At 42.5% G+C, this 144,179-nt stretch overlaps 1 protein-coding gene across 9 annotated transcripts; it reads left to right on the top strand.

Annotated features, from left to right (window-relative positions):
- Positions 1–55,590: 55,590 nt before the first annotated feature.
- On the top strand, positions 55,591–143,655 carry CPEB2 (cytoplasmic polyadenylation element binding protein 2). 9 transcript variants are annotated; one of them, XM_063135508.1, is made up of 11 exons: positions 55,591–55,674; positions 63,018–63,299; positions 76,017–76,107; positions 82,422–82,472; positions 95,945–95,968; positions 108,463–108,633; positions 109,954–110,043; positions 127,528–127,646; positions 132,041–132,155; positions 137,332–137,513; positions 139,376–143,655. In XM_063135508.1, exons 2-11 carry the CDS (start codon positions 63,078–63,080, stop codon positions 139,601–139,603), a joined length of 1,293 nt encoding a protein of 430 aa, XP_062991578.1. In that variant the 5' UTR covers positions 55,591–55,674; positions 63,018–63,077; the 3' UTR covers positions 139,604–143,655. The 9 variants fall into 9 exon arrangements, with proteins under 9 accessions (XP_062991578.1, XP_062991577.1, XP_062991580.1 ...); XM_063135507.1 differs by having other exon boundaries at positions 63,018–63,308; XM_063135502.1 differs by lacking the exon at positions 55,591–55,674 and adding an exon at positions 57,775–57,822 and having other exon boundaries at positions 63,018–63,308.
- The last annotated feature ends 524 nt before the right edge of the window (positions 143,656–144,179 follow it).

The raw sequence follows: 144,179 nt of genomic DNA, 5'->3' as shown, positions 1-144,179 counted from the left end.
TTGTTTAAGGTCAAACTAAAATGTTCTCCTAATCACACCCAGACCCTGTTCAGACACACGCTAAGCCATGTTGGTTAAACATTTTGAGCTAAATATTATGGCTTAGTGTGTCGTGTGGACCATTCCTAACCATGGTGGCTACATAACCATGATTTAAATATGTTCATTAACCATTTGCTGCAAAAGAGTTAGCAGCCTAACCATGGCTTAGCATGTTGTCTGAACAGACCAATAGTGTAGTTATGCATAGTTTTGTGCAAGTGTGCATAGCCATGGTTCTATAGGAATGAGAGAATAAATCTTCCTCTTACCTGTTTTTTATCCAAAATTTCACACACATGCACATACATGATAGTCTCCATTGGAGACTCCATTGGAGTCAACTGAAGCTCACGCACACACACACACACACACACACACACACACACACACACTGGGAGAGGAATTTCAGGGGGGGATGGGGAAATTTTTAACCCCACCCCTCCTGGAGTGTCATGGTTTCAATCTGAATGAGGGCCATGTGTGCTTACACAAGAGTGATATATATATATATATATATATATATATATATATATATATATATCTCCAGCTACACTTTGCATGATTAGGAGAACATTTAGTTTGGCCCTAAGAGATACAGCAGCGGTGGGCAGAAAGTTGATTGGGATCTCGGGTGATTTCATAGAATCATAGAATAGCAGAGTTGGAAGGGACCTACAAGGCCATCGAGTCCAACCCCCTGCTCAATGCAGGAATCCACCCTAAAGCATCCCTGACAGATGGTTGTCCAGCTGCCTCTTGAAGGCCTCTAGTGTGGGAGGGCCCACAACCTCCCTAGGTAACTGGTTACATTGTCGTACTGCTCTAACAGTCAGGAAGTTTTTTCTGATGTCCAGCTGGAATCTGGCTTCCTTTAACTTGAGCCCGTTATTCCGTGTCCTGCACTCTGGGGGGATCGAGAAGAGATCCTGGCCCTCCTCTGTGTGACAACCTTTTAAGTATTTGAAGAGTGCTCTCATGTCTCCCCTCAATCTTCTCTTCTCCAGGCTAAACATGCCCAGTTCTTTCAGTCTCTCTTCATAGGGCTTTGTTTCCAGACCCCTGATCATCCTGGTTGCCCTCCTCTGAACTGCAGTATATCAGGAAGGTTTTCCAACTCTGAATATTTTAACAATAGCAGAAAAAGATATCCCTCTCCCATGTTCTAAATCAGACTGCTGAAATCAAGAAATCTTGGAAGAAACGAGTAGATGTGTGTGTGTGAATGGGTTTGTGTAAAAGCACCAGTTTCAGTACTGAAAACAAATTCTCTTGTTCCTCAGTTCTAAGTCCACTTTTCCCTGAGCCACTATTTATTGCTTGGGCACTAGTGAAAAACAAAGTATATTCCTCTGCCCTTCTCTGTTTTACAGCATCCACACTGAAATGCAGGTAAATGAAGGCGGAATCAAGTGTGTCATGTCTAGATATCTATCACAGTGTATGTGTACTCTCATGATGCAAAACACTAATATTCTGAAATTGTTTGTCAATTCCACTACATAATATGTATTGCTGTTGCTGTACTGCTAAGCTTCACATCATGTCTTATTTACAGACAAATATTTTTCAGACAAGGATAAATACTTGGGGGTATCTCTACACCAGGGTTTTCTTGTGTGATTGTCATTCCTCATGCACAGTATTTTCCAGCTGCTTTACACGACAATGTGGTACTCCAGTCATTTCCCCCGGCTTCTCCTATGTTATTTCTGAATGGGGGAAATGTGGTATGTTTTCAAGCCATTAAATCGCCATTGCCTGCCCGAGTACTTCTGCCATTGCACAACGTGCCTCTTTATGTGGGCAGTTCTTGGGGGCACGATTATGATGATGTCAACAGTGTGATGGGGCAGGAGTGTCACCTTGCCCTGCCGCACCTGCATTCTTTTGCCTCTTTGCCATTCTGCTACAGGTTGGCCTGCAGAACACAACACAGGAGACTCCCAAAATGCAGTAGAACACTATTGCAACAGTACAGCATGGCTGACACTGCTGAGACCGTAGAGCTTTATAATGGTGGGGGAGCGTAGCTGGGGAAGGACAGAGGGTGGCATTTTGGAATTGGAGTGATAATTAAATTGAATGGTTCTCCATTCCATAGCTCAGATTGTGTGGTGTGTGAGAGAGGAGTTTTTGCTGTTGTTTTTATTCTGAGTATCTTTGAAGATTGCAGGACATCCTCGTCCTGTCTGGTGCTGTGTTTTTTTCAATCAAAATACTGGCCAGGTTCAGACAACATGCTAGGGTGACCATATGAAAAGGAGGACAGGGCTCCTGTATCTTTAACAGTAACATAGAAAAGGGAATTGCAACAGGTGTCAATTGAAGTGGGTGAAATGCCCTCTTCATCACAACAGTTAAAGCTACACTAGCTATAGTAGAGTGGCCAGATACAAAAGAGGGCAGGGCTTCTGCAGCTTTAACTGTGTTGATGAAGAGAGAATTTCACCCTCTTCAATTGACACCTGCTGAAATTCCCTTTTCTACATTACAGTTAAAGATACAAGAGCCCTGTCCTCCTTTTCATATGGTCACCCTACAACATGCTAACACATGCTGCTTAACCACAAAATGGTTAAGGGAATGCATTAACCTTAACCATTTTGTGATTAAGCAGCATGGTTTGGCATGTTGTCTGAACCAGGTCAATGTGTTTAGAAAATTTATAATAAGCCTGTATACACTAGTTGCTGGGGAATATGGGTGGGAGGGTGCTGTTGTGTCCTGCTTGTGGGTCCCTGGTCAACAGCTGGTTGGCCACTGTGGGAACAGAGTGCTGGACTAGATGGACACTTGGGCCAGATCTACACCAAGCAGGATATTCTACTATGAAAGTGGTATATGAAAGGCTGGAGCCACACGACTGCTTTATAGCGGCATTGAAGTGCACTGACAACTGTTGGGGCCCATTGACTCATACCATATACCGCTTTCAAAGTGCTATATCCTGCTTGGTGTAGATCTGCCCTTGGTATGACCCAGTATGGCTCTTCTTGTGTTCTTCTAAAATATATTAAAAATCAAGCAACTGTTCCAAAATTCAAGAAAATTGTCAGTGTTTCAATAAATGATCATGTGTTTCAATAGATAACCATTTCAATCCAATTAAATATACTATTACCACTATTTTAACTCCAATATTGGAAAAATATTTTATGTATGTCAATTTCAATCAACTTGCAATACTCCAAAATTTATTTCCTCATATTGCAGGTGGTACATCTTTTCTTTTTTGCTAGTTCTGAGCTATTACACATCTTGCCCCTATCAACAAATGAAATAGTTTATTTTATTTATTTATTTAAGGATTTTTATGCCGCCATTCAGCCAAAAAAGGCTCTCATGGTGGCTTACAAAGGTATTTCTTGACAGTCTCTGCCCACAGGCTTACAATCTAAAAGACATGACACAAAAGGAAAGGGGATTGGGAGGGAGGAGGAGGAGGGGGAAAAGGAAAGCAAACTCAGGCACTACAATCTTAGTTGTAAAGTTCAGCAGTTACAGATGACAGCAGGAGGGAGGGGGCTCTCAGTTGGTTCTTAACTTTGTTCCAAATTATTTTAAATATCTCCTTCCCACAAAACTACCAAAAGAAAAAGGAGAAAAAGATGTCATGAAAGTGTTATTCTGGTTATTTCTTTAGTTTTACCAATAATTTGTTTCCAAATAATATATGGACATTAAAACTATATGCGTATCAGATCTCCTTTAACATGATTGCATTGCCACCAGGCTGCATCCATATTAGATACATATTTTCTTGACCCTCCATGATGTTAAATACCAGCAAACTAATTTATAGCCATTTTTGAATAAAGTACTGAAAGGTGATTATTTCATTCCCTTAGTCCATAAATATTGCCACACATTTTCTGAAATATCCTTCCACAAATCCAGTTACTAGAATAGCTATATTATCTGTGGAGTTTATCTTATTTAGCATCTCATAGAATTTGGAAAATATCTCTTTATCAGAAAACCCAATTATTATTTTTTTAGTCTTTTTAATATACATACACAAATTTGTATATATCTATAGTAATGGATACATATGAAATGCAAAATATGTATATATGAAAATACAACTTCCTAGCAATTATACATAAGTTTGAACAAAAGCAGATCAGATATCCAAACAAGTATCCATTTGAAGGTGGAGTCTATATGCCATCCATTTGAAGTCTATATGGAGGCTATAAGCTTTGTACATTCCTCAATCCATTGCATTATAGGAGGTGAGCGTTTATCCTTCCAACGTTTTAACATCAGTGTTTTAGATATCAAAAGGGCACAGAGAATCCATTTACATTGACCATTCATTCATTTCAATGAAGCAGGAGAGGCACTTGGCACCTACACTGTACTCCTTCCGTCGCCAGCTGAAGGCCTTTTTTATTTTCTCAGTATTTTAACACCTAATTTAACTTAAATTTAATCTTTGCTGTTTTAATTCAGTATTTTAACCTATATCAATTTCTGCTGTGTGGTTTTATCCTGGTTCTGCTTTTTATATTGTATTTTGTAATTGTGTTTTTAGACTGTTGGTTGTTTTATTATGCTTTTCAAGGTTTTAATTTTTGTGAACTGCTCAGAGAGCTTCGGCTATTGAGCGGTATAAAAATGAAGTAAATAATAAATAAATAAATAAATAAATAAATAAATAAATACAATTAACTTGTACATCAGTGAATATTGAAGACTGTTCCAGTACAAAATTAACTGTATAATAACCTCCTCCCCAAAAGAACCAACTACTGGACATTGCCAAAATGCACAGCCTGCAGTTAGCCAAATTATACAATCCGTTATAAAAGAAATGTTGCTGTGTCCAGTAGACTCGAAACAATAGTTGTTGCTGAATAAGATTCAATGTTAGACCCATAGTCACGACAGATACAGATGCCAAAGCAGCAATCCATTGATTAATGGATGGGAGAATGGGACACTCCAATTCCCTATTCCACTCCTACTTAAAACCCAATATATCATACATATTTGCCGATAACAAGCATTTATAGACCTCAACTATTTCCTGAGAATTAGTTTGTTCTCTCAAAATATTTCCATTTAGTTTTTCATTTCCATTGATGTTGTTGAAAATACTGATAATGGGAGAATCATTTCTTATTCCTTTTCCTAATTGATAGAGAGGTTTGTTCATTTATTCATTTATGGCCTGAACAAGATGCATTGGAAGTATCTCTGGAGAACTGCGGGCATCTCTACACATCCAGTAATTCTCAGGAAAAAGCCTTAGTGGAACCTACAGTTGCAGAATCCGTCAATAATAGTTAGCTGTAAATATTGTTACCAACTCAGGCCAAGACTTTGAATAAAACACATCACATTTCCCTTCTCTTCTGTGGATTATACAACTTGTTTGTGATGACTATGGGGAAAAAATTGTAACACATTTTGGATTATGTCCTTCCTGTTGGGTTTATGTCCCTTGTGATTTATGGTCCTCCTACAAAGGCTCAAGGGTGTAAATATATAAACATCCATGTTAATTTTAATTTAATAAATGATAAAAAGACTACTTGTTTAGGATTGTATCCAATAGTGATGATCCACCAGATGGAACATTTCCCCCTGTAGGGGGCTGAAAGTAGCAGGAGAGGACTGGAAATCCAATTGCATAAGTAGAAGTCCTGTTGCACAAGTGGACATGGACTCCAAGCCAGTCTCTGCTAAGCTAATTAGAATTAAACTGCATAAGGTTCATCTAATCTAACTAAGCATATATATATATATATATATATATATATATATATATATATATATGCTTATTTGCTGAGAATTAGTTTGTTCTCTCAAAATATTTCCATTTAGTTTTTCATTTCCATTGATGTTGTTGAAAATACTGATAATGGGAGATATATATATTCTAGTTGTCGTGCGCATGAACGAAAAGACAAAGAACTTTAGACTAGGGTCTCAAGCCACATTTTTCTTCCCCTTTTGGAACCTGACCAACTTTGCTGCTATGCATCCCCCTCCATCTGACTTATATTTATCTAATCAATCCTACTTCATATTTCTCATAAGGCTATCAAGGGGCCAGCCAAGCAACCATGGCATGCTTATGGTCCCAAGCCTTACACGGCTTGGGACCATAATACCTAACGGAACGCCTCTCCCGACGTGAATATACCCGGTCACTATGTTCAACATCTAAGGTCCTCCTCCGGGTGCCTACTCCGAGAGAGGCTGGGAGTGTGGCAACGAGGGACAGGGCCTTTTCGGTGGTGGCCCCCAGACTATGGAACGATCTCCATGACAAGGCTCGCCTGGCGCCAATGCTGCTATCTTTCTGGTGCCAGGTTAAGACTTTCCTCTTTGCCCAGGCATATGGTGGCACATCTTAATGACCCACATGTTTAGTTTTTTAACGGTTTTTAACGCTTTATGTGTGTATGTTCTGTGTTTTAGAATTTTAAATTTTGTATACTCGTTTTTATCTTAATTTTAGAATTTCTGTAAACCGCCCAGAGAGCCCTGGCTACGGGAGTGGTATATAAGTGTAATAAATAAATAAATATCAAAGGACAAATGTGAACACTGAGATAAACATCTAGTTAATTATGGGTTTAGCTAACTTGGACTGATTTCATGCCATATGAAAGTATTTGTACTGTAGTTAATGCATTAAAATAATACTATGCAACATTGTGCCCAATTAAACACTTGGAAGTTTCATAGTTGGAATTGGAATTACACGCGCAGAACTTTTTGCAAAAGTGCAACCCCACACACAACTATAAATGTGCCAAGTCCTTTCTTACTCAGATTTAATTGAACTCCGACCCAAAGAAATTACTCACATTTTTGTTGTTGTTTATTCGTTCAGTCGCATCCGACTCTTCGTGACTTCATGGACCAACCCACTATCATCCATCCATCTTGCCCTTGGTCGGCCCCTCTTCCTTTTGCCTTCCACTTTCCCTAGCATCAGCCTCTTCTCCAGAGTATCCTGTCTTCTCATTATGTGGCCAAAGTACTTCAGTTTTGCCTTTAATACCATTCCCTCAAGTGAGCAGTCTGGCTTTATTTCCTGGAGTATGGACTGGTTTGATCTTCTTGCAGTCCAAGGCACTGATCTGTGGGTCTTCCCTATTCTCTTTAGTTTGATTCTAAATTGTGCAATAAGAAGTTCGTGATCTGAACTACAGTCAGCTCCAGGTCTTGTTTTTACCATCTGTATAGATGTCCGCCACCTTTGGCTGCAAAGGATGTAGTCAATCTGATTTCGGTGTCGGCCATCTGGTGAAGTCCATGTATAAAGCTGTCTTTTCGGCTGTTGGAAGAGAGTGTTTGTTATGCACAGTGAGTTGTCCTTGCAGAATTCTATTAGCCTATGCCCCACTTCATTTTGTTCTGCTAGACCATGCTTACCTGTAATTCCAGATGTCATTTGACTACCCACCTTAGCGTTCCAGTCTCCTGTAATGAAAATAACATCTCTTTTTGGTGTATTATCCAGTACGTGCTGCAGATCCTCATAGAACTGATCTGCTTCTACTTCTTCAGCATCTGTGGTTGGGGCATATATTTGGATCACTGTGATGTTAAATGGTTTACCCTGAATTCGAATTGAGATCATTCTATCATTTTTTGGATTGTATCCAAGTACTGCTTTAGCCACTTTATTATTAATTATGAAGGCTACTCCATTTCTTCTGTGATCCCCTTGTCCACAGTAGTAGATCTGGTGGTGATCTGATGTGAAGTGGCCCATTCCAGTCCATTTCAGTTCACTGACACCCAATATATCTATATTTAATCTTGACATCTCACCAATAACCACATCCAATTTGCCCTGGCTCATAGATCTTACATTCCAGGTTCTTATGGTGTGTTGATCTTTAGAACATCGGATTCGTCGTTCACCACCAGCACCGTCGGCCGCTAGCCGTCCTTTCAGCTTTGAGCTAGCTGTGTCATCACATCTGGGGCTAGTTGAACTTATACTATGTTCCTCCCCAGTAGCATTTTGACCATCTTCCGACCTTGGGGTCCCATCTTCCGATGGTATACTGACATATCTCTGGTTGTACTGATCCATTTAGTTTTCACAGCAAGAATACTGGAGTGGGTTGCCATTACCTTCCCCAGGGATCGTATTTAGTCTGACCTCTCTACCATGACCTTCCCGTCTTGGGTGTCCCTTCACGGTTTAGCTCATGGCATCCTTGAGGTGCTCCCATTTTACAGATTTGTAATTTCAGCCATTATAATGGTGGCTATCTTATGATTACCAAATGGGCTCAGGGATGAACTGAATTCATAGGCCTCATCTAGAGTATTGCGTCCAGGTCTGGGCTCCACAATTCAAGAAGGCTGGAGCGTGTTCAGAGGAGGGCAACCAGGATGATCAGGGGTCTGGAAACAAAGCCCTATGAAGAGAGACTGAAAGAACTGGGCATGTTTAGCCTGGAGAAGAGAAGATTGAGGGGAGGCATGATAGCACTCTTCAAACACTTAAAAGGTTGTCACACAGAGGAGGGCCAGGATCTCTCCTTGATCATCCCAGAGTGCAGGACACGGAATAACAGGCTCAAGTTAAAGGAAGCCAGATTCCAGCTGGACATCAGGAAATACTCCCTGATTGTTAGAGCAGTACGACAATGGAATCAGTTACCTAGGGAGGTTATGGGCTCTCCCACACTAGAGGCCTTCAAGAGGCAGCTGGACAACCATCTGTCAGGGATGCTTTAGTGTGGATTCCTGCATTGAGCAGGGGTTTGGATTCAATGGCCTTGTAGGCCCCTTCCAACTCTGCTTTTCTATGATTCTATGAATTCAATGCACCAACTTTTGAAAACATAGACCTGTAAAAGGGGACAGGGCTCCTGTATCTTTAACAGTTGTATTGAAAAGGAAATTTCAGCAGGTTTCATTTGTATACATGGGGAACCTGGTGAAATTTCCTCTTCGTCACAACAGTTAAAAGTACAGGTACCCTGCCCTCTTTTAAATCTGGTCACTCTAGTATAGCTCCTGGATCACTATTCAATGGCCGCTCAGTTCGATGCTTATTGCTTGAGACATTAGGGTGTGCCTGGGCACACCTGGCACATCCCTTGTGCACTTCTGTGAGTACAACTCAACAAAGTTGCAGCACACAATCTCTCTCTGTGATATCTTCAACTAATAGAAACACTAGTTAAAGCACATTTCTATAATCTTCCTTTCTCATCCTGAAATTACCCATCTAGTGATCACTGTTCGTTCAAGTTTTAAATAGTACAGGTCATCCTATTCTTCTTGGGGAAAACAAGGAAACAACAGCTGTGTTTTGTTTTGTTTTTAATTTAAATTGTTTTAGAATTCCATTTTGTGGGACTGAAGTGATACCAAATTATTTCAAGCAGAAATTCAGTTTTCAGACACTATATTGCAACTGCTAAATATACATTGATAGTTATAGAAGATAATTATTCAGTTGAGAATATAAGGAGTTAATTGAATTGCAGAAATGCTAACCTCGTTTGTGATGAAAAGGCATGGTAGTCATGGAAATTAGAAGATAATTGGCTTTCCTTACTACTTCTTGCATTTTTGCTCTGATAACAGGGTGTTATAAATGGCTATTTATAGGTTCTTCTATGTTTGTATACCAATTTAAAAATACATCTCATTACACACAGTACCCAAGATATAGCTTTGTTTTGGGGATATGCCAGATCTAATAAAGCAGGAACACTAAACAGATCTTTGCTCATCCACATATTTTATACACACACAAACGTGCGCACACACGCACACACACACACACACACACTGAAAGTAAGCTGCCTTGAGATTGAGTAAAAATATTTTTAATTAAATGGATTGGATCCAGATGTAGTCATCCTTAGAGCAGACCCACTGAAATCAGTGAGGTAAGTTAGTCATGACTAACTTAGGACCCCATTTGTAAAGGAAGAGCTGTTGAGTTATGGCTTTAGAAGCTGTTTCGTTATTGCACAGACTGGGTTTCTGGAACATAACCTTTTGTGTTAAGTCTCTGTCTGGGACCTACAGAGACTAGCAGAGATTACAGCGGTTCTCAGCCAAGTCAGCAAAGACGTGAATTAAGACAGAGATTTATGTAGGTTAAAATAAACCTTTTTTACTGGCAAATAAATATATAATTTAGTTATGGCAGTACAGATACAAATACTTACAAACGGTCAGTCAATACAGCTCACATGAGGGACATGGAAGGTATACAGGATAATGAACATGAAAACACATTTACTTTTATAGACAACCTGTACAATGATGCAACTCCTTGCAACCCTTAATTGAAGACAATCAGTTAGACAATTATTCAATTATGACACTCAATGTCCAGGTGTAGAGTTGACCTTTAAGTTTCTGCTGAGTCTTCTGTTCCTCCAGATCCTCAGCAATTAACAAATCAATGGAAAACATAACCAGGATCCATTCTAGGATCCAACAAGAGCGCCCAGCACCCAGCTGGCTTCTTGACTGGATTTAGCACGGATCCCCAGGCACAGACACTCACAGCTCACAACGTGAGGTTTAAGACCATTTATTAGGAAAAGGGTAGGAATACATGGGATTAGCATGATAAAAATATAATAAAAGCATGCATATACATAAGAACCCAATGCAGGCAAGCGAAAACTAAAACTACAATGTCATACGTCACCCCAGACAGATCTCAGCCGACACCCCCTGTTCCCTTCAGCTTTGATGCGTGGAGTGTCTTCACACCTCTCGCTTGGGCCGTTTAATCACTCAAGGACAGACAGTTACATCCGGCCTGGCTCTAGTCTTCTCCCCCATACAGCTGCCTGGTTTCCTTATCTCTCATCCTATGAAACCATAAAATTTACAAATTAAAAGACATTCCAGTTCCAAGTCCCAGTTAACCCTCGCCTTACCCTTACACCATTAACTTTGATGGATCTACTCTGAGCATGACTTACTCTGGATCCAACCTAATATTTTTAAAAAAGAGTTGCAGTTAAAGTGGAGGACACTCATTTACAGCTGAGGATAAACATACCCTTTTACTTAAGGGAGAAATTAAACAATTAAAAATACCATTACTTTAAGTCAATAATTACAGAGGAATATTAGAAGTGTCCATTCTCACATAGCCAGATGGCACTATATAAATACTGAATCAGAATATATGCTCTGGAGTCTATAACAAAATACAAAACATTTATTAACGTAAATCCCTGTTGTGTAAATTGATTTCTCTTGGGCTGGAATTACCCATTACTGGCCAAATCAAGTATACAAGTGCTTGTCTTCTATACCTTTGCTGCAAAGCAGCATTAGGAGTAGAGATGTGCAAGAATTTCATTTTGTTTAGCTTTGTACTTTCCCTGTTCACAACCCTGAAAGTTCTTGGGAGCACAATTTTCTGGAAAAGCTTGCATGTCCTCCACGCTTGTGTTTGTGTTCACAAAATGTGTACTTCAGAAAAAATGTGCAGCTTAAAAAAATTATTTTGGATTTTTTTTCATGCTTCCATCTATAGGGGAAAGTGTACGCCTCGTGTGTGCACTTTCAAAAACTGTTTTCTGAAATGCACATTTTCCCATTCAAATCATAAACACAGCAGCAACAAATTGGAGAGAGACAATCCAAGCTTTAAGATGGAGCTTGGAGAATCTCAGCTTTCTGATTCTCTCATGCCTAAGGATTGTGCAGAGCAAGAAGGGGACGCGGATCTGATGTAGAGAGGCGGCAGACCGGAGATGCACAATGCTTCCTCCATGTTTTTCCTGTGCCATATTCCACCCTTCAGCAACCTTTCCCCTAGCTGGGGTCCAGAAGGCATGTTTGCCACAGAAATACACCAGTGGGACAGTTTGTGGGGGAGCTTCTGGAAGAAAACAACAGGTTGGGGAAGGAGTAAGAATTGTTTCTCCCATCCAGGGCTGCAGGAAGAAGTGACCTGCTTCAGACAGCACCACTTGCAGGGGAGAGCCATAGGTGAAGGAAGGAATTGGGTGTCTGAATGGGGCAGAAAGATGTTTTAAAGTGTTGGCCCTAGCAGGGGAGGGTGGCATTTCAGCTCCACTTCAGACAGCAAAATACCTTAGGGTGGCACTATTCCCACTTGCCACTTCTAATCATTTTTTCTCCCATTTGCTGTTCCTCGCACCCGCCATTTTCCCACTACAAAGTGGTATTGAGGGGGCAGCTTTGAATCACTGAAGTTGTAGCTGGGTATTTGTTCATGGTATATGTTGGTTGGGAACCAGCACCTTTGGTCATTTTGATAATTTTGTCACACTTTTTATGTGTAGCATCAATACTGTATTGGAAAGTTTATAAGTCAAGACAGACTTCTAAACTTATATTGCATTTGTTCTGGAAATCCTATAATAGATCAGTAATGTCAGCATGAGGAAGAATTAAATATCCAAAAAAAGCAGCAAAACTGGTGTAATAATAAAGCTGTCACTAGATAAAGATCCCTTGTATTAAATTTAATTGGTCAATTTAGCCTAGTGATAGGACTCTTGAAATACTTCAAAGGTTGTCACACAGAGGAGGGCCAGGATCTCTTCTCAATCCCCCCAGAGTGCAGGACACGGAATAATGGGCTGAAGTCACAGGAAGCCAGAATCCGGCTGGACATCAGGAAAAACTTCCTGTTAGAGCAGTACAACAATGGAACCAGTAACCTAGGGAGGTTGTGGGCTCTCTCACACTAGAGGCATTCGAGAGGCAGCTGGACAACTATCTGTCAGGTATGCTTTAGGGTGGATTCCTGCATTGAGCAGGACTCAATGGCCTTAAAAGCCCCTTCCAATTCTACTATTCTATGATTCTAGTATTGTTGATTGACTGGCAGAACTCCGGCAGGACATAGGATAATCGGACGCCTCTGAGGTTGAGCAGGTGGTGGAGCTCCGGCTATTGGGGGGCATAGAAGTGAAATAAATAAATAAATAAATAAATAAATAAATAAGAATCTGCCTGAGGCTTAGATGCACTCTCCTCATTGTGGATACTTTGGCATTCTAGGAAGGTCATGTCTGACTCCCCAATATTTAGGCAGGACAGTGCTGTTCCCAAAAAGAATTATGCAGTGTTCCAAAAGGGAGGCCAGATCTACACCTTGTGTCAAATCATTACGAATGTGGAATAAAAAGTAGGCTCATCTACATCAAGCAGGATATTCCACTATGAAAGCAGTATGAAAATGGTATATAAAAGGCAGGAGCCAAATTACGGCTGTATAGAGATATTGAAGTACACTGACAACTGTTGGGGCCCATGACACATACCATATACTGCTTTCATACCACTTTCATAGTGGAATATCCTGCTTGGTGTAGATGAGCCCTATGAATGCGGCATATGGAATGTGTATTGTGTCCCAACAGTTATCAGTGTACTTCAATACTGCTATAAAGCAGTAGTGTAGATCTAGCCATATTCTCACAGCTGGGAGAGGGGGGATGTTGAGAAATGTTCAGAAAGAGCTACATTCTCCCTTATGTGGTTTGTTGTTGGGGTGGGGGGAAGGAAGGATGGCTGCTCCCAGCAGCTATTTTAAAATTACAGTTATAGACCATTTGTTCTTGGGAAGGGTTACAGAAGCTTAGGTAGAACTGTTAATTATTTCACTGCTGATCAGGTCCATATCTACTTTAGCTTCATCAATACTACAATTTTGGGTCTGCCTGCTCATAGTACACTGTGAACAGGACACCATGACAACAGACATCCAACATGCCCATCGGTGTGAATATTTGTTCACACATACCATAATTGGCATGCTGGCAATCAGTACTCATGGTAGAAGCTGATCCAACTGGTTCAGTGTGCACAATTAAGTCTTCAGTGATTGAAAAACAAGCAGTTGCATGAATCAGGCCTAAATTAGAGCTCCATCACGTCTAAACGTTTGCCCTTGTTTGCCTCGTTTTATCCCCCTTTGTTGCCAGGGCGTCTGAAAGCCTTACGTTTAGTTCATCTTTACACGTCTCCTCTGCTGCACACCAGCAAATCACTGTTCCCTCCCCCAGATCTCCTTTGTACCTCCCCTTACAGTCTATTGGTTGGTCGCAGTTGGACATTTCGCCCTTCCCAGTGATTGACATGGTGCGCTGAAGAAAAGGCATGACCCTCCCTTTTGTCAGCAATACCACCCCTTTAACAAATGCCCTCAGAACATTGGATTGAGTTCAATGTAAAAATACTTTGAGGTTCGAGTGCATTGCTAGAAAAAACATTCTTTCCCCGCACCAAAAAAACTCACAAAGAGTGGGGGGAAGAGGCAAGATCACAGCAGGACACGGATGACATCGTGTGAGCCCTCTGCAAACAACACACGGCGACAGTGGGCTATAACGCTGGTGTGATGGAGCCCTTAGTGTGTGTTCTTCCCATCCATTTTAAGTTTTCCCTCATTTTCCTTTCCTCTTCATTTCATTGACCACTTGCAGTTTTTCAGTGTGTGCAAATGCACCTGCTGATCCCAGCACACAAGTACTGTGGAGCTGTGTCACCATAGAATCTGATTCAGCTCTTTTCATAAGCAAAGAAGCATGAGGCCAACAGCAGATCTGAAACTGGAGAGCAGGGAGCTGTCAGGTGGGGATTCAGTCTGCATGCCACGAGCCAGCTCTGTGGGGGGAAAGGAGCTGCAAGGAGACCAGCCGAGGAAGCCCCAAGAGGAGAACCAAGGGCTCAAAGGCCAAGGAGATCAGGTGATATTTCCTGACCCATACAATAGTTTGTTTTGCAAATAATGTTTTTATGGTACTGTGTTTTTATTAGTGTTTTCACATTTTGTAAACCACACTGGGGACTTTTTGCTGAAGGTACAAGATAGAAAATCTGCATCTATCTATCGATGTCAGAAAGACTGCTGATTGGTCTGGGCATCTGGGGAGCCCGTTCATTCCGAATATAGGCTGCCTTTATTCTGTCCCCAACTGCACCAGGGCAGGGTTCGGCAAGAATGTGATAACTCTGATGACTGTATTAATTATTTGGGGTCTAATTAATTCTACCCATCAAAATGGCACTTCGGCAAATAAAATGAATATATTAATAAATAGTATTACATATATAACAGGAAAAAAATGCTGTTGGAAGCATTCCAAAACCTTACAAAATCTGTCTGGCCAATAGGGATGCACTAATGTCTCACTGTTAGCTGTGAAAGGGGTGGAGCCTTTGCGAGCATTCCAGCGGAATTCCCACAAAGCACCCACTCGTGCCTCTCCCTTCCCCCTGCCTCCAAACCATCAAAGTCTAACTTTGGTCCAGAAGTCGAGGCAGGTGGTAGGATGGCCATTTATACATCACCAAAAGAGAGGGCATTGGTTTGCATAAAATTTGCATATGCTATATGTGTATAGGGTGACCATATGAAAAAGAGGACAGGGCTCCTGTATCTTTGACAGTAATGTAGAAAAGGGAATTTCAGCAGGTGTCAATTGAAGAGGGTGAAATTCTCTCTTCATCAACACAGTTAAAGCTGCAGAAGCCCTGCCCTCTTTTGTATCTGGCCACTCTACTATAGCTAGTGTAGCTTTAACTGTTGTGATGAAGAGGGAATTTCACCCTCTTCAAATGATACCTGCTGAAATTCCCTTTTCTACATTACTGTTAAAGATACAGGAGCCCTGTCCTCCTTTTCATATGGTCACCCTATATGTGTATTTATGCAAAATTAGATATATTTAACTGTAAGTTAAATATAAATATAATGCAACTACCTTGCCATGGTAGGAAGACTATGACCCGGTGACCGTGTTCCTGCTTTTGAGGATGCTCACTGTTGGTGAAGGACGCCAAGACGCCTACATTACTTTCTTGGGGTTGTTCCTCTTTAAAGCAGTCTTGGGAGTAGACAGCCCTTCAAACAGAGGAATGTCCTCTGTAAAGTAAGACACATAACCTAGGGTGACCATATGAAAAGGAGGACAGGGCTCCTGTATCTTCAACAGTTGTATAGACAAGGGAATTTCAGCAGGTGTCATTTGTAAATATGGGGAACCTGGTGAAATTTCCTCTTCATCACAACAGTTAAAGCTGCGGGTGCCCTGCCCTCCTTTAAATCTGGTCACTCTAGTATAGCTCCTGTACCTTTAACTGTTCTGATGAAGAGGGAATTTCACCAGATTGTCCATATATACAAATGACACCTGCTGAAATTCCCTTTTCTATGCAACTGTTAAAGATACAGGAACCCTGTCCTCCTTTTCATATGGTCACCCTACATAACCACCCTGGTGGGTGGAGGTAATGGCAGCCATTCCCAGAGCCCTGATCGAATGTATTTTCCTGCTGGTAGCTTGGACTGAGATTATCTGTCACAGAATCCCCAGTGGGAAGCTGATGATAGTCCCAGAATCCTGGGCAGGACTCTCTGCCAGAGCCTCAGATGCCTGCCCTGCCAGCCAGCCTTGCTCCAAAGATCCTGGATTTGGAGGAAGGGAAGGCCGCATCACAGGGCTTAGGGGAGCACAGGCTGTAACCCAGGCCATGCTTGCTTCAGTCCTGCTCACAAGCAGTTGAGCACAATGCCTCCGACTTAATGCTCAGACCACAGTGGGGCAAAAGACCTGGGTGTGAGCATCGCAGGCAAGAATGGCCTTCTCTCTCTCTCTCTCTCTCTTTCTCTCTTTCAGCCCACAGGGCTCTGAAGACCTTCCATCTTATCCACCTTAAGAAGCCTAGTAATTGCGAACTCCTGAATGTGTATGACATGCCTCATGCTTAATTCCTTTTTTTGCATACAATAGTTGGGAGTAACCCCAGAAACTCAGTGCTTAAAGAGAGATGACAATGATTTAATGAAACCCTCGGTGTCTGAAATGAGATCCAGAGCAGAGCCTCTCCCTGTTGCTTGGCTGCCAGCAAGACGGATTCGGCTGTCTGAAGGGTTAGATAAACATAGATCTTCGGCCAAGTTAAGAGCTGCCTCAGAAACAAGTGAATGATATAATGGTCAGAAAAATTTGTCCATTTAAAGTAAGCTTTTGAGCTGTTCCGACTTTTAACACTAACTGTTCACATGAGCATTTGTTTCCTATTTTTCTCTCTCATCACTGTCCTCATATAGCTGAGCAAGTTAGCTAAAGAACCGCCTTTGCATGTATGTACTTTCCCAGGGCCGACCATCATTATTTCTAGGGGTGTGCACAGACCCCCCGATCCTCTTCACGCCCGATCCGCAAATTGCAGATTGGGCCCCCTCCGCCCCGCCTCGATCCGCCTAGGGGCCTCTCCGCTCCGCTGTGGAGCTCCGGCTCCGAAACAGACCTCCGCAGTGGTGGGGAGTAGTGCCAGGTAAGGGCCCCCTCCCTCCTCCCCCTTACCTGTGTCCATCCCGGCCCATCCCAGCTTCACTAGAGCCCGCGGGTCAACCAGGAACTGTAGGCCCCAATTGCGGCATACACTTCCTGGTTGAGCCGCAGGCTCTAGTGAAGCTGGGATGGGCCAGGACAGATGCAGGTAAGACCCCCCCTCCCCCTTACCTGGCTCTGCCGCCGTCGCCGCATGGGCGGCAGCAACAGCGGCAGGGCCAAGTAAACCCCCTTACCTTTTTTTCGGAGCTCCAGATCTGCCTTCACCTTGATCCGCTCCGTGGCTCCCCGATCCTCTTCACCTCCACCTTAAGGGGAGGCGAAGCCCCCCGATCCGCTCCTGCTTCTCCGGTCCAAGGAGAAGAGGAGCACATCCCTAATTATTTCACCCCCTGCTCCCTTAAAATCACACTCATTTGGTGAGTGTCAGAGACAGGACATTATCTGCAGTGGCACCTAGTTTGTGGAGCGCCTTCTCTGGGGGATTCCAGCAGGCCCCTCTCCCTGCACTTTCAATCAAGCGGCAAAAAAAAAAATGTTTTAATTCAAGAAGTCCTTTTATGACTAATTTGTAATTGTGTATGCTGACTTGTTTTTATAACTTTCTAGCTGTGCTGTTTTAATCTTTTTCTTTTTTATTGTTGCTGTTGATATTTTTATTGAATGTCTATTGTAAGCCACCTTGTTAGAATATCTTCAGAAAGATGGGGTATAAATAAAATATAAAATAAAATACATAGTACCTTTTGAATTTTGTATGGCCTGAGAAACATCCAATAATAGTGAAAACTAGTCCGACGAGCCTCCCTGAGGACAGATGCTCAACTTAGGGAGAATTAGAGCAGGACTGAAATGGCCACACTACTACAACCCATTGCAGGCTGCAGAAGTGAAAGGCCAGTTTGACGACTGGCACAGGACAAATTTTGGAGTGCAGGAGGGCATAATCTACTGACGCGCCAGCCTCTTTGCTGATGTGGTCCTAAAACAATGCTACGTCGTGATGTAGTGTCATTCTGAGCAGCTTTCGGGGGCGGGGGTGAAGGCGGAGGCCACCATTTACACCCACCCACCCCATGGAATGCCACTCAGAACAGTTCTACATTGGGATGTACTATTGTTGCAGGAGATTTGTAGGGGAGTGGCCACAAACAGCAGAGAGGCCACAGGACCTCCCAAGTCCACCAGTTAGTGCTGCTCCCACATCCCTTGAATTTCCCCCCAAGGCCCAAGTATCCATTTAGGGGAGTAGTCCAAATTTGCAATACTGCTCCCCTCTGACACACATTCCACAATCCCATCTCATATGTACAAGTTCATGACTCATGAAAAAAAAGTTTCTATTTTAATTCTGAAATTACATTGTCTACATTTTTGACATTACGCAATAAGCCCACACTGGGTTTTGGTTTTATTTTACCATGGCCCAAAACATTTTCCCCATTTTACTATTTTTGTTAAGCATAACATTCAGCCTAAAGCAGAGTCCCACATAACTTGTTGACATATTTTGTAACTTTTGTGCTGGTTGTAATAAAGGTGTTGGAGATCAGGGTTGGGTGGCAGCTTGTGGTCCTCAAGTTGTTTGGGGGCCTATAGCTCCCATCAGACCTAATTGGTATAGCCAATGGTGAGGGATCATGGGAGTTAAGGCCAAAACCTTTAGAGAAGCACAAATTGCCCACCCCTTCTGAAGATAGTTGAACACATATTTAGAACATTTTCTAGGAAGATAGAAATCACATTTTCTTAAGGACTGAGAGAAGAGGTCTGGCCCCCAGTAAAATTCTGTATTTGAGGCAGAGCAATTGCAGACTAAAAGCCTCAACCAGAAGTGCTCAATCTCAGGGATGAAAAATAGTGAAAACTTCAGTTTTTCTATGATGTGTACATATTATTAAATATTCTCTCCTGTCAAAATGCAAATTTTGACAATTAAATTTGGCTCAGTCCATCTGAGAAGCTGTTTAAAAAACAGATAAACAAACAAATAAAACACAAACCAATGTACCTGTGTTTCTTTAGCACAAGGGCCACGAATTATCCCACATGTATAGTAAGACTTCAAAGTGTTCTCTTCCCTACAGCAATTCCCAAGTACCATTCAAGAAGATATCCCTGAAACTAGGAATATCTTTATAAATATCATCTGATATATCATGAAGAACTAGTGATAAGCTATGAAAGATGCAGCCAGATGCAGGAAAGCTGCTACATTCAAAGTACATACAAATACATATATTTAAATCTTGACTACTGATGTACTAAAGAAAGCACAGGCCTAGCTCCATGATTTTCTTAGACCCCAAGCAAGAGACCTGGGTGGTCTCCCACCAATGGGTTCCCTGTTCCTCTCTTGCACACATGCTTGGTGCAGCTTCTGTGAAGCTAAGCTACCTGACCTGAGGCTCATTCCCTGCCCCTCCTATGTGTGGGTGTAGGCATGAACAAGACAACAACAGCAACTACTTCTTCCAACAGGATGTGTCTTATAGCCCTTCCTGTCCGAATCTACATTACTGTAGCTGTAACATTATAGATTAGGGTGACTATATGTCTGGATTTGCCCGGACATGCCTGGAAAAGGGGGGGCAAATCCGGGTCTGGCCAGAAATGCCCATTTCCCCCCTTTCGTCCAGGAAAAAAATGTGCCAAAAAGGCCCTCCAGGCTTCCATCGGGGCCTCTCCTAGGCCGTCGTCACTACGGCGACCAAGGAGAGGCCCTAATGGAAGCCGGGAGGGCTTTAAACCACACGTTTCCAAAACACGGAAACGCCCGGCTTAAGCCACGCCCACCTCGTCCATCTGGGCCTCTCCATTCGACGTCATAGGAGAGGCCCAGATGGACGAGGTGGGCGTGGCTTAAGCCGGGCGTTTCCGCATTTCGGAAACACGTGGTTTGAGGCCCCCCAGGCTTCTATTGGGGCCTCTCCTAGGTTGTCGTCACCATGGCGACCAAGGACAGGCCCCGATGCAAGCCTGGAGAATGCAGAAACGCCCGGCTTAAGCCACACCCACCTCATCTATCCGGGCCTCTCCAGGTGACAGGAGAGCCCCATATGGATGAGGTGGGCGTGGCTTAAACTGGGCATTTCCAGGGAGGACAAGGAAGGAGGCTGCTGTTTTTGCTGGCAGCCTGTGTACAAGGAAGCTTCTCCCAGTACGAGGAGGATGCATTTTGGCTCCCCCTCCTTGCTAGGTCTGCTTGCTGGCTGCTGGATGTGCCTAGGCAAGCTTCTCCCAGCACGAGGAAGACACATCGGCTCCCCCTCCTTGCCAGGTCTGTAGTTTTTACCCCCAAAATAAAATATTGTCTGCCCCTCCCCCACTTCCCATTAAGTAAGTTAGTAAAAAAAGATTGTAAATTTATTTTTTTTAAATAAAAAGAGACAACTGATTTGGTTCCCCCCCTTCCCTGCACAAAAGTTCTTGGCTGCATTAAACTGATGTTCTCCAAGGGAAAAAAAATCCAAGAAAGGATTTTATTTCTTTGGAGAAAATACAGCCCAGAATGCACATGCAGGGAAGGCGGTGGGGGGAATCCAAATAATGGGTTTATTGGATTTAATTTTGGATTTATAAATTTATTTTTGTAAAATAAATTCAATCCAGTAAATCTCTGATTTGGATCCCCCCCTTTCCTACGCATGAGTTCTGAGCTGCATTAAATTGATTTTCTCCAGGAAAATAAAATCCAAGAAAGGATTTTACTTCTTTGGAGAAAATAGGCTTAATACAGCCCAGAATGTACCTGCAACAAACAGCTGTTATCACCCCTGGAAATAGCTGCAAAAGGCCTGGAAAAGAGTCCTCCCAGCCGTTACTCTGTGCCCATCAGGGTGTCTTCTTGGTGGATGTCAAGATGTAATAGGAGGCTTCAGGAGGACTTGGGATTGCCTTTATCCACCCCTGCGTTGCCAAAACTCCTACAATATATGCAGCATAATATCATATCAATGGCTAATAGCCCTGATGGTTATGTGCTCCCTCCAGTAAACCTGTTTGCATCAGTTGCTGATGAACATGGGTGGGATAGTGCTGTTACATCATGTCCTGCTTTGTTGGTCCCTGGTTGACAACTAGTTGGCCACTGTGTGAACAGAGTGCTGGTCTAGCATGGCAGTTCTTATGCTTGATTCTATTTGGGCCATTTCTCCCTGCTAATGTTAATAATGCTCCTTCAGTTGCTGGTGATGCTGATGATGGATGCTGCTGCTAATGTTAATAATGCTCCTTCAGTTGCTGGTGATGCTGATAATGGATGCTGATGCTAATGTTAATAATGCTCCTTCTCTTGCTGGTGATAATGATAATGGATGCTGATGCTAATGTTAATAATGCTCCTTCAGTTGCTGGTGATGCTGATAATGGATGCTGATTCTAATATTAATAATGCTCCTTCTGTTGCTGGTGGTGGTGTTAAAGGATGCTGATACTAATATTAATAATGCTCCTGTTGCTGGTGGTGGTGATAAAGGATGCTGATGGTAATATTAATAAAGCCATGGTGGACCCCCTGGGCGGGTTACGTGGACCACCAATTGGGAACCACTGTTCTAATGTGTACTATGACTGTTGTGGTTGTTTATTATGTTATAAAAAATAAAGAAATGGTTTTATATAAGTGTTAATTTCTTTTTTAGTATTTAGTATATTATTATAGTAGTTGTGTGCCTTTGCTACTCATTGGTTGCTATCATTTACTTTCTGTGAACCGCCCAGAGAGCTTCGGCTATTGGGCAGTATAAAAATGTAATAAATAAATAAATGTGACCGAGGCCACGCCCCCTTGGGGGCTCGACATGTTGAGTTGGCTCCGCCTTGGGGTGGGCATGTTGGGATGGCCACGCCTCCTGAGGGCAGCCATTTTGTCCTCCTTTTTGGTTTCCAAAATATGGTCACCCTATTATAGATAGCTCTGGATGACATCAGTGATCATGTGATGTGTTCCTTATAACGTTATACAGAAAGGTTTTGTACTGTTTTACCTTTCGTTGTAACACTTCTGCATCGTTAGACTTCGTTCAATGTGCTCCATTGTTACGATGTCTTCTGTGTCACATTGCGAAACTAATGTCACATGATCCCTCACCGGGCTTCCTGTCTGATGTAACTTCCTCTACACACCTTCAGTAACCGTTGTTAGAACTGGTGAACGGAATGTGTTAAATCTTTCTCATTTTTTAAACATTATTTCCGTGGCATAACATGCAACCTACCTCGGGTAAAAACTTTTTTTAAAAAATTTTTTATTAAAGGATGTGCATATCTGCATAATCAATTTCTAATTTAATTTATTTTTTAAAAAAAGTTTTTACCCGAGGTAGGTTGCATGTAATCCCACAGAAATAATGTTTAAAAAATGAGAAAGATTTAACACATTCCGTTCACCAGGTATCCCTACACTTTCCTCAAGAGACAGACAACTCCGACAATCCACAAACCACTCTCTCTGAAGAACTCCCGCCACAAAGGTATCGTTACTTACCTTTTCTTGTAACGTCGTTGTGGAGCACACTGTTTGTTGCCCTGTTGTCTGTGTTGTTTCTTCTTCAAAAGATTTGAAATTAAGAGCATGCGCATAAAGAATGTTAGCTAGAGAGGCACGGAAAATACAAAAACAAGGAAGTGGGAGGTGCAGAGAAAGGACAGTCTGGGAATTGCAAGGATCACAGAAAGGAAAAGAAGGAACAACACAGACAACAGGGCAACAAACAGTGTGCTCCACAACGACGTTACAAGAAAAGGTAAGTAATGCTACTGAGCAACGGTATACAAGGTAGCGATACAAGTTACAACATTACAAAGGCTCCAAAAATCGATATAAGCAGAAGTGTAGATCCACACCCTATCTAAAAGGCCCAATGGTCAGCCTAGGTTGGTGGTTGGTGCCCGTCCAGGGCCTGGGTACATCTAATCCACCCTGAGATTTCGATTGAAGGACAGTATATGACAGCCCAGAGAGCTTTGACCATTGGGCAGTATAAAAATGTCATAAATAAATAAATAAATAAATATGAATACCTAAAGTAAATAATGTTTCACTGTTCAAGAAGATGCTCCAAAGCACAATCCTTGCAGCTGACCACATGAGCAGCTGCATGGCCACTAGCTTCCTTGCCAAAGTTCTAGCCCCATTAGCCCTTGAAATGTCCATGGATAAAATAAGATGAATCCGAATTTTCCATCAAAATGAATTATTTAGTAAATATATATTTTAATCCACTTAAATACAGTCATTCTCTGGGCACACTAGAAAAAGTTAAAACAATAAAATACAAAACAAAACAACAAACAGTAGAGAGATAAATATAAAATCTGAAATAACAGCACACAAGAGGCACGTAATGGAGAGGAGCTGTACCATCCTTCCCCCTGGTGGTTCCCTGAGCTGCATTGCCCCAGGTGCTTTTCTCCCAGCCCAACTCAGATACTGGAAGCAAGCCAGGATTGGGAGAAAAGGGCCTATAGCAATGGACCATGGGAAGGTAAAGTGTGGAAGGGAGCGGGGTCCAAATCCCCTCACCCAGGTTGCAAAAACCTGGGTGAGGTTGCAAAAATTATTTTGTTGCAAAAATTATACCCTTGTCACTTCGTTAGACATGAATTGGCCAGACATATGAAGCACCCGTGTTCAGAGGAGGGCAACCAGGATGATCAGGGGTCTGGAAACAAAGCCCTATGAAGAGAGACTGAAAGAACTGGGCATGTTTAGCCTGGAGAAGAGAAGATTGAGGGGAGACATGATAGCACTCTTCAAATACTTAAAAGGTTGTCACACAGAGGAGGGCCAGGATCTCTTCTCGATCCTCCCAGAGTGCAGGACACAGAATAATGGGCTCAAGCTAAAGGAAGCCAGATTCCAGCTGGACATCAGGAAAAACTTCCTGTTAGAGCAGTACGACAATGGAATCAGTTACCTAGGGAGGTTGTGGGCTCTCCCACACTAGAGGCCTTCAAGAGGCAGCTGGACAACCATCTGTCAGGTGGAGTCGGTTTTGTAACCTTGGCTCGAATGGTCCCGTCAATTCGGTCTCCATGTCTGCAGAGTGCACTGCATCAACTGAAGGGCAGAAGAAATCTCCCGGCGATCGCTCCCTCTCAATTATCATTCCACCGGCAGGCACAGATCCGACCTGGGTTATCATCCGAGTCACAGGCGCCAATTTGTTAGATCAATGTTCTTTTACCCAGGGACGAAATCCAAACAGCCCCTAAGCACGACTCCACTCTTCCAGCGACAGAGGGTTCAAAAGCACTTTATTGATTATAATCAAGATCTGGTCTCTTCAAAGGGAGCAATCAGACAAAGACATTGGGAATTCAGCACAGCATTTGAGCCTGCAAGGGGCAGGGCCCAGTAGCAGCATAAACCAATCAGAACATAACACTGGGGCATAGCTAATTTTGCTAAACAATCTCCTTCGTTCTATAAACAATCCCTTTGCCTTACAGTAAGTTACAGAAAGTTAACTTTGACACAGGAGCACTGGAGCCGAAGCTCTTGTTTATGTTAGATAAGACAGATGCAAGGATGCACTCAAGGAGATATTCTCGCATACATAACATTTTGCCTGCTGTATAGTGGCTACTTCACAGTTTCCTTTTAAAAATGGAGGCACCTCTGCTAACAGGGGAGGGGAAATCCGGATTTCTCCAAAAGAGCAGCTCTAATGGGAATTAACTAAAATGCTTATAACTCTGTCATTTTTTAAGATAAAGACATGAAACTTGGCATGATGGTACCTCTTAGGAAGGGCTTTAGTCACCTGAAATTTGAAACAGTTCCATTCATCCATTGATTTTTTTAGGATTTTTTTTTAAATTGAGGTTTTTAATTATTATTTTTAAACCGTCATTTTTAAAGATAAAGAGCTGAAAGTTGGCACCACAATAGCTTTTATGTAGAGGTTTAGCCATACCAAATTTGAAACAGATCTGTTCATCCATTGATTTTTAGGAATTTTTTAAAATTTGAGGATTTAAATTTTTTTCTAAAAAAATATTATTATTAAAGATAAAGAGATGAAACTTGGCACCATGATTGTGCTTAACAAGGACTTTAGCTATGCCAAGTTTGAAACAGATCTGTCCATCCGTTGAGTTTTAGGATTTTTTTAAAAAAAGTTTGAGGTTTTAAAATTAAAAATCACATTTTTAAAAGATAAAGTGCTGAAAGCTGGCACCATGATAGCTCTTAAGGAGAGATTTAGCCATGCCAGGTTTGAATCAGATCTGTTCATCCATTTTTTTAAGGATTTTTTTAAAAGTTCAAAGTTTTAAAATTATTGTGTTTTAAAACTGCTGGAGCCATATCCTTCGAACTCAGGTTGTCAAACCTCCTCTTTGGGATTTTGCATATTGAGCAGTTTCAGCCCTTGGCATAAAAGGGATCTCTAGTCTTTAGGTAAACTGCCACAACATCCACCCAAATGTTAGAGTAGAGAAACTTGTGACAATTATACACAAGCTTTTTTAAAAAATTGAAATTTAAAAAAGCCAGCCATCCGGCCGGCCAGTAGCAAACCGTGTTAACAACAACAGCAGCTTGCAATGAATGAAGATACAGTCAGAAAATATATTTGAGGGAAGGGGAGACTGTAACACACAGAGTACAGCAAAAGCTTCAAAGTACAGCAAAACCTACAAAAGTAGGAGTGAGTGAAGTTAATTTCCGATACATTGAATCTCTCACTTGTTCTTTATTTCAGTGATTTTAACATTAAGATGCTATGTAGAACAGATTTGTCTTAAATGTGTGCTGTAAAATCAGACATGTGACCAAGGCTATGTTCGGGTGGGCTGGTGCTGGACACGCCCCCTTGGGGGCCGACCATGTTGTCCTCCTTTTTGGTTTCCAAAATATGGTCACCCTAGCTTTAAGGTGGATTCCTGCATTGAGCAGGGGGTTGGACTCGATGGCATTATAGGTCCCTTCCAACTCTGCTATTCTATGATTCTATGAAATGTGGCTCACTGATCACATTTAAGACTGAGAAAACAAAACAGAAGCACAACTTATTTGGGAGTAGGATGATAAAAAAATATATTACAGAGCGGAATATGGGAATGGGACACTGCTGCTTCTGTATCCTCTCCTCCCCATAGTACCAAATGGGTGCCCACTAGAGAGGCAGTTTTACCTTTCTCGCGTCTTTCAATGTAGAATGTTGTGTTTCAAACTCATCATTTCTTACTACCCATTAAGAAATACAAAATCTACCATCTTGACTACACAACTTGCAGATGCTTCTGGGATTTCTATTGGTAACAAATACATGTTTGAGGGATTGGAAAGGAGCCATTGCAGCCAGATCATTCAAGGAGAGGCATTTGGCCCTACGGGTCATATGGTCAAGCTCTCTGGTAAAGGGTGAGTGACAGGCCACCCTGGAGGCTGACAGGCTTACAAAGGAGAACATGAATAAGTCACAACATTAGAGCAAGGGACATTGCCCAACCCCTCAAAAATGTGCCTCTCATAACAAGAATGAGTTCTTGCAACTGCTAAATTGTCTTCTTCAATTAGACACCAGATATTGGTTTACCTAGGCTGTGACAGACCCACTCAGAACAACCTTTCAGGCTTTCATTGTGCTGTGATTTACTTCAGGGTGTTTCTATTTTTGGGGACTGGAGATGGGCAAAACGAGCATAGTTCCTCGGAATCTCTTTGTACCAAAAATAGTTGCATACCAGAAGAGTTACCACCTTGTTACCAGGTTGTCCTGTACTGCATAAAATGGGATGTGCATCTTATGTATGTGCATTTCACAGAGTGCAGCCTTCTTTTCTGCAATTGTGATTGTCAAAGGAAGACAGAATCCAAACCTGTTGCCGATACAACTAGGTTGTTTTTCCAGTGCCATGATCCAGTTGCACTTAGTTGACTGGCTCAGAGAGAATATGAATGAGGGTGTGCATTCAGATGCATGTTGAAATGCACCCCCCATCACTCTGCAATTAGTCCTATGTAACCATTCTTGATTAGAATGGGGCCTCCTGCTTTAGTGAGAAATTTTAAAAACTATGTCCAGTGTCTGGATTGGAAGGTGACAATTAGGATCTCCTGGGCTTAGACCAGCCCTGCACCAATGGTGACTTTGTAATGGCCTTAACACATCCATTCCACACTTCCATATAAATCGGTCTTTAGCTTTATTGGTAACACAACTTGAAAAGCACAGAGGAGCTGCTGTAGAAGAAGGACAAAAGGAAGGTCTCATCAGATTAATTGAGGTAAGGAGGTAGGATGGATGAGGTGAAAAGAAAATGCAAAGTTAGGCCTTCCAGGCTGTAACTTGGAAGAGCAGAAACAAGACCAGAAGAAACTCTTACGCTTCTCCTGTTAAGAAAAACTGGCCAGGAATAGGAATTCTCACGAGGGACAATTAATCAATGCATGTTATTACAGATTTTAAGTCCTGATCAATTGCTGATGGATGTACAAAGAGAAAATTAAAGCAGTTCTAAATGCAGAGACTAGGAGCAATATAACAAGTAACTGCTCAATTGGGGGGCAATGGACCCACCTAGCTCAATGCAGCCTATCAGCATGAATCATACGGCCTGCTAGGTGTTTAAGGACTTAGCTAGACCTAAGGTTTATCCCGGGATCATCCCTGTTCATGTAAATGACACACAGGATATCCCGGGAGCAGGCAGGGATGACCCCGGGACGATCCCGGGATAAACCTTAGGTCTAGCTAAGGCCTGACTCCCTCGCTCACCTCCTGCCTCTCGGTATCTTGCAATCCCTGGCAAGCTGCAAAAAAAGAGATATGTTTTTCAAGCCCATATGCCATTAATTAATTATGTCTTTTGTTTATTTGGAAAAAAAATACTCTCATGTAAACATTCAACAAGAATAATTAAATCTGGTGCTGATATTTCTTTCAAAGATGGGTTTGTTGCAAATGAGGACTACAGTATTATATAAAAATAAAACCTTTATTGCCTCAAACAAAGACCGGCCAACGCCCAGCCCAAGTTTGGGCGGGAAGGTCGGCAGTTGCATTTGGGGAGGAGCAATAAAACGCTCCCCAATGCTTTAGGGTAGGTCACGTGATGCACGGAGCCCGGGCCGCTATATAAGCGGCCGGACTCGTGCCTCAGGCCTCTTTCGGCGCGCTGACTGCAGAGCGAGCAGTCAGCGTGGGGATCGTCTCCGGCGGCGTGTGCGGCGGCAGCGTTTACGGCGGCGGCGTTTGTGCACGGGTGCAGCGTCTCTGCACAAGTTGGGAGCGGGAGCCTGCGGCTGCGGCGAACGCGCAATTGTCGGCGGCGGCGGCGGCGGCGGCGAGGCCGCGGGCCAGGCCCGCGCGGCAGCTGCCGCGCCCGCCTTTCTTCAGCGGGGATTCGGCGTGGCGGCGGCTCTTCTCCGGCCAGCCCTCTCGGGCAGGGTTTGATTCGTGGTCCTAGCGCGTTGGGGAGGGCGGTTTTTGTGTTCGCCAGGTCTCGAGGCTTGGGCCTTCGCACGGCCCAGCCTCGCTTATTCCTCATTGCTAACTAGGGCGGGGGCGGGATATAGGGGAGTGCGGGGGGGGGCTCCCAGTTCTCTTCATTGTCAGGGCCTCGGCGGGCCCCATCTGGGAGCATCATTCACGCTTCCCCTGGCCTCATTTCTCATACCTCGGCCTGGGCAGCATACAGGGGTGTGTGTGTGTGTGTGTGTGTGTGTTGCGACGGGAGGCTTAACCCAGCTATCCTCACTCTCAATTCCCTACTGGATTGAGGCTTTCTGCCCTGATCAACGCTCACCTTGTTGGGGTCTCCCAGTTTGAATTTGTTTTCCTTTTGACTGCCTATAGTTCCATTCCTGTTGAGCCAGCCATTTTGTTGAAGCTAAGCAGGGTGGCTCTGGTTGGAGTTGGGGAGGGTGATTAAATTTAAAGTTTTGATATATATAGTAGTATTTTAATATATATATATATATATATATATATATATATATATAATTAATTTTTTTTTTTTTTTTTTTTTTTTTTAAATCCGGTTTTGGTAGCAGTTCTTGGGATTGGGGCACAGTTACCTCAAGCTTCACCATGCCTCCCAAAAAGGGAACTGGGGGTAAGAAAGGGAAAGGTAAGGCGGCTTGCACCCCGGCTAAGCGGCCCCCGCCTCAACCTTCGTCATCCTCAGAGGAGGAAGAACCTGACATGGCACAGGTGCTAAGGCGCATCGTGGCTTTGGAGCAGGACAATGCCAGTTTGAGAGCACAGCTCCAGTCACGCAAAACTAAAGTCATCAGAAAGTCTAGTTACCGTAACCCCCTATTCAGACCTTTAACTTCTTCACCCAAGCAGGCGGTGGCTACTCATAGCGTAACGGCAGACGGCGGCGAGCAACAGATGCAGGGCAGCGAACCACACCAGATTCCAGCCACGCATGGCCCTTCGCCCATGCCAACACCGGTTCCTCTCGCCAGCGATCCAGTCCACAGTGAGTGTCCACCATACAACACACCCGGTACTGAACATTGGTCACCATTTGGACCTTGGGGTGTCCCCCCGTGGGCCCTTGGACAAATGTGGCCATACTCATCACCCTTAGAACACGAAGACACGGGGGAGGCTAGTACATCACACAGATCTGTGTCCGACGCATGCACACAGGTGTGGAGTGACTCAGGTAAGGCCGACACATCTAAGGCATCTTCGACTAGTCAAGGCACACAGGTGGAGCACTCATCATTTACTAAGTCCCCTACCCCGGCAACCAATGCAGTCCAAGCTACTCAAACTGAATCCATTGAGGCCATTGGTGCTCCAGCGGACCCGTACGCCTCCGCAAAGGGCTCGCCTGTTCCATATGGAGCTATCTCCACTCCAGTGGGATATCACTTACTCCCAGCCACCAGAGAGAAGATCTGGAGGGGGGAATACGTGAATATATTTTCCCTGCTTTTTAGAGAAGAGGAGAAGCCTGACAAGGAGAAGGAGAAAGACAGGGACAATGAAGTGAATAAAAAGAAGAAAGTAGAAAGGACTTGGGCCAATTGGTTGGCCGGGTACATCATCTTTATGGGGGTGGCGCTGCAGAAACACCCCGATAAAGCTACAGTCCTTGTTAAATACTTGGACATTATATTTCGCTGCTATACTGAATATTTAGGTCCCGCTTGGTTGGCTTATGATGAAGCCTTCAGGCTAAAAGCAGTTTACACACCCGAGATTAAGTGGGATGTGAAAGAACCGGAATTGTGGCTGCAATTTATGACGCCATCTAGGCCAATAACGGGTGATCGAGCAGATAGTGGGCACATCCTGTCTCGCTCGGCTGGGGCCGCCTTTAACAGGGGCTCTGCCGGGCAGTCGGTTCAACCCCGACTTTTCTGCTGGGAGTATAGCTCAAGAGGAGCATGCACAAGGGCACAGTGTAAGTTCAGGCATGAGTGTTCCCTGTGCGGGGCAGCTCATCCTTGCTCGGCCTGCCCCCGCCTCAGAACAGGCAAGGGAGGCAAAGACTTGTTCACGGGCAAGAGAGGCAGCAATGGCGGACCTCATGTTAAAGGGCCCCAGCCCGGTGCGAGTGGAGGTACTGGCTAAGTGGTTGTCGTCTTACCCACAGCGGGCTAAGGCGCAGTTTTTGTTAGAAGGTTTCACGTTGGGTTTTAGAATTCCTTATCAAGGAGCACGTGCTCCTTTCTTTTCCAGGAACCAATCGTCCGTCCGCGGAATGGAGGAGGTGGTTCTGGAAAAGATCAATAAGGAAGTTAGGGCTGGCCGCGTCCTTGGTCCATTTCCTAATCCACCTTTGCCTTCACTACGGATTTCCCCGTTGGGAATCGTGCCCAAGAAGGCACCCGGGGAGTTCCGCTTGATTCACAACCTGTCCCATCCAATGGGAGAATCAGTGAACGATGCCATCCCGGACGAATTGTGCACGGTGCGCTATGCCTCCTTCGACAGCGCCATTCAAATGGTACGGCGCTGTGGAAGGGGGGCATTGATGGGAAAGTGCGATGTCAAATCCGCCTTTCGCCTTTTGCCAATTCATCCAGCGGATTTTGAGCTCCTGGGGTTTCAATTTCAGGGCAACTTTTATGTGGACAGGGCGCTTCCTTTCGGATGCGCGGTGTCCTGCGCCACTTTTGAGTGTTTCAGTACATTTTTAGAGTGGCAGTGGAGGCAAAGAACAAATTCAGACAACAGCATCCATTATCTAGATGATTTTTTGTTTGCAGGTAGCCCAGGCTCACTCCAGTGCCATGAATTCATGCGTGAATTCGAGGCAATGGCGGATGAACTGGGTGTGCCGCTAGCTCAGGAGAAGACGGAGGGCCCGACCACGTCATTATCCTTTTTAGGAATACACATCAATTCCGTCAGTCAATCTTGCAGCTTACCACTGGACAAGTTGAATACCTTACGCACACTTGTTCAGGAGGCAGTCACGTCCAAGAAGGTGACGCTGTTGCAGTTGCAGCAGCTCATCGGGCACCTTAACTTTGCATGCAGAGTTGTGGCCCCTGGGCGTGCCTTCCTCAGGCGTCTGTGCGAAGCGACAATTGGGGTTATGCGGCCCCACCATAGGATCAGGGTTTCCGCTGAGATGAAGGAGGACCTGTTAGTTTGGTTGACTTTCCTTCAGGAGTACAATGGTGTATCCTTCTGGAGGCAAGAAATCAAACTTGAAGCGCAATTGCAAGTCAGGTCAGATGCCTCAGGGGCATTTGGTTTTGGCGTCATATTTAGGGACCGTTGGTGTGCACAACAGTGGCCGCGTCGATGGAGAACAACTGGCATTTGCCGGGATTTGACTTTCCTGGAGCTGTTCCCCATCGTAGTGGCGGTGTGGCTCTGGGCCAGGATTCTCGCATCAGCAACCGTGCATTTCTGGTGCGACAATATGGCCACAGTGCAGGTGGTGAACTCGCTTTCCTCCAGGAATCGTAGAGTAATGAGACTGGTGCGAGCAATGACTGCCCGCTGTCTACAGCATAACGTAGTCTTTTATGCCCGTCACGTACCGGGTCTGGATAACGGAGTTGCTGACGCTTTGTCGCGCAACCAGATGTCCAGATTCCGGGAGTTAGCACCCACAGCCAGACGAAAACCGGACACCATGCCCAAGGAGCTTTGGCATCTTGGAGATCTGAAGCCACGGACGCCATGAAGATGTCCATTGCTCCCAGAACTCGGGCTTTATACGAGCGGTCAGGTAGGGAGTTCAGCACCTTCAGGGTTAGGTATGGCCTGCCAGAAATCTGGCCGATCCCGATCGACCACGTTTTACAATTCTGCGTGGAGCTGCACCGCAGTGGGCTCGCTACCAGGACGTTGAGGGGCAAGCTGGCGGGTTTGGCTTTTGAAGCAAAGATTATGGGTATGCCTGATACCACGGCAGACTTTAGGGTGCGTAAGATGCTGGAGGGCTGGGCTCGATCCTGCCCCCCAGCCCCTGACAAGCGTAGACCAATCACTCCCGACATTCTCATGGGACTCTGTGCACAATGGCCTAAGTTATGCTCTTCTAATTACGAGCAGTGCCTTTTCCATGCGGCGGCCCTGACGGCGTTCTTCGGGGCCTTTAGGATTAGTGAGCTCCTTGCAGGCTCCAAGGCGGATGTCTCGGGCAGGGCGTTCCGGTTTACTGACCTACGGCTTGAGCGGGACAAGATATTCCTGCATCTGCGCCACTCTAAAACGGACCAGAGGGGACACGGGGTTTGGGTCACTCTGGGTTCAGCAGCTAGGGAGGAGATATGCCCTGTAGCCGCGATGATGACCTTCACCGCACTTAGAGGTGGTACCGAGGGTCCCTTATTCCGACACATGGACCGCACACCATTGACCAAGTACCAATTCTGGGCCGTGGCCAAAAAGGCATTGTCAGCGATTGGTTTGAGCAAGGTGCAATTCGGAACGCATTCCTTCAGGATCGGCGCAGCATCAACGGCCGCGCGATCCGGGTTGGATGACAATAAGATCCGGTCAATTGGCAGATGGCGCTCCGGGGCCTTCAGGACCTATGTTAGATAGTTAGTTACCGTTTAGTTCAGTTAATAGTTGATGTTTCTTTGGCAGATATGTGGAGGAGACCAGAGCCCACAAAGATCGTCATATGCGGCCACAGTATGGTGTTCTGGGCATGCAACCGAGCATCTGGAGCTGCTGGTGGCGCGCAGTTGGGACTGCACCCTGACGCCACCATACAATGGGTGGGGCGTCGTGGCTTAAGATGGGGAGGTCTCCTGCATCTGCTGTTTCGTTCTGGTGTCGTGGTTGACCCGCCGCAGGTGTTGGTGATACACCTGGGGGGCAACGACCTTGGTTTGCTGAAAGGGAAAGCCCTCATAATACAGGCCCAAATGGACTTGGTGTATATTTGGAAATGTTGGCCAGATACAAGGATAGTATGGTCCAACATGCTACCTAGGCGCCAGTGGCGCGAGGGGCATAATCCATGGGGATTAAATAGGGCAGTAAAAAAGGTGAATAGGGAATTGCGGATATTTTTGCAGGGGAAGTTGGGGTGGTGCATCCCACACCCCGATATTTGCGTTGCCAGGCAAGAACTTTATCGGGCCGATGGAGTACATCTATCCGATGTAGGAAACGATATCTTCCTACATGATCTCCATGTGGGTTTGCGGGAATGCCTCCCTGGTTGGGGTAAGTGGGCCTAAGCTGAGGCTTGGCCCGCTTTTGTGGCAGGGTTGTGCGGGAATTGGATAGCTTGAATAGGGACGGCAAGCACACTGGCACCCATTTGGGGTGACTGGCATAACCCGATGGCCTGCTCCACGGGGCTGCGCGGTCCACGTGTCAGGATACGGTATGCCTTTGGAGTCCCTCAGACTTCACCTACTTCCTGCCGTTATGGCAGCAAGCGGGGGTGAAGCTGGGAGCGCTCCCCACACTTTGAAAGTGACGGACAAGGCAGGAGGCGGACAACCGCCTTCTGCATTGGAGTGTGGCTTGCCCTTGGGAGGCCAAGGGGTCTCAGTTAGGATTTAATTCCCGCACAGGCACATGGAGATCAGGGAGGGATGATACTGCCAGGTTATAAATAAAGAGGCCCAAGTTGAACCCATACAACGTGTTTGTGTTTTATTTCTGCTTCCCCCTCCAACATGCAAGACCGGCCAACGCCCAGCCCAAGTTTGGGCGGGAAGGCCGGCAGTTGCATTTGGGGAGGAGCAATAAAACGCTCCCCAATGCTTTAGGGTAGGTCACGTGATGCACGGAGCCCGGGCCGCTATATAAGCGGCCGGACTCGTGCCTCAGGCCTCTTTCGGCGCGCTGACCCACCCGCCCTCCCTCTCCTAGTATGGGATTAGCCAGTCGCCCTCTTTGGAGGGGGGGCTAAGTAGGAATTTTTCCCCACGGGGTTTTTGCCTAGTTCATACTGGGGGCATAACGAGGACGGGTGAACAAATAGGTTAATTAGTGGCAGGGTTGTGCGGGAATTGGATAGCTTGAATAGGGACGGCAAGCACACTGGCACCCATTTGGGGTGACTGGCATAACCCGATGGCCTGCTCCACGGGGCTGCGCGGTCCACGTGTCAGGATACGGTATGCCTTTGGAGTCCCTCAGACTTCACCTACTTCCTGCCGTTATGGCAGCAAGCGGGGGTGAAGCTGGGAGCGCTCCCCACACTTTGAAAGTGACGGACAAGGCAGGAGGCGGACAACCGCCTTCTGCATTGGAGTGTGGCTTGCCCTTGGGAGGCCAAGGGGTCTCAGTTAGGATTTAATTCCCGCACAGGCACATGGAGATCAGGGAGGGATGATACTGCCAGGTTATAAATAAAGAGGCCCAAGTTGAACCCATACAACGTGTTTGTGTTTTATTTCTGCTTCCCCCTCCAACATGCAACATATACTCTCCTAGCTTCTCTCCAGCCCTGACCAACTCCTGAGAGTTCTGAGTCACTGACTGCTGTGTCAACTCCTAATTGGGCGAGTATTCCTTCAATCAAAGTCTCAGTGTCCCTGACTTCCTCTTCCATCTGACTTCCTGTGTGTCTCACTTAGTTCTACCTATTGATACAATATTAACATATAAATGCTTATATTGCCTAGGACCAGGGTACCTCAAGGACTGCTTTAAAGACTAGCCTTTTCCGGCAGGCCTATCCAGATCAATGTTAAATCATGAATTTTTAAGATGTATTGATTCCTGTTCTAATGTTGTTCCCCGCCTTGATCCAAAGGGAGAGGCGGGTAAGAAATATTATTATTATTATTATTATTATTATTATTATTATTATTATTATTATTATTATTCAAATCTGTCTCTGTGTAAACATCTCCTAATAAGGTCCTTCTCTGAATGTCTTCACCAGCTGACATTAGGCAAGCCTGCAGACCCTTCTGTGGTTGCACCCTGATTCTGTAATGCCCTCCCTAGCTCTGCATGCCTGGTGCCCACATTGATGTACTTCTAATGCCAGGTAAAAACATTTCTTTTTATCCAGGCATTTTAATCAGAAGCAGCACTGCGAAAACATGGGAAGATGACAAATGGATGACGATGACTCGTGGACCTTCCATAAAATGTAACTGATTGAGGCATTGGCAACTCCACACTGAACACCTAGTGTGGATGAAGGCAATGTGCCTTTGGAACATAGTATTTAAATGCATTCTTCTTTCAGATTATTTCTATGGGAATTAAAAGAGATTAAAAGAGAGCCTCGTGTGGCACAGAGTGGTAAGTGGCAGTTACTGCAGCTGAAACTCTCCCCATGGCCTGAGTTCGATCCCAGCGGAAGCTGGTTCTCAGGCAGCTGGTTCAGATCGACTCAGCCTTCCATCCTCCTGAGGTCGGTAAAATGAGTACCCAGTTAGCTGGGGGAAAGGTAATCACGGCCGAGGAAGGCAACGGCAAACCACCCCGCTATAAGGCCTGCCAAGAAAACGTCAGTGAAAGCAGGCGTCCCTCTAGGAGTCAGCAATGACTCAAGTGCTTGCACGAGAGGTTCTTTTCCTTTCTTAAAAGAGATTAAAAATAGGGGAAAGAGAGTTTTATGTCCAACATATGTGATAAGCTTGTATACTCATTACTCCCTATGCTGAACTTTTGATTGTTGAGGTTTTCTTACCACCACACCTGTTTAATATTTCAGATTCAGATTTGAAATACTGTCCTTTATGTTTCCCCCTTTTTTTGCCATCTGTGGACACAATTCAGTTTGTGTTGCCTGGGCAAAGTCCCGCTGGCACACACAGAAGGTGAACACATTCAGATTCCCTGATATTGTGAATAAGGGTGGGAAAGGAGGGGTGTGTGGAGAGCAATATTACTCAAAAAGTATTGTTCCTATACAGTAATAGTCCCTAGCTGAGAACCCTATCATTGCAATCAGTGATAGCACCAAATGTTATCAATGCACAGGCATCCTTCTCCCTCTCTGCTGCCCCCCCCCCCCGCTACACTTGTATATTGTAATCACAAACAATAGAAAATGCAGAATACCAATCACAGAGATAACAGCTGCACTCTGGGGTCAAGCTTTGCATATTCCTCTCTTAACAATGGCAATGTGTAACTCCATCTCAGCACCCAGCTCTGAATAATTTATTTATAGATGCTGTAGCTATTTCTATGGTCTAAGAATACCTTTTCATAAATGGAAGGTCATTGAGATCATTCTGCACAGCAACCCCAAAAGATTACAAGTATCTGTTCTTCACAGATAGAATTTAAATTGCTAGGGGGAAATACTGAAAAAAGGAAATAAAGTGTTTACTCTGGTATTTGTTGTTTTAAAAATGTCGGCATTGTAATAATAATATCCCCATTTCATGAAGTAGTGGGAACACTTAAGTAAGAAGAATCATAAAAATGGTTAACTTTTCTCTTGCTTTACTCTTCCTAACTCTGTGATCCTAAGCATGTCTACACAGAAGTAAGGTTCAATGGGGCTTATTGCCAGGTAAGTGGATATAGGATTGCAGTCTAAAGCAGTCTGTTTTTCAAATGATCATTACAGATCATTACAGAAAATCCATCTAACCCCATGAAACAAATCATTAGCCAAGTTTGAAAGAATTGTTCAAAAGTTCGATTTAGTTTTGCACAAATATTTTCAATGTACTGTACAAATTCTACATTTTTTGACTAAAATCTGGAAATTAGTTTATACAGTATTAATTTTATTTTCTTCAATTTTCTGGTTATATTTCTTTGTCAATGCACAATGTTTATAGTTTGATAAGTAGGATGTGTGTGCGTGTGTGTGTGTAGGGCATGTATACACACACACACACACACACACACACACACACCTCATTGGCAACAATGTAACTCATCATATTAACCAACAAATTAGTTTAAGGTGCAATCCTTTGCATCTTTAGACAGAAAAATGGCCTACAAATCCCAGCATGCCCCAGCCAGCCATGCTGGGAGTTGTAGGCCTCTTTTTCTGTCTAAAGGTGCATAGGATGGTGCTTTTACTTTGTTTCTACCATTTTGCATGACCTGGCAACTTCTTGACTTCTGTAATGTGCTGTATGTGGAGATGGCCTGAAAGATAGTAAATTGGAACTTTCAGTGGTTCCAGAAAGCTGCAGCACACCTACTGTTGTTAGCTGGCTCCATGGTTGGAGCATGTTACATCAATATTAAAAGGCCATCACTACTTACTAATAGACATGGGCTGAAGCTGTAAGTTTTACTTTCTCCCATATTCATTTTTTTAAAAAAAAAAAATCGCAAGTTCTTTCCATCCCTGTACATGAAGAAATTTGTGAATTTTGTAAATTCTGGATTTAAACGAACTAAAATGAAATTCTCACCAATGTGCACTGGCCAGATTCAATGGGTACAGCTATTCCCTGCATGGAGAAGACTATGATGTACCTACATGCCATATAACTGTTGAAGATAAGGAAACTGTCACTAAAAAGAGGTGACAACACAAATTCAGTATTAACATGGTTGAATAAACAGGAAATCAAACCCACAATTTAATAACGACGAACTCAAACCCCTCTGGATGGATGAATCTGTCAGTTTCACTTTCTCTCTCTTTTTTACTCTGAAGTTCTCTCTGCCCCAGATATGGAGAAATATGCACATTTTGGTCCTTTCTTTTCAAAAATGAATTTTTATCCATCCCGACTTAAAAGAGAAGATGGCCTGCAGATGTATTTGAGGGAGGCAGTATCTGGGTGAAACCTTGTGCCTTTTTCTCTGGATGCATCATCCATTTAGCCCCTCACTTGCTCATTCCTCTCAGAACAGTAATGTCAGCAAAAACTCAGCCCATAGCCTTGTGGAACCAAACTTGCACATTCACTCTAGCTGAGCATGGTTGAATTCAAGAAGGGTGGGGGGTAGTTTTGTTTTTTGTGTTTTTAATGAGCACACACTGAGAAATAGGGGGAAATCAAAGAAAACTGGTAATTGCGTAAAAGAAATTAAGAGAGAAATTAGAATTAATTTCTATATATAGGTTTGCAAGGAGGATGGTATTATAGGGTGGTGTTACTGGTGGCAGAGGCCGGTGGCTCTAATGTCGGTGGAGCAGTGAATCTGTCTTGGGTTTCAGTCCGAACCAGTCAGATCTCTAAAGGAGCCCTGCAAGGTGCTAAGTGACCCTGCTACCTGCTTTCCTGGCCCGGGCACGGTCCCATACAGAACCATCTAATTGTCTTGGAGTCTTTACCCCCACTGAACCTTCATAGACTGCTTACAATGGATTGTTTTTATAGCCTACAAAGAAGGAATCTTACTTCATTGCTTATAGGACGTACTCATTTGTGTCTTGCGATGGTCTCATTTGTCAACCCCCCCCCCTTTTTTTTTTTTGCAGGTTTTATAGCATTTCAGACCCTGATAGCAGACCCCAGAAGTATTGACGGTGGTAGATACCGATGAGTAACTTAATGCTTACACAGGTGCAGATGCAGATGCTTACACACATCTGGAGTGGTTTGGTAGCTCTTTTTAATTTAAACGTTATATTTAAAACCTATTTGGGGAGTCTTGAAAGGACAGAAAGGAGAGGGGGGTTATTATTTTGCCTAAGACAGCAAATTTTCTTGGGCCATCCCTATAAATAAATACTCTTTTCTTTGAGGCAAAGTATTTTCAAAGTTTGGAGAAGTCACTTGTATTAATCTATATAAATAAAAATGAAAAAGACCGTTCGTTACTGTCGTTATATCTCCGAAAGTTCTTCACCAATTGCTTTGAAATTTTGACACAGCGTTGCGTTCGAATACGCGAGCGTTGTTATGTAACTATGTTCGCTATGGGGTCAAAGGTTTGTCTTAAAATTGAAGAAATAGGCCTCCTCAAAACCAGTCCTGCTGATCATTGTGACATCACCAACCAGTAGGCCAATCCACTGCCTCTGCCTCCTCTCCTATTTGCATATTCTCTCGCAATTGGCTGAGTGAATATAGATGTCACACCTGTGACAGTTACACGTTCTGAAGAAAGGTAACTGCCAGGAGTTTCCAGTAACCTCCTCACCGTAAAAACATGCTTTTATATCTCCGAAAGTTCTTCACCGATTGCTTTGAAATTTTGACACAGCGTTGCGTTCGAATACGCGAGCGTTGTTATGTAACTATGTTCTCTATGGGGTCAAAAGTTTGTCTTAAAATCAAAGAAATAGGCCTCTTCAAAACCAGTCCTGCTGATCATTGTGACATCGCCAACCAATGTGATTCCCAATTCGATTGGCGTTTGCAATCACCATCAACAAAGCTCAGGGCCAATCTTTAGAATTGTGCGGTTTAGATCTAGACACAGATTGCTTCTCACGTGGACAATTATATGTTGCGTGTTCTAGAGTGGGCAAACCAGACAATCTCTATATCTACACAGACAATGGAACAACTAAAAATATTGTATATCCACAAGCATTGTGAAATTAAACATATTAGAAACATCCGCTTTGTCTTTTTTTTCTTTTCAGTTTAACCAGACTGAGCCACAGCAACGCGTGGCAGGGTACAGCTAGTGTGATATAAAAATACATTTTGGAGTTTTAAATGAACAAAATACATTGGAATAAGAAAGAAAGGAGGGATTTGTTTCTATCTCTTACTCCCACACCCTCCCGCCCGCACACACACACACACAGGGCCAATCTACCACACTCTCAAATACAAGGTCTCATGACTGGCAGCTGGCTGGCTCCCTATTATCCAAGTCCAATCTGGCTAATTACAGCCTATGACTGCCAATCGCTGAACATCACTGTCGCCTGCCTTAGCATGACAGGGTTATACCATCTGTGCCACATGGCCAAAGTATGGAGGGCTGGTAAAAGGTCATGGAGAGGGGCAAAGAATCCTTAATAGGTGGTAAATGTATGTTACAGACCTGACAGCTGACTTTCATTAGAGTGTATGTATTCACAGCTGAAAATGCTCTCCAGGGATAGAAGTTGCCTCAGCAGCATGACTTAACCTCACATTGTTCACTCTATGTATCTTGGCAGTATGTAGTTCAGAGACAACCAAGGCACAGAAGTCTCTAAATGAATGCAACAGAAATGCATGATTGGCATTTGAATGGTATGTATTTGGGTTGTATCCTTTAATCAATACATTAACCAATTAACACTGCAATCAATCCTATCCGGCTATTGGGCAGTATAGAAATGAAATAAATAAATAAATAAATAAATAAATAAATAAATAAATAAATAAATAACCTCCATCATTGAAGGGAAGCTAAAATGCCAGTGAAACCATCCTGTGCTCACAGATACCATAGATGCACATGCTGCTGCAGCAGGATAGTTATGCTGATGTAACATTGCCACGGCATAATTGTGATGCCAGCACAACTTACTGTTGGAGAGGCCGAAATGAGTGGAGCCAGGCTGTGATACCCGAGGAATGGGACTTTCCAAGCCATCAGTCCCACCAGCAGGAACAGTGTAATAATATAACGCTGGCAAAAGAGATGGCAGAAGTTAAGGCCTCACTCCTGACCTTGCTAACAAGCGACACCAGAACGCGTGCTTAAGGAGGCAAGCAGCCATTGATGTAGTGGTTCACTTCAGGAAATTATTAGCCACAGTCACCGCTGCACCAGTCTAAGCTGGGCAGAATAGCTGAACCATTAGAAAGACTATTTGCCAGTGAACTTTAGAATAGTTTTATACGGATGACATGGAATCTGGAGATAATGAACATATACAGCAGCCTTCCCCAACCTGGTGCCCTCCAGACGTTTTGTACTTCAACTCCCACCATTCCTGCCCATTGCCTGTGCTGGGTGGGGCTGATGGGAGTTGTTGCCTAAAACATCTGGAGGGCACCAGGTGAAGGGAGACGTGGCCACCAGTCCCAAGCACCATGTGTTGCTTTGTTCTTGGACATACAGACAATGTATATATAACAACATGCACATGGGATCTGACCGCAGTGTGTACTAAGGAATAGGGCTGTGCACCATCTCAGGCTGAATCCTCGAAACTGAGGCGAGGCAGGCTGATTCAGCCTGCCTCACCTCGGTTCCAAGTCAGTTCTGGGGTGGCCGGAGGCTGAAGTGGATTGGTACCGAAGCCTCGGGATGCTCGGGCAGCGCTGGACCCACCTCCCTCTCCTCGCTCACCTGTCACTGCATCACTGCAGCCACTGCGTTGCTGCCGTTGCTGCATCACTGCCGTGACCAGGAAAACACGGCGACCTCCTGAAAGCCAGGCCGCAATTTCAAGATATTGTGGGGTCTCTGGGCCACAAACTATGGTGGCCGTAAAGGGAAAATGGCCCTTTGTGGCCACTGTAATTTGCAGCTGTAGATGTACTAAAACAGAGCTCCCGTGATATCTTGAACTCACAGCCTGGCTGTCAGGAGGACGCCGCATTTCCTGGTCATGGCGATGATGGGCAATAGTGGAAGTGATGGGGCAATGCAGTGGCGGCAGTGATGCGGCTGCGGCAGTGGCACTGCAGCAGCAGCTAAGTCCCAGCGGCAGCAGCTCTGGGTTGGGGGAACGAGAGAGGGAGCACGGAGTCGGGAGTCCAATGGACTCCCACCCTGTCTTGCTCCCGGCTTTCTTGGGTGCCAGCTGCACAGCCAGAACACAGGGACCCATAAGACCAAGTCACCCCAGAGGGTCTGAATCTCACCTGGGCTTCAGTGCCAAGGCGAGGTGGGCAACCCCTGAAGCACATCGAGGTTTCAGGGGCCGCTAAGATGACCTCCGAGGCAGATCGGGGGACCATGCACAGTCCTACTAAGGAAGTCTATGCGTATACACCTTCTACATATGTATCCTCTGTACACAAGACTCAGTTACTAGGTGGAAATTAACAGTGGGGCAAGCAGGTGTCATGGTGTACTTCTTCCTCATCCCTAGATTTCCTGATTTCTATACTGAGCTCCTATTCCCTGCCTGTGTCACCTTGGCAGAAACCAGTCATTGCAACATGGTTTCCATTTTACCTCCCAGTGCATCATGCAACAAGTGTGCAATCCTCATTTCCACATTCAAATCATTACTAAGCATTCCTCTATAGCTCTTATCCCTGCTGTTAGTTACAGAGAAGGGAACCCAGTAATGTATTCCATCTTCTTACAAATGCAGTATGAAATCTTTCAAGAAGGGGATCTAAGAGGCAAGTAGCTTGTTCTGAATTTTCCCACCAATATGCTTTCTTCATACCAGGTGTAACCATCTTAAGATCTTAAAATCCATTTTAAAAACATAAATCAGTTTTATGTGTGGTGCATTGCTGTCACATTTTTGTAAATAACTATTCAGTATGGCTTGAGAAAGTCTTGAGATACCCAATTTTCATATAAATTGGCCAGGGCTGGAGGAGTACATTTGACAGCTATACGAAGGAGCATGCAGTGAAGGAATCCTAATTTATTTGCAGTTCAGCAAAATGAGGGAAATGTGGTTTAGTACTAAATTGCTAGATTACATAGGTCTTGTCGCAGAGTAGCCTGCCTGAGAAAACACATTGGGTTTTATGATAGAGAAGAAGTTTTGAATCTTTTCTCCATTTTAATTACTATATTAACATACCATTTCTATGTTTTCCTGGTTACTCCTGTTTTTAAAATAGATTCACTCCTCTGCCCTGCCATTTGTGTGCAATTTTCTGTGTTCTTTGTTGTGTAACTTACTTCGAACAGCAATTGATGCATCCATAAAACGTACTTGCTTGTAAAGCCGATGCCAAAAAACCAGAGGCAAAGGCGTAGAACTAAGGATGTAGTTTATTATAAACCAAATTCTGACATATTTCAGATCCTAAGGGAATATAATCAGAGAATATAATATTTATAAAGTCACATGGTCATCATTGTTAATCACAATAGTTTTGCCAGTGTACATAAACATGTTAAAATTATAAATGGTTACAAGTGAAGAACATATGAAAATGGTAATAAGAGGCTCAAAGTATAGAAAACTATTTCCATCTTATCACATATATGAAAGTAAACATACTTACTCGATAAACACAAGATATTACTTCTACTTTGTACCCACCGTCTCCTATGCTTTGCTAACTCTAAGAAAAGATGCTGGGTTTTCTATACTTTGAGCCTCTTATTACCATTTTTATATGTTCTTTACTTGTAACCATTTAAATTTTAACATGTTTATGTACACTGGCAAAACTATTGTGATTAACAATATGACTTTAAAAATATTATATTCTCTTAGATTACCCTGAGGAAGGACCCTTAGGGTCTGAAATGTGTCAGATTTTGGTTTATAATAAACTATTTCCTTAGCTCCACCCTTTTGCCTCTGGCTTTTTGGGGATCTTTAGTGGGGATTTCCTTTGGGGGGGGGTTTGATTGTAAGACCCTCAGAACACTCTGTCCTCCTATATTCTTTCAGGCAGAGAGGAGGTGTGCCTTTTCACTCTTTGTTTATTATTATTATTATTTTATTTATTACATTTATATCCCCCTTTTTTCCTCCAAGGAACCCAAGGTGACGTACATAATCTGCCTCTCCATGTTATTCTCACAACAACAACCCTGTGAGGAAAGTTGGGCTGAGAGTTTTTGACTGGCCCAAAGTCACCCAGTTGGTTTCCATGGCCGAGTGGGGACTAGAACCCGGATCTCCCGATTCCCAGTCAAACACCTTAGCCACTACACCACACTGGCTCTCAGTGTGGTTTCAGACTGAGAGATGCAGCTCATCACACTGAGCTACATTGAGAAGAGGGAGAGGAGGACACAAGAGTGGCAAGACCAGTTCCCCTAGCTAGGCTCCCTGACTGCCTCTGCATAGCCACTTATTATAAGTTGCTGCTGAAGCAGCACCTTCAGCAGGAAGGTGGTGTCCTGACTTCCCTATACTGGCAGCTGGAGAGAAAGTGCTAGAGGAGCTTGACTCATGTTTTGGGACTTGGTGGAACTCCACATACCTGCTTGAGGAGCTGAAGTCAGCAGGGGCCACCCACTGAACAGGGAGCAGTGGGTTTAGTTACCTCCCAGTCAGTCATGGCTTCTCTCAAGCCATTCTTGGAAGCCCTGAACACTGCTGCTGCCAAGGCCAGTCCTAGGATAAATAGTGCCCTGGATGAGCAGTGCCTTTGGAGCCCCCATAGTCAATTTTGCAGGGTGACCCAAAGGATGTATGTGGCCTGGTGCAGGTGTGATGTCCATCGAGAACAACGTTGCTCAAAACATTGATCTTTCAGCCACTGTGCTACAGTTTGTACAAGCCAAAGTTAAAAAAGCCACATTCTGAGAAGTGGCAGGGCACTGTCCAACACAGCAGAACTCTCACAGGTTCCACTCACAGTATTTCTTGTTTTGTAGCAGTTCCTGTCTTTTGGTAAGGATTCTTTATTTTAGAATATCCATTATTTTTATCTTTAAAAATAACAAAGAAAAGTTATAAACAAAAAAGATATCCAGCCAATCTCTTACAGCGTTATGTAGTGGTTATAGTGCTGACAGTATTTGAAGTGCTCAGTAACATTGCGTCAAAGTAGTGTTCCACTAATTTTTATCTAGCGTTAATGACATCAAAGTGGAAATTGAAAAAGAAACATACTTTCAAGCTAATTGAAGATCATTTTTGTAGTTAGTACCTAAATAACCTGTAGAACCTTGAAAGATTACAAACACGTACTTTTTGCCGCCTTAGCTCACTGCATACAGCACATCCAAAAAACATGGCCACTGAGACCAGCCCTGGCTGCTGCTACAGATACAGCCCCAAATACAGTGAAAATATAGGGAGAACCTCTGATCAGTCCCTGCTACATGCTTCCCCAGGCCTCGGATTCAGAAATTTGAATCACAACAGCCATTTTATGATGGAACTGCCATTTTAATACACAGCCCTAGGCCTCCATAAAGAAGAAACAACCTACAACTCCCAGCATGCACTGCCTGGGAGGGCTGAACCTACTGGAGCCCAGGAACAGCGGGCACTCATGTCTTCCCCACTGCCGCCTCTGCAATCACCCACCTGCCACCGTGACCACCCACTCGCAATGGCGATCGTCTCCTCGCCACCGCAATCAGCTGCCCACCAATGTGATCATCCACTCCCTGACACAGTCCAGGTGGGTCATCGCACATTCCACAGCCGCCCCGCAGCTGCCTGCTTCCCCCAAAGGAGAGGTGTGATATGGCTGCTGTGGCACTAGTAACATGACACGCCAGTAACAGGAACTAATGTAAATCATGCCAATTCTCTTTAAAACAATGGGATGATTTAAATCCAACATGGCCATGCTGCACTTTAAGTTGCCCACTTGCCCATTTATAGGGACTTGACAAGATACCTACACATAGATCTCCAACCATCATGTCTAGTTTGACCCAAAGTTGCAGTCTTGTAAGCTTTATTTTAGGAAGGACCAAATGTTGCAGTTTGGCATTCTCCTGTTCAGAGTTCCAGCCAGCCATTCAACTGCCCAACATTCAGCATTCTGTGTCCCCCCGCCCCCCCACCCCCCAGAATGCCCAGTCCTCATTTGGCTGTTTTGAAGGCAAACTCACATAACCATTATTTCCATTCCTCTCTTCCCCCCTGCAGCCCTCTGTACCCCCTGAAAAGCTTCTCTGGAGCGTTGGGGGGACCTGCTGAATATTGTGGGTTGTAGGAGTGATGTATTGTGGGTTGTGTGAGTGAGTCTGCCTAATCTACAGTGATTCCCCCAACCCACTGCAGGGCACAATATTCAGTAGATCCCACAACCCTCCGAGGAGGCTTTTCAGGAGGTACAGGGGCCTGCAGGGGGGAGGAGAAGGAAAAGTCTGTTGCACAAGGGGTATCCTCTCATACAGTTCAGTTCCACCCATAAAAATTAGCTTTCAGTATAAGGTGCATTAGTATTAACATCATAGAATTTTGTTGCCAAGACAACTACTTAACAATTTTCCTTACAAGCCCTGCTAGTGCATGTAATCGTCATAAATCATCCTGACTTCGTAGATGGGCAAACAGTTATTCTTCTTTGGGGGGGGAGTTATTAAAACATTCTCTTCTGGAGTCCCCCCTCCATCTTTAATTCAAGTAACCAATGGAGAGATTAAGAAAAAAACTGATGAGAGCCATTTGATAATTTTCTGCAACTGTTCTGCTGCTTAGGCATAATGTGGTAGCAATGATGCAATTCTTCATGCATACTTTATTTGTAGCCCCATTATATAAAGGTTTTGAACCAATCGACTGTGGTTTGTTATCTTTCTCCAGTTGTCATAAGCACACCATTCCAAATACAGAAGAAAAACTGCCAATTCTGTAACAACCAAGAGTCATCTAGCACTTTAAAAGACTATTAGATTTATTTTTGTGGACAAGAGCTCACTTCATAACCGGCATAGATTGGTATACATTTGGTGAATGAGACTGTAGACCGCTAGAGCTTATGCCAAACTAAGCTGTTAATATTTTAAAGTGCTACATGGCCCTTGGTTCATGTTTGCTGCAACAGACCAATATCACTATCTCTCTGGAATATGTCAGCTTAGAAAGACTCTAAATGTCTCATCTGAAAGACCTGGTGCACATATTCAGCACAATCCAAAGAAATCTCAGCCCTTCTGCATCTGAAAATTAGTTTCGGGGCAAACTATGGGCTCCTTCAAACATCACCACTGCAGCGTAGATATCTGTTCTGTATGGCTCCTTTCTAGCCTACTGTAGAGAAATTTGGAAGCTCAACATCATATGAGGAGGGCCAATTGCAGAGGTCCTACCCCTATAATCGCCTGAAATTTGTCATTCTAACATCAATTGCATGTGGAATGATCTCCATTTATGTCACTAATAGCCAAAAGGCAGCGATCATCAAAATCCCCAAAGACCTCTCCACTTTCTGTTTCTTCTATCTGTTGAAATGGCAAAGGGATCCCTACCGTGATCCTGAAACAGGTGTCTACCCTAAAGAGGAGTTCTACGTGCTCTTTCAGCATATGGGGGAAATGAAGCATTGGAGGACATCACTCCTGTTTCTCTATTTTTTCTTAATATCGTTGTTGTTGTTTTATATTACTGGGTGGATGAGGAGATTAAGGAGATGAAACTGAAAGTTATTTACTAAAGAAATCATTAACAATAATTGGAGCCAGATATTTCAGGGCTACGGGCAGGCTGCCCTCAATGCCTAGCCCCCAGCACTGATGCTGCCAACACCAAACCCCACCTCTCATGGCACCACTGAGCTCCCCCTTCCTCTCATGCTCATTCATTCACTCACTCAACTCATACAAGGTTACCTAGTAAAAGGGAAGTTGCAATAGGCTGTAAGCCAAATGGATGCCCAGCTCCAACCCATTACTTGAGGCTCAGGGGAAACTGGTGTGGTCTGATGGAGTCTAGTAAATGCAGGTACTGTCTGGGAAAGGTAGGCCACATTGAGTCATGGTGGGCGAGGTTAGACTAGTAAAATCCAATCGAGGTAGGCAAAGTCAAGCCAAAAGCTCTCTTGTGTAGAAGGCAGTCAAAAACAGGACCTTGGACAGCTCCAAGGGAGCCTGCTGACTGAAGCTTTCTCTGACTAAGGCAGGTATAGGAAGATGTCTCAGCAGGTAGCAAAAGCCAACTGAAACCTTATGTAGGCTTCTGTGAGGCTGGAGGGGGGGGGTCTGCTGAGAAAGCATCCTATGAATCTGAGGATTGTGATAGTGCTGTGACCTCCAGCTGGGAGGGTTCTGAATACAATCCCAGTGATTCTTCCCCTGGGAAAATAGCCTGAATTTAATCCTCATCAGAGTCCTCTGCTGTGCCCTGTACATCACCAGCACTGGGTGAGCTCACCCATGAGCAAGCATGTGAGTGTGAGGAGGCAACCACCAGATTCCCCTACATGTGCTGTAATGGGCTAGGAGCAGCCACCCAGCTCCTGGCCCACTGCAGAAGCACACCACTGCTACCGGGTAAGCCAATGTGTGTGGGAGGAAGTGAAGAATGGGGAGGCTACCACCTACAGCAGTTAAGCTGCTAGGGAGTCTAACTGCTCTGCATTGAACAGTGAGGTGAGCCCAGGCACATCATCATGAGAAAGAACACAAGAACTTCCCTGAGGGATCATACTAAACGCCTATCTAGTTCAGCATCCTGTTTCCATAGTGGCCAGCCGGATGTGTATGGGAGGCTCAGAAGCAGGACATAGGTGCAAGAGCTCATGTTCCCCAACAGCTGGTGGATGTATAGCAGTTATGCATGTGCAGTTGTAGAAAAAATTATGGCTTTTTAAGAATTCTGAGGATTTTCTCTCTCCAATGTGCATTACTTTATACTTCCTTAAATTGAACAACACTTGCTATTTTAAGGCCCATTCACTCACTGTGGAGAGATCCTTTTATAGATTCTCACAATTCATTTTATTGTTTTTACCACCTTAAATAATTTGGTGTCATCCAAAAACTTGGCCACTGCTATCTGCTCACCCCTAACTCCAGATCATTTATGAACAAATTAAAGAATACTGGTCGCAGTACAGATCCTGTTGGACCCTACTCCTTATATTCCTCCAATGTAAGAACTATTTAAGCCTAGTCTCTGCTTCCTGCTCTGTAACCAGTTACTGATACGTGCCTGATTATCCCATGACTGCTTTAGTTTGCCCATTTTCCACAGGAGCCAATCTTAGGGACAAGTTACTTATTTTTGTTAGTGGATCAGCAATTTCACATTTGAACTCTCACATAGATACTGTCCGGACATGGTGATTTGTTGTTAATATTTTATTTCTCAACAACGTTTTCATCTCCTGTCACCACTATTTACCTCAGTTCTTCAAACACTGCTCCTCAAAATGTCAGTTTAGATATGGGTACCTGTCCTATACTTTAAGAGACTAACAGCTGAGAGTGGGGAGGGTTACCTTGTTGGAATGTACATTATCTTTTCTTTCTAAAATGTTAAATTTGTCAAAATGTTTCAGCACTAGCCTCTCGAACATTGATTAGTATCAGGCTGCAATCCGTAAGACACATACTATTACTACATTCCCACTGAAATTGTATCAGCCTACTCCATTACTACTCTTGTGTAACTGAGCAACCCGATGTGAAATCTTTTCGCTTCACAAACACTCTGAGTCCATTGTGAGTTTATGAATGTGCAAGTGGCTCTTTTTTGAGTAGGAATAGTAGGATTAACAGGTTTCTTTCTCCACCTGTCTCCTGGATTATAAGAGTTTTCCAGCCACAGTGTGGGCCGAGCTTTGCAACTCACATTAGATACGTATATAGTCAGCCTGGCATTGGGGGATGTCATGGGCAGGCAGCTGTTAAGGGCTCAGAGATTCAAAAGCCCAGCCCTGGCTAGCCCTGACCCTGTCACAGCTGCTGCCTGGGCCAAACTTCTGTGGCTATGGTAGGAGCAGTAGCTCCTCTCCCTCTTCCTCCTAGCCCAGCCAGCCCCACTGCCCAAAGGAAGCACCGCTGCGGCTGGTCAGACAACTGTGCAAGGCCCCATGCCACTTTGTTTGGAAACAAAACTCCATCCCCAGTACAGCAGGCAGTCTCTGCCATTTCTTTTAAACCGCACATTGGTATCTATACATTTATATTTCCATCCATCACCTTTCCGGAACAAATTACAAACATTTTAATTCTAAGGTCTGAATGTGGGGCACATTGATAACTGCAGAGGTTGTAGCCAGCTGGCACCCTCCACAGCCAGCTTTCTCCCCAGTTTAAACCAATGTGGCAAAAACTGGTAAAACCAGTTCTTCATAGCTCACCCTTGGGTACTGAACATGGTGAGAATGTTTTCAAACAAGCCCCGCTAGTGTTAAAATAAGACACCTGTAGTTTCTGTACTCACCCTAAAACTTTAGATTTGCAAGTAATTAGTACCCCTGCCTGAGCCATCATCCACTCTCTGGGTGATTTACACCAGGGAAACATCACTATTGCCCCGCTCGTGCTCTTCGCTCCTCTGATGCCATGTTTCTCGCCTGCCCAAGGGCCTCTACTTCCCTTGCTCGGCTTCGTCCATTTTCGTCTGCTGCCCCTTACGCCTGGAACGCTCTTCCAGAACATTTGAGAACTACAAGTTCAACCGCAGCTTTTAAAGCTCAACTAAAAACTTTTCTTTTTCCTAAAGCTTTTAAAACTTGATGTTGTGCAGACTTCTACTGTTACTTTCTACTGTTAGTTTTTCCCTACCCTGTGCCTGCTTACCCTACCCTGTACCTGTTTGCATTCTCTTCCCCTCCTTATTGTTTTACTATGATTTTATTAGATTGTAAGCCTATGCGGCAGGGTCTTGCTATTTACTGTTTTACTCTGTACAGCACCATGTACATTGATGGTGCTATATAAATAAATAAATGATAATAATAATAATAATAATACTGTTGTTTTTATGTTTCTGATGGTTTTTAAATTTTGTATACTTTTTTTAATGTTTACGGTTTTTAACTTTTGTAAACCGCCCAGAGAGCTTTGGCTATGGGGCAGTATATAAATGTAATAAATAAATAATAAATAAATATATCACAGAGAACAGAAAATAAGTAGGCAGTGTCTGTCATTCATATAAATCCAGGGAATGGTCACAGTGCCATTTTCCCTCCATCAGCTTTATGAACATTTTCAGTACTGAGTCCTGGCTTTCTCGTGGGGTTTATATATTACTGTAAGTATGCTGTGATTGGCTGCAGTTAGTTGAAATTTCATGCTCCATGATGCCTGAATGGGTTAAGATGTGTGTCTGTGTGGGGGTGGTTTTTGACTTTCATTGGGCTGAATGTGAGTTCTTTAATTTATGACACCTTTTTGCTCTTGTAAAATTACATTGCCATAGAAACCAGGAGTGGGATTTGAGGAAGCTTAGGATTCAGGATCTGAGGAAAGTTATCATAGAATCATAGAATAGCAGAGTTGGACAGGACCTACAAGGCCATCGAGTCCAACCCCCTGCTCAATGCAGGAATCCACCCTAAAGTGGATTCCTTAGTACCCAAACAAGCTGTAGAACCTTGAAAAGTTACAGAAAATTTGTTTTTTGCCACCCTAGCTCACTGAAGAAAAAGAAAAAAAAAGAAAAAAAAGAAAAACCCCACAGCAACAAAGCTCAGACTGGCACTCTCTTCCGTTCAGCTTGGTGCCCCACCTGCCTCAGCTCAGCAACCCTTGCCCACCCCTAAGGCTAGACCTGTTCTTATTTCAAACCACAAGAGTGCTTCCAGATGAGGCTTTTATTGTGCAATCACTTGTAACCCTCCCATTCTTTCTCACCTCTTCTTCCATATTTTTTTTCTTTCCTTAAAAAAAAAAATCGTTGAAAGATGGAAGAGTTGCACAACGTCTGGAAGCATCCCAGGTGAAGCCAGATTCCAGCTGGACATCAGAAAAAACTTCCTGACTGTTAGAGCACTAGACAATGGAATCAGTGACTTAGGGAGGTTGTGGGCACTCCCACACTAGAAGCATAGAATCATAGAATCATAGAATAGCAGAGTTGGAAGGGGCCTACAAGGCCATCGAGTCCAACCCCCTGCTCAATGCAGGAATCCACCCTAAAGCATTCCTGACAGATGGTTGTCCAGCATTCAAGAGGCAGCTGGAAAACCACCTGTCAGGGATGCTGTAGGGTGGATTCCTGCATTGAGCAGGGGGTTGGACTCCATGGCCTTGTAGGCCCCTTCCAGCTCTGCTATTCTGTGATTCTATGATTGCGTGTTTGCACGCTCACGCATAGTTCCTGTCCATGCAAATTAGCCTGTCAGGGAGAAAGGTCGAACTCTCCCTCTCACATGCTTTTGGGGGGGGGGGGCGGGGAGGAGTGTGCTTCATCTTGGCGACTATTCAAATATGCAAAGACTCCTCAGCCACCTATGCCGGAGGCTGTAAAGTCCAGGGAAAGCTTTACTGCTTCCTTCTCCTGGATGTATAAACTGGTCTGAGAAAGGGGTGGAGGAGATGGCATGTTACAGGCAGGAATCCCCATCTCGCCAGCCAACAGATTAAAAACTTCACCCATTTCACTCCTTCTTCCCCCCTTGCCCCGCCCCCGGGCTCCGCCTTCCTCCTGCTTTCACTTTCCCTGCTTCTGAACAGGGACTGATGACGTCGCAAAGCCAATGACGAGCCTCCACCGGGAGCGGCGTGTGAATCCGCTGCGGGGGTCACCAGGCGGCTTCCGGCAGGGACGCTGCTGGCCCGAGGGAGAGGCCTTTTCCCAGCAGCCTGCCAAACGTAGCCAAGTAACGCACCTCTGACTTTCAATGGGTGCCAATTTATTTATTATTTATTAATTACATTTCTATACCACCCAATAGCTCTCTGGGCGGTTCACAAAAATTAAAACCATTCAAAGTATAAAACAACAGCATAAAACCATAATATAAAATACAATATAAAAGATCAACCAGCAGCAATGCAAAACTACAAATTTAAAACACCAAGTTAAAATTTATTTATTTATATATTCCACCCCCCCCCACCAATTCAAAAGGACTTTTTATGCAAATAAACTGTCGTTTTACCGAGTAAGCTCAGCGTCTATGAGAAATATAAAGTGGTATCGTCCAGTGTTAATATGGGAGACGAACCGGGAAGAGGGGCGGAGATAAACCGACCCCGGGTTGAGGGCACCACCTATGAATTACTAATGAGGAGGCGTGGCCTTAGGAGGTGCGGGACAGGCCCAGGAGGAGGGGCGGGATTGTGATGTGTGACGGCGGTGACGACACTTCCGGAGTTCTTAGGGGTCCGCTGCAGCAGGCGAGGGCGCTGCTGATGGGGGAGGCAGAGCTCCAGAACCAAGGGTTGTTGTGTGAAGCAGAGGCCGCGCGGAGTACCCATCCCTTCTGCCCTGACATTGGGAGAGCTGATTTGTAGGGCCAGGATGCTAGGACGTGGAGGCAGCGGCGGGAGATTTTTGCTAGGGGGTTATTGATCATCACATCGGGGTTTTTATTTTTTATTGTTGCACAGGACTGACCTATAGGCATATCTTTGTAATTAGGAAACGCTTTCTTAAAGGAAAAAAGGAGGGTTATTTTATTAGTACAGGGGATTTTTGTCAAAATATATTTTAATCACATGAGCAAACTTATTCTGTAGAGCGGACATCTCTCACAAACAGCTTCGGGTCTTTAAAAACACACACCGAAGAAAAGAAAACTTCATCCCCCCCCCCTTTTGTTGTTCTGAACAAATTGTGTTCTATGAAGATCATGTGTTGTCCTAGACAGGGCTTCTGGGTGGTGGTGGGTGGCTGTGACAAACCTGTTTTTTTAAGAAAAAATATGTCAGGCGATATATCTTATACCAAACCGGGTCTTTATTGACAAGGAACGTCGGTTTCCCCCCTCCCCCCACCTCAGTGGGTACTTTAGGATACGATCCACCGAGGGGAGATTTGCTCCTTAATGTGCGTGTGTTTGGGGGCGGCGGTATCCTTTGTTTTAATTGCGGTGATTAAAAGACTTGGACGTTTTCAAGCAGCAGCTCTGAGCAGCACCGGTAGGAATCCTACTTTGGCGAAGGTGTTGCTGCCCTTTGCATCTGCTTCCCTTCTCTTGGCAGCTTTTCCTCATTCCTGCCCTTTTAGCCACTTGAACCGGTTCTTCTAGCAGCAGCAGCAGCAGCAGCTTATTGCCCAACAGGAATCCGTGGCCGCTCGCTGTCGCTGCGGCTGCCGCCTCCTTCTCCTGCCCCTGGCCTGTCTGCCTTCTTCCCCGCGTCATCAAAACACGGGCGGCTGCTGCTTCTGGGGTTGACATTCGCAAGAGCAGCAGCGGCCGCCGGGGAAGGAGGCTACACGGGCAGCACCCGCCGCCGCCGGGGTGTGAAGGGGCGGCCGTCCGCCCGTCCCCAGCCGACTGAAGCCCGGTCTCAGCTGGGCGAGGGAGGCTGGGAGTTGGGGCGGCGGCGGCATCGGCCTCTCCCAGCTGAAGGCTACAGCGGGTAGGGAGGCGTCTCCCCGGCAGCTGCCGCCCAGCCCAGCAGCAGCCGCCGCCTGAATCATCTCACCCCCCGCCCCAGAAGACTCTCGTGCTCCCCACCGCCGCCCTTTCTCGCCACACCGGAGCAGGCGCCCCGTTGACAAGCAGCAGCCGCCGCGAGCTCCGTCGTCTTCTCCGGCTCCTCCTCAGGGGAGCAGCTTCGGGCGGCGGACCTCAATGTGGTGCCCGGCGCCACCGCCGCCGCCTCTTCCACCGCCGCCTCCTGCTGCTGCTGCTGCTGCTGCTGCTGCTGCTGCGAGGCGGTGAACCGGCCTCCCCTCCTCTCCCCCCCGCGGGCTTTAACGGCCACCGGGAGGCGAGGCTGCTTTCTCCCCCCCCCCCCACTCCCACTCCTCGCCGCCTCACTTCCCTATGGAGTCTCCCCCCAACAGCAGCCATTTGCTGGGCAGCGCCGGGAACCTGCTGCCCGGCGGTCTCGGCTCCGGCTTCACTGGCTTGCAGAGCCCGGAGCTCGCCAGCCCTCATCACGGCGGGGGCGGCCCCTCTGCCTCGGCGGTGACTTCTTCCCCGCCGCCGCCGCCGCTGCCCGGCTTCGGCACGCCTTGGTCGGTGCAGACGTCGTCGCCGCCGCCGCCGCCGGGACAGCAACAACAGCCGCCTCAGCCTCCGCCGCCTCCAGCCACCAGCGCCGCCATGGCCCCTCCGCCGCCCAGCCCGGACTCGTCGGAGAGCGGCGGCGGCGGCGGCGGCGGCAGCTTCTACGCGGGCGGCGGCGGCGGGATCGGGATCCCGTCTTCCCTCAACCCGGCTTTCTTCCAGAGCTTCTCGCCGGTGTCGACTCACGCCGCCTCGGTCGGGCCCTTCAGCAGCCCCTTCTCGGCTGCCCCGCCGCCGCCGCCGCCTCAGATAAATTTACCTCAGCAGCAACAGCAGAACCGGCGGTCTCCGGTGAGCCCTCAGCTACAGCAGCACCACCAGGCGGCGGCGGCGGCGGCGGCAGCGGCCGCTTTTCTCCAGCAGAGGAACTCCTACAACCACCACCAGGTGGGTCCCGGCGGGGGCGGGGAGCAGTGGGGGGAAGGGGGGCTTTGTGACTGGGGGAGCAGTGGGGGGAAGGGGGGCTTTGTGACTGGGGGAAGGGGGGCTTTGTGACTGGGGGAAGGGGGGCTTTGTGACTGGGGGAAGGGGGGCTTTGTGACTGGGGGAGCAGTGGGGGGAGGGGGGCTTTGTGACTGGGGGAGCAGTGGGGGGAGGGGGGCTTTGTGACTGGGGGGAGGGGGGCTTTGTGGCGTGGGGAGCAGTGGGGGGAGGGGGGCTTTGTGACTGGGGGAGCAGTGGGGGGAGGGGGGCTTTGTGACTGGGGGGAGGGGGGCTTTGTGGCGGGGGAGCAGTGGGGGGAGGGGGGCTTTGTGACTGGGGGAGGGGGCTTTGTGACGGGGAGCAGTGGGGGAGGGGGGCTTTGTGACTGGGGGAGCAGTGGGGGAAGGGGGGCTTTGTGACGGGGGGAGAAGCCCCCCTCCTCACATCTGAGGTGGGGGGGGTCTGGTCTGTACAGAAAGGTAGACAGACACAAACAAGTGTGTGTGTGGGGGGGTCGTTGCTGATATTTAATGTTCATTTCCCAACCAAAATATCCCCCCCAAGCCGTTTACCATTCCAAGACTCATACAACCTAGAATAAAAACCATTTAACATCAGATTATAATGCACACAGGTGCCTGGTGGTGAAATTAAGGGGAGGGGATCAATTTATTTATTTATTAATTACATTTCTATGCCGCCCAATAGCCGGAGCGCTCTGGCCGGTTCACAAAAAATAAAACCATTCAAAGTATAAAACAACAGTATAAAACCATAATATAAAATACAACTTAAAAGCTCAGCCAGATAAAAACAGCAGCAATGCAAAATTACAAATTTAAAACACCGAGTTAAAATTTATTTATAGACTGTTAAAACGCTGGGAGAATAAAAAGGTCTTCACCTGGCGTCTAAAGGCATATAATGTAGGTGCCAAGCAAACTTCCTTAGGGAGCTCGTTCCACAGCCGGGGTGCCACAGTAGAAAAGGCCCTCCTCCTGGTAGCCACCTGCCTCACTTCCTTTGGCAGGGGCTCACGGAGAAGGACCCCTGAGGATGACCTTAGGGTCATACGGGAGGAGGCGTTCCTTCAGATAGCCTGGCCCCAAGCCATTTAGGGCTTTAAATGTTAATATCAGCACTTTGAATCGGGGCCCAGACCTGGACTGGCAGCCAACGAAGCTGGAAAAGGACTGGTATGATGTGGTCAAAGGAAGGTGTGTGCCTGTGAGAGATGGCAGAACTCCTCCTCAGGGCTTTTTTTTTTAAAAAAAAATCAGTGACCGTTATTATTAATTTTTTGCCCCAACATTAAAAAAAACCCACCCATTCTCTCAATTCCCCGATCCCATAGAAAAGTTGGCAATGTCAGTGTGGTGATAAAACTATTTTCTCCCTCCCTGCGCACACCTTGCCCTGATCCTATTAAGGTTTAAGAAAAATGCCTGTTTTCCCTTGCTTTATGGTGGGTTTATTCTGTTCTGTAGTGAAGAATTGCCAGTGCCCTGTATGATGGGGAAGGACCAGGGATCTATTTTTGAGGAGAGGGAGTAGCGCTTCTTCTTACATACCATATTTCTTCAATTCTAAGACACACTTTTGTTCCCCATATAAACATCTCTAAAAACAGGGTACGTCTTAGAATCGTGGGTGCGATTATTATTCTTAGAATCAAAGCTTTTTTTCTGTTGGTGGTACTGAAATTAGTGTGTGTCTTACCATCGATGGCGTCTTACAGTCGAAGAAATATGGTACTAATTGCAGGGAAGTTGGTTTGGGGGCTAAAGGGAACAGTGTACTGACGTTTGCACACTGTTTGTGTGTGTGTGTGTGATAGAGAGAGAGAGAGAGAGCTTTATTTACACCAACAATACACTGTTTGAAATGACACTCTACCTGCTGACCCATGGAACACAGTGTGGCTCCCAAGGTGCTCTGCTTTGGACAGCCCAGCTTTTCTGAGGGGTGGGAGTACACGAGATATACCCTTTTTCTCCCTACCAGCAGGCCTCGTGAGCCCTTATGCCCATAAGGAAACCCTTGTGGCGATGTACATGGCTTTTCCAATACAGATATTACCTCAGTGTAGGGGGAGGAAAGCAAATGTATGAGGTAAGGGTATGATCATTTCACAAGTTACAAAGTTCCAATACGGAAAGCACATCAGTGTTTTAAATTCCTCTTTTATTGCAGGTGTGCTATTTAACAACAAAAGAAAGGGTTTTCTTAGCAGTGGTGCCCAATTGTGGAATGTTCTCCATGTACTACAGTTTATCTGGCACCAGGCAAAAATGTTCTTATTTACTCAGGTTTTTAATTTATTGTAATTTTAGTTATTCAAGGATTTCTATCTGAGTTATTGTAGTTGTAGTGTGGTAGAGTTGGTTGTATTTTGCACTGAAATCCTAAATTGGATGAAGGGTGGTATTGTGTGTGTGTGTGGGGGGGGGTCATCTCAGGTTTGTTTGTTTGCATAGTGTGTGCACATTGGTAACCAATCACTGCTTCCTAATACACGTACATGGAGTGTAAAACACCCAAACCTGCTGTGTATTTCACATGAGGTAATCTACACTGAATTGATGTTTAATACATGGGAATGTCTTTTTTGTTGTAATTTGGTAACAATCTGGAAAGACGAAGTTGACTTTTAGCACCCACATCTTTTTTATTTGTATTATAGACTTTAGGAATGGTGTTGAGAGTGAATTATTAGTATTCTGTTTGCGTCCTCTCATAGCAATCCTGTTGACTTAGGCTGTAGCTAGACCTAAGGTTTATCCCAGGATCATCCCAGGTTCGTCCCTGCCTGAGCGCTGGATGCCCTGTGTGGCACCTAGATGAACAGGTTTGACCCCAGGACAATCCTGGGATAAACCTTAGATCTAGCTATGGACTTAGTCATGAGATATCTGAATGTGATGAGGTAGTAGCAGCACAAGCCATCCTATACAAGTTTACTCAGAAATAAGTCCAAGTGAATTCAGTGGAGTTTACTGCCAGATAAGAATAGGACTGTAGACTATAAGATTAGTGGTAATGAAGGACTATTTCAACTATGGTTATGGTAAATTGATATACACTGGACTGTTGTATTGGTTGTCCATAGGTTTCATTTGCTTTCCTCTCTATAGTTTATTTGCAGTTAATCTGATAGCATTGTTAGCAATATCATAACTGCATAATGAACTGGAGGGCAGCTTTAAATATCTGTATAATATCTAAGTGCCTTAGATGGGTTCATTTTGACCTTAAAGTTTTTAAAGACATGTACCCGAAAGGCTTGAGTGAACTGGCCATTAGGAGACCAAATCTGATGGGCCAATGGACCAGCAAATTGGGGTAAATCAGCTTAAGTTAAAGTATCTTGACGTATCCGGGTTGTGAATAGATCTGTAAACAAATTTCAGCTTACATTTTATTTTGCAACTCTGAGCTATGTGCTAAGCAGCTTGCATAAGCAGCAGTAGATGCCAAGAAAAATTTCAGTGTGGTATTTCAGGTTGTCCCAGTCTTTCTGCATGAAGCACTTACTGCTACTTTATGGGTGGGCTGAAATCCTTTTCTCCTATTGGCTGGAAGAGTGCTTTTTTATTGAACCCTTTAAGGATTATTTTGTTACATACTGACAGTAAGTTAAGTCTACAGTTTCATGTATTCTTCCGCTACAGATTAGCTTTATTCTCCTTGGCCTTCAAAACAGTCTACTGAAATTTGCTTATTTTCTAGTATTACGCCTTTATGCTCATGCTCTAATTTTAATCATTTTTCCTCCTTATAAAGCTCTTTAATGTGAACGTTTTCTTGCTGTATTTGTCTTGTTTCTCTTTGGAGCAACTTGGCCAAGTAGACTGCTGCTATCCCCATTTTACAGTTGGCTGAGACAGTCAGTGGCTGTGTAAGAGGGCTGAAAATGGATTGAAGTCAAATGTCACCCACTTTGATGATGCTGACTTTAGTTATGATTTGTCTATCAAACCAATGCATTACTATAAATAAAGAGTGACAATTATAAAATAATGGAACTTATGACATATTTCATGAGGAAGCTAAAATAAGATGATAGTTTTTAATTTCATCCTTGGTATCCACTGTTCATTCTATCTTTGAACAAGCTGAGAACTACAGAAACAATTTCCAAAAGTAAAAGACATCTTCTGTCTTTTGCATTTTAAACTTTATAAATATGTAAATTATGGTTGGTCAGACTAAAGTTTAAAATCTTGTTAAAATTAGATTTTCATTTACCTTCACTGTTTAGTTTACAATAGGATGCATACTTTATTTGCATTTCCAGTATGAAGCATTCAGGACTGTCCTCGTAAACATTTACAATTGTGTAGAATTCAGTGTCTGCTTTATTATCCTACCAAACTGGTTTTGGATTTTAGATGCAAATTATGTGCATCTCGACTTCACCGAGATGTGTCACACCTATATTGTTTAGTTTTGTTTTAATATTATACATTAAAATCTTTGTACAGTGTATTGAATTAAAAAACAACAACCAGAAGGCTGCTTACTTTTTCTGTAAGCTGTTTGATTCACAAAAACACTAAGAATAATAATATTATAACATAATTTTCTTAAAAATGTGAAGATTTTTTAAAACAACTATAACCAAGTGTTAAATAATTTAACTGTGCGGACTGACATGTTGCACAGCTATAAATGCTCCCATATTACTGGTATTGAAAAGCCATTTTAATTAATATGTTTTGTCATAAAATATTATAGCAAATGCCACAAAAGGAATTGTGCATTTTTATTCTATACAACATGTTTGTTCTTTTCACCTTGTGAAAGTTGTCCTTTAATTAACTTCTTACGTTAATTTCTGTTCAATGTATATCTGATACATTATAGCATATCTGTTCTTATATCATAAAAAAATCCAAATCTAACTATCTTAAGCTTGTTAATTAGCTATTCATCTCGTTGTTCCTAATGCAGAGGAGAGGTAACAAGCAGGGTACCACAGGGCTCAGTCCTGGGCCCAGTGCTCTTCAACGTTGTTATTAATGACTTGGACGAGGAGGTGCAGGGAATGCTTATCAGATTTGCAGATGACACAAAATTGGGTGAGATAGCTAATACCTCAGAAGAAAGAAAGAAAGAAAGTCCAAAGTGATCTTGATAGGCTGGAGTGCTGGGCTGAAAACAACAGAATGAAATTTAATAGGGATAAATGCCAAGTTCTACACCTAGGAAAAAGAAACCAAATGCATAGTTACAAGATGGGGGACACTTGGCTCAGCAATACTACAAGCAAGAAGGATCTTGGAATTGTTGTAGAACACAAGCTGAAAATGAGCCAACAGTGTGATGTGGCTGCAAAAAAAGCAAATGCTATTTTGGGTTGCATTAATAGAAGTATAGCTTCTAAATCGCGCAAGGTATTGGTTCCTCTCTATTTGGCACTGGTTAGGCCTCATCTTGAGTACTACATCCAGTTCTGGGCACCACAATGCAAGAAGGATGCAGATAAGCTGGAGGGGGTTCAGAGTAAGGCAATGAGGATGATCAGTGGTCTGGAAACAAAGCCCTATGAGGAGAGACTGAAAGTACAGTTCATGTTTAGCCTTGAGAAGAGAAGATTAAGGGGAGACATGATAGCACTCTTTAAGTAACAAGCCAACCATCTGTCAGGGATGCTTTAGGGTGGATTCCTGCATTGAGCAGGGGGTTGGACTCAATGGCCTTGTATGTCCCTTCCAACTCTGCTATTCTATGATTATAAGTACTTGAAAGGTTGTCACACAGAGGAGGGCTAGGATCTCTTCTCAATCATCCCAGAGGGCAGGAATAACAGGCTCAAGTGTGATTCCAGATTCCGGTTGCACATCAGGAAAAATGTCCTGTCTGTTAGAGCAGTATGAAAATGAAACCTATTACCTATGGTGGTAGTGGGCTCTCCCACAGGCATTCAAGATGCAGCTGGACAGCCATCTGTCAGGTATGCTTTAGGGTGGATTCCTGCATTGAGCAGGGGGTTAGACGCAATGGCCTTGTAAGCCCCTTCCAACTCTACTATTCTATGGTTCTAATGCAGGTGACTAGGTAGAGAATTTTTTGAAAAATGGAACAGTTGGTTATTTTTCTTTTAGAATTTGTCTGACAGAAATAAGTACACATAAGTGCACAAGGCTACCAAATATTTGTGAGCCTTTAATAGTACAATCTTATATGTCTACTCAGAAGTAAGCTGTATTGAGGCCTGTGGAATTTATTTCTGAGTAGACATAGAGAGTATTGCACTATAACTTTTGTGTACTTATTTGCAAGCCAGAAGCTATTTATTTATTTATTTATTTATGGAAATTTATTTATTTCATTGGAAAAGAGTTAAACATATAGTGGGTGTGTGGGTGTTAAACCTTTAGTGGTATGCATTAGGTGTGCTAGATTTAATTTTTATTTACTTATTTATGGTTTCAGAGATACAAAGCATTAAGACTCTGGGTTACAAATTTAACCAAACATTCTAGTTGAGGAATTGTAAATGTTTCCTGATTAGAGAGAGAATAGGCTGATTTGGGATACAATCTTAAGAAACCTAGGCAGGCACTCTTTCTGTTATTGCAAATCTTATACATCGTTTCTGTCTCTGCCTACTCATATTGATTCAAGTAAAGTGTTGAAACTGCATTCTACTAATAAAAGAATGAGAGGAAATCATTGCTTTATCACTTTCTTTGTCAGTCACATCTTTGGTTGTATTAGTATAGGGGCACTTAAATTTTGTCTTAGAAAGCCTGTAGATGTGCATGTATGCCAGAAAGCAAGAGGTAGAGACTTAAAATCCCACTGAGCAAGATGTGAGGATAATAATAATAATAATAATAATAATAATAATAATAATAATAATAAGAAAATGCACGTCTATATTTCCTTCAGTTGTATGAAATTAGCACTTCAAATGGAGGGGCCCTCAACCTGAATGACCCACCATTTCTGGCCCAGAGAAAATGCTTAGAAAAAATGGAATGCAAGTAGAGATGAAGTAGAGCTTGTGCCTCTCCTAGTAATTTCTACATCCATGTCACTGTCATATTACTATTATGGATGTACTGGATTTGATCAATGTTTTATGTTTGTATTGTTGTCCTGATCTCATTGTAAGTACTGTGGAAAATGTAACTTGAATGGTTATAAATATGCACTCCTATGTTCGCATGCATGCAAGTAAAACCCACTGAATTTTTCAGAATTAATTTCTGTGTAACCATGCATAATAAGATCAGGCTTATACCAATTTCATGAGAAATATTTTTCAAGTAATATAATCTTTCTCTTCCCCACTGTAGCCTCTTTTGAAGCCGTCACCCTGGAGCAACCATCAGAGTAGTGGATGGAGCACGGGAAATATGTCCTGGGGGAGCATGCATGGTAGAGACCATCGTAGAACTGGAAACATGGGAATTCCAGGAACTATGAACCAGATCTCTCCTTTAAAGAAGCCATTTTCTGGTAACGTCATCGCTCCCCCTAAATTTACTCGTTCTACTCCATCACTGACTCCAAAATCATGGATTGAAGATAATGTTTTCCGAACAGACAACAACAGTAACTCACTCTTGCCCTTACAGGTAAGAATGGTATGTAACTACAGCCTTTTGGATGTTGTTGTTTTTTACTTTAATATTGTAGATAATATGTTTAGAAAAATGTACCACTATTTTAAATATCCATAATGACTGGAAATGCATTTTAAAATTCTTTTCAGTCCCTTTCTCATTAGCCATTGAATGGGGCAGTGGATGCTGGTGGCTTTGATTTCAGTGGGGCTGTGAATCCATACTAGGTTTTAGTCAGAACCAGCCAGAATTATTTTGGGGTTTGTTTCAGCACTTTGGATAGCACCTTTAAAGTTCTGGCGGGTTCTTACAGAAACTCAGAATGGATTTATAGCTCCACTGAAATAGAAGCCACTCGCCTCCACTGGAAGGAGGTAGAGGCTGAAAGTTACCTAACTTAAAACCTCTCATTAAATTTTGCTCCACAACATAGAGCAGCATCATATCACAGTCTCAGCTGAAGAGTTAACTCTGGATGTTTCAATCAAACTCTGCTTATGTATCAAATCCCACAAATTACAGCAATTCTTGCAGTTTGATCTTAAGCCTTGAAGTGAAGGTGAATGGTTAGAAGTGAGATGTACCTATCATTGCTAATCAACATATCAACCTGGTTTGCATGTAATGACTGCAAATCATGGGTTAATTAACATGCTGCCGCCATTTTGAAATGTAACCTCCAAGAGGCCCAGTCAGAGGTTGCTCCATGATTTCTGAAACCTGACACTATGGGGTAAGCATGGGTTAAACAACCCACAGTTAACCTAACTACTAATTGTATGTTAACTGTGTGTCACTTAAACCATGATTAACCTATAGTATCCAGATTCAGACATCACGTAGCAATTTCCGATCAGCCCAGTTGGAGGTTGCATATTCAAAATAGTGGCAGTACACACCGGGCATATCCTGCAGCAAATCGTGGATTATTTAATTGCAAATGTTACATGTGAGTGAGTCCTATATACCTCAGTATAGCAGTGACTTTATAGTACCATTGTAAACACAATTCTGCAAATGTTTACAATTGGAGTGCTAGTTTCTCTCCCTCACTCTGTCTATATCATACTTTTGCCATATTTTCTTTTTAATGTACTCTTGTTTTCCTCATACATCCCCCACCTCATTTCATACTAATGAAATAAGCATCTTTGTGACTGGTACAAAAAATCCCTTTAGGTTTAGAGAGCTGATTGAATAACGATCTGTTCCAAGACTGGTGCTGTTCATTGTTTCCATTGATGGGCTGCATGAAAGGATGTAGAACTCATTTAAACTAGTATAGGTTGCAGCCAAGTTTAGGATTGGAGTACGATAAGGTGGCATCCAAAGCAATATTACATTATTGCACTTAAGAAAAATTAAACACAGAAACTTTAATTGAGCTAATTGACTGCAAATTACTGAGAAAATAATCTGTGTGTAAGATCACAATTTATAAATCAACCATGTTATATTGCAGCAAAAGGGAATTTCATTGTAGATAGCTGCAGGTCAAAGATACATGAAGTAACTGTTTTATTTGACTATGATAAGGCCTCTGGTGGACATAATTTTGTGCTCTACATTAAAGCTGGAAACTTGTATCCCACATAGTATGTGTGCTACTTCTACTGAAATGTGTAGATGTATAAGTAATCAGTCATGGCTGCAGCAAAATCCACTAACAAAAGAAATGATAAAGCAGAGAAAGTAATTGTTCTATGTACTGGCCCACTTGCATACCATCAGCACTTGTTTTTAGATGTGTTTGAATGAATGAATGAATGAATGAATGAATGAATGAATGTTGTTGGGCCATCTTGCCTTGATGAGTTTGTGGAAATTTGAGGTTCATACTTGATGGTGCTGCATGTGCACTTGTAGAAAATTCAGTGGCTTTTTAAGAATTTTGCTAATGCCTCTGATACTGAAGGCAATGTAAAGCCATGATTGGTAGCCATTGATAGCCTTATCCTTCATAAATTTCTCTAATCTTTTAAAGCTAAAATGCCTCAAATGTTGTAACCTTCCTCACAGGGGACTTGCTCCAGCCCCTTGATCATTTTGGTTGCTCTTTTCTGCACCTTTTCCAGCTCTGCAGTAGCTTTTCTGAAGTGCATTGACCAGAACTATACACAGTATTCCAAGTGTGTTCTCACCAAGCTTTGTATAAAAGTGTTATGACATAGGCAGTTTTATTTTACAATTCATTTCTTAATTATCGCCAACATTGAATTTGTCTTTTTCATAGCAGCCTTACACTGCTTAGGGAATGGCGAGTTAAAAAGTTACCTATACATCTGAAAATAAATAAAAATTAGTTGTTTTTTAATTTAAAATTCTTCTAGGTCGCGTTTCAGGGTAGGAGGCCTCCTAAGGCAGCTTACAACTATAAAAATCACATATACTAAAAACAATACAGTGATAAAATAGCCAAAATTCATAAAAACAACCAGCAATAAAATATCTGGCCTAGATAATACAAATGTCTATAACATAATTCAACCTATAACCCAAAACGATCCAATAAAACATAATCATGGGGAGGCCAGAAAAAACAAGTAACTCTTCAGCACCTTCCTAAAAGCTTGTGATGATGGGGCTGACAGACCCTACATGGCAAACACATTCCAGAGATGTGGGGCCACTGCACTATGTGAGGCCAGTCTCATATACTTGCTCACCTAACTGTCCTCAAAGGTAGGCAAGTGAGAAGGGTCTCTGTTGGTGATCTTAAAGTGCAGGCAGGCTGATATGCATGAAGGTAGTCCTTCAGGTAATTTGGTCTCAAACCATTTAAGGCTTCAAAACCAGCATGTAACGTTGGGCTCAGAAATGTACTGGTAACTAGTGCAACTGGGGCCATACAGGCATTACATGATCTGACCACTTCGCTCCCACCAACACTCAGGTGCCACATTCTGCCTGAGCTAAAGTCTCTAGACTATCTTCAAAGGCAACATTATGTAAGATCATTACAGTAGTGCAACCTGGATTTCATTAGCGCATGGATAATCAAGGCATGCCCTAGTATTCAAGTTTTCTATCAATGTAGCTGTGGTGAGAACTTATCTGGATAGTGTGGAGTTCGCTTGTGGTGTTTCCAGCATTCAGTAATTGGACATCTGACTTTATTACACCTTGGCCATTACACAGCTAATCCAGTATCCCATATATCATTTACCTTCCTCTGCACCCGCCTCTTCCTTTGCAAAGTATTCTCAAATTACCAAAAAACCTAAATCTTACTGTTTATGAATGTGCAGTGGCTTTTCCATTACTTTGAGGAATCCAGACTTCTCTCTTGATGAAATCTTGCTATTGAGAGGAAATTGCATTTCTCCTGTATTCAAATCATACTACGTTGCTTCTAGGAAAACACCAAGTTTGTTTCTTTTAATACACTACTTAGTGCTATGTGGAGTGTGGGTTGACAGATGTCATGATCTGTGACATCACTGTCTCACTGATAACAGGAGTTGTTCATTCACCATCATACTTGCACCATTTTACACAGTTTTTGAAAGTTGTTTTATTATGTAGAAGTAAGGACTCCTGTGCTATAACACCAAAGCATGGGATTGCTCATATGGGGATTTTACGAAGAAGAAGAAGAAGAAGAAGCTACTCAGCTACTTGTTTTGAACTCCAAAGGGTATTCATCATAAGGATTAGTTTTTAATTATGTAGCATGAGGCTGTTTAAATCTTTTGGTAAATGAATTCCATTAATCCATTCACAATGCCATGCTCTTCCAGAGGTTTCCGTAAGTTTATTTTTCTCCTTCCAATAAAGTACAGGAGAAAAGTTGTCCAAATATGAATGATTAACCTATTAAACTGGAGATCATTCACCTCGCAATAATTCCATAATTATCTATCTATGATGTTTTTCTAATAGTATGACCAAATCAGTATTTTTATATATATAACTGTAAAACTAATCTGAAAAGTTGCTATTCTAAAAATGAAACCTTCATCTGGTTGTCAATATTAAGATTATACCAGCAAGAATGAGTCTTTGGTAACTCTGAGTTTTGTAAAATATAGCAAGGAAGAGTGCACTTTGTTGTGGGGGTCCAAGTAGTGATTTAAATCATGATTTAAATCAAATTGATTTAAATCCAATCCACCCCTGCCATTTTAGGAATCTATTTGCTTTTTCCCTTGTTCTTTGCAGACAACGTGTTCCCTGCAACATATCTTTTATATAAGAAATCTATAGCTCTAATTTTCTCTGCTTTGTTTAACATGGAAATCAGTATTTTAAAATGGAAAATGAAGAAAGGATGAAGAAATGATGGGGCATATGTTCAAATGCTTGATTGTTTCTCTGAGTAGAATGCTACTCAGAAAAGGGCTACATACACCTTTGATAGAGGGCTCTTTGCAGTGGAGAAGTGGGGTATGTATGAGGAAGGGTTGCTAACCATTTGTCCCAATTTTTGCAAGCTGCTCCTCTTCCCAGGATTCCAAAAATGTTTATCTATGTCTGGCCTCAGTAGAAAGAAAATGGCTGTGGGGAAGGAGTTGTACTACATAAGCATAGGGTGAAAGGAAGGGTTAAACCCCTCTTCCTCCTTGCATTTCTCTGCTCAAGATTTCCTTCTTTGAACCCTTAATAAAGGGGGCTGTCAAAGTTTTGTGGCATATATTTGCATGTAATATGTAGTTCCATCCTTGAGGATAATGAAAGTGGTAATGGATTTAAGTTGAAGAAATAGTTCAGGTTGCCCCCAGTCCTTACAACAGCCTTCCCCAATCTGGTGCACTCCAGACATTTTGGACTATAACTCCCAGCATTCCTGACTGTTGGCCATGGGCATGTCTACACCAGCCCTATATCCCAGGGTAGTCCTTGGATTGTCCCTGTGCATCCAAATGAGGCACAGGGGATCCCGGGGGCAACCAGGGATGACCAAGGACTTTCCCTGGTATATAGGGAACTGTGGAAAACCTTATTTTTCTGTGGTCCCGGGACCATCCCGTGGGGCATGGGCTGTGTGGGCACTGCTTCCGGGTCCTCTGCGCTCCTCCCTCTTCAGAAAAAAATATGGCAGCTGCGACGTCGTTCTGGGACGTCATGTGACTGTCAAGATGCAGGGGGAGGATCGCGGAAGTCAGTAAGTCTGCGATCCTCCCCCCTCCCTCCCTCTACACCCAATGGTGTAGACATGCCCCATGTTGGTACTGGCTGATGTAAATTGAACTCAAAATCATCTGGAGGGCACCAGGTTGGGGAAGGTTGCTGTACAAACTTCAAATGAATATAGTTTGTGCTAATAGTTTGTGGCAAAGTTCACTTCTGTTCCCAATTTTAAGCATTTGTGAAGCTGATAGATGCTGACGTTAAACTAGTGTACTTTGAATATCTGCTGTATTGATGAGTTCACTACTCTGATTCCTCTGAATAAGGACAAAAGAGACCATTTTGTTCCATAGCTAGGAGATCATACATAGATTTGTAAGAAGCAAAAGGAGACATCATGTATTAGACAATAGGTTTGTTTGTGTGTTTCTCCCCAGATCCGATCTAAGCGTTTTCCCACTGTTATGAGTGGGGATATTAGCAGCTGTTGCAGATGACACAGCACTTTCACAGCTTAGTTGTTCATTTGAACATGGTCTATGTTGTGATTATTCTTCACTGCATCATAGGTTTAAGTGCTGTAATTGAGGTGGATCTACATAGGTATCTGTACAGTGCCGTCTTCCAGTTAATTCTCTGTCTGTTGTTCTGTGATATTAGCTGTGTGCCATCTTGCTTGGCTGCAGCTATTACTGGCAATAGTGCAATTGCAGCAAAAAACAACCCACCACCTTATGATGCAAAGTCTTATCTTGAGGCAGCTCAGGCTTTGTAGTAAAGTTTATACAGATATGCACTCAATGTTATGCACTTACTGTTTTTTGGACTGACATATTAACTTCCGAAGTGAATTGCTTCTGGAGCAACTAGTTCTTCCTGTTTCCGGGGGGTGGGTGGGGGAATCTTCACAGAAATGCATGGAGAATTGCTTTCAGCTTTTCTCCACTTTTTTCTGAAATCGACTTTGGTCCATCAGATTTCACTGTGCCTTGGGTAGCATGGCTGTTAAGGTCCTATTCAGAAAATGTGTGCGATATGGAAGTAAGTTTGCCCCCACTAAGAGGCACTCCCTTTACATTCTGTTCCTTGATGAAGGCCACATTGCCGAAACGTCCCATCACTGTATGGCATGGCCTTCACCAAAAAGACCTGAAAGCACAGGGCAGATAGACTTTGTTCCCTGTTGTGGGAAAGAGCCTTAAAAGTGTTCAATGTCCCAAAGAAAACATCCACTGCTTCAGTGTCCAAGATGCCTGTTTACTCTGCTCCCAACAAGGATGGCTTAACTAGGGCAAATAACACCACCAAGTGACCATGCCCCACCAGCGATCTCTCCCATTCATACTGCCGAGGCTCTAACCACATGCCAGTCTGATCCACCAACTCCAGGGAGGAGCCTCATGGTAACCATAGCTAAGAAAATATCTAAGAAAGCTAGAGAGCCCAAACATCAGGATGTCCAAAAGAAAAATCAAAAAGTGTCAGAAAGGCCTCTGCCTTCTCTGTCTCCAATCAAGTCACTAACAAACCAAAGAGGGCAGCAGTTGAACAGAAACAAAACAAAACAATGCTAAAGAGCACACAACTGCATGAAACAGTTGTGTGCTCTTTAGCATTGTTTTGTTTTGTTTTGTTCCAATCCCGTACCTAACAACACTGCTTCAAACTGTCCAGCAAACATGGTGCACACCTTCCTCAATGACTCCCATATTGTGGAAAATAATTACCATGTACAGGAAAGGGAGGTGGAATTCCTTTTCACGCACCCACCGCCCAACTCAGTCATCATTGAGTCCTCTCAGGAGAGGTCACAGTGAGTCCACTCCTCCCTAGTTTATAAGGAAGAGAGAAGATTGGACTTAATGGACCACCAGATTTATACTTCAGTCTCCTTTAGCCTGAGGGTAGCCAACTATCGGCCACTATGACACGGTACCAGCTCCTACTCTGGGAGAAGATGGGGTTGCTTTGCAACTACCTCCTTGATGACCAGCGAGAACTGGCATGCATATTCCAAGCTGAAGCATTTAAACTGTCTAGACAACAAATTCACACAGCCTGGCACCAAATGGATTACGGGACCAAAGTCATGTTAGGGGCTGTCACTCTACGCCAGCATGCATGGGTCAGAACAGCTGGACTTACTTAGGAAGCATGCTCAAGAATAGAGGACCTCACATTTCATGGCATGGGCCTGTTCCATTCTAAAATGGGTGAGAATGGATACCGTACAAAAAGTGAGAACCGCAGCCAGAAAAGTGGGACTCTTACAGCTGCAACAAACACTTCGACAGTGACGGTAGTACCGACAGCCCAGCTACCAACCCTCACAGCAACAATAAGATGATCACCAGTACTGTCAACAACTGGCTCAACAAATTAAATGCAAACCCTATGGCATGTCAAAGTTCTCTTCCTGTCACAGGGGACAGGACTACTCAAAGAAGCAACTCCTTTGACTACAGTCAGCCCCAATTGCAAAAAAACCTGATTGCACTTTTCGGATCTCTCCTCTCTCACTTTATTGACGCTTGAGAGGCTATTACTACAGACGCATGGGTTCTGAAGATAGTGAAACACGGCTACAGAATTGAATTTGACAGCCCTCCACCTTTTTGGGGAATAAGATCCACAGCTCCATCACAGATCCTTTGCGCAGAAATAGAAACTAGGGGTGTGCATGGACCCCCCGCTCCGCTTTACTTCCAGATCTGCGATTTTTGGATCGGGCCGCTTTGCCCCGCCCCCGCTCCACCCATTTCCGCTCCGCCCATTTCCGCTCGGAGCTCCGGATCCGGATCGGAGCTCCGTTTTCCCCCCCATAGGGTTGAATTGAAAGCTAAAAAAGTAAACAACTTTTTTTGGGTTCAAGTTAGAAACCTCACGTTTGGCACCATGACACCTCATGGGCGTATACACACGCACACCAAGTTTCAAGACAATCCCATCATCCCCTGATTTTTGGGGAATTTATGAAAATCGGGCACCCCATTCAGACCCCTTTCCATAGCTCCGTCAATTTGCACGTTAGAAACCTCAAACTCGCCACCATGACAGCTTATCCATGTGTCCACATGGACGCCCAGACTCAAGGCAGTCCCATCATCCCCTGATTTTTGGCGGGGCTCTAACCTCTAACGCACCACCCATAACCCTAAGTCACACCCCTTTCAATAGCTCCGTCAATTTGCACGTTAGAAACCTCAAACCCAGCACCATGATAGCTTATCCACGTGTCCACATGGACACCAAGTTTCAAGGCAATCCCATCATCCCCTGATTTTTGGGGAATTTTTGAAAATCGGGCACCCCATTCACACCCTTTTCGATAGCTCCGTCAATTTGCACGTTAGAAACCTCAAACTCGCCACCGTGAAAGCTTATCCAGGGATACATACGCATGCCGAGACTCAAGGCAGTCCCATCATCCCCTGATTTTTGGGGAATTTAGGGAAATCCAACACCCATTCACACCCCTTTCCAATAGCTCCGTCAATTTCCACGTTAAAAAAAAACCTCAAACTCACCACCATGACAGCTTATCCAGGGATACATACACCACATGCCGAGACTCAAGGCAGTCCCATCATCCCCTGTTTTTTGGCGGAGCTTAAACCTGCAGACCTCTCAATGGGGCCATTTCAAAGGAAATCCCAACATGCCATGAATTGGGGAGTATGAATCTTCTTCCACACTTGAAAAATGGATTTGGAACTTCCAAAACTCCAAGTGAGCGCAGGAAGGACTTCTCCCCTGAGTCAAAGCCAGACACACACAACATCCCTGCAAGGCGGGCAGGGGAGGAGAGAGGGAAGGCAGGCAGGCAGCAGACATTTCTGGGGGCATAAGGAAGTGAGCCAAGGATAAGCCAGTAATGCATATAAAATGGAATAAATAAATAAATAAATAAATGAAGGAGGGGTGGAATTAAAAGCAGCAGTGTTGCTGAATAAACAACAAGAAGAACTTTTTTAAAAAGGTTATATCTGTCTTTTACCAGTAATAGGGGGATGTGCCCGGGGGAGGGGGAAGCAGCTGCCAATTTGACTGGTCCTAGTAGTGACCAGTCTTTAAGAAGCAAGGCTGTCAGTTCAACTCATGAAAGCCATTGCTCCACCGCTAAGAAGTGGAACTGTCACTTCAACTCATGATAGGCATCACTCCACCACTAAAAGAAGTCAACCGCTCACTTCAACTCATGATAGGCATTGCTCCACCGGGTTACTCTCTTTGGAAGGCTCTGATGGCCTTCCAAGTACAGGAGAGAGTGGGGGCACGTCCACAATGAGATGCCCTAGGGGAGCTCATCCCCTTGCACCACATCTTTTCAGTTGTTCCCCAAAGTTAGGGTGGGTAGCAGTGCTGTGTTTCTATCTCTTATTATTGGCTTAGTATTATTATTATTATTATTATTATTTATTTATATAGCACCATCAATGTACATGGTGCTGTACAGAGTAAAACAGTAAATAGCAAGACCCTGCCGCATAGGCTTGCAATCTATGATTTCACAGGTTGTGTTTGTGCATTTGGTGGGGCTACTGTTTTAAAAAACACTGGGAAAAGTCCGTTCAGACTAAGAAAGAGAAGTTTCCCAGAATCCCAAGTTACCCGTTTTGCCTATCCCCTCCTCCAACTTTGGGATCATGTGATCATGACCAGGAGTTGACTCTGCCCCTCAGCAATCGAAAAGGTAATCTTTTTCCCGCCTTTACCCTACTTTTTAAAAAATTCTAGCGCGCGACCCGCACCACGCAGAGAGGTGAGAGTAGTCTCAAAATGACCCCCATCCACGACTGTCTAAGCACAAGAATTTTCAGAACAATAGCTTAAAAATCAACCCAGTTATCCCCGATTCTTTTCCGCAATGCAATCCTATGGGCGAAAACCGCCGTTTGACCCGTGCTGTCCCTGTTTGTTGACCCGATTTTTAAAAAAATATAGCACGCGACCCGCACAACGCAGAGAGCTGAGAGTAGTCTCAAAATGACCCCCATCCACGACTGTCTAAGCACAAGAATTTTCAGAACGATAGCTTCAAAAACAACCCAGTTATCTATGGGCGAAATGTTTCAAGATGGCGATCAGAGCGGTCCGCCTGAAAGAGGAGCTCCGAAAAATGGTCGCTTCTCTTCACCTTGCTTCTAGGGGTCCGCTTCTACTCCACCTCTGGGCAAGGCGGAGCAGGCCAATTCGCTCCTGCTTCTGCGCTTCTAATAGGAGCGGAGCACATGCCTAATCGAAACCCTTCTTCTCAAAAGCGCAGTTTGTCTAGTCCACAAGCACAAAATTCATAAGGGGGTTTACTCCCGTTATTTCACCATCCCAAAAAAGGACGGAGGGTTCCAGCCGATTCCAGACCTCAGGAGAGTGAACCTCTTCATTACCATAAGAAAATTCAGAATGGTTACTCTAGCTTCCATTCTTCCACTGCTGAAGCTGGGCTATTGGTTTGCTACCATAGACTTAAAGATGTCTATTTTCATATAGAAGAGAACAACCAGGAGTTTCTTTGGTTTGCAATTAGCAACCATTGATAACAATTCTGAGTTCTCCCTTTTGGCTTCACCACAGCCCCCTGTGTATTCACAAAGTGCATGACGGTGATCTGTGCCTACCTGAGACTTCCGGGAATACAAGTATAGCCCTACATCGATGACTGGCTGCTAGTGACACAGTCCAGTCGTCAACTCCAGAGGGACAGTTGCAGCGACTAAATATTCTGCAAGATCTAGGTCTTTGCCTAAATGCAGAAAAATCTGTGCTGAGCCTGCCCAGAGTCATCCAATTCATAGGGGCAATGTCAATGGTCGGGCCTTCCTTCCCTCCCAGAGAGCTGAAAAGCTGGTGTTCATAGCCTTGACTGTTTGAAGTCAAAGGAGGATCAAAGCCTTCGACATACAAAGGCTATTGGGATTCATGTTAGAGGTCAACTTTGCACATCTACATATGTGGACCATGCAAAATTGGTTCATCAGAACTTTCAATCTTCAACTAGATGCCAGGAACCTCATCCTCTATACATACCTATCCATGTCAGGCACTCACTGAAATGGTGGGGGGACTTAAACAATTTAGTCATGGGTTGCCCTTTTTGGCAACCCACACCCACAAAAATGGTCATGACATGTGTTGATCATAGAATCATAGAATAGCAGAGTTGGAAGGGGCCTACAAGGCCATCGAGTCCAACCCCCTGCTCAATGCAGGGGGTTGGATGTCAGGATGGGGTGCCCATTGCAACTTGCTTACAGTCCAGGGCACCTGGTCAAGTGCAGAGGCACAGCACTACACCATCTACCTAGAACTCTTGCTGCCCATGGTCAAATTGGAGTATTCAAAACCTTCCTACTTGCTAAGATCCTCAGAGGAACTATTTCAATCTCCAGCCCCAGCTAGCATTGCCAATAGGTAGGAATGCTGGGAGTTGTCCAAAATATTTTGAAGACATCCTTTTTGGAAAGGCTGGGCTAACTTGTGCTCATACTGTTGCTAACTTTTGGCTGGCCTTACAATGAAATGTAACAGACTTAGATCAATGATTTCTTCTTACTTTCTTTTCCACCTATTCCCCATACTTGGCCGTTCCTAGTGTTGTTAGGGCTTGAGTAATGAATTATTGGGACCACTAGGGGCATAGTGATCTCACACTGGCTAGTGAAGAATTCTCAGGAAATCAGGAATAGTATTTTACTATAATTCTCTTAACCGTTTTACCTAGATAGTTCTGGTCCAACCTCCTAGGATTCCTCTTGTGATTATTTCTGCTGAATGTTCTCTATAGTTCTCACAATAACGCTGGATCCAGAGAGAGAGAGAGAAACAGTTTCTTTCTGAATGTTCTATTTTATTTTATTTTTATAAATAAATGATGACTGAATTAAAAAAAAATATACAGTCTATTGGAGCGGTGACATAAACAGTGCTGGTGCTTCTCACCAATCTAACCTCTATAGATTTAATTTTACTCAGTATCATACCAATCCACACAGCAAGGGGGGCACGTTTCTAATCCCCAACTAACATATGAGTCATTCAATTAAATCTATATATATATATGTAAGTCAAACTGACTTCACTGGCACTTACTTCTGAGGAAGCATCAACTTGGTTGATTTGCCAGTCTAAGAGGAAAGTTCTACCAGCTAAATGTTTTGCTTCTCTTAGTTCTATTGTAAAAGTATTCATTTTGCAAAAGTACTTTATGCTGATGCTTCTGAGAAATATTCATGAGGTGTGTACACACACACACACACAGAGAGAGAGAGAGAGAGAGAGAGGCAAGTATCCAGCAGGGCATAACCACTAACTTCTGTTGTGCTAGCATAAACTACTCTAGCAATAGTATTCCCCAGGAAATTGGCACACCAGCTAACACTATTGGTGTTGCACTAGAGTAGTTTGCACTAGCACCGTGTAATTTACATTAGCGATTGTGACCTGTTGAATACTGCCCATAACTGAAGTATAGTTTAAGTAGGGGTCTTGTGAAAATGGCTTATTCTAAAGCTAAATGAAGACTAATATGGTAATTGCACATTATCTTTTATTTATTTATTTATTTATTTATTGCATTTCTATACCACCCAATAGCCAAAGCTCTCTGGGCGGTTCACCTCCTCCTTTCTTGTTGTAGCTCTAATGTTCATTTTCTTCTAGGATCGAAACAGAATGTATGACAGTCTGAATATGCATTCATTGGAAAATTCGTTAATTGATATAATGAGAGCTGAGCATGATCCTCTTAAAGGTATGTTTCTACACTGGGTTATTGTTTCAATCATTCTATATTGCTGTATTCTTGCCTACTTGAAAAAACACATATATGTTGAATTGGTGGTTAATTATGGTGTGTTTTTCACTAAATAAAGCAAGATTGGAATGCTATAATGAAATGTTATCCCCCACCACCAGTTCTCTCCAGGGAAAGGTCTAGAGAGAGCTTTGGGCATGGGTATCTCTTTCCTTGCTCTCATCATTACAAAGAAAAGTAAATGCCCACACTAGAAAATCCTGCAATAAAATAACAAATGGAAATGCATTTTATTTCGATAATGAATCAGACTAGATAATTACAACCAACTTGTTATGAAAAGTTAAATTGGAAATCATTATTTTTAATAACTTAAAATTTATATTAAATAAGTTATCTGGTCCAGCAGTGATTACCCACCCACCCAACAGGGGACATAGTAATACCTCTTTTTTCATCATCATCATAAAGGGGAGCAATAATATTGTTCTTCTGAGAAACCATTCTTTGACCACTATAAGTAATGTCAAAGAAAACACCTCAGGATCTTCCAAACTTGATCCAAGCAATTTTAGTAATTAGGTGGTATGTATGCCTCCACTCTAGTCTCTGTCTGAACCATGGCATCTAAATCAAACAATTTTATGCACAACATACAATGCAAAAGCAGTCTTTATGTCATACTTTGCTTGCAGCTAGAACAAGATTGCAGACTAATTTCCCAGAAGAAAGTCCTCTGGACCGACGCCTGAGATTTCTCTATACTGTGGATATTGGATACAAAGTCTTATTTGCTTTTAGTGTGATGTTAACAATAAGCCTTACAGTTCTCCAGATATGAGCTGAGTGAAAGCAAAGTACTACATATTTTATGTAGCACTGCAGTAATAGAATGACGCTTTTGGAATTGTAAACATATGTTTCAGCTGACAGTGTCTCGAGTTTGCCTAAACATCTTGTTCCATTTTCCTCATTTTTAAATGCTTTTACAGCACAATCCAATACATACTGGCTAAGAAGTATGTCCCATTGAACTCCCAGGTATATTTGTATAAGATTGCAACCTAACTGTATGTATTAGGCCAAAGGAGGTCCCTTACAGTTCAGGTGTTCCTTATAGTTCAGCAGCTTGTAGCTCCATTTGTTACACACACACACACACACAAAAGTAAAAAAAGAAAAGGTGACTTGACCCACTTTCTGGACATAGGAACCAAAACAAAACAGAAGAAACCATCAACATTAGTAACAAAGAAAATTATTTGTGTCTCCATTAGTCCTCCATAGTGTCAAGCAGACATAAAGGCCACCTAGAGGCAGAAATGCATTTTGCTCTTGCATTTGAGAGTTGTAGCCTCAGTTTGCAGCCTAAAACTTGCTTGCCCTTGGTGCACAGAAATAGTAATAATCTGATTCTGTACATAGTTTTTAGAAATCACTTAGAGAAGTAAATATATGAACACATTGTCTTAAACATTTTATTCATCATGCTAAAATAAAACATCCCATAATCAATTTTTCTTCATTTTCCCCAATTTTTGGGGGGAAAAGCTTCAGGAAAAAATGGGGGGGGGGAGTTTCCCCCCTGAATTTTTTCAGTTTTTTTCTGACCCTTCGTATCTCTATATCAGAGGCAACATTTTTTGGTGGTTCCAATGATATCTATAGAGTTGGTTTCAGAGGGTGGTTTTCAGGGAATATTCATCAGCTCCCTGGTGTTTAGGTTGTGGGGTGCTTTAGGCCACTGTTTTGTCCCCAGTGCTACTATTGGGGATTTGGAGCCAGGTGTCATCAGTATGTTGATGACACCCAGCTCTATTTCTCTGCCTGAATCCGGGGTGGCTGAGTAGGGCTTGAACCTGTGTAGGGCTTAAACATTAGTGGGCTGGATGAGGGCCAATTAGCTAAGTCTGAATCATGGCTCTGATGGTTAAGTGGTTCCTATGTCCAGAAACTGGGTCAGTCACCTTTTCTGGATAAGGTTGCACTCCTCTTGAAGGAGCACATGCATAGACTGGGGATGCTCCTTGATCCAGTGCTGTCACTGGAGGCATAGATGGATAAGGTCGTTCTACGACCAGACATACAGTTTTTACCGAAAGTTGTTTCAGAATACCAGGGCATCGTTCTGCCTGCATTTTTTCCATCCCCAATGATGCTGATAGAGTCCAGGTCACACATGCTGGATGTTCGCAGGGCATTGGGGTTTTATAGGTCCCATACGAAATGTTTCAGACAGTCGCAGCATTTGTTCATTTGTTATGGCAGACACAGGAAAGGTTCAGCTTTTGGTACTTGTTTACAAAGATCACCTTCTATCTCCTGTTCAGTTGCTGCACTAATCAGGTGATACCCTCTTTGTAGTGCCTAAGATATTGGAGGTTGAGTCCATGATGGCTTGGAATAGGGCCTTTAATATCATGGTGCCAATTCTCTGGAATTCCTTACTAGTACAAATTAGGCATGGGCTTTTGGCACCTACTAAAAATTTACTTGTTACAACAAGCTTTCTCAGAACAATGAACTTGTCCTCCTTGATATTGTCTCTTCAAAATTTTATGCAATATTTCATTTTAAAAAATTATTGTGTTGTCTCTATATTGCTTAGAAATTTCTTGTTAATGCAAATGATTCATAAATATAGATAAATAATAAATGAATGCATTGAATGGAGAACTTTAGCATTACAACATTCCACATTATTATTATTATTATTATTTATTTATATAGCACCATCAATGTACATGGTGCTGTACAGATAACACAGTACATAGCAAGACCCTGCCGCATAGGCTTACAATCTAATAAGTTGTAGTAAACAATAAAGAGGGAAGGAGAATGCAAACAGGCACAGGGAAGTGTAAACAGGCACCGGGTAGGGTAAAGCTAATAGTATAGAGTCAGAACAAACTCAATATTTGAAGGCTATAGGGAAAAGAAAAGTTTTTAGCTGAGTTTTAAAAGCAGTGATTGAGTTTGTAGTTCTCAAGTGTTCTGGAAGAGCGTTCCAGGCGTAAGGGGCAGCAGAAGAAAAAGGACGAAGCCGAGTAAGGGAAGTGGAGGTCCTTGGGCAGGCGAGAAGCATGGCATCAGAGGAGCGGAGAGCCCGAGCGGGGCGGCAGTGTGAGATGAGAGAGGAGAGATAGGCAGGAGCTAGACCGTGAAGAGCATTGAAGGTCAGCAGGAGAAGTTTATATTGGATTCTGGAGTGAATTGGAAGCCAATGAAGAGATTTCAGAAGTGGAGTGACATGGTCAGAGTGGCGGGCCAGGAAGATGATCTTAGCGGCAGAGTGGTGGACAGAGACCAGCGGACTGATGTGAGACGAAGGAAGGCCAGAGAGAAGAAGGTTGCAGTAGTCCAGCCGAGAGATAACCAGTGCGTGAACGAGAGTCTTGGCAGAAGAGACAGACAAAAATGGTCGAATCCTGGCAATATTATATAGGAAGAAACGACAGGATTTAGCTACAGCCTCGATGTGAGGAGTAAAGGAGAGCGAGGAGTCAAATATAAAGCCAAGACTACGAGCTTTCTTGACCGGAGTAAGCGTGACATCGTTGACAGTAAGAGAGAATGAGAGGTGAGGAGAAGGTTTAGGAGGAAAAACAAGCAATTCAGTCTTTGCCATGTTAAGTTTCAAACGACGATGAAGCAGCCAGGCTGAGATATCTGAAAGACATGCCGAGATACGATCGTGAACATCTGGAGAAAGTTCCGGAGATGAAAGATATAATTGTGTATCATCGGCATACAGGTGATATTGGAGGCCGTGAGATTGAATAAGCTTGCCCAAGGGCAGCATGTATAGAGAGAACAACAACGGGCCAAGCACCGAGCCTTGAGGAACCCCAACTAAAAGGGGAAAAGAGGAGGACGAGCTGCCGTTAGCCGACACGCTGAAAGAGCGACCCTCTAGATAGGAGGCAAACCAGTTATAGACAGAGCCACAGAGTCCAAGGTCATGGAGGGAATCTAAGAGAAGATCGTGATCAACCGTGTCAAAGGCTGCGGTTAGATCAAGGAGAATAAGAATGGAATAATGGCCTTTAGACTTGGCAGTAAGAAGATCATTGGTGATCTTGGTAAGGGCTGTTTCAGTGGAATGCAAAGGACGGAAGCCAGATTGAAAGGGATCCAGAGCAGAGTTATTAGAGAGAAAGTCAAGACAACAAGAGTAGACCAGACGTTCCAGGATCTTTGAGACAAAGGGCAGGAGGGAGACAGGTCGGTAGTTAGACAGTGATAGTCGATCAAGAGTGGGTTTTTTGAGAATGGGAGAGACTGTAGCATGTTTAAAAGCAGAAGGAAATGAACCAGAGGACAGAGAAGAATTAATGATGTGAAGCAAGGACGGGAGAATAGCGGGGATAAGATTAATAAAGACGCGAGAGGGAATCGGATCACGGGAACAAGTGGAAGGCTTCGATGAGCGCAGTATTTTAGACAGTTCATCAGCTGAGACCGAAGGGAACGCCGAGAGAGTTGAAGGAGGAACTGACAGGTGAGGGGCAGGAGCTGGAAGCGGAGCAGAGTTGGCTAGATCTGAGCGTATAGTTTGGATTTTAGCATTGAAGAAAGAGGCAAAGTCGTTGGCAGACAGAGAGGCGGGGAGAGATGGCGGATTAGGCTTCAGAAGAGAATTGAAGGACGCGAAGAGCCGCTGAGGGTGCTTAGCATTAGTTCACTAAAGTTACAGCTGCCTTGAAAGCAAATATGTCAACATGAATATTTAGGATCAAGGTGTCAGAATTCAAGGGTTAAATAGTATTAAATAGTAATAGGAGGGCTTTCTCCGCTGTGGCACCCCGGTTGTGGAACGAGCTCCCCAGAGAGGTCCGCCTGGCGCCTACACTGTACTGCTTTCGTCGCCAGCTGAAGACCTTTTTATTCACTCAGTATTTTAACACTTAATTTTAACTAAAATTTAAATTTTACTGTTTTAACTCTGTATTTTAATCTTATATCAACTTTGCTGTGTGGTTTTATCCTGGTTGCGCTTTTTATACTGTATTTCGTAATTGTGTTTTAACCTGTTGGGTGTTTTACTGTGGTTTTAATTTTTGTGAACCGCCCAGAGAGCTTCGGCTATTGGGCGGTATAAAAATGTAATAAATAAATAAATAAAATAAATAAATATTGTTGCCATGGCTGGATTTCCCCCGATGTGGCCCAGGGTTTAGAGGTGCACCAGGTTTGCCAAATCAGAATATTAAAAATAAAACATGAACCTGAGCAGTCAAATCGGGGTCTTTTAATCTGTAATGTTCTGAAGTAAGGGGACAACTTTACTTCAGCATGCTAGGACACTGGTTTCACTCAGTAAGGTGCACACTGTCTGATTTTAACATGATATTACAAGACATAGAGGCTGAAAAGTTGCTTGTTTAAAAGAGAGAGAGAGAGATGCTAAAATGGCAACAATTATGTCCACATGTTTTTATGATGACTGATTTGTTCAGTAGTATTTAATTTTTTCAGCTGGTATAATTTAAATGCTATATGTTCAATTCAGCATGAATGGACCCTTCAATATTTATCAGCAACTATCTTGAAAACAGAAAATAGTGATTCTAAAAGCTGAAGTATGTTGCTACATATGTAAGGATTAGAATGGATTTACTTAGTGTTTGAGGAAAAAATGCAGGCTTCATATTGTAGTGAAACAAAACCACTATTGTATGTTACTGGGAACATAAATCTTTTTAATAAAACAGAAAACATTTTGCTATGCGGTTCTAAATATTTAGAACTAAATTATCATAGGAATTTCCTCTCCTGTTTTTATCTTAACTTTTCTTGTCGTTTATAACTTGAATTCTAAAATGTACCAGCAGGAAACATTTGTAGAGCTTGTATCATCTTAAAAGATTTCTTAAAAGGTTTATATTAAATAAAGATCTATGTCAGACTAATTGCTGTAGCTTGATCTACAGATTCAAAAGTTGTGTTTGAGATTTCATCCACTTAATATTTATCCACTGTGACTGAGATAATCAGGTAGTGGTTTTCATAGTGAGAATGAAAAAAACGACTTGGAATAGTCACTTCTATTTCTGGATTTCTTTGAAACAAAGAGGAGGACCTTTATCCTCTTGGAGCTGATCCCAAAGCACATCGCAGATCTTATGACCAGACAATTAAGGTTCTTTCAACTTTAAGTTGGCTAAGGGTAGAGTTGGCTAATGGAATGACATATTAGCTGATTTTGCTGCTGAACAGAATTGAATTATAGTATATATTTAAAATTTCAAGTATTTGGGGGGCTCTTTCATTTCTTCTTTTAATAGGTAACTCCTTATATTTGTTCTTAGGTCGTTTGAATTATCCACATCCAGGAACTGACAATCTTCTAATGTTAAACGGTAAGAGCTTATCTCCCAGAAGTTTTTATTATCTGTTGAGATCAAGTTTGAAATTTATTTTTGTACCATTGTCATCTCTTATTTAATTAGCAACATCCAGATAATTGACGAAGAATTATGCCTATCATTTAAAAAGGAATACCTAATTTTAAAAGAGTGTTTATTTATAGCTCTATTATTTAGAGAAAGCAGATTAATCACAGAGGAAAACAAACCTGAAATATTTAAATAATAGAGCTATAAATAAACACTATTTTAAAATTAGGTATTCCTTTTTAAATGATAGGCATAATAATGTCTAATGTTAACATTATTATTTTTTAAAAAAAATACTAGCTTGTAGCCAGCCATACATCACAATTCATTTGGAGCTATATCATCTAACACATTGACTTTGTGGAATAGAAAGAAATTAACTTTTTCTGTAATTCTGCTGTCCCTGAATTGTGTTTGCTGTTGAAGGAATTTAGGTTTATGATACTTGGTCAAAATAGTTTAGGCATCTGTGTCGTATCACTCCCTTAAGATCCTTTCCCAGAAGTTTATTCTTTCACTTCAAACATTACCCTTTATACATTTCAAGGAAATGCTGCTTTTTCTACTATTCTTTGGCCATTCTCAATACCACTGCCAACATATATACCCAATAATATACCTTTTGTCTCACTTGAATGATTGATGAACAAAATAAATGATTATTTATTAACATATTTAAACAGTAAATAAGATGTATTTGTATGTGTTAAAAAAACCACTGATGTTAATGTTTCATTTTTTATAATGCCTAGCCTATTCTGAACTCCTCCCATAATCTCTAATCCTTAAAAAATAATAAATCAATCCCTGCACTCCCTGATAATTAACACTTTAACTAACACTTTAAAAAACACTTAAACTAACACTTTAAAAAACAGTCAACCATGCTCTCCATGAATCAGTCACCAGCACATCAACCTTCTATTCACTCTCCTTGTTCAAAGTAGGGCTGTGCACCGCATCGGGCCGAATACCCAAAACCAAGGCGAGGCGGACTGATTTGGCCCGCCTCGCCTCGGTTCCAAGTCAGTTCCAGGTTAGCCCGAGGTCCCCCAAGGCTGAAGCAGATTGGTACCAAACCTTTGGGGAGCCTCGAGCCTCCCTCTGTCCTAGGAAAGCTGGCATAAGGCTGGCCATGAGTCTATTGGACTCACCTCCCTCTCTCCGCTCTCCCTGCTCATCTGCCATTGTCGCCGCCACATCACTGCCGCGACCAGGAAACGCAGCGTCCTGCTGAGAGCCAAGCAACGATTTCAAGTCCCTGTATTTTGTATATATGTGGCTGAAAATTACGGCGGCCATACAGGGAAAATGGCCCTTTGTGGCTGCTGTAGTTTGTGGTCATAGATGTACTAAAAAAAGAGCCCCTGAGGTATCTTGGAATCGCGGCCTGCCTCTCAGGTGGATGCCGCGTTTCCTAGTCGCGGCAGTGATGCAGCAGTAATGGCGGCAATGCAGAAGCAGTGCAGCAGCCTGCGAGCAGGTAAGTCCCAGCAGTGGTGGTTCTGGGTTAGGGAGGTGAGGGAACATCGAGGGAGGGAATCGGGAGTCCAGTGGCCTCCTGCCCAGCCTTGCTCCTGGCTTTCCTGGGTGCCGGCTGCACAGCTGGCACCCAGGGACCCACAATGCTGAGTTGCCTAGAGGTGCCCAAATCCAGCCTTGACTGAGGCGCTGAGGTGAGGCAAGAAACCCCCAAAGCACCCTGAGTCAAATTAGGGTCATTTTGGGGGCTCCAAAACAGCCTCCAAGGCAAATCGGGGGGACCGTGCACAGCCCGAGTTCAAAGCACAGATCCTTTGATGACTAATATTTCAGCAGTTTCATATTGATATCTGTCTTTGAAATTCTTTTGTTCACGAAAGGGCACCTTATGGTCATTGACAGAGTGTCCTCAAAGGATGACGTGGTTTTTGAATACTGTTTTTTTAATATTGGCATTTCTGATGTCAGATTTGTATACCTTTATTCTTTTGCATAGGGACTGGCTTGTTTATCATATGTAAAATGTAGTAAGACATTGCTGGCAAGTGATGACATATATCTCATTGGAAAATGAGCAGGCGTATGAACTCTTGATACTATGTGGATGGTATGATTAGGTCCTGTAATATTTATTTATTTATTTATTTAGAATATTTATATACCGCTCCTCATTGAAAAAAATTCGGAGCGGTGTACAAGGTAAAATGAAAATAAAAACAGAATAAAACAGTTAAAACAAAATTTAAAAAGAAGCAAAACAACAACAACACAGAAATCCAAGGCTGCATGTTAAAGAAAGGCTTCTTGGAATAAAGATGTTTTCAGGAGGCGCCGAAAGGAGTACAAGGTTGGAGCCTGTCTGACCTCCAGGGGCAGGGAATTCCACAGGAGGGGCGCCGCCACGCTGAAGGCTCTTCCCCTGGTGGATTCCAATCGGAGGATGGATCTAGGTGGAACCACCAGGAGCAGGCCCTTGGATGACCTCAGTGACCGGGCAGGTTGGTAAGGGAGAAGGCGCTCTCTCAGGTATCCTGGTCCCAAGTTGTTTAGGGCTTTGTACACAAGTACCAGAACCTTCAACCTGGCCCGGTAGCGAATAGGCAGCCAGTGCAGTTCCCTCAGCAGAGGAGTTACATGCTGGAAAGGGGCAGCTCCAGACAACAGCCGAGCTGCAGCATTCTGCACTAGCTCCAGCTTCCGGAGCAGCTTCAAGGGCAGCCCCACATAGAGCACATTGCAGTAATCCAATCTTGAGGTTACCAATGCCTGTACCACCATGGTCAAGCTATCCCTGTCCAGGAGAGGCCGTAGTTGGCGAACCAACCGAAGATGGTAAAAGGCACTCCGAGCCGTGGCGGCTACTTGAGCCTCCAATGACAGAAATGGGTCTAAGAGTACCCCCAAACTAATAGAGTTGCCAGAGTAGATATGGGGATAGAGTTGGCATCTTGATTTGCCATGAGGTCTGTTTCTTGTATCTATATATTTATTGCAAGATCTGTTGTTGCTGATTAGTAACCTTTTTTGCCATGAAGTGGAGTCTATAAACAAGTACAGGCCTGTCGCCCACGGCCTGTGGATTGTGGTTTACTGGTGATATGTTTGAGTTGTCTTAGCTGGGAACTATAAATGAAAACAAAGTGATATTGTGTTGTTTTCTCTTCTGTGTCTGTCCTGTTGGTGACTATTCATAGGCACCAGTCTAATCCTGTTGAACTGGGTTTTTTCACTTTGTTGGGTGGGTATTGTAGTTTGAGGAATACCTAATTTGGATCCTTAACTTGTGAGTCTTTGTCTGATGAATCTGAGAAGGTGTCAGAGGGCTTGGTTGTAGACAATGGAAGCATGTAGGTATGTGTAACAGTCTGTAGGATTCTGATATAGGTTGGTGTTTATATGTCCATTATGTAGTTTTCCTGTTATGTCCAGAAAGTATGGATGTGGATTAATTCCATCAAAGGTTAATAATTAATTGGAAGGCCTGGGAAATGAAAATGTTTTACTTTTGAGTAGTTTATTAGACCTCATCCAACCCATGATCAACTCCAGGCAGTTACTGTTGAGAACTTCCACCACTTCACCTGACTGCGTGCTCATCTACACAGGATATTCCACTATGAAAGCGGTATATGAAAGGCAGGAGCCACACTGCTGCTTTATAGCGGTATTGAAGTGCACTGACAACTGTTGGGGCCCATTGACACATACTGTTTTCATACCACTATATCCTGATTGGTGTGGCTCCTGCCTTTTACATACCGCTTTCATAGTGCAATATCCTGCATGGTGTAGATGAGCCCTGAGATGAAAAGGAAAGATAGAGTTGAATGCCTTTAGTATAGGACACATCACTACAAATTGCTAATCATCCACTCGTAACAGTTTCATGTAGATGGGAGACCTGGGAAACAAAACCGCCTGTGCTACCCCATAGCACAAAAATTGAACTATTTTAATTATGAAATATTTTCTTTTAAAACACTGAATGAAATGTTTAAGACAAGGTGTTCATAGATTGCTACCCAGTCTTTACTTCCACAAAATGGTTTTTAAAAACTACATAATAGGAAGACTTTTACGTAAGACTAGAGAAGCAAAATTTCTGGAAATTTTGAAGCCGTGAGGGGTGTGTGTTATTTTAATACCCTCTGTAAAATCCTCAGCATAGTTTTTCTTCCATTCCTTTTTAACATTATTGATCTAATGTATCTTTTACTGCTAGATACTTAGGTATGCTCCAACTCATGCTCAGTTTCCCAGCTTGTAACTAGAGCCACCATATCATAACAGGTGAAAAAAAATCCCTGCCTTCTGGACAGTATATATTTTGTGATAGAAACACTGTATGTTATCCTGCCACTGCCACCAGATGGGATGGCACAACTCCTGGTTATCCCACCTATGTTCCTTTTTAAAACAAAAAATGAGGCTTGACTCTGTGGTTCTTAGTGCCACAGTTTTTAATAACATTCCCAATTAGATCTCACCATTACAGAATGCTGCCTCAGTTATAAATCCTTTAACTGCTGCCACTAAAATAAACCCTCTGCACCTAAAATAAACTCAGGCCTTAGCTAGACGTAAGGTTTATCCCATGGTCGTCCCTTCCTGCTCCCGGGATATCCTGTGTGTCATTTACATGAACTGGGATGATGCCGGGATGATCCCAGGATAAACCTTAGGTCTAGCTAAGGCCTCAGTAGCCTAGTCCCTATAGCATAGGCATGGGATTTATACCATCAATAGTGACAAACATAAAATGAACAAAAAATTATTAAGGGGAATTATTTACCAAAGGGAATAAAATGTCACTCTTCAAATAATGTGAGATTGATTAAAAGTTCTTAATTTAAATATCATTTACCATTCCTAATAGGTAAGAGAGTCTTCCCCAGCTAAATAAATTCTCAATAGCTTTTCCTTCAGACCAGATTTCCCTGAATTTCACTACAACTAATTCTTCACAACCTGGAAGGGATGCTATACAGAAGTTGTCCGCTGCCTTCAGCTCTTCCTGCTTCTTCTGGCTTCTCAGATGCTTCAGGGGCAGCTTGCTGAAGTTCACTGCAGTCAGACACAAAAATGGAATCTAAAATGTATTAGGTATATCTAGGTTTGCTCATGAAATTATCATGTTTGGTATATTTCATTTATAAGCACAGTTTATTCAGACAATGATTACAAATACTTTTAAAGATTTTTAATTTTAATTCCACTAACCATGGATCTGTTAAATGATGCAGCAAGATCTCCTTGCTCTCATGGAGCTTTGGTCCCTCTAGGTATTCTGGCAGTAGCAGTCAGGGGGCTAAACTACACCTGTAGACATTTCAGCATGGAACAGGGATGCTTCCAAATGTTCCCCACTTCCGCAGTTGGGACTCATGGGGAACACGGCACTGATGTGTACTGCAATTTCAAGAGTGCCATTACATGGCTATGGGACAGAGATTTTTATTATTAACTCATGAGGCATGTGCATGAATGCAAATATGCAGCAACACATGGGGGATAGGAATTCTGTTGAATATGTGCTTCTGCACAGATATATCTTTGTCTTAAAAACTCTCCCATTATTCTGTGATTCTATGATTCTACTCCCCCCACCCAATTCCAGTTTAGGTCATCCACTAAGGCTGTCTCGATTCCATAACCTGGCTGAAAGCCCAATTGAAATGGGTTCAGATAATCAGTATCATCCAGAAGTATCTGGAGTTGCACCTTCTTAATTATTTTAGCCAGGAATGGTGTAGGGTCAAGGGAAGATTTATTTAATAAAGGTCTTCTTACTGCTTCTTTTAATCAAGAGAGAACAAACCACAAACACATTAATCATTTCCCTTAACTACAACATCAGTTCCACTTTGGGTTCTTGGGTACGTTAGCCAAGAAGGACAAAATTCAAGGACAAGGGTTGAGTGGTGGCACTCACTGCTCCAGATACTCTGTCCAAATCCTCAAGATCTAAAACCTCAAAAGAATCCTAAACAACTGGATGAGCAGTTGTCTAGCTTGCTTCACTCTGACCTGCCCCAGTATCGGAGTCCAAGGCCTTAGCTAGACCTAAGGTTTATCCCAGGATCGTCTCAGGGTTAACCCTGTTCATGTAAATGACACACAGGATATCCTGGAAACAGGCAGGGACGACCCCGGGAAAAACCTTAGGTCTAGCTAAGACCCAAGTGAAGGCCAATCTGAGAAACTTTATCCACAAAGAATGAAGCTAATTGTTCACAGCAGGTCAACAATTGCTCTGACCCCTTCTCTAATGTCTTGGTGAAGGAGGCCTCACACAGTACAGAAGTATTGCTGGTCAATTCTATGCGTACACAATGGTGGCACGGAAGTGAGCTTTCTTTACAGACCTCATCACTATGGAATGGGACTTTAAATAGTATTTCACCTGTGCTTGGTGGGATTTATCCAGAGTTCTTCTCCAACAGCAGTCTAGCTGACGTCCAGCCTGTTTCATATAAAGACTTGAAACTGCAAAGTATTATTCATATCATTGTGGGAAGATAGCACTAAGAAGCTTTGGCAAATAGCAGATTTTTCCAAGGATTTCATAAGGCTAATGCTTGTAACTGTGGCTGTAGCTAGACCTAAGGTTTATCCCAGGATCATCCCGGGTTCAGCCCTGCCTCAGTGCTGGATGCCTTGTGTGGCACTTAGATGAACAGGTTTGACCCCAGGACAATCCTGGGATAAACCTTAGGTCTAGCTAGGGCCCACAGCAAATGTCCTGGGAAAGATGAGCTAACCTAAGCCACCTCATCAGGAATATTGTCTATTCTAAATGTAACTCACTATACAATGACATCTGTTTATTTTGGTCACTGATTGCTTTGCTATTCATTGCCTTTGGGGAGATTACTATAGTGGCTTTTCCCAATCACATGTGACATTAATATTCCTCAAATGAGTGGCAGTTTATATTTCTTGGCATAGGTGTATCTCTTAGTCTTGTGTAGCATGTAGCTCCATGGTAATTGCTAAAAAATTACTGAAGTGTGTTTGATATTGAATTAATGCTTTGTATTGAATTTATTAATGAATTATATTGACATAATATAATTTGATAAGCCCCAAACTGGAAGTCTGTCTTGCAGGAGTCATTTTTCCCAAGGGTTGCTATGGCTGTTAGATTTGACTTTTTAAAGAGCTAGAAACTTCAGCACTCTTTGCAAGCTTTGTTTAGATATTATCTTCTCTGCTTTGAGAGTGTCAGAAACTTCTTTTGGTTGTCTTTGCTGAATGTTGGTGAAGCCTGCATATCATTTTTAGATCTATATTTTTTACCTTACTGTGACTAGGGGATGGTCAGTGGTGTAATCAGTAGTTAAACTATTCACAAATTATATTCTAGATTTGGTGTGTGTGTTTGGTTAATGTGAATTTTTTTACCATTCATCTACTAAGATAAACCCACAAAACAGTGGAGGCAAAAGACGTGTCTATAGCGGCCTGCATTTGCCATGTCCCAGTGCTGTCATGGGATTATGTGGATTTTCATAGATATAGCAGAATCATCTGACTGTATCCACCACACCTTTCCAGTATTGTTGTGTTGGTCCACAACTGGTTATAATTGATTTCTCTATTTATTTTGCAGTTAGGCTCCATGCGAGTGCTTTCCATAATCTGCACCCTGTGGTCACACTTGGTGGTAGTACAGCAGGCTTTGTGACTAGACTGCTATTTGTCAGGGGTATTTACATTTGCAATGAGTCTGTGTTACTGAAAACCAGAGACAACTGTAGTTTGCCTGAGGAAGACTTCTTTTATCTTGGAGACTTGTATATTCTTGCATTGATGGATGTTTGCATACTAGAATCAATCACATTGACTTTTTTGTATCCCTTTACTTTTGTTATAATGCTGGTACTGCATTGTAAGATTGAGTGAAAATTATGTTTTAGCTCTGTTTTTAGTCTAAACAGTTATTTTCCTTATTTTATTCTAAAGTGATAATCATTAAGAAACAATCACAAAGCAGAAGGGAATATTTTATTTTATTTTATTTTTAAAAAGCTGTTTATAACGAATCAGGTGGTCTAAGTAATATGACTCTACCTCTGCCCAGTATTCAGTTTATTGGCCAAGCTACTTATCTTTGAGCCTCATCAGTTTACCTTCTGTGAACTGGGTGTTGAATCAGAAAACTGTGAGCTCAGAAGAGCTCTGTCCACTCTTTTGTCTTGTACTTGGGTTCTTGGGTACGTTACTTCTTTTTCTTTTCCCCTCAGCAGTGTTCCATTGGAAAATGGGTGTTTTGTGACTGCTCACATCCACCATGGCAGACATTTTGTGAATGGGCAAGCCACCCCATGGCACGATTTTGTGAGAGTGCCCATGACACTATATCAACATTCCAAATGTACTCATTATCCCAAAAGGATTTAGGACCACAAATCTTTTAGCGAATATAGTTTCTGTTGTACCTTTCATTCTCTAAAGGTAAAATATTACTATTTTCTGAGGGGACATAGATACCATCCCATTAAGGGAGTAGCATGCAATGTTGTGCTGATGAAAAATTAAATTCTCCTAATTTTAATTTTAAAGTGACTACAATTGGCTTCACATGTTAGGTCCATACAATAGATGCATTATGATTTATTTATTTGTTAGATTTATATCCCATTCTTTTTAAAAGGAGCTTAGATTGCTGGTAATGCTGGTTCCCTGCAAACCATGGTTTGCAATTGAGCTGCCGGTGATCCATGCTCCTTCTTTATTCCCCCTAGGGAATAATTCCCACTCCCTTCCTAGTTTTGATCATTGTTTTGAATTATATAACTTGCACAAACTTGGATCTATTCTAACTATGATTTGCAAATCTACTTAAAAACATGGTTCCAGTATCTTGTTCCGAAGGGCTCCTGGTTTGCCACTCATAGTTTTTATAATTTCACCTGCAATGTAAAATCAGAGTGGGGAGGAAGAAGAGAGGAAATATTGTGTGTTGCATGTCCAAAACATATGTGGTGTGCACCAGGTTGGGGAAAACTCTTCTAGCTACTTGTGCCTCACACCAGTGTTGCTTGGTGAGCAGCTGGGGTGGGGTGCTGAAACAAATCAGGAATAAGCGAGGATTCCAGATTTGGATGTAACAGCAAACCATGGTTAAAACAAACAATAATAAAACAACCCATGGCTTCAAATTGCGTTTTGTTGCTCTAAAATAAACAATGGCTTGCTGCCAGGGGTGAGCTTGACATTCAATTGGGCTAAACAAATCCTGTCTTAGTATTACACACAACATGGCCAGTGTGTCTTCAGATGTCTTGTAACTCACAAAAATAAAATATAGTATGAGTTTATAAATGATTCAAATACACACCAGAAAGGATCAATGCACATGGTTCATTGTGGAAATATATTTTGATGAATTGTAGTCACTGAAAACTTTAAAGGTTGGAATAACTGAATAATATAGAGCTTCATGCCCTTACTGTTTTACCTATTTTAGTATGTTCTGAAGCAAGGGAATATAATTGTAACCAAAGTTCTATCATTATTTCTTTACTGCTTGATAGAAAACTTAATAAAACAATTAAAAATAAAGCACAATAATTTGCTGTAATATTTCTAATACATTTTTTGCAGTTGCCTTTGGGGCAATTGTTACATTGTTTTTATATGTTTTTTGTAAATTCAAAGAACAGCACTGTAGGGTAAACTTCAGATTGTATTTTATGGATTTTAGAGTTTATTTTATTTTATTAGTTTATGGACCTCTTCTGAAATTAATATGGAAAAGTGGTATATAAATGCTCTAAAATATTTTTCACAAATACTATCTGCAGAAAAATAATAATCAGTGGGTTCATGTGTTAATTATAGAACTTTGGCTCTGACTGAATGAGATCTACAAGTTACTTTCACATGTCAGGCTTCAAGTATACACCTCTGATTCAGACATTGTGCCGACCCATGGTTAATGAAGCTTTAATTATCAATTTGTGCAGCAAAGTAAGGTGGAACATTTCCCACTGCTAGTTTCAAAATTAAACGTTGCAGTTTCAAAAGTAAATGTTGTTCAAGTGACTATTAATACCAAGAATACATGCATATATAATAAAGATGAATGAATAACTCCTTGGGTGTGTTAAACTGAAGCTGCAATCTCATGCACACTTACTTGGGAGTAAATCCCATTGAACTCAATTGGGCTGAGTACACCTGTATAGCATTATTTTTTTTAAAAAAAAAACCTGGGTTGTTGTGATGTGAGAACCAGGCCTTAGTGTGATGTCTGAACAGACAAACCATGATCCACAATCAGCCAGCAACTAGAATATGAAAACATGGTTTGAAGTTGCTTTGCAAGCTATGGTTTGTGCCAGCTGCAGTTTGGCATGATGACTCAATCAATAAACCATAGTTACAGCCATTATGCCACCTCAAAAGACCACTGCACCATGAAAATAGGATTGAATTATGAAGCTGAGTGGCGAGAGAATAGAAAATGAAAGCAAAGAGGCATTTCTAAACCATGATTTACCTCTCAGAAGGTAATTAAAAGCTTTTATTGTGTAAACATACTGGCTCATTCACAGAAATCTAAGGGAGTCCAGATGACATTGTATTTGATTTGTAGCCCTCTTATGTTTTCCCACCACTTCAAACAATATCACTAGAAGCCCTCCATCTGGAAGCACCTTGTGACTTGGGTTCTAAAGTATGGCTAGTTTAAAGGATTGTTTGCCATGATACCTGAATTGAGCCACAGGAGCAACTCCTACACAGCCACCCCTATCAAATACTTTCACAGGATAAGTGGAAGGTTATTGAGGCTAGAGTAATGGGCAGCACGGAACCCTTGGGTAGAAACAGTGGCCTTAGCTAGACCTAAGGTTTATCCCGGGATCGTCCCAGGGTTGTCCCTGCCTGCTCCCAGGATCCCCTGTGTGTCATTTACATGAACAGGGATGACCCCAGGATGATCCTGGGATAAGCCTTAGGTCTAGCTAACACCAGTATCTTTGTGTTCTTCTTCATGGTCTCTGTGCATCACACATATGGGCTCTGCGCCTGCACGGAGCCTGCCTTCAGGGAACTTTTATAGTTATGCAAAGGCGTTGTAGGCGGGAACACCACCATCTGTTGTGCATGTTCTAATTGTTCCCGTCTTTCCTCTCAGTTCTCTTTTGACCAACATAACAGCAGCCTTGTTAGGGAAGCTTCTCTGGAGAATTTTTTGATATTTCCCCAATATTGGCATTTTTTCTTCTTAACCATCTTGTTTTATTTATTAAATTTTTATACCACCCAATAGCCAAAGCTCTCTGAGCGGTTCACAAAAATTAAAACTATGAAGAGCATAAAACAACCATCAATCTAAAAATACAAATATAATATACAATATAAAAAGCACAACCAGGATAAGTTTATTTTGTTTGTTTTTCCTTTATATTTTCCCTTTTGAAACTCATTGCGATGGGGCATATTGCCCTCCAGACCACTTTTAAGAAGTGCACACACTGTAGAAGTAAATTGCCACTGTCAGACAGCCATATTTTGTGTCTTCTCTGTCTCTGGTGGAGTTGTGTCCAAATTGTCAGGCCTTTTCTAAGCAGACTAGAAGGCACCTCTTGGGGAGATTGAAGGCAATACTATGGCACAAGGTGTTGGAGGCAGTAGAATCATAGAATCATAGAATAGCAGAGTTGGAAGGGGCCTACAAGGCCATCGAGTCCAACCCCCTGCTCAATGCAGGAATCCACCCTAAAGCAGTAAGCGGACAAGACACGCCAAGGGCTCAACCCCAGGCTTTGACACAGCAGGCTTCAGCCACTTGTACTTCCATTCCCCCAGTTGAGGAGAAACCTCTAGACCATTCTTTGAATATCCAGTATGTTCCTCTTACTCCTGGCAGGTCCTTAACATTATCGTTAACTAAAATGAATAACTAAAAGAGCTAAAACATCTAAGTCTTTGACTCTGCAAACTTCTGAGCCTAAAAAGAAAAAGCCTTCCAAAAAATTGGGTCAAAAGCCGCAATCTCCAGAAGGTGATCAATCTCGCTCTTCTTCTCGGCATTGATCTCCAGAACATCAGCTGATACATCAAGAACGACCGCGCTCAGTATCATCGGTCTTGCCGACAAAAGAGCAGCTGGTGCCTTGGGATTGAACGCCCTCAATATCACTGCCTCCAGCAACACCGCTTCTTTCTTCTCCAATTCTTACGACTGCAGCAACACAACAGGAACCTTGACAAGTTCAATCCACATTGGAGGGCAAGATAAGAGAAGTCCCTCCACCCTACCCCACCCACCCTGTCTAGACAATATCCATCCCCTTGGGGTTCGAGATATTATGATCGCAGGAGAGGGTTGCCAGACTCAATGTTTTGGGGGTCATCTGTAAGGAGTTACCCCTCCTTTTATCACCCTCGAGACTCCTCGTGCTCATCACCTATTTGGGATCGCCATCCCAAGTAGGATTACTCATACTCTCTGTTTCGTTACTGGGATCGAGAATGATATCCCTATCCTAGAGACAAGAACTACTCTAGACATGTGCAACCTACATATACTTGCCATTACCAAGCTCCGTCAGCTAGTTTCTAGACCACCATTAGAGGAAGGCACTTTTTTTTGGCACTGCCCCCACTTCAAAGCCCATATGTGTGAATGCACAGATTACCACTCAAAAAACTACAGTTACAGGTAAGCAAACTGTCTTTTTCTTGGCTGTGTGTGCTGTACTTCCAGGCCTTAAAAAAATCCGAGAGAACAGTATCAGGCACAGTGTCATGTGGCTGTTTCTAGCCAGAGATGAAAGCCCAGAAACTGATCTGCAGCACTATTGCAGCTGTATACACAACATTCCCAGTCCTTAAACTAGAAAAAGTATTATTATTTTTATCTGCAAGACTAATCTATGATCAAAAGGAGTCTTTTGTTCCAGACAAAAGCCTTTGAGTTAATTTTCTTACAGCTGTTTTCATGGCAAATGAAGGTCATGGTTTATAGAATTTGTATTGCCACTACAAAGTACAAATTGTCCCAAGAGCCAGGACATTTCTCAGATTCATTTATATTTTTCTACGTTGTTAAGAATAAAAGTGCTCTCTGTTAATAGTAAAGTTCATTTAAATCCATCATGAGATCTAAACATCAACAGGCTGGGACACAAACTTTAAAACATTCTCATACAGTATGTTAAATTTATTACATCTAAACTGAACGTACTTGATGCAGTATTAAAAAGTGACACAACTTTAATAAAATGATATAAATCTATTTCCATGTTTAAATATAAAGATTTCCAGTTTTCAATATATTTTTGTAAAATTAAAGTGAAATTGCATAACAGTAACAATCCACTAATGTGGACTGAATTTGACTGGTATAAACACAGATCTCTTACATCATAATTGTATTTCCATGAGCACATATATGTAGTTCTATGACATTTTACAATTTGTCCTTTGTTTACATGCAGCAAGGAGTTATGGGCGAAGACGAGGTAATTCCCTCCTGTTTGCTATAATAAATCTAATGCTGACTGGGGTTGAAGTGAGGGTTATACTGGTAACTGACTTATTCAAAATCAATGGTTCTGAAGGTGCCAATTATTTATAAGTAAAGTTTGTGGTAAACCATCAATTGGTTTTTAATAATAGATTATTCGGTTCATTTTGCATGACCTCACTTTAGTAAAATCTTTATCTACTTCGAACATTGATTTTTCTGTTATCTGAATATGGGTCTTGAATTTTGCCATGTTTTTTATAACTTGCATTCATGTTTACAGTGAATACTTGCAGAATATACTTCTTAAAGACAACAGCTACATTTGGACGTCACTTTAACACATGATGAGTAAAAAAAAGCTACTCGACTTAGCTTATTTTGAAAATAAGATACTGTTATCCTCTACACGATCAGACAAATAAGCTACTGTGTGTTGTTTATTAAGTGACTGTGCATAATCTGAGTCATCCCCCACTCCTTGTGCTGCTGCAGTCCTCCCACCCAGCAGTGGCGCCATTTCATCCATTGACAACATTGCAGCAGCCAATATCCCATGAGATAATTCAGCACTTCCAGCATCACCCCGACAAAGGGTGGTAGTTGCTCTGAAGCGCTGGAAGTATGCAGGATTGGGACCAAACTTCATACACAGCCTCCCCTAGTTGGGAGGCATCCAATGTACCATCAAAACCCTGCATGATTACACACAAAGGAGCGAAAACCCAGGATGCACAAAAAGGAGGTGGTGCAAATTAATGCTTGGAAGTTTGCTGGTTTGGGACCAAACTTTATACACAGCCTCCCCTAGCAGGGATGTAAATGAGGCCCATTGAAAACCCTGTGCTCTGATAAAGCCATGCAAGTGAAAGCACCTTTTCGCCAAAAAGTGGGTGGCGGCTATAACTATGGAAGTTCGTAAGAGTGGGACAAAACTTCATACAAAACATCACCTGGCAGGGATGCACACAAAGCAAAATGACAACCCTGCACAGGTACCACCACCCAGCTGAGACTGTGTTTGACACTTAGGGAGGTTGCAGAGTGCATCACTGGAGAAAGAGTTTGGATGGAAGTGGGTTGCCAGCATGATCAGTTGCTTGACAGATCATGGAAACAGAGATCAGCTGGCTGGAGGAGAGTGGAGGCAGCAGTTTTGACTGCTCTTGCCAAGGTGACCAAAATAATCCACTGTGCCTGTCACATGACACAATAACCCATTATGGGCTAAATAATAGACCATGGGTTATCACAGTGGATTATTTTGGCCAAGTAAGCCATCAAGGGTTAAAAAATTCCTGACAGATGACAAAATAATTCATGATGTGTTAAATCGTTTTTATATGCAGTGAAACAAATATTGAAAGTCTAAGCATAATTCCCTGGCTATAGTTTATATTATTTTTATCACAAGCATGGTTCACAGAGGCATATATTCTTATTTTAGTTTATTGTCTTAATAGGATAGAGCTTACTTTGATAGCCATATGCCTGGTTTATGTAGGAAAATAGTTTGGTGGCATATGAAGGGAAGGATAGGGACATAAAGCTTTATAAGGAGAGCCACTGTGGATGGATTTTGATTACATTTGATTAATCAAATTTGCAGCCATGGAAATTGGAGCTGTGATCCTCATGGAATTGTAGATTTAGAACGAGTAACAGTTTGTTTTTTCGGGGCTATATAACATTAAGAATAGATTATGGTAATACTGTTAATGGGAAGGTTGCCCTTGTTTTATCTATTTCAACATGCTGTGACCAGTCTTGAAACATTGAGAACCAGATATACTCTAAACTGAAGTAGTGCTCTGATCGTGCTAAGGAAGGAATAGATCTACACATTTGCAAAGTGCCCCATGGACTATATCAAAAGAGAATATTTCTTTTAAGTGCCTTTCCTCATTTCCCCAACAATTTAAATTCCATATGACTAGCTGATATGCCCCATGTTGCTTGTCTATGAATAATGTTTATAACATTTATTTGATAAATAATACATTTCTCTGCAACTTATACATCTTTAGGTTGGTTGTTGTTTTTTTAGTTTGGTTGAGTTAGTACATTGTTTTGTTAGAATAAATGGGAAATTGTGTTAATAAGAACTTATGTTAAATTTGAGCATCGTGATAAACCACATTTTTTGTTTTACCTGACATGCCTACACTTCCCATCATGCAGGACACACCCTTTCTATCAGCTAAAAAAGATGCAAACCTAAGAATATGTTTTCAAAATATACCTAGCATTTTGCCCAGATATCTGAATAACATATAGTAGGGAAGCGGATCTCAGTGGATGCGGGGAACAGTTGTATGCATGTGCTCTGAAGCTATTATTGGGGGAGGGGGGAAGGAAAGCAGCCAGAACACAGAATACTTTATTCACATAATTTACTTTGTAATATCTACATTTAACAAGTTTTGGCAGAAAGCCAGGATGCTCAAGGCCACTGGTGACTTGGGCCTTTATCTGACATACCTGTGCTCTGAAGACACACCATGACACTTTTTAATTTTATTTTTTTTAGTTAAATAGTCAACCCACCACGTTATGGTGCTGGTGGCATTATGTCTCTGCTATGGAGCCACATAGAGGATAAAGCAATTTTCAATACCACCTGCTGAAGAAATTTTATTTATGGAATGAGTCATAGTTCGGTGACAAGGGAAGACTCTTGGGAGTTCCACCCAAGGCATGCTGGGAGTTGTAGGCATAAGCCTCACATTTTTATTAAAATCTTCAAAAATATTTTAAATTCAAAATTCCATATTTTTATATTTTTCTGGTACATTGTATAGCCAGACCTATCAGTGTGCCAAATTTCAAGTTTCTACCCAGCGTTGCTCAGGCCCCCTAAGATATATGTCTGCAAGGTAATCATCTTAAAGTAGCAGGCCTATGAGTTAAACTTTAAACAAATTAAATTCATTTCTTTTTTCGTTTCTTACCCTCATGACAATCCTGCAAAGTAGGCTAGTCCTAAGCCTGTGAAGTAACTTTAAAACAAATTAAATTAGTTTCTTTTCTCTCTCCAGGCGCTCTCCCTTCAGGCCCAGGATGGCAAGCCACTTCCAGAAGATGGCTGCCAAAGCCTGATCAAGGCATACTGGGAGTAATAGGCATAAGCCTAGGCCCTTGAATAACATGTTAGTCTTTGAACACTGTCTGAGGTGTGGTGGGAAACATCTGGAGAGCAGGCCATCTTAGTTGTGGCACCCTGCTTAGGGATTACTTTTTCTCAGGCAGGCTTGTCTAGTGACTGCATTAATGGCTTTTAAGTGCCAAGTGTTTTTTTTTAAAAATATATGTTTTCCAAGGCCTTTTAACTTGATGAATTTTTAATGCTGTGTTTTTTTTTGGGGGGGGGGGGGTTGGTTTAACTAAACCACAGCATTCCAAGACAGATGCAAGAATTACTGAATAAAGTTTGTGATCTTTATGTAAAAGCCTGACTTTACTAATGAAACAGAAGAGTGAATGGAGGAATGACTGATAGCTGAGGCTAGAATGGGATGGTGGGCAGAGTGAGTGGCATTTGGAGAAAGTCAGTTAGAAGGAGAACTACTACACCTCCCAGCATGCCTTTGGCAGCCCTCAAGTGCCAAAGGCATACTCTTAGTGGACACGCAGCTCTTAGTGGACACGCACAACTCTGGCAAAGTCCTACTAGGACTGCCTCAGTCCGCACTTCTCACCCACAAAGTGCTCCATCAGGAGCCTGTACTGAAGGGCCGGGACAGGGCTGGGCACTTGTCCCACTTCGTCAAGTTTGTTTCTGGGCATGCACAGAGTGCTTCCCTTTCCTCCCTCCCTCCCTCTTAAGGCTGAAGGCTACACATGTGCTTCCCTCAGTTTCTGAGAAAAGAGCAACATCAGGACAGGGTGTCTTTGAGCATGTCCAGAGTTCAGCATCAAAGACACACTGTAGTATCTAGTTATGATTTTATTTTATTTTTAATATATATATATATATATATATATATATATTATTTTCTACAATACTTGAACATACAGCATTACAATTAAAGAAAACAACATACTACATGAATGTTGAGTAAATGTTGAATACATAATATCATATGTAAATAACATAATCAAACTTAACATATAAGTGCACCCCCTACCTCGGGATCTCATTCCTGATTCCAAAATCCCATACTTTCTTCTGCTGGCGGTTTCCCACTTTCCTTAGAAAACACAAATATTAGGAACTGTTTCCAAATTCCTTCAAAATCATTTGTTTTAGCTATACCTCTTCTCCATTTAATATTACAAGTCAATTTATCATTAATAGCTATATCCCATACTTCTTTATACCATTCTTCAATAGAATATTCCCCTTGTTCCTAGCTACAATCAATCTTGCTGCAGTCAGCAAATTCGTTATCAATTCCTTAATTTCTTTTTTACATTTTAAATCTTCAAATAGTGACAGTAATGCAACTTTTGGTGTTCGTTCTATCTTCATTCCCACAATTTTTTCAATCTCCAAAAACACCATCTTCCAAAATTTTTGTACATAGTTGCATTCCCACCACATATGTAAATACGTTCCTTTTCCCCCACATCCTCTCCAACAATTTGCTGATTGCTGATTATTTATCTTGTTTAATCTAACCGGGGTTAGGTACCACCTCCATATAATTTTAAAATAATTCTCTTTTATTCTTACTGACATATTTCTCAATGCTCTTTGTTTCCATAGTCCCTCCCAGCTCTGTTGTCCTATTTGTACTTTCAAATCTGTCTCCCAAACCATTTTACCTGAAGTATCCATCAACCCTTTCTCCACCAATATTCTATATATTTCACTCATTAACCCTTTTGACACTATTCTTTTTCCCCTATCATTTTCTTTCTTAACTATTCATTCCTTAAACTTCGTCAATTCTCTACAATCTCCATTTTCTCTTACCCACTTTTTAGTCCACTGTTCTAATTGCCAATAATTTAACCAAGTTAATTTTTTGTCTTTTAGAACCTCTTCCATATCCTCTCTTGTATTCATTTCTCTTAACCATTCCCTTAATTTCATTTTATTTTTTTCTATTAAAACTTTACTTACTCTACTCTTTAATTCCTCCGGGAAATTCTTTAACATTATTACTGGTGATAGAGGTGAGTTGCTCGGGAGCAACTCCCCTTTATATTTATTCCAAATTTCCCAGTGAAACCTCAAGAGCAGGTTACCTATACTTTCTACCCATTTCTTTTTTCCTTCCCTAAAAAATACATTTTCCAAATTAACCTCTATATTACTTGTAGTTTTATCATCCATCCAATCTAATTCTCCTATTCCTATAATTGCCTCCACAATATGTCTTAGCCTATTAGCTACGTAATATAGTTTAATATTTGGGAGACCCAATCCTCCCTTTTTTTGACTTAAATACCATTTATTCTTATTTACCCTCGCTTTCTTATCTCCATTACAATAATTGTTTATGATATTTTGCCAACTTTTTATCTCTGATTCTGAAATTTTTATTGGTAACATCCTAAACACAAAATTAATCTTTGCTAGAATCTTCATTTTTATTAATGCTATTCTTCCAAACCAGGATAAGTTTAATCTTTTATATTTTTCCAATTTTACTAAAATCTCTTTTTTTAAACTATTTAAATTCTCTTTCTCTAAACTCTCTAAATTCTGTGTAATTTTAATTCCCAAATATCTAATCTGTTCCTTAACTCTCATTTCTCTTCCCTTTTCTTCCCATTCCTTTTCTTCCTTTTTAGTATAATTAAATAACATCATCTCTGATTTGGACCAGTTTATTCTTAACCCAGTAATATCCTCAAATTCTCTCAGTTGCTGTTTAATTCTTCCCATCTTTCCTATTGGATTTTTAATAGTTAGCAAAGTATCATCTGTAAACATATTCAGTTTTATTTTTTTAATACTGCCTATTCCTTCTATCTCCCCATCATCTCTTATTGCATTCGCCAATAATTCCATTACCATTACAAACAGGACCGGTGAGAGTGGACATCCTGGTCTTGTCCCTCTGGCTAGTCGTATCTTATCCGTAACTCCGTCATTCACTACCACTACGGCTGTATTTATTGTTCTATTATAGCTTTAAATTTATTTCTATTATAGAAATAAACTGTTCTATTATAGCTTTAAATTTATTTCCAAATCCCATTTTATTTAGAATCATCTTTAAAGCTTGCCAGCTCACACAATCAAAAGCCTTGAAAATATCCAATGCCAAAATTCCTGTTTTAATCTTAGACTTTTTCATCACCTGTATTGCATTTAAAACTCTTCCCACTAAGTTATTCATTTGTCTACCTGCTACAAATCCACATTGATCTTCCCCTATATATTCACCTATAAATTTATTCAACCGCCTTGCCAAAATAGTTGAAAATTTTTTGGCATCTTGGTTTATTAATGAAATAGATCTATATGAATCAGGGACAGTCAAATCTTTATCTGGTTTTGGTATTAAAATTATTAATGAATGTTCCCATGATTCTGGTGTCCTTTCTCCTTCCAATATGGAGTTGTACAGCTTCAATAATTTCGGTACTATAAAAGTTTTAAAAACCTTATAATATTCTAATCCTAAACCATCTACCCCAGGTGATTTACCCACTTTCAAATTTTCAATTACTTCTTCTATTTCTCTTTGAGTTATTACCTTCTCCATTAACTCTTTATGTTTTATTTTTATTCGCTTCTTTATATACTTTTCTATATAAGCTTCCAGCTTCTTTTTTTGAATATCCTTTCCCTTATATAATTCTTGATAAAATTCTTGAAAGATTTTTATTTTACTCTTCATTATATGACAATAATTCCCTTGTTTATCTTTCAAGATTCCTATCCCGTTCCTGGCTTTTTCCTTTTGTGTGAGCCTGGCAAGCAATCTAGAATTTCTATTGCTATTTTCAAAATACTCCCTTTTCATATATATTAGATTTTTCTGGACTTCCTCTAAATTTAAATTTTCTAATTGCTTTTTCTTCACTTGTATTTCTATTAATTTATGTTTATTTTTAAATTGCCAATAATCTTTCTCCAATTTCTTAATCTCTTCCTCCAACTTTTCCTGCTCTGCTAATTGTTGCCTCCTTAAATTACACATTTCTCTAATACATATCCCTCTTGCTACTGCCTTCATGGTATCCCAAACTACTGCCCTTGTCGTTCCTCCCTTCTCATTAATTTCCCACATCTCTGACAGTTCCCTTTGCATTCTTTCTAACTGTGAACTCTAAACTTAGCAATGCGTGATCTGTTACCTTTATTACCCCCGTTTCCATTTTACATACCTTATTTGCAAACTCTTTTGAAACAAATATATAATCTATCCTAGAGTATGTATGATGAACTGAAGAGTAATAAGAAAAGCCAGGGTTCGCCCCACTCAGTAAACGCCAATAATCCACATAATCTTTTTCTTTAACTAATTTGTTCAATATAGCAATGTTATTTCTCTTTTCCGTATTAGTGGGGTTTGACCTATCCAATCTATTATCCATTACCATATTAAAATCCCCAGCTAAAATAAGATACCCCTTCCTAAACTCCTCTATTTCTTTAAATAATTCCATATAAAACTCTCTATGTCTCTCATTGGTGGCATAGACATTGACTAATGTATATGCTTCACTTTCAATTTGTCCCTTTATCATAAGATATCTACCATTATCATCCTTTTTTATAGTTTTTAATATAAATCCACTTTTTTTTGAAATCAAAATAGCCACTCCATTTTTTTTGTTGTCCCCAGTGACTTTTCATAATAAACTGACCATTTTGTGCGTATTTCGTTTACGCCATCGAACCTATACTTGCAACATAATAATATCAGATCTTTCTCTATTTAACACTTGTTCAATTCTCCTCCTTTTCACGACTGCCCCCAGACCTTTGACATTGAGCGTTGATACTTTAATTTTCTTATCCATATTTAATCTTTTGATACTCCTTCCGATCCCGTGTGCTCTGCAACTCATAAACACATACAACATAACATAAAAACCCTAAACCACCCTTCAAGTCCCTCCCTCCCACCCCCCATCCCCCCACCTCTTCCCCCCCAAATCCCCGTAAGTCTACCATTCCAGCCATTATCTACCTTAAGGGAGGGGGGGAGGCGGTGCTCCGCCTGAGCAGCAAGACCTCTATATTTAATAACTTTTATGTATTATTATCTCATAAACCATTTATCAAATTATTACATCCCAGACGCCCCAGCTTCAGCTCCATTCCCAACTTCAGCTTCCAGACTTGCATCCTTAGACAAACGCAAACTCTTCAGCAACTCCTTGCCCTGATCCAAAGAGGTTGCTCTGTACTGCCTCCCACCATGTGAAAACTTTAGAAAAACAGGGTAACCCTAAGCATACTTTATTGCATTCTTCGTTAATGTTTCAGTTATTTGCTTAACGCTGCGTCTCCATTGGAGTGTTTGCTGACAAAGATCGTTGAAGATTTGCACTGCTCTGCCTTTGTATTTTATCAAAGCCATAGACCTCAATTTCTTCATAAGTTGCTCTTTTTTGTAATAACTGCCAAATTTCACTAGGATGTCCTTAATTGCTCCTCTGTAGTTTGCTCCTCCCACTCTATGAATCCTTTCCAGCTCATAGTCTTTTAATTCCAGATCAGGCATCATTTCTTTAAACCACTTCACAATTATTTTTCTCAGATCCTCTCCTGGTTCTTCAATAAAGTTTTTAATTCGTACATTAGATCTGCAATCTTGATCTTGCAAATGAATCAGCTTTAATTCTTGATCCTGGAACTTCACATCACAGCTTTTTTCAAAGACATCCTGCCTTTTCTCCAATGATTTTACTTCAACTTCTAGCATCTTTATAGCTCTGTCATTCTGGGCAATCTTGTCAGCCAGCACCCCCATCCACTTATCTGCCTTCTTCGAATGTTCATCCATCTTTTTAATCAGAGTTGCGTTGCTATCCAATATCAAACACTTAAGTTCCTCCATAGAAGTTGGCGCCGTGCAGCTTTCTCCGCCATCTTGTCAGTCCCGTTTTCGCTCTCACTTCCACTCCCACTCTCACTACTTTGTATAACTTCTTCTGTTGGCACCTTTTCAAGACGGGCAAGATTATGATTAGAGGGGCGTATTCGCTGCCAAGTAGCTTTTCCAGGAGGTTTTTTTGATTTTCTAATGTTCGGCATAGATCTATTTATGATTATTGCTTAATGTCCCGAATAACATTCAACATCGTCTCTCTTTCCCTGCATAAAAGCCACTTTCCTCTTTCGATACTTTCTAATGGGTGAACTTATTGCCAATTATTCGTACATCCCAGATATTTCACAGTAATTTATCAGACCAGGCGATGGAAGAGCTCCAACATAAACAACACTCTGCTTTCACTTCATTCTTTCCGCTCTCCGCTCCACCCGACTGATTTACGAGCCCGAGCACCGGGCTAATTTCCTCACTCCTTATACTGATTCTGCTTCCAAAAATAACATTTTCACCCTCGCTTAAAAGTCATAGTCATTTCCATTAATTTTCATTAGAGACCCATGCCTTTTTAAATGAGATAATTGAGTTCTCAGATCCCCCCGTCCGGGAGTCTCTCAAAAAGAAGTCTTACCCCTCATGGCGTCCAGCTCCGCCCCCCTCTAGTTATGATTTTAAAACCACACATGGCAGGTGGGAAGAGGCACTGCAAATGGATGCTGCCCATTTATGTGGGTTGTTTCCTTTTATGCGGAATTGCGTTGACTGCTTGGGACTGACTTTAGGAATCACAATGGCCGCCAAAGGCCAGTAAGTCTGACCTCCCACCCAAGGCATGCTGGGAGTTGTAGGCATAAACCTAGTTTTTTATTAAATTCTTTAAAAATATTTAAAACCCCAAAATTCATGTTTTTAGATTTTTTCTGATCCATGTACACGAAGACCTGTCTGGGTGAACAGTATTAAGGCAGTACTATATGTGGAAGTGGGTAAACATTTCAGGATATACGTGACACGCACATACTTTCCACTTTATAGGGAGAGATTTACTGTGGTAGTGAGTGATAGCTACCTTGCCATTAGATAGAGGGAAAGATGGAGTCCCAGGAAATGCCTTGAATGAAGGAGTGATATTTGTAGAAAAGTGTGGATTGCACTGCTTGAGATGTTACATGATATATCAGTATTGCGAGAGCCTGAATGTGTTACATGAATCTGTCTAGATGTTAACTGAAACACAAGTCTGTTTTGAGGCAGACAGAAGTAAATGGAAATGTGGGGATCATTATGTTAGTAAAGCTGAAGATTAATTTTTAGTGATCATTAACTAAAAAGTCAACGAAGCCAAATTGGGTAGTATTATTTATTGGTACTGCCTTGCACCCCCCACCCCAAAGTAAAATCCTACCTACAGGTAGTAGAAATTGATCTTCCTGTTTCAGGAACTCTCTCCTGGACAGCTAGATTTGGTGTTTTCCAACATACACAAATACATCTGTATTGGGCCAAAACAGCTATCTGTGCTTTTTGTCTCCTTGATGACTCACTACATTGGATAGAGCAAACACATCCTCACAAATATCACCACACTCACCAGTTTCTATGTACTCCAGTTGAATGCTACGCCTGAGTCTGCTACTACAGTATATTATATGCAGCAGTGACTACTAGCAGCCATTAGGTCTGCTATTCACAGCTAAGTGAAATGCGCAAAGGTACTGAAAGGCCTTTTAGGTCTTTCTTTTCTTCTACCATGTCTCCACTTTACAGAGCACAAATTTGTTCCAAATCAGATTTGGGCTCTATTACATACAATTTTATCTGTTGGTTTTGAAGTACCGTATTTCTTCGATTCTAAGATGCACTTTTCCCCCCATATAAGCATCTCTAAAAACGGGGTGTGCCTTAGAATCGCTGGTGCGATTATTATTCTTAGAATCAAAGCTTTTTTTTTCTGTTGGTGGTACTGAAATTAGTATGTGTCTTACAATTGATGGCGTCTTACAGTCGAAGAAATATGGTAGTTAGACCCTTGTTACTGGGTTCACACATCATGCTAAGCCATGGTGAGTTGTCATTGTGGATGGTCCCAGAGTGACTTATTGCGACATCCAATACCCATCATGGGTATTTTTGCACAAACAGGCCACCCTGAGAACCCATGGATTGCAATAGGTTTGTTTAGGGTAGCTTATTCTCAGGGTGGCTTAGTGTGCCATCCAAACCCAGCAGGGAGATTTTTTCATGGGTTGACAGTAGGGCTAGAGAGCTGGCCAGAAAGAACAGCAAAAAAAAAAAAAACCCACCTTGCCACTCCTGGCAATCACGCTAGTGCCACTGCCATCCTTTCTCTGCCTCAGGATGGGCTTGTTGTTGGGTTTTTTGTTTTGTTTTTGGTAGGAATCTTGAAGAAGAGACACTAGGGAGACCAGTGGAGGGATGTGACAAGCACAAAAGGGTGGAGCAGGGAGCCAAAACAGCTGGAGGAGAGAAGGAGCGTTAGGTGTGGGTGTGCTTATTTTAGTGTAACATAAAACAGCCTTTAAAAAAAATAAAAGGTGTTTGCTAGGAAGCGAAGCACCCTGACAAGGGCAACTCCCCACCCCACATCTGATTGCAAAAAGAAAGCATTTTCTGAATGTGGGAACACATTCACAAACTTTTTTTCTTTCTTCACAAGAGTGCCTGTCTTATTGAGCCCATTATAGCCAGATCTCCCTCTTGTCAATGTCCTCTCCTTCTTCAGTGTTTCCCTTATTTCATCTTAATAGCAAGCAGGAACTCTTGTCTTCTCAAATTGGTGTTATAATATCATAAGGAGACCCAATGAGGAGTCCCTTCCCCCATCCCAGGAAGGAAGGAGCTCATTACAGTAATCCTGCCTGGATTTCATTAAAGCATGGATAACTGAAGCAAGACCCATCCTCTCCAGATACGGTTGCATTGGTGTACCAGATTCATACCTGGCCACCACTGCCAACTGAACTTCCCCAGCTAGCACTGAATCTAGGAATACTCCCAAACTGCATACTTGGTCCTTCAAGGAGAGTGCAATCCCATCTTGGACCAGTTGCAAGCCTCCATCCAGGGTAGGTGGTTTCCATGTCATCAGTACCTCTATCATGTCTAGGTTAGCCTCTACCATGTCTAGGTTAGCCTTCAGCCTCATCCATCCTGAATCCAACTCCAGACATTGGTTCAAGAGTCTCCCTAGGATGAGTAAATAGAAATTAGATAGAGCCTAATTCTGTATTTTAAATAATTAATAACAGTCGCACAGGGAGGAAATCCAGATTTGAATCACATTTAAGCCTTTTCTCCTTTAGCCTGGTCCCAATGAATTACACAGACACAGACAGACAGACAGACACACACACACACCAGAAGCTGCTATTTGCCTCAAGAGAAAAGCTTCCATTGGTGCCTAATTTTGTCATTAGTTGCTAAACTGATCCTTGAGTAAGGACTTCCTAGCTCACACTATCTACTGTTCTCTTTCTCTCCCCCACTCCGCCCACCACCACCCCAGGCCGTTCTTCTCTCTTTCCAATAGATGATGGCTTGTTGGATGATGGTCACAGTGAGCAAGTGGGTGTGTTGAATTCATCTACCTGCTATTCTGCTCATCAGAATGGAGAACGGATAGAACGTTTCTCACGGAAAGTATTTGTTGGTGGCCTTCCTCCAGACATTGATGAAGGTAAGTCCCAATGTTCAGAACAATAATATTGATTTTATCTTCACTGTCAGGGAAAGCATTTTTCATGGGGTGGGAGCAGTCCCTACTTGCAGGGTGAGGGCAGGCGATCCCTACTCAGCCATGAAACTCCCTGGGTAGCTTTGGGCCAGTTGCTCTGCCTTGGCAGATTTCTCGGGCGTTGTTGGTGATGAATAAGAGAAGAATTTAAATAAAAGGAATCACTAAGAAGAACAATAGAAATGATTATTAATAAGTTTATAGCTCAGCATTTTATTGCTAATAATTAGCTCATCTAATCAGTTTAGTAATCACAAATGTGGAGACTTGATTCCATGGCTTGCAGCCTCCACTTTTCCTACTTTCCCTATAAACAGCAAGAAAATGCCCCCAATGACACTAGTGCACAGGATCGGTTTATAAAAACACGTTGATTTGTTATCGTTGCAACTTTTGCATTGTCTCGCTATATGTGTCTTGAGAACAATATCCATTAAGGCATTCAAAATGTTGTATATCTATAATAGAGTTATTCTTAAAATCCTGAGAAGTTAGCAGATAATTATAATTTCACCTGTTAAATTAGAGAGCCTGAACTGTGCAGGAAATGTCAAGTCCAATGCTCGCAAAGAGGCACTTCATTTCAAATTGGGCACAGACTCATTCAAGGCAGGGGCCAATTCAGAATGAGGTTTAGCCTCCCTGCCAGTGCACACTTCCCTCTGCAAGCAAATGTCTTTCAGGAGGGAGGGAATCATGACACACCTGCCAGACTTGAAATGACACAACGTAACTTCAAGTTCAGGACAGCAGGGGGGAAGCCTGCTGTGAGCCCTCCCCGCCTCCAGTTACTCTCTTTGCAAAGATAAATGGGGGGTTGCTTGTGAATCTGGGGAACTGGTGATGCTGGGGAACATGAAGACCATCTGGGGTGTTGTAAACATTCCTTTCACATGTCCCCATATGAGTATTTGACAGAAACGCTTGTAAAACCCAAATGGTTTTCGAGGCAAGCTGGGAATGGGTTCTTAAAACACTGTTTTCAAAATGGTTATTTTATGTATTGCAAGAAACTGCTGTTTTTTTAAAACTACAACAGTGAAGTAAAGTGGTCCAGAAGTAACTATATTTATTTATTCATTTATTTATTACATTTCTATACCGCCCAATAGCCGGAGCTCTCTGGGCGGTTCACAAAAATTAAAACCATTCAAATTATAAAACAACAGTATAAAACCATAATATAAAATACAATATAAAAAGGATTAAGAAAGGAAATGCAAGCTAATATGTTAACTGGATTTATTTATATCAAATTTTTAGATGAAATTACTGCTAGCTTCAGACGATTTGGACCTCTGGTGGTTGACTGGCCTCACAAAGCAGAAAGCAAATCCTATTTTCCACCTAAAGGTATTGCTTTTCTTTCACTAAAATAAAAGCCATTATTTGGAGAGACTTTCAGGGCTAGTTCACATGTGAGATAGCCTCTTGTTTTCCCCACAATTCCTCCTCTGTATGGGGATATTTGAGAAACCACACTTTGACCTGGGTTATACACAGAAGCTACAACAGACAGATCTACATTCATAAGAGCTACAGAAAATTGTCAATTAACTTGTAAAAACTGCTCATGGCAACACTGTAGGTTCTTCATCGTGGTCTCTATCCATCACACATGGGCTTTGCGCCTGCGCAGAGACCAAACCGGAATCTTCTATAGCTAAATGGAACGTTTTTGGCGGGAACCCCTCCCCCATGCCACTGCGCATGTCCCTGGGGTTCCCGCCTTTATCTCAGTTCTTCATCGTCCGCCATTGTGCTTAGACCTGTAAACCGAATCTCTAGCGTTTGTCCTTATTCTTCTTCTTTAAATCTTTCAATCTCCTTCTTTCTTCGACTTTTCCCCTCATATTCTTCTCCTTTCTCTTTTATCTATATATTAAAAAAAAATTGTTGTTAGATAGAATTCTCTTCAGCGACTTCGGTCGCGGGTGCCTGAGCCGCATGGCAGTGAAGGCCCCGTTCCGTAAGTGTGTTAAGTGTGGAGCTAAGCTTCCCCCTACGGACGGACACTCCCTGTGTCTTCTTTGCCTGGGCGAAGGCCACAAAGTAGAAGCTTGCCACCATTGTATGGCATTTACCAAGCAAACCAGGAAGAATAGAGCTGACCGTCTTCGCGCCATCCTGTGGGATAAAGCCCTCAGGGCTACAGACACCGCAAAAATGGACAAAACGGCACCAAATAAGTCCGTTGTTGACCGCAGCACCGAAGTGTGCGAGGAATCCAGAGCGACTAGTAGGGCACTGATACCCCTCACGCCTGGATGGTCATTGGCGAGCTCCGCGGCCAAGAAGATCACAAAAAAGGCCCGGATTCCCAAGTCCTCCTCTGAAATGGAGAGGAAGAAGAAGAGGAAAGACACGGAAAACCCTCTCTAGGGTCTTCCCGACAGTCAAGTCCTCTTACCGTACCGACGACCGTTTCGGTACCGAGGCCTCGTTCGACGCCGAAATCTCAATCGGTACCGACGACCACGTTACCGACACATCCTCCCAGCCTGTCGGAGGGTGAACTACGTGACTCCGCCTCAGCGGCCTCATTTAGAGAGCCCGTAAGGCCTCAAGAGTCTCAGGAAATTATTCCCTTGTCACAACACTCGCCGAGACGTACACCGAGGTGTGAATGGGACAGGGTTTCCCAGTACTCTGAGCCCCAATCTAGACATGACTATTATGATTGGGATTGCTACCGACCACAGAGATATTTTCAAAGTGATCATGGCTACCAATACCCGCCTGAAGCGTATTTTGCCCAGCCTCCACCAACATCTAGGGTATGCCAACTACCACTAGCGCCACCTTCGGTTCACCAAACTTCCCCAACGTCGATTCATCGGCGCCAAGGTCACTCTTCGATACCGCCAGCGGCGACAGCCATGGTACCGACACAACAGGAAGAAATAGATCCTGCACAACACCAGCTCCAATTGATTACTCTATCTTCACCTGAAGACAATTACCCCTCCGACTCCGAATCCGGACTGTCGGTTACACCGTCAGTACCGTCACCAGACGATGCCATACACGCACAAGACCCTTCATCACCATCGGACGATATGGGCAGATTCTCCGATCATATGTTGTGGATGGCCAAAGCACTCGGGTTGGACATTCAACAAACAGACAAAGCTGTGGACGATCCCATCTATGATGTATTCCACACCAAAACCAACTTAGCTATTGCTATCCCTCTTCCCCCTGCTCTGAAACAAACAGCGCAGTTATCATGGAAGACACCAGCCGTTACTTAAGCTACATCGAGGAGATTGGAAACCCTCTATCGTATACAAAAAGGGGATGTAGGATTTTTAGTCCAACACCCAAAACCCAACTCTATTGTAGTAGAGTCAGCTCAAGGCCAGTCGCAAAAAGCCCATTCCGCCCCCGTGGATAAAGAGGGCAGGAAATTAGATCTCACAGGCAGGAGGATTTACTCCTTGGCCTCTCTTGGTATCAGAGCCTCAACTTACCAAGCAACCATGGCTCGGTATCAACTCTTCCTCTGGGACAAAGTGGGATCACTATGTGATTACCTCCCGGAGGACAAGAGAGAACTGGCTAGGGTTTTTCAGGCTGAAGCCTCAGCCATAGCCAAACAACAGCTATCCACAGCACGACACCAGGTCGACTGCCACTCAAAGAGTATGATGGGGGCCATATCTTTGAGAAGACATGCCTGGCTAAGATCGGCCAATCTTACTTACGAGACCAAGTCCAGGATTGAAAACATGCCTATCGATGGGGAGGGCTTGTTCAACAGTAAGACTGACGAGACGTTGGACTCGATCTACAAGGCTCGCACAACGGCAAAGAAAATGGGGTTTTCTGCTCCCTCTGGACAGTATAAACCGAGGCGGTGGACGAGGCCACCTGTACAAAAACAGCAACAGCGTCCTCATTATCAAGGACAGCCAAGACAACAACAGCAACAGCGTCCTCATTATCAAGGACAGCCAAGACAACAACAGCAGCAACTCCAAAGAAAGCGGCCATACAAAAGCCATTTTCAACAGGACAAGCGTCAACCTGACTTCAATAAAAAGCAGCGAGTTTGACTCCTTTGCCCCAGACCCGCCACCCTTTGCGAACCGCCTAGCACCATTTTACCATCAATGGGAGTCAATAACATCCGACTCCTGGGTGCTCACTATCATCAAGTCGGGGTATGCCATCGAGTTCGATGTCCTCCCTCCTCCTTCGGGGGTGAAAGTAACAGCGCCGTCCCCTCCTCTGCTTCTCGAGGTACAAACCCTACTAGCAAAGGGAGACATCTCTCCCGTACCCGCAGAGGAAGTCAACCAGGGGTTTTTCTCGCGTTACTTCACGGTCCCGAAGAAAGATGGAGGTCTTCGACCGATCATGGACTTAAGGCAATTAAACAAATACATCACCCTGAAAAAGTTCCGTATGACAACAGTTACTTCCATTCTAAAACTGCTTCACAAAGGGGTTTGGTTCGCTGTGGTGGATCTGAAGGATGCGTACTTCCATATCTCTATCAGGAAGTCGCATCAAGCTTACCTGCGATTCTCAATCGGCGTGTTCCAGTTCCAGTTCACCGTTCTTCCCTTCGGGCTTGCCACAGCACCGAGGGTCTTCACGAAAGTGATGGCTGTGGTGTGCGCCCATCTAAGACAGAAAGGGATTTACATATACCCATACCTAGACGATTGGGTTCTGGTAGTGGACAACAGTTACACGCTCCAGAAGGATATACTAACCACTCTCAACCTGTTAGACTCGTTAGGCCTATGGGTCAGCGAGGAGAAATCCATCTTGACTCCACAACAGAAGTTGGACTTTATAGGGGTAACCCTTTCGTCGCGAGAAGGGAGAGCATACCTGCCCTTGACCAGGGCAGACACCCTTCGGGATTTAGTCATCGCTACCGAGAGCTGCTTAAAAGTCTCGGCATGGACAATCCAAAGGTTACTAGGATTAATGGCAGCGACCACCGCAGTGATAAGGCTTGCAAGACTCAGAATGAGGATCTTGCAGGGATGGTTCTTAAGAACTTTCGACCTTCGGCGCAATGCTCGCCGAACTTATCTGTCCATCCCTTGTCAAGTAAGAGCATCCCTAAAATGGTGGTTTTCGATGGCGAATCTCTTAGAAGGGATCCCGTTCCAACAAGAAACCCCTTCGGTAACGATCACGACAGATGCCTCATTGACCGGATGGGGAGCGCACTGCAACTCCCTCACCGCTCAGGGCCGCTGGCCTCCTTCCCAGAGGGAACATCATATCAATCACCTGGAGCTTTTAGCGGTGGAGAATGCATTAAAGACCTTCGCACAAGTTATCGAAGGTCGGAACGTCTTGATCGCGACGGACAACACCACCGTAGTTGCCTACATCAACAGACAGAGTGGAACAAGATCACACCCTCTGAACCGCTCGGCACTCAGAATGTCCGGGAAAGCCGCCAAATGGCTTGACAAAGACAAATGAGCACAGCTGGTATCTTAGCAACAGTGAGTTTATTGCAGTTACAAACTTGAAAAGTCAAGGCAAAAGAGAGACGGGGTGGAGCAAGATTCAGGCTTACAGAGAGGTCAATGTCCAGTCCGGGGTCCAGGGAGCGTGGCAAAGCGGAGGCACAGTAGTTCAGTCCAAGGTCAAGCACGGCCGACGGTCAACAAGGTCCAAAGATACAGTCCAGGAGTCACGGGAGCAGGCACGGGCAAAACGTAGTCAAAAGCAGTCCAAGGTCGCAACAGGAGTTCAGAAGTAGTCAGACGTGGTCACGGGGTCCGGGAGTCAAGGCTGGGTTCAGGAACTCGGTATCTGGAGCAAGGTGCGTGGTCAAGAGATCTAAGAGCCAAAGCTTCCGCCGAAGAACTCAGATAATCTCTGACAATTTGGCAGGGCTCCCGGCTGCTCTTTTATCCTCAGTCAGAGTGCTGAGTCAGAGTTTCGCAGCTGATCTCTGATTGCCTGGCGTTTCTGTTGGAGACGGCTAGACCGGCGTCTGGTGGCCTTCTCCACCCGTAACTGGCTGAAACCGGGCTTTTCCGTCTCTTCCTCAGCTCCCTGCGGCTCCTCCAGAGTCTTTGCCGGCATCAGGCCCTCAGAGCTGGCAGAGGTTCCTGCTGGCCTTGGCTCCTCTCCCTGAGGCTCTGCCACAGCCTCTGCCAGTCTATTCTCATCACCTGAGCCAGGCCCCTCTGCACTGGGTCCGGCCTCTGCCAGCTTCCCCTCATCTCCCGACTCCACTTCCATGCAGGGCATGACACAGAATTTGGAATTGGTGCATAAAGAGAAATACTTACCTGACTGTGATCCACGTAGCGGGGAAGGAGAACGTCATTGCAGCCTCCCTCAGCAGATCCTTCCACGTCGACCACGAGTGGGAGCTCGACACCGAGACAAGAGAAGACCTTTTTCGGTACTGGGGGCGACCTGCTGTCGATGTCTTCGCTACCGAAGAAAACGCAGCCTGTTCCAAGTTCTGCAGCAGAGCAGGGAAAGGAAGAAACTCTCTAGGAGACGCCTTCACCAGAACCTGGAAAGGAGAACTTCTTTACGTCTTTCCACCCTTTCCACTGTTGACGAAAGTACTAGCCAAGATCCAGACAGACAGGTCGGACTGCATCTTGATCACACCATGGTGGCCCCGACAGATGTGGTTCTCCCATGCTCTTCGACTATCAAACGGGAATTACATCAGACTCCCGTCGATACCGACGCTGCTGTCTCGACACCAGGGCAGGGTTCGACACGCAAATCTGTCGACCATCAAGATGACGGCATGGAGGATAACAACCACTTCTCTCCTCATATCGAAAACTTAACTGTAGACCATATATTGTTGGCATCACTAAAGCCTTCAACAAGAAAATCTTACGCTGCAAAGTAGCAAAGATTCCAGAAGTTTGCTTTAGAAAACGATCAAGCACCAAAATCTTGCCCTTTGTCATTGATTCTCAAATACCTATTGACACTTTACCATCAGGGACTCAAACTCACCTCAATTAGAGTCCACTTAGCTGTTATTACGGCCTATCATCGGGGCATGGATGGTTTTTCACCTTTTACACATCCAACATCCAGAAAATTCCTAAAAGGACTTAAGAATACGATACTGACAGTAAAGAACATCGTTCTGCCATGGAGCCTGTCAGTCGTGTTGCAATCACTGACAAGGAAACCTTTCGAGCCCATGGCTGTAACAGACCTTAGGCTTTTAACATTCAAGACTGTTTTCTTAGTAGCCATTACATCGGCGAGACGTGCAAGTGAGCTTAGAGCGCTCAGAATAGATGCTCCCTACACTATCTTCCACAAGGACAAGGTTGTGCTGCGCACAGATCCTGCCTTCCTGCCAAAGGTAGTGTCAACCTTTCATCTGTCCCAACATATCACTTTACCAGCCTTCTTCCCAAATCCTGCAACACCTGTTGAGTCCTCCTTACATACACTCGATGTTAGAAGAGCTCTTGCCTTTTACAAAGCTAGGACAGAAAATTTTAGAAAAACAAATCAATTGTTTGTTTGTTATGGAGAGCCTTCTAAGGGACTCCCTGTGTTATGCCAGCGGTTATCGCGCTGGATCATGGAGACAATTGAAATGGCCTATGCCCTTTCAAAACTAGAGCTGTTGAAGCCTGTGACAGCTCACTCTACTAGGGCCGTTGCAACATCTGTTGCGTTCAGCAGAGGTGTGCCTTTAACAGACATTTGTAGAGCTGCAACGTGGTCCACTCCGTCCATGTTTGTTAGACACTACAGTTTGGACACCCGTGCAAGACATGACTGCTCGTTTGGGAGGACAGTGCTTTCAGAGATCCTGAGATGATGCACCAACCCACCTCCAAGGTATGTCAGCTTGCTACTCGCCCATATGTGTGATGCATAGAGACCACGATGAAGAAATGCAGGTTGCTTACCTGTAACTGTAGTTCTTCGAGTGGTCATCTATGCATTCACACAACCCACCCACCATCCCCACTTGGTGGTGTGAGACTTACAAATGACACAATTGTATGTGGAATGTACTTTATTTAATTACACTCTTGTTTATGGGGGCACAATGTCGGACTCCTGTAAACTGAGGTAAGGGCGGGAACCCCAGGGACATGCGCAGTGGCGTGGGGGAGGGGTTCCCGCCAAAAACGTTCCATTTAGCTATAGAAGATTCCGGTTCGGTCTCTGCGCAGGCGCAAAGCCCATATGTGTGAATGCATAGATGACCACTCGAAGAACTACAGTTACAGGTAAGCAACCTGCATTTTTTCTACAGTGTTATATCCACACCCTTAAGGGTGACACCCTCAGTGTCAGTCTTATCTAGTGAGAGTACTTCCTCCTATGCTTATTATTTGCATGACAGTGCAATAGAAGCCAGATTCCTACTCATACAAAAACATGTTTTTTGGTGTCTTCTTTGATTTGGCCTTACATGGAACTAGTGTAAGAAAGAATCAACTCTCAGAATGTGGTGATGTTAATGGTATATAATTTCCCATTTTTGTGTAATAACTTTAGAGAGCATATTCAGAGAGCATATTCAGACTCGATCCAAATGTTTGAATAGCAGATGGGCATTATTAGAGCGACAAATTGTTGCAAGACAATTTTTCAAGTATAAACAGCATTAAAAACTAGTCTACACTTGTCAGTTAGTAAGATTTACTATTAGTCTTCACAGTTGGATTTAAAACTTAAGCAGAGTGCATTAAACTGCATTGCATGCAGTGTTTCTAATTTTATGATATAAAGTTTTCCTATTCAATGAGAAGGCCTTTTGTTTTTGAACTACTGGATCATACCTGTTGTACTTGCCAAGTAGCTCAGAGTGATGTTTGGAATTCTGTTAGAGGTTGAATGTAAATTTCAAATTCCATTATATCCTCTTAATATACAAAGCTTGAATTTGCATCCTTGCCCACTTGACTTCAGTAATGCCCAAACTGAGGCCAACCTCCTGCATTTCCAGTCCAAAGCACTGCTGTGTTGGTATCCTTTTCACATACGATTGCTGGTCCGTGACCACATGATAACAAGTATAACACAGTCTCCACTGTGCTTATAACATGATCAATTGCTACACACCACTGCATAATGTTGTATTTAAAGAAGAAGGAATTTGAAAGGTCATGTGTGCTTTATCCTTCATGTTTATAGTGATAACACATTCCACAAGTCAAAGTACAGTGCTGCAATTGTGAGAGAAGTGGTAAGTTATGCTGGCATTTCAGAAAGTCTGGTAAATGTGTGTATACCTCTACAGCTGTGCAGGATAGGTGTGCACTAAAAATTAGCCTCCCCCCAAAATGGCTGACCATTGTCGAAGGAGAGGAAACCGAGGCAATTACGGATTTCTTGCCTGAAAATCCCTTCCTCCTACTAAAGGTGAAGGTGAGAGGAAAATGTTGTAAAACAGTATCTGCAGCTTTTAGGCTACCCCCATTGGTAAGAGATTGATACACATATATCACATGGAAACTGTGGGAGGGGATTCATAAAAGTGCCCAGATAATACTGCCCCTACGATCTATAAGGGCCCTATTTGGTTTGACAGAGAATGATACCTGAAGAAAAATGAGATAAGGGAGTCTTATATAACCTACAGAAAATCGGGCTACAATTATCTCCCTTCGACATATTTTCAGCTAAAAAAGCAATATAAGTCCCTCATAGCCCAAAAAAGATGCCAAGCTGAATGAAACTCCTGGTCCCTGCTGTTAAATGCCTCCTTGAATAATGATTCAAAAATGTTTTGGCAGATTGTGTCAGGCGCCTTACAATCCAACTGCCAAGCACCTAGTTGCACAATTCCAGCTCAGGTCTGGGAGGATCATTTCAGAGCCATTTTTACCGACCCAGACACTATACAATCAGCTCAGGCTGATATGCAGGATGTCACTTTCTTTTTCCTCCCCCCCTGGAATTCAGTCTCTAAGGAGGAAGTGATCGAATTAATCCAACAACTTAAAGGGGGTAAGGCACCCGGCATAGATTTTATCCCTGCTGAATTTATTAAAATCAATCAGGATTGGTGGGCCCCTTTGTTAGCCGCCCTTTTTACCATTATAAATCAATCTGGCAAAATCTCTGACAGTTGGAGACACGCAATTGTGGTTCCAATATACAAAAAGGGACATCCAAAGGATCCCAGGAATTTTAGACCTATCAGCCTCCTCTCAATAATAGGCAAGCTCTATGCTCGATTTCTGTCTAATAGACTAACTGACATCCTCGAGGCCAATAATGTTGTCACGGAGGCCCAAGCTGCCTTTAGAAAGAATCACTCCACTTCTGATCATGGTCTGATTCTTTTTCACTTAGCCGAGAAACATCTTAAGTTTCTACGTAGCAAACTGTTTGTCGCCTTCATGGATCTGAAGTCCGCTTTCGACTCCATCCCTAGAACTAAACTATGGGAGAAATTAGATAAAATCCTGGTGGACAAAAGACTTCTTAATCTTATAATGGTTCTATACAGCGACAGCAGGATGCAAGTTAGATGTGGCACACAGGGACAGCTTTCAAATGAAATTCTTATGTCTAGAGGAGTAAGACAGGGCTGTATCCTCGCACCTACACTATTTAACTTATACATAAATGATATTGAGGAGGCCCTGTCTGACCATGAAGGACACTTGCCCAAACTTGGCGCAAGGAAAATTCCTATTTTACTTTACGCAGACGATGCTGTTATTCTCTCCCGCTCTAGACCTGGTTTGAAACATCTTTTAATGAAATTCTCCAACTTTTGTTTGACCAATGATCTGAAAATTAATTTTGAGAAATCTAAAGTCATGGTCTTTGAAAATAGATTTTCTCAACGTCGGTAGTCCCTTGATGGGCATATCCTGGAACAAGTGAAAATTTTCTCTTACCTGGGGCTGTTATTCAATCATACCCTGTCCTGGAGTGCCCATAGATCGGCCACCCTTAATAAAGCTTCAGTCAGTTCAGCTGCAATAACATGCTTTTTCTTTACTAAAGGGGGAATGTTTATACCGTCTGCCATCAGAGTGTTTAATGCCAAGTCTGCAGCCCAGCTTTTATATGCCTTCAATATCTGGATAGGGGGATTAACATCTGAGATAGATAGGCTGCAGACAAGGTTTTTGAGGACCCTTCTTCAACTCCTAAAGTGTGTCCCTAATTCTGTACTTTTGTTGGAAACCGGGGAAAGCTCTCTTTCGCTTAGGGCTTGGTGGTCTGCCTTAAAATTTTGGATGGAAGTTAGTCTTTTTGGGAGGGGCTCAGGTCTGCTTCCCTGTCTGGCTCAGGACAACTATGTGAACAGCTGGTCCAAGCTTCTTGCCAGGAAGGCAGCTTCAATAGGTCTCTCCTCTTCCCTCCTCCTTAATCTGGGCTTGAATTTTGCTCTTAAAGCTGTCAAACAAAGACTGTGGGATATAGCCTTCTGCGACTTACGCGCTCGCTCTCATGTTTCTTGCTCTCCCAGTGCATTGCACGTTCATTACATTGGGCCTCTTCAGCTGGCTGACTATCTAAAGAACTTGTCGGTCGCTAAATATCGTATTGCCTTCTCCAAGACCAGATGCAATGTTTATTCTATTGAATTACTTCAGGGCAGATATGCTGGTGTCCCTTATCAGGAACGACGGTGCCCCTGTAGGAATACGGAGGTGGAGACGATGGAGCATATCCTTCTGTCCTGTAGCTTTTATAATCAGGCCCGCCATCTTATGATCACCCCATTCTTGAGCAAACTGTCCAGAAGTTCAGACAAATTTTATGTTAAGTTTCTGCTGGAAGATAAGTCCTCAAGAGTAACTTTGGCTGTTGCTAAATTTCTTACAGTGGCGGCCAGGATCAGAGCTCTTTGTGTATTAGACTAAAGTTGATAATAGCTCTAACTGTATGATTTCATGTCTGATTCTTGTGTTTGTTTGTTTGGTTGGTTTTTTTTTCTTTTTATGGATCTATGGATCGCAATAAAGAAGTATGTATGTATGATTCATAAAAGTGTTCTGGAATAAAGTACAATGTACCAGAAAAATCTAAAACCACGGAATTTGGGGGTTTAAGTATTTTTAAAGAATTTAATAATAAAAAAATAACCCTTGGGTTGGAGAGGGAAGACTTTGCGGATTTTGGCAGCCATCATGTGGAAGTGGCTCGCCATCCTGGGCCTGAAGGGAGAGTGCCTAGGACCGGCTGCCTCGGTCACTAAGCACCATTGGGAGCAGGAGGGAAGGAGGCTGCAGCTCTGGGCCCATCGCCGACAGCAACGACCGAACTAACTATCAGTCAGTCAGCCGGCTCCCCCACATCCTACCTATGGGCACCAGTTGCACAGTGCAGCATGGACCAGTTTGGCCAGACTACACTTCCCATTTGGGCAAGTCGGGCACCATGGTGAAAGGCATGCCAGGAGTTGTAGTTTTCATTTTCTGTGGGGGCAAGGAAAATCATAGCAGTGGCTTCTTCCTCAGGCCTGAGTAGGCCCGACGAAGGGGGCAAGTGCTCAGGGCGGCCCTGGTGCTTCAGTATAGCCTCCTGCTGGAGCACTTGGTGGGCAAGCAGTGCAGGCCGAGGTAGGTGCAGGCCTTCGACCCAGCTGCCCTTGGAGGCTTCCCAGCTCCTGCCAAGAGCCCTGAGCAGAAGATGGTCAAGCAAGCTGTATCAATAGGTAGAACTAAGTGAGACACACAGGAAGTTAGATGGAAGAGGAAGTCAGGGACACAGACTTTGATTGAAGGAATACTCGCCCAATCAGGAGGTGACACAGCAGTCAGTGACTCAGCACTCTCAAGAGTCAGTCAGGGCTGGAGAGAAGTTAGTTAGAAGCTATGTTTGTTTGAGGCAATAAAAGTTTAATTTTTATATAATACTGCATTCCTCATTTGCAACAAAGCTATCTTTGAAACATGGTGTCAGAAGTCTAACAGGACCCATTTACAACAACAACAAAAAACAGCTTGAGATTTTGGATTATGGAGCGAGGTTTGAAAGCCCCCCCATCACTGGATTTCACTGGGCCTAATCTGGCTCAAGCTTGGCAGAACTGGAAAGAGGAGTTTGAATTGTACCTGGATCTTGCCTTCACAAAAGAGGAAGAAAAGCAAAAAGGTAAAGTTATTATATTATCTGATTGGAGAAAAGGGGTGAGAGATATGCAAAACTCTTGGGTTTAGTACAACTTCTACTCTGCAACAGCTAGTAAAAGGGCTGGATGATTACTGCATACCTAAACAAAATGAAACAATGGAACAATATCAATTCTTTATGAGGCAGCAGGGGTCTGAAGAGAGACTGGATGCTTATGTTACTGCACTAAGGACTTTGGCAACAACCTGTAATTTTGGGGCTATCACAGACTCCCTCATCAGAGACAGAATTGTCTGTGGGACCACAGACCGACATCTCCGTGAGAGGCTGTTGCGGGAGCCAGATTTAACACTGAGATTGCTAGGGCAGCTGAAGCTACTAAAGAGAGGCTTAGGACATTAGAAGGCACCCATGAGGTGCAGGTGCATGCAGTCCAACACCAGTCAAGTCAGTATAATGAGCAGGGCCGGCAGCCTCAGAGACGACTGCCTAAAATACAGTGTATGTTCTGTGGGAAACAACACGAAAAGAGAAAAGAAAGGTGCCCAGCATATGGACAGAAGTGTAAAAGTTGTGGCAAACCCAACCATTTCCAAAGTCAGTGCAAGAGTGAGAAGAAACCTAATAGGCTGGCTGTGAGAACAATACAGAATGAAAGCGATGAGTCTGAAAACTGTGAGGATGTTTTAAGCCTCACTTTGGGTCCAGTGAATCATGATGTCCACATAGTGGGGAATACAGGGAAGAAGGTAACCTACCCCACCGCATTGTTTGCCACTATGTTGTTGAACAAACACCCAGTTCGTTTCCAACTGGATTGTGGAGCCACCTGCAATGTGCTGCCATTAGCTCTAATAGACAAGAAAACAGATCTGGAACCATGTGGCCAATTGCTCATTATGTACAATAGCAGTACCCTGAAACCTGTGGGGAAGTGCAGGCTAAAGATTCGCAGTCCAAAGAATAATAGACTCTATCGCTTAGAGTTCATCATCGTGGAAGGGAATGCCCACAGACCACTGCTAGGAAGCAAAGCAGTCCAAGCTATGCGATTGATTCACGTGCAACATAAGAACATCCTGAATGCTGTACAAGCCAGTGAGCAGAACCAGTCCAGGATTTGGACTATGGAGAAAATACTGAAAGATTTTGGGGATGTTTTTGAAGGGGAAGGACATTTGGCAGGGAAATTGAAACTTGAGGTAGATCCTTCAGTAGAACCAGTAAAGATCCCTAAAAGGAGAGTTCCTATGGCACTGGCAGAACCACTGAAGAAGGAACTAGCAAGCCTTCAAAGCAAAGGCATAATTGCTCCAGTAGAGACTAGCACAGAATGGATCAGCAGCTTGGTCATTGTACAGAAATCCTCTGGAAAACTCCGTATTTGTATTGACCCTAAACCTTTAAATAAGGCATTAAAACGCAGTCATTATCCCCTGCCAACCATTGACGATGTTCTATGTGACCTATCACAAGCCAAGGTTTTTTCAGTGTTTGATGTGAAAAATGGATTTTGGCACATAGAACTGGATAAGGAATCTAGCTACCTGACCACATTTGCAACCCCTTTTGGCAGATACCGCTGGTTACGAATGCCAATGGGCATCAGCCCTGCCCCAGAAGTGTTTCAACGCAGGTTGAATCAAGAGCTAGAGAACATCCCAGGCCTGAAGATAATCGCAGATGATATCCTAATTGTGGGAGAAGGAGATACGATAATAGAAGCAACAAGGGATCATGACAAAAAGTTGTGCCATTTTCTGGAGAGGTGCAGAGAGAGGAACATCAAATTGAATCAGGATAAGGCCAGATTAAGACTGAAAGAAGTACCTTACATTGGCCACCTGCTGACTGCAGATGGGTTGAAGGTGGACCCTGGAAAAGTTAAGGCAATCCGAGAGATGCCACAACCCGAGGATGTGAAAGGTGTGCAATGATTCTTAGGCATGGTAAACTACCTGGCGAAGTTTTGTAAAGGGTTAGCAGCTGACTGTGAGCCACTCCGACAGTTGACACACAAAGAAGTAGAATGGGAATGGTCAGAGAGTCATCAGCAAGCATTTCATAAAATTAAGGATACTATATCCAAGACCCCTGTACTGAAGTACTACAGCCCAGGAGAACAGCTAGTCCTACAATGTGATGCCTCACAAAAGGGGCTTGGAGCGGCCCTTTTACAAAAACAACAACCAATTGCTTTTGCCAGTAGAGCACTGTCAGAAACAGAGAGAGGTTATGCACAAATTGAAAAAGAACTGTTAGCTGTCCTTTTTGGGATGGAACACTTCCACCAGCTCACTTTTGGACAGACAGTACATGTCCAATCTGACCACAAGCCACTGGAAACCATTGTGCGGAAACCATTATTGAGTGCCCCAAAGAGGCTTCAAAGGATGTTGATGAGATTGCAGAAGTATGATGTACAGATCCAATATCATCCAGGCAAGCACCTGGTAATGGCAGACACATTAAGCAGAGCATATCTCTCAGAGCCCAGTGAAGATGGTTCAGTTGAAAAGGACATAGAGTCAATAAATATGCTGCAATATCTACCCATTTCACGGCCACGCCTACAAGCAATACAGGAAGGCAAAGAGCAGGTAGTTAAACGCATTGTCCTGGATGGTTGGCCAGAGACCAAACATCAGCTACCAGTGGAAGCTACACCCTATTTCTCAATGAGAGAGGAGCTCAGTGTGCAAGATGGAATTCTCTTTAGGGCAAACAGAGCTATCATCCCAGAGGCAATGCGCTTGGACATAATGAAAAGGATACACTCCTCACATATGGGAATTGAGAGCTGTCTGAGGAGAGTGAGAGAATGCGTATATAGGCCTGGCATGAATGATCAGCTGAAAACCTACATGGCACAATGTGAGATCTGCAATTTTCTAGGTGACAGACAGCAAAAAGAAACACTCCACCCACATGAGATTCCAAGGAGGCCTTGGGAAAAGGTAGGAGTAGACTTATTCAAGTTGCAAGACAAAGACTACCTCATAACGGTGGACTACTATTCCAATTTCTGGGAGATAGACTCCTTGCTAGATACCCGATCTCGAACAATTATCAGAAAGCTTAAAGGACACTTTGCCCGTTATGGAATACCCGATGTTTTATTTTCAGACAATGGCCCTCAGTTTGTGTCTGAAGAATTTAGGGCCTTCAGAGCACAGTGGGAATTTGATCATCAGACATCGTCACCGGCCTATCCCCAGAGCAATGGGAAAGCTGAGTCAGCTGTCAAGACAGCAAAGCGTATTTTGGTCAAAGCCAAGAAAGCTGGGACAGATCCATATCTAGCTGTCTTAGACCACAGGAACACCCCATCACAAGGCTTGGATGCGAGTCCAGCTCAGAGTCTCATGGGTCGAAGAACTAAGACCTTACTTCCAATGCGAGGAAATTTGCTGCAGCCAGAAATCCATAACAGACGAGCTGACTCTATAGCAGAACAAAAATCTAGACAGGCCCATTATTATAATAAGTCAGCGAAAGATCTACCTGATCTACACAGTGGTGAGCAAGTCTGGATTCAGCCAGCAGGGCAAGAGAACAAGGAATGGCGAAAGGCAGAAGTACAAAGGCAAGTGAACACACGGTCATTTGAGGTGGTGACACCAGAGGGTCAAGTCTTCAGAAGAAACCGTAGACATCTGCGGAGGAGCAGCCAACTAGTATCAAATGCAGGTGTGCAGAACCACAACCAAGAACAGCAATTCCAGGAGGAGAGAGCACCCACTTCACAGTCTGGCCTCCAGGCAAGAGGTCATTCGGAATCCCCTGCCAGAGAGACTGGGGAGATAGATGAAATGTCCCCACATCCTAGGGGTACCCATGATACCGCTTATCACCCCAGAGAAACTACATCTCCTATAGCAAAACAAGTAAGAACTCGAGCAGGTCGCCTGGTACAGAAGCCACACCATCTACAAGACTATGTTTAACTTTTTTGGGGGGTAAATGGGAGTTGTAATGTATTGTTGGTTAAAATAAAAAAAGGAAAGATGTATCAATAGGTAGAACTAAGTGAGACACAAAGGAAGTTAGATGGAAGAGGAAGTCAGGGACACAGACTTTGATTGAAGGAATACTCGCCCAATCAGGAGGTGACACAGCAGTCAGTGACTCAGCACTCTCAGGAGTCAGTCAGGGCTGGAGAGAAGTTAGTTAGAAGCTATGTTTGTTTGAGGCAATAAAAGTTTTATTTTTATATAATACTGCATTCCTCATTTGCAACAAACCTATCTTTGAAACACAAGCCATGGAGAGCTGCCGCTGCAAGGCAGTCCTGGCCTGCATCAGGGATGAGGGGGGCGGGGGAAACTAATTCGTTTAAAAGTTTAAAAGGCCTAGCACTGGATTACTACTTTAAGATGATTACCTCACAGACATATCTTAGGGCGCTAGGTATATCAGCTAGTCTGTGTATAAAAGGCTTTTCAACTTACGGTCCAGTACTGTGTCTCAAAGCTAATGTTCTAATCTTAAGTATTATAATGCATTCTTAGACTGACCCTCTGAACAAAATGGGATTTGTCCTGTGAAGGCTATAGGACTTGTGTTTTTGATAAGTCATTGCTGTTTATTAAATAATATATATAATGGCAGCCAGATAAATTTTCCAATGATTGGTAATTGCAGAACAGCAGATGATTAGTGTTGATCATCTGATCAGTCAAAAATTGCTTGGTCAAGAGATTGCTGAATAGTATTACATATAAGCCACATGTAAGCCATCTTGGGCTCTTAGCAAGAGGGAAAATGGCAGGATATAATACCTTTTTTAATATGTAAAGTGTGAAATTATTAAACATGAAACATTTGGGAGGGACTTATGCTAATTAAAGGGATAGCTATTGATTTAATGATACAAACTAAACTAGAATTTAGTATTATATGTGAATACCTAAAACCGTATTGTATGTATCTAAAATATAGTGTAGGGAAGGAAGTGTCCTGTCATCTCCCTCTCCCCAACATGAGCATAACTTGAAAAACATAAGCAGAATTTTGGGGGAAGGAGAAGTCTATAACATCTTTAACATATATTTCAATATTATCCATGAAGGGAAGTCAGTAATACTGACCCTATACATTTTTAGGAGAGGTATGACTCTTTATCTTACATTTATTTTATCACCAATATTTATCTTCTAAACTGCAATTCTATAAAGCATTAGACCTCAGCAATAATTTAAAAGTTTAGTTCAGAAATGTCAACACAAGTTTCAAATACCAGTTTTAAGATGGAAATTCCTATTTCCTTGCTTTGATTTAAGACGGGTGCACAACCTTTTTGGCCCCAAGAACTGCATTAGGTGTCTGCTGGGGTGCCGGGGGTGGTGGTGCATGCATGTGCACACATTCACAAACAACACACTCCCACACGCCATTCACTCACTCACACCTGTACTTGTCTTGTATACGTTTTAATGTTTTAAAACCTTCAGTTTAAGACAGGAGTTGGCAAGTTGTGCTGCATTCCCTTTGGAGTAATCTGTCAGAGATTGCAGGGGCTATGCCCCCTCACACACACACAAGCTATCCCACTCACTCCTTCATTCACACACTGTCACTCCCCCTCACTCACACATAGGTACACTTACAGCTTTAACTGTTCTGATAACAGTGCAAAGGGTTGCACAGAAGCAAACATCAGCAAAGTCCCAAAACACACTTGGACGTGCTTCAGGTACACATGTAAAGCCGTTTGGATTGTGGTCATGCTTAAGAAAACATGAAGAGCAAAACATTAACTATAATCAAGCCTTCCCTACTCCACCCTCCCATTCTCTCTAGGTTATGCATTCCTCCTTTTCCAAGAGGAGAGCTCTGTTCAAGCATTGATTGATGCCTGCCTTGAAGAAGATGGAAAGCTTTATCTGTGTGTCTCCAGCCCTACTATCAAAGATAAGCCAGTAAGTAAACACAACATGGTCTTTAGGTCAAAATTGCCAGCTGACTGCAGGCTGCTTGTTAGAAGATGATGATGATGATGATGATGATGATGAAGAAAAGTACAAGCAAATTTTTATTAAGGGCCAATAGAGATGTGATTTTAAAATGTGAATGCATTTATGGGTCTGTCATTTCTTTTAACAATATAGTAGAGCGGCTTAGCATAAAAATCATGCACATTGTGATACAAGTGTGAAATTTGGTATGGTGGCATTTATGACCATGTAGATTAAAATGAGATATAGGGGCATCTCAGGAAATCATAACTGCCGCCATCTTGGAAAATGACAGCCAAAATCCAGTTTTCAGATAATAACTATTACTTGTAATCTCACAGAAAAGCTCTCAGTACAAAATTAAAGAGCATAAAATTTGCTACAAAAAAGTCATTAACAATCTTTTCATAGGAGCAACCCTCACCGAGAGGTTTTATTCCTACCCATTTGTCTGAAAAGTCAACAAGATGCAATATCTCACCCTCATTCCAATCTTGCACTTTGTGTTGCAAGCCTGAAACTTTCAGAGGTCACATTTTACACATTTTTCAACATTATCAAAGTAAAGGAAAACCGATCCTCCACAGATGCAAACAGGTGGAATTTCGCATTAGTGGACTATCAGGACAATGGCTTAAGGGAAACATTTTTTAAAAATTCCTAAAAAATCAAGGGATGAACTGATCTGATTCAAGCTTGGCATACCCAAAGCCCTACTTAAAAGCTCTCAGGGTCCCGAGTTTCATCTGTTTATCTTTAAAAATAAGGCAGCTGTGGGCAAGGAGGGGGGTGGGGTTAAAGCAGCAAAAGTATGTTAGACTGGGTCAGCCCCTTGGTTTGAAAGGCATGGAGAAGGAGAACCACCCCACCCTCCCCTTTAATCAGCAAGCTCTCTCTTCACAGCGCACACCCCCAACAAAGGAAAAAGCGAAAGGAGAGCACTACATGGAGGCTTCAGGGTGCATTAAATTCACTTGGGGAAAATAATCCAGACTTTCCCCATTCTAGGAAAAGACTGAAAAGCCTGGGGAAGAGGTGGGGTGTCTGCAGGACAGGCATGGTGAGAGTGCATGAAATTGCTAGTGTGATGGAGACCTTAGTATTTGACACATGTGTACCTACCATATTTTCCGGCGTATAAGACGACTGGGCGTATAAGACGACCCCCAACTTTTCCAGTTAAAATATAGAGTTTGGGATATACTCACCGTATAAGACTACCCCTCTTCCAACGCACACCAAATAAAAATTAAAAAAACATCAGATTTGATTTCAATCCTATTACCTCCTTCTCTGCCTCTCAGATCTCACACACACACACACACACACGTGCGCGCACACACACAGCTCGCCCCCCCTCGCTCTCCTCCTTCCTTCCCTCCCTCCTCGTGCTCTCTCGCTCGCTTTCTCTCTCTCTCTCTCACACACACACACGCGTGCACACACACACACAGAGAACACAGACCTCCGTCAGGAGTTGCTCGCCCCCCTCGCTCTCCTCCTTCCTTCCCTCCCTCCCTCGCGCTCTCTCGCTCGCTTTCTCACACACACCGCAACCAATAGTTCCCATATTGTCAGAGAGAACAAAAGCTATCATTCACTACTAATTCAGTGCTCCTATGAGGAGGCTGATACAAGGTTGATTTTCCATGCTGCTTGAAGCTGTTCAAAAAGGACATAAAAAAATACTCATATACACAGTTGATACTGACGTAGTTGTATTAGCAATTACTTTTTTCAAGGAGATGAAAGCGGAAGAACTATGGGTAGGCTTTGGCACAGGAATGAAGTTCATATACATCCCAATACATGTGATAGCAACATCACTAGATAGTAAGACTCAAGTTCTCCCATTCTTTCACAGCTTCACAGGTTGTGACAACGTGTCTTTCTTCATGTGGCATGGTAAAGTTATAGCATGGGAGACATGGAAGTCTTTCTCTGAAGCAACTGCCATATTTGCAGTTATCCCAGCCAGCCTCTGATATGACACAGCAGCAATTGAAAACAATAGAAAAGTTTGTTATAGTAATGTATGATTGTACTAGCAGCAAAGAAGACGTAAACAGTGCCAGGAAAGAACTATTTGCAAAAAAAGGAAGACACATGGAACTGATCCCACCAACTTCAAGTGCTCAAGCAGGTCATGTGTGGGGAACCTCTTTACAGCCAATACCATTATACCCAGATCCCAGCAACTGGGGATGGGAGAAAGATGCTGAATCTTGTTGGGTACCTACGTGAACTACACTTCCTCCTGCTTCAAAATCCTGCCTCGAGTTGGTTTCTTGTGGCCGTAAAACAAAATGTGACACTAATAACAGATGCAAATGCAATAGTGCTGGACTACCTTGTACTGTGATGTGTTAGTGTGATGGGGAATGTAGTTGAGACTAAACAATAAAAAAATTCACTAAAAACAAAAGTTTTTAAGCTCTCTTATTTTAAAAAACAAAAAAGGGTTAAATGTAATTTTTTATGTGTGTGACAAGATAATTTAATACATTTGCTATTCAGTAAACAGATCTCTATAATTATCTGAAACCCTGATCCAGAAAGAATAAATCAGCCTCTTATGGAAATTTCACATTATTTCCACTAACTCCATCCCCAACTGCCCCAATTGATGCCTTGGTACATATTCTTGTTGAAAAAAAGGTGTAAAATGTGACTTCTGAAAGTTCCAGGCTTGTAACACAAAGTGCAAGATTGGAATGAGGGTGAAAATAGTGCATCTTGTTGACTTCTTAGACAAATGAGTAGGAATAAAACCTTTATATCTTGATGAGGGTTGCTCCTATGAAAAGATTGTTAATGACCTTTTTTGCAAATTTTATGCTCTTTAATTTTGTACTGAGAGATCTTTTCTGTGAGATTACAAATAATAGAGTTATTGTGCGAAAACTGGATTTTGGCCGCCATTTTCCAAGAAGGCAGCCGTTACAATGATTTCCTGAGATGCCCCTATATCTAATTTTAATCTAAATAGTCATAAATACCACCACACCAAATGTCAAGCTTGTATCACAATGTGCACGATTTGGTCAGAAATTGTTGTTAAGCTGTTCTAATAGCAGCTGGGGGAGGAGAGAGAGAAGGATCACTACCAAAGAAGGAGGGTTAATTATCTATACACACACCCAGCAGTCCTGCTGAAAATTCTTACATCTATTTGGGCCCATGAAGTTGAATAACTGCAAATATTTTGAGTGGTATAAAAATTATCATATATTCTATTTCCAGTCCAATTATTTAAGTGACATTGCTTCTCTAGCCAGAACTGCACCGTCCACACACAAGAGGAAAGCACACCAGATTTTGGCAGAACCCAAGATTTGCAAAAAGAAAGATATCTAAAGAAAAAAAATCTTTAGACAAAATATCTTTAGACTTAAGATGAAACTTTAGAGAAAGCAAAAAACAAAACAAAAATAGCCCAGTGAGCATGATCTGTGCAACGGAATGCTGACTGACAGTTAAGAGGAGGGGGTGGGGACTGGAAGACCAGGGGGGTAATGGAATGGAGTGAAAATGGAAGACAGAAAAAGAAACACATATAAGCTATTTTTAAATATCCCCAGGGATGGAAGTGAAAACTGCCCACAGAAGTCAATGGAAAAATCCAAGATTTGAATATAGCCAGAACTGGACGCTATGTGTTCACTCCAAATCTCACAAAATGTGGCTCCGCACATGCTGCTGACATGCCCACCATTTCAATAATTACCCTCACTGCAGTGCAGGTTGCCATGTCATCCAAAGCTGGTGAGGTGCCTTCCAAACCACCCCACAACCCATGGCTTGTTGTAGGGTTATGGGGTGGTTTGGAAGCCATTCCTGCCATGCAGTTCGTTGGGTTTGGACAACAACACGACAACCCGTGCCACAGTGAGGGAAATGGTGGGTGGCATGCCCAAGGCAGGGTAAAGAAGCCACGGTGGCTTATTTTCCTCTGCTGATCATCCAAACCTGATCACTGAGTGCTGCAGGTGAGGCTCTGAGTGGTGTTGTCCAAAGGTGTTAGTAGACCCCTTTTCCAGGTTGGGCTGAAGCTGAGAGATTAGTTTGCAACATGCCTGCAATTTTATTCATTGCTTTTATTGCCATACTGCACAGGTTGGGCTGAGAGAGCAGCATTCAACAGTTCTGCAGTGTAGTTCACAGTTATACCCCTATGGCAGGTTGGAGGGCTCTGCTGAGAGTAGCTTAGTTTTATTCATCCCCCTCAGCCCCAGGCTCAGGTAACAATGCATACCAGAGATGCATTGGCAGACATTTTATATGGACTGAGGAAAACACAGTTCCAGTAATCACGTTAGACATAATTAACATGCCATTTTCTTCCTTTGTTTTAATAGGTACAGATCCGTCCCTGGAACTTAAGTGATAGTGACTTTGTGATGGATGGTTCACAGCCTCTAGATCCTCGAAAAACCATTTTTGTTGGTGGTGTGCCCAGGCCACTACGAGCTGGTAAGTTAGTACTTCTGAAGTATTATGCACTCGTCTTAGTAAATAGTTCTAATACAAATACACATTAATTAATGCAACTCCTTTTTACAATCTAGCTAAATCACAGAGCTTTGGATTTTAGAGAAAAATATAAAATAAGAAACTCAATCCAAGGGTAGATGCAAATGAATACTTGTCATATTTGAGCTTCTTTTACTTCATCAGCGTATCCCACATATTGACTTCGCACATTATGATTGTTAGTCCTTAACTAGCCCAGCTGGGTTCCAGAAGTGGCTCATATCAACTCTGAATACATATTGTCAGGTATTCGTCACAAGCCATCAGTAGGCAGGTCTAGTGTGTGTCTTCTGGGGAGGGTGTGTGTGGCATTATCAGCACCTTGCAACACATACTCCCACAAAAGTTTGCATCAGCGCACGGTATAGACTAACACAAGAAACAACATATTGTGTACTACATACATGGATTTGATTAATATTTGTATAAAACACAACTCATTCCACACACAAAGATATGTTGATAATGAACATTAAAATGGAGCTATCACAGTTTTAAACATTGTGTCTGCAAGCAAGTTTTTGAAAAAGCTTTTTACTATAAAATATTGCTTATCCTTTGGGTATACATTACATGAGTTTGGGAAATCATTAAGGGCTTGTTCACTAAAAATCAGGCATCATGGGCACCCACTCAAAGGGGCAAGTGGGTGCATCCCCCCACCCCCGTTTTCCAGTCATGATGTCATTTTAAGAGCAGCAACAGGGCTGTTGTGCTGCATCTGTCCTGCCTGTCTCTACTTTCAGTTTCCAGTCAAACAAGCACGGCTCAGGGCAGGACAGCTGGTGTTTAAGAGAAATGCAGATGGGGCTGTGAAATTGGCTGTAGCAGCAGTAGTGCAATTCATTAAGAATGGGTTGATATATCTGTATAGAGATACAGCTTTAAAAGTGCCAGTTTTAGCTCTCACAGGAGGTCCAAGCACTCTTAGGCCACAGCTAGACCTAAGGTTTATCCTGGGATCATCCAGGGTTCGCCACTGCCTGAGCACTGAATTCCCTGTGTGTCACCTAGATGAACAGGTTTGACCCCTGGACGATCCAGGGATAAACCTTAGGTCTAGCTATGGCCTAGGTGTTGATCTTGGAGCAGAGGCAGTGTGCCATGCAGCTTCCACAGAAGTTAATGTTTTCTCATACATTGTAGAAATAAGAAATATAGAAACCCTTGTGAACGTTCTGAATCTGTTGTGTGTTGCCTATAGAGCAGAAGGGCTATTACAGGGGCAAAGAGAGTCAGAAAAAAACGGTGGGTGGAAAGACATTGTCTAGACACCAGTTCTACCCAATGAGAAACAACAGAGGGGTAGACCTGGTATACAATTTTTTCAGAGGCTTGATCTACCTACCTTAGTAGACTGGTGCCCAGGCCTTATTGCTACTCAGTCACCAGATCTACCAGAAATGGTAAACCTACTCTCTGATGCTAGTAGATGTGCAACCATACACACAAAGTATGCTATTCCAAAAGAACTTTGCTGTAGTTCAAGCCATGTAAAAGTTGTATTGTTAGCTGATGTGAAAAGTGGCTGATAGCAATGTGAATAACGTGAGTAGTCCAGGCTCCTCTGGAACCCCAAAACTTGATCAACCGTTCTCATTCTCCTTCCACTACTAAAGACACTCCCCACAGACCCTACTGCTACTCTCTAGGTGCCCTTTAGATGTTTTGGGCTTCAACTCCAATCAGCCCCAGCCAGCATGACCAATGGTCCGGAATGCTTGGATTGTAGCCCAAAACATCTGGAGGGCATCAGGTTGGGGAAGACTGCGCCAAGATTAAGGAAATCATTCTAGAATGAAGCATGTGAAATTGTCAATGTTATGACAAGGCCAGTGATGCCATAAAATGTACATTATTATATTCTTGACAGCAGTGCTGTGTTTGTGCATCTGGGTCCCGTCCCCCGTCTTGTTCCTGTGTGCCTTTTGAATCTCACTCCAAATGAAGTTTTGTTAGAGTTCGTGATGATTCTTGAATATAATACTTTTCTAGGAGTAATGCTTAAATGGCTGTGGGATGGGGTGATGATGTCACTGACTATGACCATGACCACTAAATCATCCAGCTCATGGATGGCCTGGTGGGGAGCAATCCAGCCTCCTGCCCAAATACTGTTCTGCAACCGAGTCTAGCCAAACACCACTGAGTAATCACCCCTCCCCACTAATCAACAATTTAAATACTCATCCAATCCCTCTCCAGTAGCAGTACCTTTTAACCAGGGATGAGCAAGTTTATCAATTTCAGTTTCTCTGCTTCTTGTTTTTTTCAGTCTTAAGGGAACAATTCTATGGACCCTAGACAGTGTCTGATGGGCCATAGGATAGTTTGCATTCCCAGATCCAAGGTCAGAGACAGCACTCCAACCTCAGAGCTGGAAATCAGCACGCCGACTGCCCTCCCCCCACCCCACAGACAGTGCAGAAAGAACCACATCAACTGCCTCTTGGAGACTGAGAACACAACCTTGGAGAGGGAGGAAAGGGGGCGTTTTGGTTAGTGGGGAGGGAAGGAGGCTGGAGAGGCCAGGATACAAGCTATCCTGAGCCCTTTCCGGCCTCCTTCCCTTCTGCTCTGAGCCACGCCAGCTAGAAGGGCTAAAAAAGCCATCTCGAGAAAATGCAGAGCAAGAGGATGGGAACGTGAAGATCGCCTCCATCGCTTCTCCTGCCCTACATAGGACAACTGTAAGCCTCTGGGTTTGGAAGCTTGCAATCTTCGCAATAGGATGGCACCATAAATTCAATTAATCTAGAACTCATTTCTCCAGTCTAATTTGTTTCATCCAAATTCTGAGTTTTCATGAAAGTTCATAAGCATTTTTGTGAACGTTTTTCCTAATACGTACATTTCAGTATGTCTTTTTGCCTAATATACAGATTTTGTAAGCAATTTTCCATATATAATGCATTTTTGTATTCATTTTTTTTAGAATTCCATTGCAAAATTCTGAGAAGTGTGAATTTTGAAGGATAACTGAGTTTCATTTTGCATAGTAGTTAAAAAAAGTGGAACTAGTTAAGTTCACATTAAAATGCAAACACAACAAGTTGCTGTGAAACATGGGTTGGAGAGTTTGCTTGCATCATGACGTCCTTGTGGTTCCCTGGTCAAAGCTGGTTCGCCACTGTGTGAACAAAGTGCTGGACTAGATGGTCCTTTGGTCTGAACCAGCATGGCTCTTCTTACATCCCCCAACCACCCATCCCTGCTTTAATTCAATCTCAATATTAGAACCTAGTGAATTGGAAACCAAGACTGATGTTTCTTCCAGTGATCTCTGTAATGTTTGAATGTGTGTCTGGTAAACACATGGAGGCACTCAGTGAAGACATCCCCAGAGCCATGATTGGTTGTGTGTCCCAGGTGCATGTTCATAATTTGTTTACAGACATAGTTCTCCAGTTCAGATGTTCAGTTATTTACTAGGAAACACAAAGTATACTCGCATCAAACTCATGTATGTGAATTGACTCTGACATATGGATTCACTTGGAGATCTCTGCAAATTATTCATGCCAGACTCATCTGATCTTTTTGTATACAATAAAAACCTATTTTGATTTTTAAATGTGAGTTGTAAACTAACATTGGAACTGGCCTTGTTTAAGACAAAACTGTGTATTCTCTGGAATCCCTGAGGAACAAGTCTCGCATTCACCTAGCTATGAATCTGTGTGTGATAGAAAATCAGGCATGCAAATCCACAGTTTCCACACTCTTCCCAGCTACAGAAGTGTCAATGGGTTCCACCCTTAAAAGGCAGCCTAAAAAGAATGTAAAAGAAATTAAAAGTAATAATAGTGGACTGTAGTCTACAAAAACTTGTGTCATTACAAATGTTAGTCTCAACAAATGCCGCAAGACTCTTTGTTATATATGACACAATTTGCATGACTCCCTCCCTCATAAAAGCAAAAGATTGTGCAAATTAGGCCGACATGTGTGTGATCATACACATATAGTACCTGTGTTAAATATTACCTTCAAACCCATTAAATGTTACATGGCAGGTGATTGCATGAATTTGCCCTGGAAGAAAGCAACTTTGCTATTTAGTACTGAGTAATATGCTGACTTGGTTAGAGTACTGGCCTTGTCTTAAAATACAATTTAATATCCTACTTTAGCTGCCATGGTTGCAAGCACAAGCCTGTGTCACAACAACAGTGAAGTGGCACTTTGCGTGATCAAAGCCACGGAGACCTAAAAACCCTCCTATTACTACAGCTTTATGTTAGCCTTCTTGTACTACCGCTAAGGACGTTTAGCTCAAAGTGCCATTTGTCCTCCAGGGCTGTGTCTACACCAGCCATTTATTCCTGAATAATATCGAAATCATCCCATTTTTGGCAGTTTTTGATTGGCTATTGGCGTGTTGTAGCAGCAACCGTGTGTATATTTTAAAACAAACATATCTCTGTGCAGCATCGCATATTCACTGGACCTCCTATCCACCCCATGCATAGCTATGATTTTGCATTTGTGCGCATCCCTCCCGATTCCTATATATACATATATATCCGTAGCTGTGTCATCTGCGTATTCCTGCCCACTTCTCCCGATTCACATGCGGAAGCACCATCAGAGGACACATGTTCTCCCTCAACGGCTCTCCTTTACTTGCAGGAAACTTCCCTCACAGGTGCCTCGTAAACGATGATTGTGCAAGCAGGAAAACTCGCAACTACTACTCCTCCCTTGCGAGAGGGCGGCATGCGTAGATGAGGCCCAGGTTCCCTTTACACCTGCAAATTGCTCTTTGTGTAATGCTGCGGTACCCCAAATAGCAGGAGTGGGCAACTTGTGGCCCTCCAGATATTTTGGCTGCAACTCTCGTCAACCCTAGCTAGCATAGCCAATGGCCTTGTCTCCTTTGCTTGCATAATAGCACCATAGGCAGGTGTTGCCCTGATGCGGGAAATTATAGATACCCAGTACAAATTGACATCTTGTCCCAGTGTTGGGAGCCAAGCACTTAATTTTATACTCTACTTTGCTGTACAGCATGGCTTAGGATCCTGATATTGTTTATCCATCTTACAGTACATTATAGCTTATCAAATATTTCCCTGTTTAAAGTGCTACTGCAGTGTTTTTTGTTCTTTCATAGTGGAATTGGCCATGATAATGGATCGTCTCTATGGTGGAGTTTGTTATGCAGGAATCGATACAGATCCTGAACTAAAATACCCAAAAGGTGCTGGGCGAGTTGCTTTTTCCAATCAGCAGAGCTACATTGCTGCCATTAGTGCTCGGTTTGTTCAACTTCAACATGGTGATATTGATAAACGAGTAAGTTGAATAGAATTAATGTCAAACTTATATTTCCTCTGCTTTCTACAGATTATAACATGATAATATACTAAGTTGCATTTTTATAGCAACTATTCATTCACATATAAGCAGTTGAACATACTACAATCTGGAAAGCAGATTAGGTAGAGGACCCAAACATGGGGGTAGAGGGAAAACACTTTACCAGGGCCTGGAAGTCCAGGGTGTGCCGGCCTGGGCTGCAAGCTTATTACCATGGGGAAATAAATGGGGCTAAATAGTAGTTCATGTCTGTGGATGTTTATGGAATTGTATTTCCCAGTATCAATATTAGTTGTTCAATAACTTGTGAAATTTGTTGAGTCCAATCAAAAGGTGCTAGAATGGAACAAGCAACATTCTGAACTGCAGGGCCATGGTGACCTCTAGAACAATGAGTGACTGCCTGTACAAAAATGAGTTAGGCCTCTGGGTCTCCAGAAGAATGACATTAGATTGCAAGTACAGAGAGCAGTATCTAAAATTAATGTACATACATTCCATAGTACCATGTCTAACTATTAATACACCCAGAAATGAAAGGAGCTTAAAGAAAAGAACCTAAAGAAGTTAAAAGATACTCATTGAACCAGTCAAGGTCTTTTGTGTGAGCAAGGGGGTCCACACTGCAAGCTTATACCAGGCCCAGAAAAATTATGATGATTCGGGAGCAAGATCTGCTCCTAAATGGTAACTTCATTGGCTGAAGTGGAAGGTGTTGCAGACTAGATCCAGCAGAACAGCTTTATTAAAATGCGGACTCTGGAGATTTTGTATTTTTCTCATATTTTGTATCAAATTTAAACAAAACAACCAACAGAGCATAAATTTCTGCTGAATACAACTGACTGTGAGACAAGGCCTAACTACTGAGAGAGAAAACCTAACTACTACCACAAAAAGGCATCACATGACTTTAAATTCACATTCCTAATAAGACATTAACCCTTTAGTTTCAACTGGAGAGTACTGCTACCCAATTATCCTGAGTACTATGGATAGTACAACCTAAATTATATCTTGTATGGAAAAGTATAGTGGTTAGAAATCAATGTCATTGCTGGGGGCTTTTCTGAGAATTAGTGTTATAAAATGGCTGGGGTTAATGTTGATATGTCTGGGAGCACATGTAATTTTGTGCAGATCTAGTTATATGGAATGATTCATAAACCTCTGTGGTTGAAGTATATTCTGTGATGATGTCATCAAGATGGCCACATTCACACACAAAAAAGAGCAACCCTAATTATTGTGTTATCTTTTGGATCGGTTTTACAGTATAAAACTATTTCCATAAGCTACAAAACACATTCTTTTCACATGTAACTATTTTTTCCCTTTCATACTTTTAGGTGAAAAACTAAAAAATCTGGATAGCATGCACCATTTTTAGAAGTATTATGGAACTGACTGGTTCATTATTCCCAATTTGGTGCTTGCAGTCCAAATGAAGGGTGGGGGGTGGAAATAGCAACTTCATCAGAAGACAACGAAACATGTTTTGTAGCTTATGGAAATATATTTCCAACAAGAGTTTAAACAATAAAATAGATACCAAAACAATGAGGTTTGTTATTTTTGTGATTGCACCCATTCTTGATGATGCCCCTCTTCAGCATGAAACTCACCATGTGACCATGGACCAGTCATTGTCTATCATTACTTAACTGACAAGGGACATACTCATAGGATAAACCTGTGTATGCCATCCTGAGGTCCCTGCAGGAAAGGTAGGAATACAAATTTAGTAACAGTACTTGTGTTCTAAAATATAACTATTCAAGACTCAACAAATCTTTTCCTCTCTTTATGTCTGTGTGTATTTGTTTTTTTTTAAACAGGTGGAGGTAAAGCCATATGTGTTAGATGACCAGATGTGTGACGAATGCCAAGGAGCACGATGTGGTGGAAAGTTTGCTCCCTTTTTTTGTGCCAATGTCACTTGCCTACAGTATTACTGTGAGTTTTGCTGGGCGAATATCCACTCTCGGGCAGGACGTGAATTCCATAAGCCATTGGTTAAAGAGGGGGCTGACCGTCCACGCCAGATCCACTTCCGCTGGAATTGAGCCTGGTTTCCCAGTATCTCCTTAAGGAATGAAGGGTGCATGTGGCTTTACTGTGTTTGAAGATACTGACATGCAGAAGAAATAAGTGCATTCTTCTGCTTCTCACCCCAACTCTTAATACATGCATCTTTTTCAGCAGCCAAAACACTACAAAGCCTCTTGTTTTTCACCAAAACCCTACATCTCAGGCTTACTAATTTTTGTGATATTTTCATGTTAAAATAAAAAAAAATGTTTTTTTGTATTTTCTCCAACTTATTTTTATATGTAAAATTAAAACTAGATATGAGAATGTTTTTGCATAGGGGCACACTGTCTGCTGCTATATTTAGTGGGTGAAGCGTGCACTTATTTCTAAACATGGGTTTTTAACTTCAAGATCTGCCCCAGTAATTACCAAAGGTAGCAAAAATAGTGAAGATGGAATATGTCTGCTACAAAAAAACTTATTTTTATTGTTGTTGCTATTTTCAGTGTATACATCAATTTAAAAAAAAACTAGGGTTGATTTTTGCTCTCCATTTTGACTTGCAAGAAATAATACCTCAAGATAATCTGATTTATTAGCTATTTTTAAACATTTATAATCACAAGCTGTATTAGCTTTGCTGCTATATAGGTGTTATGTGTAATGCCACCTATTAATACGGGATTGAAACATTTTAAGATACACTGCATTACAGATTAAAATGCAGGCAGCACAATATGGCGTAAACTGCCATAGTTTTAGAATGTGAAAAATTGCATGTTTACTTACCTGTATACACCTTATGCATGCACTAGATCTAACAAAAGGTGAGTTATTGCAAATGTTTTTCTTTAGGTTCTGAAATCTAGGTAGCATGAGCAAACCGCAAAATTTGTAACAAAAGAGACTTGCATGCATTATTGTGACTCAAGTTTTTTTTCCTAAAAATGTCCTACATGTGTACAATATGCAAAGTAGTTTTAGATTAGAAAGTGCAGCCATTTTGTGACCTGGTTGGTAGTGGAATTCGATTTTTGCAGACTGGATATAATATTGTAATCCCTGTGCAACTTTGTGGTGTGTGGTTCTAATTAGCATGGAGTGGTGTAGCATAGACACAAGTTTGAGTAAAATATATATATATATATATATATATACATATATATTATTATTTATTTCAGCCCCTTTGATTGCTCATGGTTAAAATTTCCTCTACAAACCAAAGATGGCCAGCCCACTGCTAACCAGTCACCAAATGGGAAACTACTGAGAAATGAGCATTAAAATGTGCTCATGCAAGAAAAATTAATGCTTTAGTAATAAAATCTAAATAAAGTCAAAATGGAGATGGTGTAATATACAGACAGCTAGTTGTGAAAGCTAAATCTTACCTTTAAGACAACAGTGAAAGCTTACACTCTGTGTATGTGTTTGACCTTGGGCGTATTTAAATCTTCTGTCAAACTGGGGTCACTGTTGCATGAAATGTAGTTAGATAACTGACAGTTAAGCATAGTGCTTTAATTTTTATGAAGGAGTTCTAAGTAATGACATTACTTGCAAGATTTTGAAAAAACAAAAACTTTTGTTGATGCTAAATGCAGGATGTTCATTAGCAGTGTTTTTGTCCATCTCAGAAAGATTTTAATGCAACTAGCCCTTACGTTTCAATGGAAGAAAGAGCTACTCTGCAGTTTAAGCAGGCACCCAACAACAGCAAATGCAGAATTGAAAGTCTTATTCCAAGAGAGAAATTTACAAGGGTTATGCTCTTGGCAACCCCTTGGGGACAATCCTTCATGTAAGCAAAGCGTTGCTCTTATATTGGTTGTCTGCAATGTGCTTTTTGTACTGTTCAATATGTGGTTCATGTCTAATTCTGCTGTTTTGTTGTGGCTGTGGTTCAAGTTTTTAAAGTTTTAAAGTTGATGCTGTTTTAAGAAGAGCTTTCTAACTGATTTATTTGTCAATGTACCCTATTTGTTACTTAACCATGATCCTCCAGATTTTTTGGAGTATTCTTTTCTAACCTTAAGCCCTGCCAAACCTTGATCCATTTTTGACATTTGTTATGCACTATTTTTATATCTCTGAGAGAGATTTCCCCCCCAACTAGTCAGCTATTTTAAGGCACACTTTTTTTGACAGATGACATCTCCTTTGCTATACCTCAATTTTTGGAATTTAGAAAGAAAAAAATCAGTAGTTTTGCAACGTTAATTATTCAGATATAATTTAATTCTGCAGATATTTTTAACTTTATTTTCATATTTCTTGCTTGAAGTTTAAAATTGAAGCGCCTTTACATATTTTAAATAATGAAGATGAATATGGAAAAATAGTACACAAAATAATTGGAGATGTTGAAAAATCCTTTCTCTCTCCCCCCCCCCCCCAATAAAGCTGTAAGAAAACACGAGGATACCTTTTTCGTATGGGTAAACTAATCTAAATATCAGGCTATTCTTGACAACTTCATTTCTGGAGCTATTAAAGCTAATAGCTCCTGTAACCTACATCTCCTCTTTCTCTTCCTTTTTAAATCCATGTTCTTAGAGGCACAACCCATTTGGGAGGCCTCCAGTATCAATACCTTTGGAAATGAATGAAGGCTGCGCAGGAAACCTGTCGTTCTCTTAGCTCCCATGCATCTCAGTGGGGGCTGGCACATACTATTTTCTGGTGCAGCAGCTCCTGTTTATTTCAACACAGAATGATGCAAGAGACCTCCCTGGTGGATTGTGCCCTTATTCTCTTAACTGTTTAACACTGTATTGTTTATTTTTGTTTTTATAAAATCATATTTATTTTACTATTTTTGTAGGAGATTATTAATTTTATTGTATTTTTGTATTTTTAAAGCTTCTTTACTTTTGTTACCCCAAATGTGCATATTGCTGTCCAAATGTATGACTGTGGAAGAAAAAAAATACTTTAAAAGTCCACACTTTTTGTTAAGAAGGAAACATTTAGCATTTATATATTTGTGTATGGAAAACACTTGATATTTTATTCGCTGTTGCATCTGGCTGCACAGAGCCTCTCCTCAAAGATGCTACAAAACTTGAATATAACACATTTTGGAAGGCTGACTAACCTCGATTCTGTGTTGTGACGTGCAATACTGTTTCTAATGTTTGTATAAAAAGAATAACAGTGTAAACCTTTTTAATGCAAATTTTATTTTTTTCATTGCATCTTTTGCAAATTTTATCCACAGTGTCATTTTTTACTGTCAGAAAAAGAAAACCCCTTTTGTCATTGCAAATATTTTTTAAAATCCAGAAATCTTTGTACTGATGTAAATGATCGTAGTTATTTTGGATAGTGTTTTGCTAACAAAAGGAGAGACTTTTTTCATGCATATTTCTATTTTGTTGTCATTTTGGGTTTTGTTTGTTTGTTTTATTTCAAATAGTAAAAATACTTGGAATAATTTTTCATATTGTCATTCATATTATTTTGTATTTTTATGTGGAAATATATAATTTTATGATGCTAATTGCTAAAAGTTTATTTTATGTTGAATTATTTTTGGAGCTGAAATCTTTGTAATATTAAAGAAACTAGTTTCTAAATTCCGAGTTTCTGTAAAGAATCGCACAAGTGGTTTATGGAGTGTTTGGATTGTAATTATAAATCGTTCTTTGATATGCAAATTAATATTTTCAGTTAATTTTATTTTGTATTCCTAATGGGGTGTTAAAACAGTTTTTATTTTTTTCTAAATAAAAATAAAACCCATGCTTTTTATGGACACAAAGGGAGCAATGCACCAGGCACTGCTGCTGAACTGTAAAGATGGATTTCAGTGGCACCCATAAAAGCCCCACAAGTAAAAGGGTTTTTCCCGCAGGCAGTGTTTGGTGGATTGCTCCCTTAATCGCCTTCAGCTTAAAATCTTCTGTTAAAATCTTTTAGTTCATTTTACTGTTATCTTCCAGGTGTCTAAATCTCCAGTCTGTCTGTTGTACTGGTAATTTAACTCTGTAATGGAATAGTTTGCTGCCAACTATTTATAAAATAAGTAATTTTTAAATATTTGTAATATTGTTGACTGACTAATAAACCATTAAGTTATTGGCATATTTTTCCTCAGAATTATATTATCTTGTATTTGAGTCATGGACAAAATTGACTAGACGTTTAGTTAAATAATGTGACGTCTTTCATAATTCTTAGAATTGTTGTTCCCTTCATGTAAGAACAAGGCCTACTCCACCTTACCCCACCCGTACACACACCATGCTAGTTTCTCTTGAAGTTATGCAAAACATAAGCTGTAGTGTTTAAATGTTTTTGGATAAAATAGTTTTCTTGAATGCATACCCTTGTCACATACATTGTAGTTTACCGCATGTAATTTGCATACAGTTGTTTTGTCCCCTGAAGCCTGAAAACATCTCCAGTCATTTTCCCTAGATGCAGAATACATACTCCAGAAAGTCGTCTCCTTGGCCCTGTTCAAACAGTACTTTCAAAGGGTGCTTTCAAATGAGGCTTTCATTGAGCAATCATCTTCCCTTGTTCACAGAATTTAATAGAGGATCCAGACGTCATCATCTATTTGTAATCCACCTGTGCCTTCCCATGGATTCTTCTGTCTTT

The sequence above is a fragment of the Elgaria multicarinata genome, chromosome 10 (genome assembly GCF_023053635.1).
Source record: "Elgaria multicarinata webbii isolate HBS135686 ecotype San Diego chromosome 10, rElgMul1.1.pri, whole genome shotgun sequence".
NCBI classification, from domain to species: domain Eukaryota; kingdom Metazoa; phylum Chordata; class Lepidosauria; order Squamata; family Anguidae; genus Elgaria; species Elgaria multicarinata.
This window is presented reverse-complemented; position numbering and strand designations above follow the sequence as displayed.

What these genes read in the sequence shown, in the direction of transcription:
- CPEB2 (XM_063135502.1), top strand. An exon ending in TCCTCCAGACATTGATGAAG is followed by an intron (nt 108,634 to 109,953) that starts GTAAGTCCCAAT and finishes TCAAATTTTTAG; the next exon opens with ATGAAATTACTGCTAGCTTC. An exon ending in CTACTATCAAAGATAAGCCA is followed by an intron (nt 127,647 to 132,040) that starts GTAAGTAAACAC and finishes TTGTTTTAATAG; the next exon opens with GTACAGATCCGTCCCTGGAA.